The following is a 108,390-nucleotide window of genomic DNA, read 5'->3' as shown; positions in this document are numbered from 1 at the left end:
TGTTAATACTAATGTGTATTTTCTTTTCGCCCCATTAAGCTTGCTGGCACATAGGGGGATTTGTCGCCCCTGGTAAATCTGCAGTAACTGCTGCCGACAAATCTCCTGAAAATGCCTTCTCCACTTGCCTTCAGATCTTGGCTAATCAAACACAGCATTCCCAGCAATCCTGCCTAACAGGGCCGGAACTAGGGGTAGGCAGAAGATGCACCTGCCTAGGGCACAACAGTGGGGGGCACTAGATAAGTACCTTTTTTGCCTACCCCTAGAATTGGCTCTCTTGCCCCATGCAGCTGATGCTTGTTACTGTGCTCTCCTCTGCCCCCCCCCCCCCACTAGGCATTCACAGGGAGGGGGAATAAGGTGGCCGGCCTGGTTGCCTAGGGCACCTGGCCGGCTTGGCCCGCCCCTACTGCCTAATCATAAGAAATTGCCTTTAGTTTTCTGGGTCAGCACAAGTATTGGGTTCCCACCGGGGCTGCCACCTCAGGCCCCCCACCCCAGTCGTGAGGTCACTGTGAAGTAGAATATGCAATGCTGCAAAGCATCCATCATGCGTACCTTTTAATCTCTGTTGTGGCAGTGATCTAGATTGGAGCGGGTTTGGGTTGGCGGGGGGGTAACCAGGGCCCACCTGTTTTTTTTCCGGGTGTCTTGCCGGTCCAGTCACACACTGAGTCTGCATTATGCTTGCTTTATACAGTGATTGCTTGTCACAAAAATGTGTAGTTAAATGTGGAGAGTTTTGTCAGGTCACTTTACTTTTGAAAATACAAAAACTTCCTATCAACTGGGTGTTTCTTTAAAGGAGAAGGAAAGATAAAAACTAAGTCAGCTTTATCAGTGCAAATACAGCCATAAGCACTCACAGAAACGCTGCACTGAGTCCTCTGTGAAAAGGAGCACAGGATTTCTTGTCTCTTTTTTTGTAAACCTGATGTTCCAGTGTTTGACTTCCTCTCAGAAACATCCTTAATTCCCAGGGCCAGAGTCTGCACAGTTCTCTCCTCTCTCCTGCTCCCCCCTTCCACTAGAATGCTAAGAACTCCCCTACCCCCCCCCCCCCCCGTGTTATTTCCGCTATAAGGGCTAGAGCTGCAGACTGGAATCTACCTAAAATGGCAGCTGCTATCTTAAGCAAACGGAGAAAGCGTCTAAAGCTGTTACTCAGGTATGGTAATGGTTTCTGCAGAATAAATAGTGTTCTAGGTGGCACTAATGTGGCTAATCTATTGGCAGTAAAATGCCTTTCCTTCTTCTTTTAACCCTTTCCTGGGGGAACCCGTTTCCTAATTTGCATGTGCTACATTTTTAAGCTACATTTTTGTATCTGTATTGCTAAGTTTTGGGGGCAAAACAGTTTTATTAAATGAATCTTCAGCTGCCGAGTTAGAGTTGAAGTACAAACTGAACACCGATCTGCAATATAAACTCCAGGACTAAAGAAACAATTTTGAGAATAATACAGAGATTGCAGAGCTTCCTCTCTCGTTTTTGTACATAATAACTTAATTGACACTCGGTAGGAGTCTGAGAGCTTGAATTGACCATTTTGTCATTATTGAATGCGCTGAATCAAAAATCATTTTTCTTAACATTAAGATACAAATGTATTCTGGTTTATAAAGGTTTAGCCTGTTTCATACTGAGTGATATAGAAAAGAATGAGGGGGTGAAAACTCCTCTCTCAAGTGTGGAAATATAAGGAAGCAGCCATGTTCAGATTCCGAGGTGGAGTACGTGATTATTAAAGGAAAACTATACCGGCAAACAATGTGGGTCTGTATAAATATATTGCATGAACAGCTCATATGTAAAACCCGGCTTCATCTAAATAAACCATTTTCATATAAATGTACTTGTTTAGCAGTATGTGCCATTGGGTAATCCTAAATAGGAAACTGCCATTTTATGTACTAAGGGCCGCCTCCTGGGATCATAGGATTCACAGTGCACACAAACAAGCCAAGGCACACATACATGCTGGGCCCCATCAGCCAATGAATGGGCAGAGTTCTGCCTTTTGCTCCCACACTACTTCCTGTTACAGTTAGAGCTGCATCACTTCCTGTCAGCTGATCTCTGAGGGAGCACACAGCCCATCACTAAATGGCGGCTCAAGGGAAAGGATGTAAAGGGGCAGTATTTACTGATTTTATATATATATGTGTATATATTCGTGTGTGTGTGTGTTTGTATGTATGTATGTATGTATGTATGTATATATATATATATATATATATATATATATATATATATATATATAAATATGCCACTTAACATAATATAAACTGTGTGTTGGTTAAGTATTCATTCTGGGGGTGTAGTTTTCCTTTAATTTAAAAAAAAAAAAAAAAAAAATGATATATACACTTACAGTACATTCTAAGTGTTTAATGCATAGATATTCCAAAAACCAAGAATGTCTATGAGAAAGCAAAATGATTGATGCTCTAGTCTTATTTTCTAGCATGAAATCGAGCATTTCTGTAGCCTCGGCTGAGTCTATTACATCTGTTTTTGACATTTCTGTGCAGTTTGCCCAAGTATTTATTCTCCAATTCAGTTTTCTGTTCTTTCCACAAGCATGGAATGTAGATCTGCACTCATTGCTGGCTGCTATAGAACAGGCTTTTTGTCTTGAACCGTTCCTTGGCACTTTTTGAAGTGTTCAGGTCATTGTCACAGGTATACAAAAAAGAGAGGGGGATTGATCAATGCACATTCCCTGGTCCCCTGTTTCATAAGTAACTTATAAATTGGGACCAGGGAATGTGCATTGATCAATCCCCCTCTCTTTTTTTTGCATGCTTGTAGTTAATTTGGCCAGATCAGTTGCACTTCCATTGTATTTGTATACTCTATTTAGCCTTGGAGTGCTCCCACAACCCCCTTCTGTGTATCATTGTCACAGGTCATAGGTGTTCCAGCAGGACAGAGACCCCTCTTCCTCATACTGGGTTCCAAATGCCTTTTTAATCTATGCACACACTCGGGGCGCCAGAGCAACCCCAGAACAGCAGGAAACCTCCATGTTTGACTGCAGGGGTTGTGTTCTTTTCTTTCATCTCTGTTGGTGCTTTACACAAGTAACTGTTATTTTCACCTGTCCATGCAGGGGTGCTCCTGGCATTAGTCAAGCTTGAGACTCTTGCTTCAATTGGCAGCGCCCCACCATGGGCAGCAGAAACACTGCCTCGGACTTCACAACTTATAGGGCTGAATTCACAAAGATGGAGAAAGTTTTTTTCTCTCAGTAAAAGTGATGTTAAAACTGGTGTAAATGCAGTCTCAATATCCACATCTGCCAACCTCACCATCCCCCCAGAAGAAAATTCATCTGCCACTTTTCATTTTTTGGTGAAAGGAAATTTAGATAAACTTTTTGTGGAGAAGAAATCTTTTTAGACATTTTTTTTTCTGACATTTTTCAAATGGTGTAAAACTTTAAAGGTAACCATATACGATTCTAGCTGCTGATAACAATCCTTTATATACCATTATCAACACCAAGGGGCCCATTCATGAAACTACGAATTTTCGCTGGTTAAAAGCACCATCATTTCTTATGTGCAAAAATGTCAGGAAAATTATTTTCTTGGTCGTACGAAAATATTGTGGTTGCGAAAGTTTCAAATCCATAGGGCTCAATGGCACTCTGCAGCTCCAACCCGGCCCAAGGAAAGTCTCCCATAGGGCTCAATGGCACTCTGCAGCTCCAACCCGGCCCAAGGAAAGTCTCCCATAGGGCTCAATGGCACTCTGCAGCTCCAACCTGGCCCAAGGATAGTCTCCCATAGGGCTCAATGGCACTCTGCAGCTCCAACCTGGCCCAAGGAAAGTCTCCCATAGGGCTCAATGGCACTCTGCAGCTCCAACCCGGCCCAAGGAAAGTCTCCCATAGGGCTCAATGGCACTCTGCAGCTCCAACCCGGCCCAAGGAAAGTCTCCCATAGGGCTCAATGGCACTCTGCAGCTCCAACCCGGCCCAAGGAAAGTCTCCCATAGGGCTCAATGGCACTCTGCAGCTCCAACCCGGCCCAAGGAAAGTCTCCCATAGGGCTCAATGGCACTCTGCAGCTCCAACCCGGCCCAAGGAAAGTCTCCCATAGGGCTCAATGGCACTCTGCAGCTCCAACCCGGCCCAAGGATAGTCTCCCATAGGGCTCAATGGCACTCTGCAGCTCCAACCCGGCCCAAGGAAAGTCTCCCATAGGGCTCAATGGCACTCTGCAGCTCCAACCCGGCCCAAGGAAAGTCTCCCATAGGGCTCAATGGCACTCTGCAGCTCCAACCCGGCCCAAGGAAAGCCTCCCATAGGGCTCAATGGCACTCTGCAGCTCCAACCCGGCCCAAGGAAAGTCTCCCATAGGGCTCAATGGCACTCTGCAGCTCCAACCCGGCCCAAGGAAAGTCTCCCATAGGGCTCAATGGCACTCTGCAGCTCCAACCCGGCCCAAGGAAAGTCTCCCATAGGGCTCAATGGCACTCTGCAGCTCCAACCCGGCCCAAGGAAAGCCTCCCATAGGGCTCAATGGCACTCTGCAGCTCCAACCCGGCCCAAGGAAAGTCTCCCATAGGGCTCAATGGCACTCTGCAGCTCCAACCTGGCCCAAGGAAAGCCTCCCATAGGGCTCAATGGCACTCTGCAGCTCCAACCCGGCCCAAGGAAAGTCTCCCATAGGGCTCAATGGCACTCTGCAGCTCCAACCCGGCCCAAGGAAAGTCTCCCATAGGGCTCAATGGCACTCTGCAGCTCCAACCCGGCCCAAGGAAAGTCTCCCATAGGGCTCAATGGCACTCTGCAGCTCCAACCTGGCCCAAGGAAAGTCTCCCATAGGGCTCAATGGCACTCTGCAGCTCCAACCTGGCCCAAGGAAAGTCTCCCATAGGGCTCAATGGCACTCTGCAGCTCCGGCCCAAGGAAAGTCTCCCATAGGGCTCAATGGCACTCTGCAGCTCCAACCCGGCCCGAGGAAAGTCTCCCATAGGGCTCAATGGCACTCTGCAGCTCCAACCCGGCCCAAGGAAAGTCTCCCATAGGGCTCAATGGCACTCTGCAGCTCCAACCCGGCCCAAGGAAAGTCTCCCATAGGGCTCAATGGCACTCTGCAGCTCCAACCCGGCCCAAGGAATGTCTCCCATAGGGCTCAATGGCACTCTGCAGCTCCAACCCGGCCCAAGGAAAGTCTCCCATAGAGCTCAATGGCACTCTGCAGCTCCAACCCGGCCCAAGGAATGTCTCCCATAGGGCTCAATGGCACTCTGCAGCTCCAACCCGGCCCAAGGAAAGTCTCCCATAGGGCTCAATGGCACTCTGCAGCTCCAACCCGGCCCAAGGAAAGTCTCCCATAGGGCTCAATGGCACTCTGCAGCTCCAACCCGGCCCAAGGAAAGTCTCCCATAGGGCTCAATGGCACTCTGCAGCTCCAACCCGGCCCAAGGAAAGTCTCCCATAGGGCTCAATGGCACTCTGCAGCTCCAACCCGGCCCAAGGAAAGCCTCCCATAGGGCTCAATGGCACTCTGCAGCTCCAACCCGGCCCAAGGAAAGTCTCCCATAGGGCTCAATGGCACTCTGCAGCTCCAACCCGGCCCAAGGAAAGTCTCCCATAGGGCTCAATGGCACTCTGCAGCTCCAACCCGGCCCAAGGAAAGTCTCCCATAGGGCTCAATGGCACTCTGCAGCTCCAACCCGGCCCAAGGAAAGTCTCCCATAGGGCTCAATGGCACTCTGCAGCTCCAACCCGGCCCAAGGAAAGCCTCCCATAGGGCTCAATGGCACTCTGCAGCTCCAACCTGGCCCAAGGAAAGCCTCCCATAGGGCTCAATGGCACTCTGCAGCTCCAACCTGGCCCAAGGAAAGCCTCCCATAGGGCTCAATGGCACTCTGCAGCTCCAACCCGGCCCAAGGAAAGCCTCCCATAGGGCTCAATGGCACTCTGCAGCTCCAACCCGGCCCAAGGAAAGCCTCCCATAGGGCTCAATGGCACTCTGCAGCTCCAACCTGGCCCAAGGAAAGCCTCCCATAGGGCTCAATGGCACTCTGCAGCTCCAACCCGGCCCAAGGAAAGCCTCCCATAGGGCTCAATGGCACTCTGCAGCTCCAACCCGGCCCAAGGAAAGTCTCCCATAGGGCTCAATGGCACTCTGTAGCTCCATAAGTTCACAAAACAGTCGTACTATGTTAACGATATTATCGGGGTCATTACAAAAAGTTCCAAAAATTTGAAAAAATATAATTTTTTTCTGAAAAAAAAATAAAATAAAATTGTGGTTTTGTGAATGGGCCCCTAACTGTTGATCTTAAGATTACAGTAGCCTTGCATATTATACTTGCTCAAGAACTCATCCAATACACTCCTAAAGGCATTACTTGTAATAAATACAATAGCTAATATGAGCAGGAGCAGATGGAATGCCGCTGCTGGGTGCTTTGATCGAGCCCTTGGATCTTTAGATAAATGGTTTGATTTTGAATCCACTCCTTACAGACACTTTGCATGTTTCATTTTTGGGAAGGTGCCTAGATCACTAAAAGAGAGAGTTAAAGTTGGTGAAATTCTGCTGTTCCAGAGTGCAGGGGAGACTTGTACAGGGAGCACTGTCAGCGTTTCCAGCAAGTCAGGAAATAACAAACCTTTTACTGTTCAGACAGGTGGTTTAATTTCTATTTGAACATTTAAACTCTAAACCTATTAATAATGGTGCAGACAGTAGTAGCTGTCCCATAGTTCATTTGGGTTGAAAAAAGACCAAAGTCTAGTCAAGTTCAACCCCTCAAGTGCACATATATAGACTATCTATACCCTAACATATATAAACTTCCTGGTAGAGTGACCATAATGGGAGTCAGTTTTGCCACTCCCTCTTTTAAACCACACCCATATTAACACAAACCTTTTTAAGACCATATCTACATTAATGGCGGTAGCACAGAAAAAAGACAACTGGTTGGTGCTCACTGCAGGGATATCACTCGTATGTGAAAAAGTTAATTAAGTCATATTAAGCTATACTCTTAAATCCATATGGCCTCTCCTCCCCTTTGGATAGCACAGCAACCCCCAGCACATAATTATACGCCTTAGGGACCCCCTAACAACTATTTCCAAATGCTAACAAACTCCCAAAACAAAACCCTGCCAAGTTCATTTCCCACAGGCAGCATAGGGCAGGGAGAGAATGGCTCACACAGGCAGCATAGGGCAGGGAGAGAATGGCACACAGAAAGCATAGGGCAGGCAGAGTATGGCACACACAGGCAGGGTAGGGCACACACAGGCAGAGTATGGCACGCAGAGTATGGCACACACAGGCAGCGTAGGGCAGGCAGAGTATGGCACACACACACAGGCAGGGTAGGGCAGGACGAGTATGGCAAACACAGACAGCATTGGGCAGACAGGGTATGGAACACACAGGCAGCATAGGGCAGGCAGAATATGGCACACAGGCAGGGTAGGGCAGACAGGGTATGGAACACACAGGCAGCATAGGGCAGGCAGAGTATGGCACATGGGCAGCACAGGACAGATAGGGTTTGGCACACAGGCAGGCAGAGTATGGCACACACAGGCAGCATAGGGCGGGCAGAATATGGCACACACAGGCAGCATAGAGCAGGCAGAATATGGCACACACAGGCAGCATAGAGCAGGCAGAATATGGCACACACAGGCAGCATAGGGCAGGCAGAGTATGGCACACACAGGGGACATAGATCTGTGGTGTGAACAAAGGAGGTGCTGACAGGTGTGAACAATTGAGCGGCTTACAGATGCAAATAAAACAAGGGTTTACACACACAGGGGACATAGATCTGTGGTGTGAACAAAGGAGGTGCTGACAGGTGTGAACAATTGAGCGGCTTACAGATGCAAATAAAACAAGGGTTTACAGCCTGAATCTGAGGTATCAACAGTTTGGGAAGGGGAGGGGGGGGACAGTTCATCTCAGTACTAATACCATTTAAAGCTTACACAAAGGTAAGCAGTCACAGCAGCCAGAGAGGTGGCGGCCCTCACAGCTCTAATCTAAAGGGGTGGTCTCTGGTGTGTTGATTTTTATGGGGAAAAAAAGAACATCCCCCATCTGCCTATAATCCCCTCTAATGTTCTTATACAGAGTAATCATGTCCCCTCGCAAGCGCCTCTTTTCCAGCATAAACAACCCCAACCCTGACAGTCTCACCTCATAGTTTAACCCTTCCATCCCCTTTACCAGTTTAGTTGCACGTCTCTGCACTCTCTCCAGCTCATTAATATCCTTCTTAAGGACTGGAGCCCAAAACTGCCCCCATACTCACTGTTACTGCCCCCCATACTCAAGGTGAGGCCTTACCAGGGACCTATAAAGAGGCAAAATTATGTTCTCATCCCTTGAGTCAATGCCCTTTTTATACAAGACAGCACTTTATTTGCTTTAGTAGCCACAGAATGACACTGCCTGGAATTAGACAACTTGTTATCTACAAAAACCCCAGATCCTTCTCCATTAAGGATACCCCCAACACACTACCACTTGGGGGAGGGGATTTATCAATGCTCTAGTTTCATTTTTTTTCACGATTCAAGTTTTTTTCGAATTATGGTTCAAAATCTCAAATTTCGTGTCATGAATAACCTGTGTATATTCTGATTTTTTCATGTTATGAATTTTATGAGTTAAAAATAACCAGTTAATAAAAACAGCCATATCCAGGCCCGAATTTGTGACGAGGCCTCGGGGTGCCCCAAACCATCAGTTAAAAATTGATTGTCTGCACTTATCAATCAATAAATTAATAGGCATTAGGAGTTGACATATTGTGGCTTTAAAATAAAAACCAGAATTGTTCTACGCAAATCACAAAGAATTATTTGTCCCACTTGTAATTCACATTATTATTTCATGGGATAAACAATGCATTTTGTGTACTCCAGGAACCCCAAATTGTGCATCTAAACTGTTAAACCATTTGTAGTGCAGGTATGGGACCTGTTATTCAGAATGCTCAGGACCTGGGGTTTTCCGGATAAGCGGTCTTTCCGTAATTTAGATCTTCATAACTTAAGTCTGCTAATAATCATTTAAATATTGAATAAACCCAATAGGCTTGGTTTGCCCCCAATAAGGGGTAATTATATCTTAGTTGGGATCAAGTACAGGTACTGTTTTATTATTACAGAGAAAAGGGAATCATTTAACCATTAAATAAACCCAATAGGGCTGTTCTGCCCCAATAAGGGGTAATTATATCTTAGTTGGGATCAAGTACAGGTACTGTTTTATTATTACAGAGAAAAGGGAATCATTTAACCATTAAATAAACCCAATAGGGCTGTTCTGCCCCAATAAGGGGTAATTATATCTTAGTTGGGATCAAGTACAGGTACTGTTTTATTATTACAGAGAAAAGGGAATCATTTAACCATGAAATAAACCCAATAGGGCTGTTCTGCCCCCAATAAGGGGTAATTTCAATCTTAGTTGGGATCAAGTACAGATACTGTTTTATTATTACAGAGAAAAGGGAATCATTTAACCATTAAAGGAACAGTAACACCAAAAAATAAAAGAACTTTAATGTAATAAAAATATAATGCACTGTTGCCCTGCACTGGTAAAATGTGTGTGTTTGCTACAGTAACACTACTATAATTTATATAATAAGCTGCTGTGTAGCCACGGGGGCAGCCATTCAAGCTGGAAAAAAGGAGAAAAGGCACAGGTTACATAGCAGATAACAGATAAGTTCTGTAGAATACAATAGTGTTTTAGCTATTATCTGCTATGTGCCTGTGCCTTTTCTCCTTTGAATGGCTGCCCCCATGGCTACACAGCAGCTTATTTATATAAATGATAGTAGACTTTCTGAAGTAAACACACAACTTTTACCAGTGCAGGGCAGCAGCACATTATATTTTAGTTACTTTTATACACTTTCATTTTTTGGTGTTACTGTTCCTTTAAATAAACCCAATAGGGCTGTTCTGCCCCCAATAAGGGGTAATTATATCTTAGTTGGGATCAAGTACAGGTACTGTTTTATTATTACAGAGAAAAGGGAATCATTTAACCATTAAATAAACCCAATAGGGCTGTTCTGCCCCAATAAGGGGTAATTATATCTTAGTTGGGATCAAGTACAGGTACAGTTTTATTATTACAGAGAAAAGGGAATCATTTAACCATTAAATAAACCCAATAGGGCTGTTCTGCCCCAATAAGGGGTAATTATATCTTAGTTGGGATCAAGTACAGGTACTGTTTTATTATTACAGAGAAAAGGGAATCATTTAACCATAATTCATTCAGTGAAAATATACTTATTGCACAAAACTACAAGTTTATTAGTATATTTGTGCAATGACAGTAGCAGAACTAGTGACGGCTTTCTTCCCACAGCTTTCTCCCTACGTTACAGGCTACAGCTGTAGGCCTTATACATAAACCAACGCTCATAGTTGCCAATCTGCTGCAATCAAGTTAATATCAGGAATATGCCAAGCCGTGCTGTAAAACTGGAATGAGGCCCCATTTGGAAAGGCGGCATCTGTAAAATCAGGTCTCACATATAAAGATTCTAGGTGTATTTTTATTTACTCTGTCTCCAATATACTTCTACTTTTCATTTTCAGAATACTGGTATTTGTTTCCAACTGAAAAGATTCGGAACCCTTTAGGACCCAGAAGTCACAAAGGAGCAGTGACATCACAGTGCCCTCTGCCCACATTCAGTGTGTAAAGCCCTTAGGCCCCAGAATCCACAAAAGTGCAGTGACATCACAATGCTCCCATTGTGATGTCATCGAGCCGCCTGTACATTATACACACAGCTACACCGGCAGGATCATTCATTGCGTTTCTTGACAAGAAACAACATGAGATCTTTTTTTGCCTTGTGCATTATTTTCTTTAATCTTATTTGTTTTGTTTCATCTTTTGACTTAAAAATGAAGATATCTGCAGTGACTATAATGGCTTTAGCACCATTTTTTATAATATCGGTGTCTTTTATTGGCCTTTTGATTTATAACATGGCAGCATTTTTCTCTGGACTTGCACCCTATACAAGGTGAGGGAAATTCTAAATTGGGTCTCTGTGTGATAAACGTCAGATCTGATAAACTAATAATCATATGTTTTCTCTCTTTTCCAGTGGTTTACGGGACTTTGCATTGGCCAATATTGCTTTTACCGTGTTGCATGGTATCTGTTGCTATATCGGTAAGTGTAACAAATATCCTTACATTCCCACCTAATGAATTGTAAGCGCCAATAAGCTAACTAAATTCATATTGTTCCTTAGGAGCTGCCACAATGTACGCCAGATACACCCTGCTGAGGCATCGCAGCGCTGAATCTGGAAAGAAGCGTACCTGGGCCAACGTAGCCCTATTGCTGCTGGGATTGTTGGCATGCCAAGCTTACTTTTTGGAGAACTTTCCGGTAAGATGCGTTCCTCTCCCATAAAGTGTTAGAAACATGGAACAAACACATAATAATACATTTACTGACTGATTGTATCTGTATGTTTAGGTGCTGGCGTTCCAGAGCGCGCACATAGCAGGAGTGCTGACAGCCACTGTTTGTGCGAGTGCCTATACTATAATAAACACCGTGATATCGTACAGGACTCCCCCGGAGAAGGACGGCAGAGTCAAGTGCCTTTTGCGCTTGATAATATCAGTGACCACCGTATTCTTCTTAGTGATAGGTATTTTTATTTTACTTCTAATGTTACTTTTGAATTAACAGATACTCTGTACCAACGTTGTTCTATATCTAGTCATGGGGGGTAGGTGGGTGCGGGGAGGGGTCAGCATTTTAAAACATTTTACATTTTAATTAGACATTGGCAAAGAGCTAATTTCTCCTTTATAATTGTTTTAGGTGCAGCGTTTGCTTTCATGTTCATCTGGATGGCACCAGTAAACACACAGCTGTATGAGGTATGTGGATTTGCTCATTCTATGTATTGTACTATTGCTTTAGGGCAGTAATCCCCAACCAGTGGTTCGGGGGGAACATGTTGCTCACCGACCCCTTGGATGTTGCTCTCAGTGCCCCCAAACCAGGGAGTTATTTTTGAATTCCAGACTTGGTAGCAAGATTAGGTTGAATAAAACAAAATTTACTGCCAAATAAAGCCTTCTGTAAGCTGATAGTGTGCATAGAGGCTACCCAGTAGTAATCTTAGCCCTTATTTGCCACCTCAATTAACATTTATGATGCTATTGTTGCTCTCCAAGTCTTTTTACATTTGACTGTGGCTCATGAGTAAGAAAGGTTGGGGCCGCTGCTTTAGGGCCACACAGGGGACTTGCAATATACCAGTTGTACCAATCTTTAGTGCTCACTCTTGGCTTTAGCTTTGTGCCAGTAAATGTTATTTGAATCATAGCCATGGCACAGTGTAGCAGTTTATTCTGTAAATGGAATGCATGTGTATTTCAGTCCTGTCACTGTGCAACCATCAATCATTTTCTTATTGAAATCAACTCATAATTTGTTTTTCAGATCATGAACATCTTACGAGTTACCAGCGAATGGCTCTCAACTGTCACATTTTATGGGTATTTGGCCACATTTGCTACAGACTTCAAGGTAAGTACACAATAACATTTCTTTTATATATATTAAATGTTATCAGAAAAGTAAGGGAATAGTTAAACATTTGCACAATTATATTATTAGTCTGCAAAATGTTAATGTTGCCTTTTTATCTTGCTATAGATCTACGGTTTCACAATACCCAAGAACATGAAGGACGATTGGTTCTATGTCAGAACCAAGTTACCTGGTGATGTAGAGGCCAATGAAGAGAGTGAAATATAAGGGAGAAGGTTTGGATGTGGCATCTGTGACCTGAAGCAGTCCTCAGCCAGTGGGAATTTCCAATCTGCCCACTGAGATATCTGTCAGGGAAGTGCTTTTTACTCAGAGATACAAATCACAGATAATACTAACCAGGGTTTGGTCGGCTTAAGACTTGACTGAAGTACAATTTGCTGGATGTGAGTGCTCTAAGGCACATAAAGCCTCATTAACATGTGTGAAGATGGATTTCAATTCTCACTCCAACAAGTCGTTAGGCCCGAGCCATCCGTTAGGCTCTTGCCGCTGTATGAAGAAGATAAGTCCAAGGAGGGATCCAATACAAAATATCTGTTGCACCGTAACCACCTGCTCGGCTCCCACCAATTATCTGTTTGGGATATCGTGGGACTACTCCTTCCTGTGGATCCTATTGTAATTCCAAGCTATTGTAATAACCTATGGGTTTTGTCAATGACCTTAAATAAAATAAATGATTTAATTCACGTTAATTCTCTGTTTCCTGCTGTAAGTCTTTGTCAGTCAGTGTCGGACTGGGCCGGCGGGGTACCGGGAAAAATCCCCCAGGGGGCTGTCTCGCTCCCCCGAGGGGGTTGGAGGGTGTTGGGGCCTCTGGGGGGGGAGGGGGGCCATTGGGGGGTACAGGGGCCCCTGAGGCAGAAGCCCCGGTCTGCCCTGCACCCCCTGTCCGACCCTGTTCTCAGTTCACGTCGCTACTATTTTATACTCGATAATTTGGGCTTTAAAACATTTTACAGCACAGGCAGTAAATGTTAAGGCTCAAATACATGTTATACTTATTTATATATAAAAGTATGTGACACTATGGGTGTAGAAAGATAAGAAAAGCAATATGCTCCGTGAGTGAGAAAAAAGTTGTAATTGTGTCAAACATTTGTGGTCTCATTAATGAAGTCATGTAGCGTCAAAAAGTTGAGGTTGCGTAAAAAAGTCACGCGCATAAAAAAAAAATTTTGCTCGTCCCTACACGCTGCCTGTGTAATCATTTATTGTTCCCCTGTGTATTAGGGGTTAAGGTTCCAGGTCACAAGCTGACTGTACTAAGGGTGTAAGGGCTCCTGTACGGCCAATCACTGCTAAACTGTGTAAGGGGAAAACAAAATATGTCTGAGTTGTAATGACAAAAAATTAACATAGAAGAAAATAGGAAATATACAATAATTCATTTACTTACTCTATTTGTTAATAAAATGGCTACAAACAGCCAATCCCCCAGATCCTTCTCCATTAAGGATCCCCCCAACACACTCCCATTTGGGGGGGGAGGGGATTTATCAATGCTCTAGTTTCATTGTTTTTTCAAATTATGGTTCAAAAACTAAAATTTCTTTTATTTATAAAGTGCAGAATACCCGAAACACTTATATGTAAATATGTTGAATGCGAGTGTCTATAGAACTCAATGGCAGTCGTCCTAGGCAAAGCGAAGCCATATTTTTAATTCAAGATATTTGAATTTTCCGGTTTTATTCAAACTTGTATTGAAGTTTTTTTTTTTACTTGAACAAGTTTCCCACATTTATAAATAAGCAAGAATTCGATGTACATGTTTATTTGATTTAGGAAAACCAACTTGATAATTGCTAAATAAGCCCATTTGTGTATAACTCTCATTCTGTGCAGTAATGCTTCTGTAGAAAGTCTATTTCGTGTCATGAATAACCTGTGTATATTGTTTTTTTCATGTTATGAATTTTATAAGTTAAATATAACCAGTTAATAAAAGCAGCCATATCCAGGCCCGAATTTGTGACGAGGCCTCGGGGTGCCCCAAACCATCAGTTAAAAATTGATTATCTGCACTTATCAATCAATAATCAATAAATTAATAGGCATTAGGAGTTGACATATTGTGGCTTTAAAATAAAAAACAGAATTGTTCTACGCAAATCACAAAGAATTATTTGTCCCACTTGTAATTCACATTATTATTTCATAAACAATGCATTTTGTGTACTCCAGGAACCCCAAATTGTGCATCTAAACTGTTAAACCATTTGTAGTGCAGGTATGGGACCTGTTATTCATAATGCTTGGGACCTGGGGTTTTCCGGATAAGGGGTCTTTCCGTAATTTGGATCTTCATAACTTAAATCTGCTAAAAATCATTGGGATCAAGTACAGGTACTGTTTTATTATTACAGAGAAAAGGGAATCATTTAACCATGAAATAAACCCAATAGGGCTGTTCTGCCCCCAATAAGGGGTAATTATATCTTAGTTGGGATCAAGTACAGGTACTGTTTTATTATTACAGAGAAAAGGGAATCATTTAACCATGAAATAAACCCAATAGGGCTGTTCTGCCCCCAATAAGGGGTAATTATATCTTAGTTGGAATCAAGTACAGGTACTGTTTTATTATTACAGAGAAAAGGGAATCATTTAACCATTAAATAAACCCAATAGGGCTGTTCTGCCCCCAATAAGGGGTAATTATATCTTAGTTGGGATCAAGTACAGGTACTGTTTTATTATTACAGAGAAAAGGGAATCATTTAACCATAATTCATTCAGTGAAAATATACTTATTGCACAAAACTACAAGTTTATTAGTATATTTTGTGCAATGACAGTAGCAGAACTAGTGACGGCTTTCTTTCCACAGCTTTCTCCCTACGTTACAGGCTACAGCTGTAGGCCTTATACATAAACCAACGCTCATAGTTGCCAATCTGCTGCAATCAAGTTAATATCAGTAATATGCCAAGCCGTGCTGTAAAACTGGAATGAGGCCCCATTTGGAAAGGCGGCATCTGTAAAATCAGGTCTCACATATAAAGATTCTAGGTGTATTTTTATTTACTCTGTCTCCAATATACTTCTACTTTTCATTTTCAGAATACTGGTATTTGTTTCCAACTGAAAAGATTCGGAACCCTTTAGGACCCAGAAGTCACAAAGGAGCAGTGACATCACAATGCCCTCTGCCCACATTCAGTGTGTAAAGCCTTTAGGCCCCAGAAGTCACAAAAGTGCAGTGACATCACAATGCTCCCATTGTGATGTCATCGAGCCGGCTGTACATTATACACACAGCTACACCGGCAGGATCATTCATTGCGTTTCTTGACAAGAAACAACATGAGATCTTTTTTTGCTTTCTGCATAATTTTCTTTAATCTTATTTGTTTTGTTTCATGTTTTGACTTTAAAATGAAGATATCTGCAGTGACTATAATGGCTTTAGCACCATTTTTTATAATATCGGTGTCTTTTATTGGCCTTTTGATTTATAACATGGCAGCATTTTTCTCTGGACTTGCACCCTATACAAGGTGAGGGAAATTCTAAATTGGGTCTCTGTGTGATAAACGTCAGATCTGATAAACTAATAATCATATGTTTTCTCTCTTTTCCAGTGGTTTACGGGACTTTGCATTGGCCAATATTGCTTTTACCGTGTTGCATGGTATCTGTTGCTATATCGGTAAGTGTAACAAATATCCTTACATTCCCACCTAATGAATTGTAAGCGCCAATAAGCTAACTAAATTCATATTGTTCCTTAGGAGCTGCCACAATGTACGCCAGATACACCCTGCTGAGGCATCGCAGCGCTGAGTCTGGAAAGAAGCGTACCTGGGCCAACGTAGCCCTATTGCTGCTGGGATTGTTGGCATGCCAAGCTTACTTTTTGGAGAACTTTCCGGTAAGATGCGTTCCTCTCCCATAAAGTGTTAGAAACATGGAACAAACGCATAATAATACATTTACTGACTGATTGTATCTGTATGTTTAGGTGCTGGCGTTCCAGAGCGCGCACATAGCAGGAGTGCTGACAGCCACTGTTTGTGCGAGTGCCTATACTATAATAAACACCGTGATATCGTACAGGACTCCCCCGGAGAAGGACGGCAGAGTCAAGTGCCTTTTGCGCTTGATAATATCAGTGACCACCGTATTCTTCTTAGTGATAGGTATTTTTATTTTACTTCTAATGTTACTTTTGAACGAATATATACTCTGTACCAACGTTGTTCTATATCTAGTCATGGGGGGTAGGTGGGTGAGGGGAGGGGTCAGCATTTTAAAACATTTTACATTTTCATTAGACATTGGCAAAGAGCTAATTTCTCCTTTATAATTGTTTCAGGTGCAGCGTTTGCTTTCATGTTCATCTGGATGGCACCAGTAAACACACAGCTGTATGAGGTATGGGGATTTGCTCATTCTATGTATTGTACTATTGCTTTAGGGCCACACAGGGGACTTGCAATATACCAGTTGTACCAATCTTTAGTGCTCACTCTTGGCTTTAGCTTTGTGCCAGTAAATGTTATTTAAATCATAGCCATGGCACAGTGTAGCAGTTTATTCTGTAAATGGAATGCATGTGTATTTCAGTCCTGTCACTGTGCAACCATCAATCATTTTCTTGTGGAAATCAATTCGTAATTTGTTTTTCAGATCATGAACATCTTACGAGTTACCAGCGAATGGCTCTCAACTGTCACATTTTATGGGTATTTGGCCACATTTGCTACAGACTTCAAGGTAAGTACACAATAGCATTTCTTTTATATATATTAAATTTTATCAGAAAAGTAAGGGAATAGTTAAATATTTGCACAATTATATTATTAGTCTGCAAAATGTTAATGTTGCCTTTTTATCCTGCTATAGATCTACGGTTTCACAATACCCAAGAACATGAAGGACGATTGGTTCTATGTCAGAACCAAGTTACCTGGTGATGTAGAGGCCAATGAAGAGAGTGAAATATAAGGGAGAAGGTTTGGATGTGGCATCTGTGACCTGAAGCAGTCCTCAGCCAGTGGGAATTTCCAATCTGCCCACTGAGATATCTGTCAGGGAAGTGCTTTTTACTCAGAGATGCAAATCACAGATAATACTAACCAGGGTTTGGTCGGCTTAAGACTTGACTGAAGTACAATTTGCTGGATGTGAGTGCTCTAAGGCACATAAAGCCTCATTAACATGTGTGAAGATGGATTTCAATTCTCACTCCAACAAGTCGTTAGGCCCGAGCCATCCGTTAGGCTCTTGCCGCTGTATGAAGAAGATAAGTCCAAGGAGGGATCCAATACAAAATATCTGTTGCACCGTAACCACCTGCTCGGCTCCCACCAATGATCTGTTTGGGATATCGTGGGGACTACTCCTTCCTGTGGATCCTATTGTAATTCCAAGCTATTGTAATAACCTATGGGTTTTGTCAATGACCTTAAATAAAATAAATGATTTAATTCACATTAATTCTCTGTTCCCTGCTGTAAGTCTTTGTCAGTCAGTGTCGGACTGGGCTGGCGGGGTACCGGGAAAAATCCACCAGGGGACTGTCTCGCTCCCCCGAGGGGGTTGGAGGGTGTTGGGGCCTCTGGGGGGGGAGGGGGGCCATTGGGGGGTACAGGGGCCCCTGAGGCAGAAGCCCCGGTCTGCCCTGCACCCCCTGTCCGACCCTGTTCTCAGTTCACGTCGCTACTATTTTATACTCGATAATTTGGGCTTTAAAACATTTTACAGCACAGGCAGTAAATGTTAAGGCTCAAATACATGTTATACTTATTTATATATAAAAGTATGTGACACTATGGGTGTAGAAAGATAAGAAAAGCAATATGCTCCGTGAGTGAGAAAAAAGTTGTAATTGTGTCAAACATTTGTGGTCTCATTAATGAAGTCATGTAGCGTCAAAAAGTTGAGGTTGCGTAAAAAAGTCACGCGCATAAAAAAAAATTTTTGCTCGTCCCTACACGCTGCCTGTGTAATCATTTATTGTTCCCCTGTGTATTAGGGGTTAAGGTTCCAGGTCACAAGCTGACTGTACTAAGGGTGTAAGGGCTCCTGTACGGCCAATCACTGCTAAACTGTGTAAGGGGAAAACATGTATGTCTGAGTTGTAATGACAAAAAATTAACATAGAAGAAAATAGGAAATATACAATAATTCATTTACTTACTCTATTTGTTAATAAAATGGCTACAAACAGCCAATCCCCCAGATCCTTCTCCATTAAGGATCCCCCCAACACACTCCCATTTGGGGGGGGAGGGGATTTATCAATGCTCTAGTTTCATTGTTTTTTCAAATTATGGTTCAAAAACTAAAATTTCTTTTATTTATAAAGTGCAGAATACCCGAAACACTTATATGTAAATATGTTGAATGCGAGTGTCTATAGAACTCAATGGCAGTCGTCCTAGGCAAAGCGAAGCCATATTTTTAATTCAAGATATTTGAATTTTCCGGTTTTATTCAAACTTGTATTGAAGTTTTTTTTTTACTTGAACAAGTTTCCCACATTTATAAATAAGCAAGAATTCGATGTACATGTTTATTTGATTTAGGAAAACCAACTTGATAATTGCTAAATAAGCCCATTTGTGTATAACTCTCATTCTGTGCAGTAATGCTTCTGTAGAAAGTCTATTTCGTGTCATGAATAACCTGTGTATATTGTTTTTTTCATGTTATGAATTTTATTAAATTAAATATAACCAGTTAATAAAAACAGCCATATCCAGGCCCGAATTTGTGACGAGGCCTCGGGGTGCCCCAAACCATCAGTTAAAAATTGATTGTCTGCACTTATCAATCAATAATCAATAGATTAATAGGCATTAGGAGTTGACATATTGTGGCTTTAAAATAAAAACCAGAATTGTTCTACGCAAATCACAAAGAATTATTTGTCCCACTTGTAATTCACATTATTATTTCATGGGATAAACAATGCATTTTGTGTACTCCAGGAACCCCAAATTGTGCATCTAAACTGTTAAACCATTTGTAGTGCAGGTATGGGACCTGTTATTCATAATGCTTGGGACCTGGGGTTTTCCGGATAAGGGGTCTTTCCGTAATTTGGATCTTCATAACTTAAAGGAGAAGGAAAGGCTTTTGAAGGTGTTCTCACCTTTAGATAAAGCCCCCTCCTGCCTCCTAAACCGCTACATCGATTTCCCTATGTGAGACCTCCTGCTGCTGAAATTGCACTTCAAAGTTCTACGCCGTTCAAAAAGCTGTCGTCGCCATTTTCGAAGCGCTCCGTCATTTCCCCTTTCCCCTGCGCATGCGCACACTGTTTTTTTTCCCCCTGAATCGCTGACCTGGCGGGTCACGCTGCTCTGCAAAATGTAAACAAACGCATGTGCAGAGCAGCGTAGACAGAGCCGCATCGGTCAGCAAGGTAACCACTGAACACCAATGTTGTCTGCAGCCAAAACTAAATATAAATAAATTGTGTATATATATTACATTAAAATCTGTGTGTGTCACCTGGCTGTGCAGGACTTGGACAGCGCTGTCATAGAAATAATACATATGCGCCGTGATTGGTTGATTTGGAAAAGTGGGCGGGGCTAAAGGGTCAAGATTTTCAGCTCTGCAGGACAGTGCGCATGCGCTGGCCCCGGGAATTTTGTGCTGCAGAGCAAACGGAAGTTTCTCTGGATGAGACCAGGTATGTGTTTGTTTGGCAGACTTTTGCAGATTCAAGCTTAAGGAAGCAAGGCACAGCTAAGCTAGGGCAATGTCTAAGGTATCATATCATGACTGTTATTTGGAGCTTATGATGTTTTCAGACTTTCCTTCTCCTTTAAGTCTGCTAAAAATCATTGGGATCAAGTACAGGTACTGTTTTATTATTACAGAGAAAAGGGAATCATTTAACCATTAAATAAACCCAATAGGGCTGTTCTGCCCCCAATAAGGGGTAATTATATCTTAGTTGGGATCAAGTACAGGTACTGTTTTATTATTACAGAGAAAAGGGAATCATTTAACCATTAAATAAACCCAATAGGGCTGTTCTGCCCCCAATAAGGGGTAATTATATCTTAGTTGGGATCAAGTACAGGTACTGTTTTATTATTACAGAGAAAAGGGAATCATTTAACCATTAAATAAACCCAATAGGGCTGTTCTGCCCCAATAAGGGGTAATTATATCTTAGTTGGGATCAAGTACAGGTACTGTTTTATTATTACAGAGAAAAGGGAATCATTTAACCATGAAATAAACCCAATAGGGCTGTTCTGCCCCCAATAAGGGGTAATTATATCTTAGTTGGGATCAAGTACAGGTACTGTTTTATTATTACAGAGAAAAAGGAAATCAATTTTAAAAATTAGAATTATTTGCTTATAATTGAGTCTATGGGAGACGGCCTTTCCGTAATTCGAAACTTTCTGGATAACAGGTTTCAAGATAATGGATCCCATACCTGCATATATATTTATAGTATACATAAAATACTCTACTGCATTTTGTGTACCAAACAATAATAGCAGGAATTATACATCTGCTGTGGTTTTAAAGCCCAAAAACTGTTTATTTAGCAAACTAAAGAGAATATTCTTTGTCCGCACATTGTATTTCTTTCAGTGAAATTGTACTTATTACACAAAACTACAAGTTTATTAGTATATTTTGTGCAATGACAGTAGCAGAACTAGTGACGGCTTTCTTCCCACAGCTTTCTCCCTACGTTACAGGCTACAGCTGTAGGCCTTATACATAAACCAACGCTCATAGTTGCCAATCTGCGGCACTCAAGTTAATATCAGTAATATGCCAAGCCGTGCTGTAAAACTGGAATGAGGCCCCATTCGGAAAGGCGGCATCTGTAAAATCAGGTCTCACATATAAAGATTCTAGGTGTATTTTTATTTACTCTGTCTCCAATATACTTCTACTTTTCATTTTCAGAATACTGGTATTTGTTTCCAACTGAAAAGAATCGGAACCCTTTAGGACCCAGAAGTCACAAAGAAGCAGTGACATCACAATGCCCTCTGCCCACATTCAGTGTGTAAAGCCTTTAGGCCCCAGAAGTCACAAAATTGCAGTGACATCACAATGCTCCCATTGTGATGTCATCGAGCCGGCTGTACATTATACACACAGCTACACCGGCAGGATCATTCATCGCGTTTCTTACCAAGGAACAACATGAAATATTTTTTTGCCTTGTGCATAATTTTCTTTAATCTTATTTGTTTTGTTTCATCATTTGACTTTAAAATGAAGATATCTGCAGTGACTATAATGGCTTTAGCCCCATTCTTCATAATATCGGTGTCTTTTATTGGCCTTTTGATTTATAACATGGCAGCATTTTTCTCTGGACTTGCACCCTATACAAGGTGAGGGAAATTCTAAATTGGGTCTCTGTGTGATAAACGTCAGATCTGATAAACTAATAATCATATGTTTTCTCTCTTTTCCAGTGGTTTACGGGACTTTGCATTGGCCAATATTGCTTTTACCGTGATGCATGGTATCTGTTGCTATATCGGTAAGTGTAACAAATATCCTTACATTCCCACCTAATGAATTGTAAGCGCCAATAAGCTAACTAAATTCATATTGTTCCTTAGGAGCTGCCACAATGTACGCCAGATACACCCTGCTGAGGCATCGCAGCGCTGAATCTGGAAAGAAGCGTACCTGGGCCAACGTAGCCCTATTGCTGCTGGGATTGTTGGCATGCCAAGCTTACTTTTTGGAGAACTTTCCGGTAAGATGCGTTCCTCTCCCATAAAGTGTTAGAAACATGGAACAAACGCATAATAATACATTTACTGACTGATTGTATCTGTATGTTTAGGTGCTGGCATTCCAGAGCGCGCACATAGCAGGAGTGCTGACAGCCACTGTTTGTGCGAGTGCCTATACTATAATAAACACCGTGATATCGTACAGGACTCCCCCGGAGAAGGACGGCAGAGTCAAGTGCCTTTTGCGCTTGATAATATCAGTGACCACCGTATTCTTCTTAGTGATAGGTATTTTTATTTTACTTCTAATGTTACTTTTGAACAAATATATACTCTGTACCAACGTTGTTCTATATCTAGTCATGGGGGGTAGGTGGGTGAGGGGAGGGGTCAGCATTTTAAAACATTTTACATTTTAATTAGACATTGGCAAAGAGCTAATTTCTCCTTTATAATTGTTTCAGGTGCAGCGTTTGCTTTCATGTTCATCTGGATGGCACCAGTAAACACACAGCTGTATGAGGTATGGGGATTTGCTCATTCTATGTATTGTACTATTGCTTTAGGGCCACACAGGGGACTTGCAATATACCAGTTGTACCAATCTTTAGTGCTCACTCTTGGCTTTAGCTTTGTGCCAGTAAATGTTATTTGAATCATAGCCATGGCACAGTGTAGCAGTTTATTCTGTAAATGGAATGCATGTGTATTTCAGTCCTGTCACTGTGCAACCATCAATCATTTTCTTATTGAAATCAACTCATAATTTGTTTTTCAGATCATGAACATCTTACGAGTTACCAGCGAATGGCTCTCAACTGTCACATTTTATGGGTATTTGGCCACATTTGCTACAGACTTCAAGGTAAGTACACAATAACATTTCTTTTATATATATTGAATTTTATCAGAAAAGTAAGCGAATAGTTAAAAATTTGCACAATTATATTATTACTCTGCAAAATCTTAATGTTGCCTTTTTATCCTGCTATAGATCTACGGTTTCACAATACCCAAGAACATGAAGGACGATTGGTTCTATGTCAGAACCAAGTTACCTGGTGATGTAGAGGCCAATGAAGAGAGTGAAATATAAGGGAGAAGGTTTGGATGTGGCATCTGTGACCTGAAGCAGTCCTCAGCCAGTGGGAATTTCCAATCTGCCCACTGAGATATCCGTCAGGGAAGTGCTTTTTACTCAGGAGATACAAATCACAGATAATACTAACCAGGGTTTGGTCGGCTTAAGACTCGACTGAAGTAAAATTTGCTGGATGTGAGTGCTCTAAGGCACATAAAGCCTCATTAACATGTGTGAAGATGGATTTCAATTCTCACTCCAACAAGTCGTTAGGCCCGAGCCATCCGTTAGGCTCTTGCCGCTGTATGAAGAAGATAAGTCCAAGGAGGGATCCAATACAAAATAGTTGCACCGTAAGCACCTGCTCGGCTCCCACCAATGATCTGTTTGGGATATCGTGGGACTACTCCTTCCTGTGGATCCTATTGTAATTCAAAGCTATTGTAATAACCTATGGGTTTTGTCAATGACCTTAAATATAATAAATGATTTAATTCACGTTAATTCTCTGTTCCCTGCTGTAAGTCTTTGTCAGTCAGCGTTGGACTGGGCCGGCGGGGTACCGGGAAAAATCCTAGTGGGATCTGTAATCATTTTATTCTTCCCCCGTGTATAAGGGATTAAGGTTCCAGGTCACAAGCTGACTATTACTAAGGGTATAAGGGCTCCTGCACGGCCAATCACTGCTAAACTGTGTAAGGGGAAAACATGTATGTCTGAGTTGTAATGACAAAAAATAAAAAAATGAACATAGAAGGAAATAGGAAATATACAATAATTCATTTACTTACCGCACTTGTTAATAAAATGGCTGCAAACATCAGATTTTACCTATTGACTTTCAATGGGGAAATCCAAGCTGCTGCCATTCTCACAGTAATAACCCCAGGGTCCCCAAACTCTTCACAGTGGCAGTTGGTCACTAGGGGACTGCAGGTTTAGGTTTGGGCACGTGGGCAGGGCCACCAACAGCCAATCAGATTTCAGCTATTGAAATTTACTTGTTTAATGCCAGGGTTCCCAAACTTTGCACAGTCACTGGGTGACTACATATTCAAGGTTAGAAAAAGTAGGTGGAGCCACCCACCGCCACTCTCCCATTTAAAATGTTATTCTTGAACCAGGAAATGCGTTTTTTTTATAGGTTATAGTGGCAAAAGGTGCGGAATTGGCCCTGGCTAAACACCATCGCCCACTGATACCATCCTTTTTCCCCTCAGTCTCACCCAGCAGAGAGCAGCCAGGGATGAGAGTGAGATTGCCAAAGAGCCACCTCTGATCATTTTCAGAGCCACATTTTTATTATTGAACAGACAGTGAAATTACATTAATGTTGCATTAAACAAGTTTCATTTCTACATTTCATATCATATTCTTGCAATATGTATGAATAGGCAGTATATTCTGGGAACAGATTAGCTGGTACAGGTATGGGATCCCTTATTCGGAAACCCGTTATCCAGAAAGCTCTGAATTACTGAAAGGCTCCCATAGACTCCATTTTAATCAAATAATTTAGAATTTTAAAACTGATTTCCTTTTTCTCTGTAATAATAAAACAGTACCTGTACTTGATCCCAACTAAGATATAATTACCCCTTATTGGGGCAGAACAGCCCTATTGGGTTTATTTCATGGTTAAATGATTCCCTTTTCTCTGTAATAATAAAACAGTACCTGTACTTGATCCCAACAAAGATATAAATAATCCTTATTGGATGCAAAACAATCTTAATGGGTTTAATTAATGTTTTATTTATTTTTTAGTAGACTTAAGGTAGGAGATCCAAATTACAGAAAGACCCCTTATCCGGAATAACCTTGGTCCCGAGCATTCTGGATAATGGGTCCTATACCTGTACAAGAGACCCTATAGTGCAGCGCTGTCCAACTCTGTTGCCCCCCACCTGTCTGGCTGCTTTGCTGGCTTACCTTTGCGTAAGCTTCAAATGGTATCAGTACTGAGTAAGTGCGGTAGATGTGTTTATATGTATTACTGTTTGGTTTATTTATGTATGTATTTAGTTGCAGTTATTAAACCTCTTCCCTCCTACTGGCCGGTTTGTACGAGCAGATCTCCCCCCTTTACTCTGGGCAGTTGGCTAATGTAGAACTCATCAGGAACCCAACGGGAGGGTTAGTACACTGTGCTCCCATTCCCCAGCCTCATGTCTCATAAACCGTGCAGCGTCGCTGGACTGGTGAGTAACACAAGCACAATCAGCAGCAGTAAATAAAAGGGTTTTGTTTTTCCAGGAACCTGCGTCCTTTAGGAATAATGAGGAAAAACAGATTTGTGTTTATTTCAAAAGCAAGTTTAATCATTTCTACAGAAATTTACAGTAAGGTTTCAGAATCTGTATTGTGGCAAGGGGACAACCAAATACACTTTGTATAGGCAATACCCTTCCCCCCATAAAAATATTTTACATATAAAGGTATCGGACCCGTTATCCAGAATGCTCGGGACCAAGGGTATTCCGGATAAGGGGTCTTTCTGTAATTTGGATCTCCATAAGAATCTAAGTCAATAAAACATTAATTAAACCCAATAGGATTATTTTGCATCCAGTAAGGATTAATTATATCTTAGTTGGGATCAAGTACAGGTACTGTTTTATTATTACAGAGAAAAGGGAATCATTTAACCATGAAATAAACCCAATAGGGCTGTTCTGCCCCCAATAAGGGGTAATTATATCTTAGTTGGGATCAAGTACAGGTACTGTTTTATTATTACAGAGAAAAGGGAATCATTTAACCATTAAATAAACCCAATAGGGCTGTTCTGCCCCAATAAGGGGTAATTATATCTTAGTTGGGATCAAGTACAGGTACTGTTTTATTATTACAGAGAAAAGGGAATCATTTAACCATTAAATAAACCCAATAGGGCTGTTCTGCCCCAATAAGGGGTAATTATATCTTAGTTGGGATCAAGTACAGGTACTGTTTTATTATTACAGAGAAAAGGGAATCATTTAACCATTAAATAAACCCAATAGGGCTGTTATGCCCCCAATAAGGGGTAATTATATCTTAGTTGGGATCAAGTACAGGTACTGTTTTATTATTACAGAGAAAAGGGAATCATTTAACCATTAAATAAACCCAATAGGGCTGTTCTGCCCCCAATAAGGGGTAATTATATCTTAGTTGGGATCAAGTACAGGTACTGTTTTATTATTACAGAGATCTGAATTATTTGATTAAGATGGAGTCTATGGGAGACTTTGGAGATTGCGATGGCCGCAAGTAAAACATATTACTGGGGCAATCTGGCTTAACTGTGGGAAATTACAAAGGGAGGCCATATACTGTAATAAAGCCGAATAGCTACAATTAATGTGCTTTACTTGCAGTGATCACAATGGAAAAGATTTTTTCGGGAGATTTGACACTTTGCCATAAAGGTCAAGTTACCCCAATTGGGTTTCTCCTGGATTTTGAAGGTTTTTTACCTTCATGTAAAGTTGAAAATTGTTTTTAGCTGATGACCTGTCTTTTTGCTCTTGGCCCCATACCTGTAATAAAAAGTAACAATAACAATAAAACTGGAGCCTCACAGAGCGATAGGATTTTGGCTGCCGGGGTCAGTGACCCCCATTTGAAAGCTGGAAAAGGGTAGAAGAATAAGGAAAATAACTCAAAAACTATAAAGAATAAATAATGAAGACCGATTGCAAAGTTACTAGGAATAGGGCATTTTATAACATACTAAAAAGTAACCAAACATGAAACCCAGAACATTAAATTAAATCAATACCTGTTATAAATGAATTTAAAAATCTTAGCAGTCAATCATATATTACCTGCCTGCGGCATAGAGGTGGGGCAGGCAATATATGATTGACAGCTCAGATTTTTAATTACAATTACTTTACTTTCCATTCAGTAAATAACTTGCAGACATTGTCATCTGTTTTATGGGTGACCTATTTCTGCGCTTATTACAGAAGCTGGTAGGTTCACTGGGCCACAAATCCCTCATTTGTCTTAGCAGCAAAGCAGGAAAGCAAGTCTGATCCAGGCTCGGTTTCTTCTTTTCTGTACCCTGCAGCCACTGAGGCAAACGACATGGATGAATTGGCAGATTTGATGAACCACTAATCACCACTATCTTTTTAGTATCCTACACTGGAATCCTATTAGTTCTTAATAAACAAAAGGAGACAGGCCTCTTTAATAATGATTTACTTACAGGAAAAAAAGATCTTTTCATATTCACAATCTCTTAATATGAGACAATTTGCAATTGGTCTTCATTTTTTACTTTTTAAGATTTTTCAGTTATGTAGCTTTTGGTTCAGCAGCTCTCCAAGTGATATTTTAGCAGCTATCTGGTTGCTAGGGTCTTATTTACCCTAGCAACCAAGCCTTGATTTAAACAAAAGATGGGAATATGAATAGGAGAGGGCCTGCATAGAAAGATAAGTAATAAAAAGTAACAATAATAATAAAACTGGAGCCTCACAGTAATAGGTTTTGGCTGCCGGGGTCAGTGACCCCCAAATCGAAAGCTGGAAAGAGCCAGAAGAGAAAGGAAGATAATTAAAAAACGATAAATAATGAAAACCAATTGCAAAGTTGCTGGGAATAGGCCATTGTATAACTTATTAAAGGTTCACATAAAGGCGAATCACCCCTTTAATAACACAGCAAAACCAAAAAGCGCATTTCACACTATCCATTTTGTGTTGATTCCCAGTTCTGCCAATGGAAAGTGTCTGCAACTTACACTAGTATATTTATCATTCTGTGTAAAAAGCGGAGTGAAGCATTACCGGTGATGTTGCCCAGGGCAACCAATCAGCATTTAGATTTCAACAGTTAGAAAAGCAAAGCATCTGATTGGCTGCTATGAGCAACATCACTGGTAATGTTTTACTCCTCTTTATACACAGCATGATAACTATACCCCTTATTGACCAACAATGCAGTGATAAAGGCCAGGGCCACCATCTTAGGGACCTTCCAACTGATGTCACGGGAGGTGCCGGCACCCAATAGCTGTAAAGAAGCTGGTCCCCCAAGCACATAAATACCATGCCCTATATTGTTTATTTTGGCTGCTACTCACCCAATGAAGCCTGGGCTCTTGAGATCTTTATTTCCTGAGTTTATTTACGTCATCCCTGAACTATTTCTATCAAAGCCCATTCACTGCTCATTGTTACTTATTGATATATTCCACTTACATAGCATGGCTTATCGACACAAATATTTCTGCTTATAATGTATCTGACTGCGTCATACCCACCGAGCCGACTATTTATATCAGTGCCAGGGTTACACTGGGTGAACATCCCTATGGCATTTAGATAGGAAGAGATCTAGAGAAGTATGAGGCCTAAAGAGCCAAAATGATAAATAAATATAATTAATGTGTTCTATAGCAGTGATCTCCAACCAGTGACTCGGGGGGAACATGTTGCTCCCCAACCCCTTGGGTGTTGCTCTCAGTGCCCCCAAACCAGGGAGTTATTTTTGAATTCCTGACTTGGGGGCAAGTTTAAGTTGAATAAAAACAAGATTTCCTACCAAATAAAGCCCCCTGTAAGCTGATTGGCTATTAGGGGCCTCTACGCACCCTATCACAGCCCTTATTTGGCACCTCAAATTTTCATTTTTGGTGTTACTGTTCCTTTAATAAACACTTACTACATAATAGGTGAATCTGCAAGTAACATTTCACTTAAATGTGGCAAGTCTTGCAAACTTCCATAGAAACTGGCGTAGTCAGATAAATACGTTTCTAACCAATTTTACTCGACTTGTTTTGCTTTTAAATCCATTGTATAACTATAACACCCAGAGCTTTTCATACTGGATTAAGAGGAAGCTTTATAGAGATGCAATTCATTTAATGCAGTTGATTTTAGATATAACATTACTTTAATCTGTATTAATATGCCTTAAATGACTAACCATAGAACTTGAAACTTGGAGTTTATCAGCTGGTTCACTCCCTCATTCAAACATGGCCCACGGAGCAAGTGAGTTGCAACTAACTTGCACCATGGGCCATCAGCCTAAGGAAAACAAGTCACAATGCCACAACGAGCGCCCAATCTGCCATGCAGCCCAGCCTGAGTGATGCCTTATAAAAGCTATACGGTATTTACACAGATATGTTAGGCTCTAACACATGTTACAAGTAAATAACGCATCCAAGCACTTTCAGTCCAGCTTCTTCACCATGTACGGCCCTTCTAATTCATAGCCAAGTTTTCTGTAATAGTTCCTTGTCCCAACACCTAGAGAGAAGAAATGATAATTATTAGTAGCAAATAATATTCGCAAACATATCACCAAAGTATAAGCAAAGCCATGGAAAGTAGAATTATGGCTGAATTTGTGCTAAGGGGAATGTAGACTAAATATCTGCTATATCCAATGTAACAATTCTAGGGGCAGCTAGATAAATACATTAAATACTATATATCAGTGCTGTCCAACTGGCGGCCCGCGACCCCCCTCTGTGTGGCCCCCCACCTGTCTGGCTGCTTTGATGGCTTACCTTTGAGTAAGCATTAAATGGTATCAGTACTGAGATTAACTGCCCCCCTGCATGGTTCTCACCTCAGATTCAGGCTGTAATCCCTCTGTATTGTTTAAACATGTAATCCCCTGTGTTTTTCACTCCTTTTAATAGTGCTGGGCGGTATACCGGTAAAAACCGATCACCGTTTTTTTTTTTTAAACCGATATAAATTTTTGACATACCCCCATACCGGTGTCCTGAATACTTCCGGGTGCGCACGTGACGTCAGCGCGCACACTCTACAAAAGCGCCATCGCTAGGACGCATTCAGAGTCGGATACCAATGTGAGCTGTCGGGGGGTGCCTGGCCAGTAATTATATTTTATGTGAAGGGGATGGGTGGGGGTGGGTGGGTTATACTTATGTGAAGGGGATGGGGTTGTGTTTGGGGGGGGTGGGGTGGGGGGTTATATTTATGTGAAGGGGATGGGGGGGTGTTTGGGGTGGGGTGGGGGGGTGCGTGCGGATGGGGGGGTGGGGGGCTGCGTGCGGATGGGGGGGTGTTTGGGGTGGCGGGGGGGTGTTTGGGGTGGCGGGGGGGGTGTTTGGGGTGGCGGGGGGGGTGCGGGTGGCGGGTGTTTGGGGTGGTCACCTAATCATGCATGGGGAAAAAAAAATACCGTCAAATACCGTGATACCGATATAATTTTGAAAAATACCGTGATATAAATTTATGGTCATACCGCCCAGCACTACCTTTTAATACCTGCATTGTTCACCCCCTGCAGTGTTCACACCTCAGGCTCAGACTGTAATCACTCCCATTGTTCACTTCTTCACACCTCAGACATAGGTACTGTAGGCAGAGTATGGCACATACAGCCAGCATAGGGCAGGTAGAGTATGGCACACACAGGCAGCATAGGTCAGGGAGGGTATGGCACACACAGGAAGGGTAGGGCAGGCAGAGTATGGCACACACAGGCAGGGTAGGGCAGGCAGTATGGCACACACAGGCAGGGTAGGGCAGGCAGAGTATGGCACACACAGGCAGGGTAGGACAGGCAGAGTATGGCACACACAGGCAGGGTAGGACAGGCAGAGTATGGCACACACAGGCAGCATAGGACAGGCAGAGTGCTGCCTGTGTGTTCCATACTCTGCTTGCCCTATGCTGCTTGTGGGAGGTGAACCTGGCAGGGGTTTGTTGTGGGAGTTTGTTAGCAGTTGTAAATAGCCATTAAATGGTTCCTAAGGTGTGTAATTATGTACTGGGGGTTGCTCTGCTATCCACAGGGGAGGAGGAGGCATATGGAATTTAAGGGTATATCTTAATATGACATAATTCTTTCACATATGAATGATGGTTGATATCCCCACAGTAAGGACCAAGCATTTGGGATTTTGCTGTGCTACCACCATTGTGATAAAATAGGTGTGGTTTGAAGTGGGTGTGGTTTCAAAAAGGGGAGTGGTCAAAACTGGCTTCCATTAGCGGCCCTCCACCATGTATGCTAGAGAAATTCCGGCCCTCGGCACCGTAGAAGTTGGACAGCACTGCTATATATATATAACCCTGGAGTTAGTGCCAGCTTGTAGGGGTTACCCCTGTATCAATAGATTTGGATAAGGTGGTGGGATGGACGCACTGGCACCAAGTGCAACTATAGGGCAAAGAGCAACTTTGAACAAAAGTACCTTGTTGACCGCTGGCCGTTCTGAACTTTCAGAAGGAGCCAGCGCTACACATTAGAACTGCTTTCAGCTAACCTATTGTTTCTCCTACTCCCATGTAACTGGAGGAGTCCCAAGCTGGACTTGGATTTCTTACTATTGAGTGCTATTCTGATACCTACTGGGAGCTGCTATCTTGCTCCCTTCCCATTGTTCTGCTGATCGGCTGCTGGGGGTGAGGGGGGGGGGGTATCACTCCAACTTGCAGCGCAGCAGTAAAGTGTGCCTGAGTCTGAGCTTTCAGCCAGCGCTACACATTAGAACTGCTTTCAGCTAACCTATTGTTTCTCCTACTCCCATGTAACTGGAGGAGTCCCAAGCCGGACTTGGATTTCTTACTATTGAGTGCTATTCTGATACCTACTGGGAGCTGCTATCTTGCTCCCTTCCCATTGTTCTGCTGATCGGCTGCTGGGGATGAGGGGGGGGGGGATATCATTCCAACTTGCAGCGCAGCAGTAAAGTGCTTCTGCTGGAGAAGCTCTATTAACTGATGGGTTTTGATATGTTTTCCCATGTCAGTGTTCCTTTAAGGAACGTGTGTGTTGGAAGCAGCATGGCTGATAACAGATTGGCAGCCGGGGGCCACACAGAGACAGGGTTGGGGACACATACAGGGGAAGTGTGTCATACTGCTGGGAAATCTGCACGCCGCTAATGAGAGCACTAGCACAGGAACCATAATAAATCCCTATTTCATGGTTATTGCCAGCGCTCCGGTCTGTGCTGGGTGCAACGTGCCAATACGTGCAGTTTCCCTAAATGGGTTTGTGCCTGGTACAGTGTGTAGGAGAGGAGTAGTGCTGAGAGGCGCGAGGAGCAGCCAAAAGCCCCTGTGGTTTCTGGGATACAGACAGTATTCCGAGTAACTCGCTGAAATACCTGCCAAATGGCCATTCCTTTTTATTTTTCATGGGTTTTGGATTCTTTTTTGCAGCAGTTTTTGTGCCATGTATTGCCAGTAGATACACAGTGTGGCACGGGTCAGAATGCATAATATCTACGGTGTCATTTTCACAGAAAAAACTGTTTTTAAAAATTAAACCCAAAAACTTTTTAATAAATCATCCATACCATGCCTGCGGCATAGAGGCGGGGCAGGCAATATAGGATTGACAGCTCAGATTTTTAAATTCATTTATAACAGGTATAGGTATGGGATCCCTTATCCGGAAACCTATTATCCAGAATGCTCCAAATTATCGAAAGCCCCTGTCCCATAGAGTCCATTTTAATTAAATAATTCAGAATTTTACAGCTGATTTCCTTTTTCCCTGTAATAATAAAACAGTACCTGTACTTGATCCCAACTAAGATATAATTACCCCTTATTGGGGGCAGAACAGCCCTATTGGGTTTATTTAATGGTTAAATGATTCCCTTTTCTCTGTAATAATAAAACAGTATCTGTACTTGATCCCAACTAAGATATAATTACCCCTTATTGGGGGCAGAACAGCCCTATTGGGTTTATTTAATGGTTAAATGATTCCCTTTTCTCTGTAATAATAAAACAGTATCTGTACTTGATCCCAACTAAGATATAATTACCCCTTATTGGGGGCAGAACAGCCCTATTGGGTTTATTTAATGGTTAAATGATTCCCTTTTCTCTGTAATAATAAAACAGTATCTGTACTTGATCCCAACTAAGATATAATTACCCCTTATTGGGGGCAGAACAGCCCTATTGGGTTTATTTAATGGTTAAATGATTCCCTTTTCTCTGTAATAATAAAACAGTATCTGTACTTGATCCCAACTAAGATATAATTACCCCTTATTGGGGGCAGAACAGCCCTATTGGGTTTATTTAATGGTTAAATGATTCCCTTTTCTCTGTAATAATAAAACAGTATCTGTACTTGATCCCAACTAAGATATAATTACCCCTTATTGGGGGCAGAACAGCCCTATTGGGTTTATTTAATGGTTAAATGATTCCCTTTTCTCTGTAATAATAAAACAGTATCTGTACTTGATCCCAACTAAGATATAATTACCCCTTATTGGGGCAGAACAGCCCTATTGGGTTTATTTAATGGTTAAATGATTCCCTTTTCTCTGTAATAATAAAACAGTACCTGTACTTGATCCCAACTAAGATATAATTACCCCTTATTGGGGGCAGAACAGTCCTATTGGGTTTATTTAATGTTTTATTGATTTTTTTTGTATACTTAAGGGATGGAGATCCAAATTACAGAAAGACCCCTTATCCGGAATACCCTTGGTCCTAAGCATTCTGGATAATGGGTCCCATACCTGTACTACTAATTGCTGCCTCTGTGTATCTGTAATGAGTAGCAAAAATACATGTACCCCCCATAGAAATACATAGGGAAATATGGCTTTAGCTTTAAATGATTGCGCCGCTGTTAAATATCTCAGACTCCCTGCCATTCTATCTGCAAGGCTCAGAGATATATCCAAGCTCCGGGGGGTTCCAAATCAATATAATTTAGTACAAATGATAATATTAGCAGCCTAAGCGCTATACTCATGACCCAGTGCCCTTTAAATGGGCCACAACAGTTCTGTTCTGCTAAAAAAAAAAAAATAACAGATTATTGCCCTTAATTCTCTGGATTATCCCTTATATCACGTCTGTGTAGCTGCTTTACACTGAGACCCCCCATGTGTGCCCCCCCCCTATTGTATACATGGATTCAGTTACACTAAGCACAGCAATAATGTTACATGCAGAGAGACCCATCCATGGGGAAAAAAAGAAACAATATATATGGATATGGTTTTTTATTACCCAAAATAAATGACAAATGTAAAAGCTGGTGAACAATTTATATAGAAATAGCACTTATTTATCATAATAGTTCTAAGTATATCCCAGCAATCAGTCAGATATTCCCAATCAAAAATGTTGGGCAGCCCGGTTTTCGGAAAGGGCTTTCCAGGTCAAAACCTCTTGCGCGGTTTTCCAAATTAGTTAATCGTGACTCACTCATAACCCCTCCCCGTGATGTCACAGCCCCACCTCTTCCCTGTGATGTCACAACCCTGCCCCTTCCCCCGTGACATCACGGCCCCACCTCACCTCTTCCCTGTGATGTCATGGCCCCGCCCCTTCCCCACATCGTCACTGCCCACCCCTGGCCGGCGGAAGAAGCCGGCAGATGTGCCAATACTAGATATGGACACAAACAAAATGTGCAAAAACCCCATAAATAATCTGTAAATAAAAGCTGAATTTATGCAGCTGTTGGTATTACCTATCTTATAGTGTAAATTAGGGGGGCAGTTAAAGGGAAACTATTCCTCAGATAATTTAAAAGTTTTTTTTATATAAAAGATAAAAGCTGAGAATATCGGAGGAAGGTGTTTAAGCCCATATTGGTACAGCACTTAAATGGAGCCCTATGCCAAAGCTGGGCAGCACATACAGGCACCCAAGGCAAGGGTGCCCACCCACCTACTTCTGCTTCATGGAAATGCCATTTGTGCTCTATAAACCCTATGTTTTACACAGTGCAGTTGGACTTTAGTAATCAGCACCATATGGGAAACCCAAATAACGAAGTTAAAAAACCCCAGTTGTCCAAGCACCATAAGTTGGTTTCCTACTCACACCGGCAGTTGGTTTTCATTATTTATTTTTATACTTTTTGAATTATTTGCCTTCCTTTTCTACATTCTTTTCTCACCTTTGGGGGTCACTGACCCCGGCACCCGAAAACTATTGCTCTGTGAGGCTACAGTTTTATTTATTGTTACTTTTTATAACTTATCTTTCTTTTCAGTCCCTCCCCTATTCATATACCAGTCTCTATGGGTGCTAATTAGTAGCAGCTACTTGTCACGGCTACTAACCACCAGAAAATCCCCTGCCATAGACAGTACTGAGAATTGCCTCTGCTAAACACACGTAGAGACATTATCAGTAAATGATCAGCATTGTCTGTTTCTGTAGCTGTGAGTAGCTGCTACTAGTAGCTCTGTGTGTCACCCTTAGGGTGAAGACACACTGGGCTACTTAGTAGCAGCTGCTTGTCACGGCTACTAAGGGCTCTGGCACACGGGGGAGATTAGTCGCCCGCGATAAAACTCCCTGTTCGCGGGCGACTAATCTCCCCGAGTTGCCTACCCCTGCCATCCCACCGGCGAACATGTAAGTCGCCGGCGGGATGGCAGACGCGGCGGCGCGATTTCGCGCAAATCGCCGAAAAAGACTCGCGAGTCTTTTTCGGCGATTCCCTGAAATTGCCCCGCCGCATCTGCCATCCCGCCGGCGACTTACATGTTCACCGGTGGGATGGCAGGGGTAGGCAACTCGGGGAGAATAGTGGCCCGCGAACAGGGAGTTTTATCGCGGGCGACTAATCTCCCCCGTGTGCCAGAGCCCTAAATGCAAGAAAATCCCCTGCCATAGACAATACTAAGAATTGCCTCTGCTAAACACACGTAGAGACAATTATCTGTAAATGATCAGCATTGTCTGTTTTAGTAGCCGTGACAAGTAGCTCCGTGTGTCTTCACCCTTATTCAAACCACTGCCTGGTTGCCAAGGTAAATAAGACCCTGGCAACCAGATAGCTGCTGAAACTCCAATCTGGAGAGCTGCTAAATAACTGATGGACATTAGCTGGTTAATAACAATCATTGCAGAATTACACATTATTCTAGACACGCTGCAAGGCTGCATAAAACGTAAACAAAAACTCAACTTATATAAGGCATATGTTGGTTTTTAAATACAAAGATATGCGATAGCTATAGCTGTAAATATATATAAAGATTTTATACATACATATATATGTTTTATTTCTCTTCCTGAGAGGCTCGTAGAAGAACAAGGTGCATTAGCGCTACTGAGAGCCCCAGGTGTCCCCATTACAAGCCGTTCTGCGCTAAGAGAAATATACTTATCCTCCAGTAAATACTCAAGAGCGGCTTGAAAATGCCCCTTTATTCCCGGCAGCTCTGAGTCATTTCCCTACGAGTACCTAGACTCTCAGTCAGCGGCTAAAGGTGAGAGAACAGCTGCCTCTTATCTCCCATTACAAATGGCTGCACCAAAGCCGGAGCATCGCTGACGCAGAGCCTTTCAGTCGCTTCATCGATCGGGCAGACTGGGCGGCAGTCACGGCTCAATGGACTTCTGGGTGTTCGGCAGCTCGGCACGGTGTTGTTGCTACATTGGATCACACCGCCTTCTTTTGAAGCTCAATATGTAAAGATAACGGCGGGATCAATAAAGAGCAATACTGTTCATGTACTGGGAAGCAGGTGGAACTTTTTAAAAGAGACATATAGGATAAATGAAAAACCTCTAACCCTGTAGGCAATTATGAATAATATATAATAATATAACGCCATCTAAAAGTTTGCAAGTCTCCGTCGAAGTCAATTGGAGTTGCCCTAGGCCATATATGTCAAACACAAGGCCCGGGGGCCAAATCCGGCCCACCTGGCTGTTATATGTGGCCCTTGGTGAGTGTGTCTGACCATCCAGCCTGATCAATTTCCATTCTCCTCACATAGTAACTAAGACTAAGGGGTATATTTATCATGCTGTGTAAAAAGTGGAGTGAAGCATTACCAGTAATGTTGCCCAGGGCAACCAATCAGTAATCAGATTTCAACAGTAGCAAAGCATCTATTGGCTGCTATGAGCAACATCACCAGTAATGTCTTACTCCCTTTTTACACATTGTGATAAATATACCCCTTAGTATCTTACTAAGTATATTAATAAAAAATTTGGCCCACGACTTAGCCTGTGTTTTAGATTTCAGCCCCCTTATGTGATTGAGTTTGACACCCCTGTCCTAGGCAAAGTCACACCATATGTTCAATTAGAGTTTGTAATCGCACCACATTAATAAATAAATGAGCATAAACAAACTTGAATTCACACATTTAAAAACGGATAAATAAGCCCATTAATCTCTATAGGCTAAGCCCATTCCCCAATACACCAAAGCCATGTTATATGGATAGTGTAAACCCTGCAATGCCAAAGGATTTAGACTCGGTGGAAAAGCACTTGGACTGCACCGGTGCGCTTTTTTATACTCATGGGGCTTTTTGATCACTTCTAGAGAAAAAACCAAACCTTTCAGCATATAAAAAAAAAAATCAATAGGTTTGTTCTGAACTCCCAGCTGAGATATAAATAAATACAGCGCACAGCTGACCCCATAGACCCCAATGCAACTTGAAACAAGTTTAAACACAGCACAATACAAACACATAAAGGTACATAAGAGAGTACTAGACAAATGTTAAGGGGCTACACCCCCTGCCAATGGAACATGTAGTCCTACACCAAACTGAGCAGCAAAGGTTGCTTATCCCTGGAACAAACAACTGCTTTTAACCAAAACACCCATATGTATTAGCACTGAGGGCGAAGACACATAGAGCTACTTAGTAGCAGCTACTAAACACCAGAAAATCCCCTGCCATAGACAATACTGAGAATTGCCTCTGCTAAAACACACATAGAGACAGTTATCAGTAAATGATCAGCATTGTCTAATTTAGTAGCCATGACAAGTAGCTGCTACTAGTAGCTCCATGTGTCTTCGCCCTAAGGGCTCTGGTACACGGGGAGATTAGTCGCCCGCGGCAAAACTCCCTGCTCGCGGGCGACTAATCTCCCCGAGTTGCCTTCCCTCTGCCATCCCACCGGCGAACATGTAAGTCGCCGGCGGGATGGCAGACGCGGCGGCGCGATTTCGGGAAATCGCCGAAAAAGACTCGCGAGTCTTTTTCGGCGATTTGCGCGAAATCGCGCTGCCGCGTCTGCCATCCCGCCGGCGACTTACATGTTCGCCGGTGGGATGGCAGAGGGAAGGCAACTCGGGGAGATTAGTCGCCCGCGAGCAGGGAGTTTTGCCGCGGGCGACTAATCTCCCCGTGTACCAGAGCCCTAAGAGATCCCAGAACACTGGACCCCAAGACAGAGCTGTAAATACATTATCAGAACAGACGACACAGGACTAATTTTCAGAAACCGCACAGAACATTCTGACCTTGAGAGCAGAAAGGGACCCACAACCCTTTAGGTTCTGCTCAGACAAGTGAATTTATCACCGAAGCACAAGGCGACCATCAGTCATATGAAAGGCTACAGAGACGAGCCGCAGTCGGCTAAAGCTCAGTTTAAAGTCTACAGATTGCGGGGGGCAGATTTCGATCCATTTAATGCCAACAGCACTTTGGCAGCAACTTGCTCTTGTTTAATAGCAATATAAAAAACTTTACTCACTTTCAGGGTCCCATTAAAGCACAGAAAATGCAGATGGGAATGAAATGTTTACGGACAAATTAATAACAACGAGAGTGTTAGGGCATAAAGCATTAATACTGTCCATATATAAAATGTATAATGGGGAGTAAAAAATATAACTGGGTAATTCAGTATACCCCAAGTGAGTGACCTGCTCACTGGGCAGCAGAGAGGCCTAAAGGAGAAAAGTCATTTTACTGCCAATAGATTTGCCACATTAGTGCCACTAGAACGCTATATTTATTCTGCAGAAAGCTTTACTATACCTGAGTAACAGCCCTAGATACTTTCTCTGTTTAAGATAGCAGCTGCCATTGTAGCTCGGTATTCATCGCGTCCTGCTGCAGCTTAGCCATTATAGCTCAGATCACACATTCCTAAAGGAAGGGGGAGTGAGTTTTATGAATTCTTATGGGAGGGGGGAGCAGGAGAGAACAGAGCAGACTCTGGCTCCGGGAATGAAGGATCTTTCTGGCAGAGGAAGTCAGATACCCTAAGAACACGTTTACTAAAAAGGAGATAAGAAATCCTGTGTTTCTTTTGACAAAGGACTCTTGGGTTTCTGTGAGTGCTTATGGCTGTATTTACATAGACCTTTCTGATAAAGCTTACTGAGTTTTTACCTTTCCTTCTCCGTTAAGGGTAAGAACCCACAGAGTCGCCGGTGGAAAGCCTTTCGCATTGCTTCAGTAATGCGAAATCGCACAAAGTTTTCTCCTGCAGGATACTTTGCGTGACTTCAAAAAACGAAGTGTGATGCCAGCATTTTTATGCCAAAGTTGCAGATTTTACAGTGAGCAGAACTAACTGGGATTAAAAAAAAACATTCAGGTGGTTTAGGCTTAGTTTCCTGTTCTAGACTTGAGCTGGCCGTAGGTGGCATACATAAAGCCGGCCATACACGTTAAGATTTTTAAAAGAACCTTGAGTTATCATAGGACCAAGCTTATCCTGAAATGATCATTTGAAATATTCGTCCATCAACAAAAATGATAATTTCAAGCGATATTATCTAATTAAAGCTGGGAAACTGCCTGCTTGGTCCTGCAAACAATTGGACAATGGGCAAATGACAAAAATCTTCAAACCTGCTCCATCAGTTTTCTGACCAATGTCGGATGAAAAATCGCTAGATGTGCTATTGTTTGGTGCCCACTAACCTTACGATAATCTGACGGATTTGTTGGATTGCACCGAAATTGGTCATTAGGGAGAGAAAAATCTTAAAGTCTATGGGCAGCTTTAGTCCTACCCTACTAATAAATCTGTGGGCCAAATAGTCAGATATTGCATTGACTCGTGTGGGTTCCCTTCGGTCATTGGATAAACTGATTTACGATAACAAATGCTCCAACAAAGAGTAAAAAGTCAAAAACAAAAGGTATGAAACCTACTGCCTTTGTATTATTATTATTAACATTTATTTATAAAGCGCCAACATATCCCGCAGCGCTGTACAATAAGTGGGTTTCATACATTGGACATACAGAGTAACATATAAAGCAATCAATAACCGATACAGGAGGTGAAGAGAGCCCTGCCCAAAAGAGCTTACACTCTACAAGGAGTAACATATAAAGCAATCAGTAACCGATACAAGAGGGGAAGAGAGCCCTGCCCAAAAGAGCTTACACTCTACAAGGAGTAACATATAAAGCAATCAGTAACTGATACAAGAGGGGAAGAGAGCCCTGCCCAAAAGAGCTTACAATCTACAAGGAGTAACATATAAAGCAATCAGTAACCGATACAGGAGGGGAAGGGAGCCCTGCCCAAAAGAGCTTACACTCTACAAGGAGTAACATATAAAGCAACCAATAACCGATACAAGAGGTGAAGAGAGCCCTGCCCAAAAGAGCTTACAATCTACAAGCAGAAAGGGTTAAGACACAAGGTGTATGGAATAATCTGGAATCTAAACTCTGTTATTTTGCATCCCAGTCTAGACCTGTGCCCAGCTATTATCATCTGCTTACAAGGGTCATTTGCTAATGTGTATTGTTTCTCTCTTCTCCTTAAGGACCACTGGACTTTGGGTGATATATAAGACCCCAGGGGTTAAAATAGGTCCCTATCACTTTAAGTGTAGGGCGTGCTTTAATATAAATCCTTATATAAAGCAAATAATTAGAGATAATACTCGGCTGCTTGTTTAATTTATGTTTGTGACGATATAGAAGTACAGTAAGATGTATGTGATGCCTACGGGCATTGGAACCATTCCGTTCAGATTTCTTAATAAGTGCAGCTTGATGAGTACAAATGAGGCCAACAAAATATGAATTCATTTTAAAGCAAATTAAATGGTAAATGAGAAAACTCAACTGCACTGGGAATAATATTCAGGCAGTGACAGCGAATGGCTGGAAAGCCAAACACCTTGTCAGACACGGACACAACGGGATTGTGTTAATGTCAGTTCCAGGTGTTACAAATGCAAAAATGAAAATGTGCCCGTTTTCTTGCCGTAGAAAATAGGCATTAACCCTTTCAGCGGTCCGTAAATATGAATCCAATAAAGTTCCACACTTAAATATGATAATAACACTATGCAGAATGTAAAGACTTTTTATAGACTAAATCAAGTCATGAATTGAGCATTAATATTATTAGCACAAATCTAACAAAATCATAGCAATAAAAAATAATAATAGTATAGCAGGATCGGCGGCCCCAGCTCCTCTAGTCTCGCTGCACTATAAACATTTATAGGCATTAACGAGCAGTTAATAGCAATGCGGAATTGAAAATGTAATAAAAGTGCTAAAAGAGCAATATACTGACAAAAATGAAGTGGTTAAAGTGTGTTTAGTACCCCTAGATGTAGGGTTGCCACCCCCGGCCAGTGTTGGACTTGCCCAGGTCCTGGTAAATCTACAGCTAGGGCCGGCGACGGAATTAGTAATAGCCTCTAAATCCCTCCCTTCCCTAAACCGTCCCCCTTATTAAGAACAGTCCCACCCATGATCCGCCCATTTCCCTGCCCCCATATGACATCACCTCTTACTCCCTTACCCGAAGGCTGCCATTGTAGGAAATGGTTTTTAGGGCAACAAACCTTGATGCACAAAACATGTGCCCCAAGATGGCAGGTTAGTTGGCACTAAGGGGTTAAAGATGCAAGGGCAAAAGCAGAAATGCGCTATATGCACACATAACTGCTGGCATTAGGGCCCCTGGAACGATCATTGAACCAACCAGTATTGGGCAGAAATTCCGCCCCCCATGAAAAGCTTATGGTTTGGTTCCTAATTTTGGAATGATAAAAAGGGTTAAAAAAAAGGCTTTAAAAAGTGAAAATACTTTAATGACTTAAAGTGATGCCCAAGAGAGAAGTGCGGGTAATGAGTATGGATGGGGCAGACATGTTGTGGCGCGATAGGCCTGACGCATAGATTCTTGTTAACTAAGTCCAATATAGATTGTCTGGATCCAGAGATACTAACATTCTAGCTCTGGGAATCACTTCTCTCCCAGACCTTAGCATTTACATTCAGATCCAGTCTGTTTAGATGTGAATTCTCCATGTTAGCAGCATACACTAGTATCCTTATATCCATAGCAATGGACTCCACTTGTGCCCCACAATAAGCCTCACTATCAACTGCATCCATTTTGTTCACTCTACCGTCTTACTTTGTTATATATTTCTCTCTAAAATTACTCAAATGTACAGTATAAAACACCTTTCTTCCTGAATTCAGATTTATTTTGTTTCTCTATTACAAGCAGCTGAACAGCAGTTCTTTGTATTGATTCCTTATCAAGTGTGAAGCCCCGCCCTCTTTTCTCTCTGAGCCGTCCTTTTCTGACTAAGAAGACCTCAAAGAGGTGCCTACTGCGCATGTCTGATTGTAGCACCTCTTTAAGGTCTTCTTAAGGTGGCCATACACCGGCCCATTGTAGCTGCCGATATTGGTCCCTTAGACAGATTCAGCAGCTTATCGGCCCGTGTAGGGGCACTAACGACTGGCCTGCCCGACCGATATCTGGCCTGAAATTGGCCAGATATCGATCAGGCAGGTTAAAAAATTAAGTCGGGACCACATTGGCTTGTTGATGCGGTCCCCGAACAGACTACGCCTATTCTGGCGTTCTAATTCGAAACCGAATTAGCCTAAATTCACCAGATATCGCCCACCCGTAGGTGGGTATATTGGGAGAAGATCCGCTAGCTTGCCAACCTCGCCAAGCAAGCGGATCTTAACATGTATGGCCACCTTAAGTCAGTCAGAGTAAGAAGGAGAGCTCAGAAAGCAACAGGAGGCGGAGCTTCACACTAGACAAGGAAGTCAGTAAAAGAGCTGCAGTTCTGCTGCTTGTAATAAAGAAACAAAATAAATCTTCATGCAGGGAGAAATGTATTGTATTCTGGGTCCTGTTAGAGTAATTTTAGGGTATTTTAAAATAAAGGGCTTACTTATCTTTTAAAGGTGATATTCACCTTTACAAGACATATTCTTAAACAATAATTTTCTTCATATAAAACACATTTGCAATTTATCGTCACAAAAAAATCCTTGCGATATTGCGGTTGACCCTTCCTCTTCACCTTCATTTGCATGTCCTTGATCCGACTGGCTGCGAATTAGATGCAATTTAGCCAATCAGATCACGGATATAGAAATGACCATGAAGGGCATGCTAACGTTTAATCGTGCTGTAATGAGAAAGAATTCGAAGCTGTAGGGCTGCAACTCTCTACTTAACTAGATGTAAAACTGAAAAACAATGTATTTTTTCAATGACAATTAATTAAACATATGTTTTATATGAAGAAAATGGTTGTAAGTGTATGTCTGGTAAATAAAAATACTATAAATGATGGATTTTAAAAACAGTTTCATTCCAATCCCCTCGGGCGTCCCTCTCAGCTCAGAAAGCAGCTACATTGGTACATGAGTTGCTGGTAAACAGGGCCGGATTTGTCGGTAGGCCCCAAAGGCCTGGGCCTAGGGTGGCAAAGATCGGGGGGCGTTATGTTGCCCATTGGCCGCATCTGCACTGGGGACTGAAGGGAATTTAAATCTCCACCCATCTAGTCTCAGTGCAGCCAATCGGTAAGGAAATGTGGTGAGCCCGGGGGCGGGGGGGGCAGGGAGCAAGCTCAGTAGGGGCAGAAATATTAGAGAAATGGTTTAGAGCTCCAGCAACCAGACGCTATTGGAAAACCAGATAAGTTCTGGTGGATAAGAAAAAATAAATAAATACAAAAACAGTACAATAGAAAGCAACTAAATAGTCATTGTTTAAAAAATAAAAAATGTGAAAACTCGGCGGCCATTATAAAGGAACGCAGACAATGGCGTTGACTAGAGCAGCCTTCATATCCATATCACAGAGACTATTCATGTAGAATATAATAATTGAGAAGGAACATAGAAGGCCGAGGGCAGAGGCAATCGATACATAACTTTTACCTCCCAATGAAACACCTTAAAAACAAATGGCAAAATTTATGACCCAATTATTCCATAATCAATTTCTTGTCTTGAATGTAGAAATGACGTTCATTACATGGGGAATCCATTTATATTGGCTCATAACGGCGGCCCATCTCCAGATGGTGTGATTACATCTCATTGATCTCCCAGAGAGAAGCTAATACTTTGCTAATGAATAAATGGTCGCGCCCCACCATGCCGAGTGCCGGCGAGCAGAACCCACACAGCAAACAGGGCTTTCACTGGAACAGTTGCTCAGGAATAGCTTATTGACCCCCTGCACCTCAAAACCCAAACCACACATTTTCATTTGCCAACAAAAATCAATTCTAATTCTATACGCAAGGAGAGGAGATTTAGCATCTTCAGTTTGCTCCATCCAAGGCGTGATGGAGTAGCAGGGACAGGGATTCATGACAAACTGAATGATTTCCCTTCTGCAGATCTGCTCGCTTGGCGATGTCAAGCGGATCTTCACCCGATATCCCCACCTACGGGTGGGCGATATCGGGGAGCGTTTAGGTAAAAAAAAATAACGATTGGATTATGTGGGCGGCAATGGGGCAGTCAGTTCAACGAGCCGATGCGGTCCCTGATCCGACTGGATTTTCTAACCTGCCCGATCAATATCTGGCCAATTTCAGGCCAGATATCGGTCGGCCAGGCCCCTCGGTTCGGCCCCTACACGGGCCGATTCTTCTTTACCCCAGTCAAACTGTAAGCTTTAATTACTTTGAAGTCGGCACCATACGCCTCTTTCCCTATGTGCATTTGTGGTGCATTTATATATCACTGCCCCTCATTACCAGCATGCTTCTATGACCTCCCATGTCACTTGATTTCCCCCCACAACCTGCTCTCTGCTTCTCACTTTCCCCACCCATAAGCACCCAGTTTAGCATTCCTTCTTACTTGACCCTCTGTAATTTGGCTTGCACCCAACACACTCTATAGACACAGACTAATAACCTTCTCTTGGCAAAATCTAAAGGTTCTTTTATACTTGTTTTTTCTGACTGCTGATTCCCTCTTCTTTATTGGCTCTTCAATCATAGATTGTTCTTCCCCCATATCTACGTATTGCTTTAGTTGTTTGGAAAATAATTCCATCTTCATGGAGTAGATACACAGATCTACTAACAAAAATCTCTTCTTTACAAACCTGAGTCACAAATTAGCCTTCTGCTATCTGCTAGATGCCACAGGGCTACTTGATAATTAAACCTCTTCTTCTCCTGTCCCTCAGATGTCCCTCAAATATAACAATGTCACCTTTCCTTCCCTTCTCATGTCACTCTTACCTCTCTTGGCTTTCAACCCCTTGCTCAATCCTGTATAACTTAGACCGGAACATGTGTAGAAGACGGCACGGAGGGTTCAAATCACCCTGTGATGCTGCTATACAGAGAGTTTTTGGATGCTGAAGTCCATGCATAGAAAGTATTGCCTGCTAGGGAAGCTAAGGCTGAGCCCAGTCAGATACTGACTTTTTTTTGTTTTTGGTACAATGCTAAAGAGGCTATATATGAATGAATGTAGATACTTTAGCACTAGCTATTATATAAATGGCTGGTGGGAAAACATATGTGGCGCTGGTATCGGAGATTTATCGTGGGCTAATAATTTCCCTGTGTGTAGGGTTGCCAATGTACTTGTCGGTAAATTAGTAATAACTTGTAACTCCCCCCCAAGACCAAACACAGGTTAAGACTGCCACAGCCTTAGTCAGCTCTTGTGAGCTGGGCCCTGCTCTAATCTTACCGTTTAATTCTGCAAAAGAATTTACAATTAAGAAAAAAAAAAACCTATGTCTGAGAGTTAACTTGATCGGGAGCAGCTTTTCCTGCCCCAGTTATCTTGCTGCTCGAGTTAAGGATCTCACTTTGCCTCATGTTGCAAACTGCCCTAATGGTAGGTAGATTGCTTACCTGATACCCCAGGCCGGTGCAGTTTTCTCCTAACAGAAGCAGTGGCCAGGGGTATCAGGTAAGCGATTACAATCGCTGGGGGGGTTACCTAACATTTGGCCCCCCCAGTGAATTAGCCTTTCCTTCTCTTTTAAAAGACATGTAAAGCCTATTTTGTTACAGGGGCCAACATTTTAGGTTTAGAGAAAACTTCAGAAGCCCAGTAATTAAACCCTATGCAAATACTTACCGTCCCCAAACCTCCCTTTGTGTAGGTGAATTCAGTTGTGTGATAACAGATATATACACATATATACAGGTATGTAACCCGTTATCCAGAATGCTCGGGACCTGGGGTATTCCGGATAAGGGGTCTTTCCGTAATTCGGATCTCCTACCTTAAGTCTGCTAAAAAAAATATTTAAACAGTAATAAACCCAATAGGATTGTTTTGGTTCCAATAAGGGGTAATTATATCTTAGTTGGGATCAAGTACAGGTACTGTTTTATTATTACAGAGAAAAGGGAATCATTTAACCATTAAATAAACCCAATAGGGCTGTTCTGCCCCCAATAAGGGGTAATTATATCTTAGTTGGGATCAAGTACAGGTACTGTTTTATTATTACAGAGAAAAGGGAATCATTTAACCATGAAATAAACCCAATAGGGCTGTTCTGCCCCCAATAAGGGGTAATTATATCTTAGTTGGGATCAAGTACAGGTACTGTTTTATTATTACAGAGAAAAGGGAATCATTTAACCATTAAATAAACCCAATAGGGCTGTTCTGCCCCAATAAGGGGTAATTATATCTTAGTTGGGATCAAGTACAGGTACTGTTTTATTATTACAGAGAAAAGGGAATCATTTAACCATGAAATAAACCCAATAGGGCTGTTCTGCCCCAATAAGGGGTAATTATATCTTAGTTGGGATCAAGTACAGGTACTGTTTTATTATTACAGAGAAAAGGGAATCATTTAACCATGAAATAAACCCAATAGGGCTGTTCTGCCCCAATAAGGGGTAATTATATCTTAGTTGGGATCAAGTACAGGTACTGATTTATTATTACAGAGAAAAAGGAAACCATTTTTAAAAATGTGAATTATTTGATTAAAATGGAGTCTATGGGAGATGGCCTTTCCATAATTCAGAACTTTCTGGATAATGGGTTTCCGGATAAGGGGTCCGATACCTGTACCTATATATATATATATATATATATATATATATATATATATATATATATAATATAATATACATACAGGTATCGGACCTGTATATACACACACATACACACAGTATCCACTCTCACACACTTGTCTCTACAACATCCCCTTATCTTGAAGGTGCCCAGAATCCCTTGGCCGGCAGCCATGATAATTTTCTACTTGAGGAGACACAAATGGAAGAGAAGCGATCATCTCAGCGCATGTTAATTGCTGTTACTCCCGGAGCCTCTGTGCATGTCGAGTATAAAAGAGGCAAACCGTGTATGTGCCGTAGGGGAGCGACCTGAGATGGGACATTACATAATGGCTAAAAGGCTTGTTGTATATATATATATTTGTGAGGCGAGTAGAGACTGGGCGCAGCTTAGTTATCTGCATCTTCTGCGTGGGCTGCGACTGATAGCATTTTAAAGAGCTATTTGCGTTGGCGTGGGTGGGAGGGGATATGCACTTTTAAGCACGGGATATTGACTGGATTTTCTAGTTACGTTTTAATTTAGGTATAAAAAGACCACTTAGGCAAGCAGATTGAATAAAGTAAGAGTTTCTTAACTTAAAGAACAAACAATGAGATGAGTCAGGGGTGTTAAGAAAATATATCAGGCCACATTAATCAGAAGACGTCCAATTTCAAAACCCATCAGTTAATAGAGCTTCTCATTGTAATCTGTTTTTCCCATGGGGCTAGCCATATTCTTCATTTCCCAGGGTGCCACAGCCATGTGACCTGTGCTCTGATAAACTTCACTCACACTTTACTGCTGTGCTGCAAGTTGGAGTGATATCCCCCCCTCCCCCCCCAGCAGCCGATCAGCAGAACAATGGGAAGGAAGCAAGATAGCAGCTCCCAGTAGGTATCAGAATAGCACTCAATAGTAAGAAATCCAAGTCCGGCTTGGGACTCCTCCAGTTACATGGGAGTAGGAGAAACAATAGGTTAGCTGAAAGCAGTTCTAATGTGTAGCGCTGGCTGAAAGCTCAGATTTAGGCACACTTTACTGCTGCGCTGCAAGTTGGAGTGATACCCCCCCCCCTCACCCCCAGCAGCCGATCAGCAGAACAATGGGAAGGGAGCAAGATAGCAGCTCCCAGTAGGTATCAGAATAGCACTCAATAGTAAGAAATCCAAGTCCGGCTTGGGACTCCTCCAGTTACATGGGAGTAGGAGAAACAATAGGTTAGCTGAAAGCAGTTCTAATGTGTAGCGCTGGCTGAAAGCTCAGACTCAGGCACAAGGCACTGAGATGGCGCCTACACACCAATATTACAGCTACAAATACATTTGTTGGTACAAGAATAAAAGGTTAAATGGCAGAGGGAATTATTTGCTGTGTAACAGTGTCATTTAGAGATACAAAGTGCCCCACAAATATCACAACAGAATCCCTTTAAAGAAAAAGACATTCAAAGAGCAACATTTTACTAGGCTTAGATATAAATATTTCCCTGCTAAATTGTGCCAAGTTAAGGGGAATCTGCTGCTGCCTGTGTTACATGTTTTTCTTTGTCAGGCTATGAGTGATTCCTGCTGCTGTTATGATGCTGTTAATGTTATTAGGCCCTGGAATTCCAAGTACCCTGCAAGATGAGAAAATAACCCTAAGCTCATCATTGACTCATGGGATTATTTGTTTAGCTCATAAACCAGTATCTCCCTCTTTACTAAGCTCCTCCCACTGGCAGCAAAAGGAGGAGCCTCTCTTATTAAACCCCCTGTGGTTCAAGTTACATTAAATTGCAATAAATACAGTAGCCAGATGTGCAGATGGGAAAATGGGGGATATTCCACAATGAATGTACAAATTCCCTCTTACCTGAAATAACGGCAATTTTCCAGGAACCATGTTCCTCCCTTGCTATTCGCTCTGCTTCCTCCATCAGCAGCATTCCAAACCCCTGTATAAACAACAGCATGCTTAGTATACGAATAGCTTTGCTTACCAGGCTCCTCACAATAACTCTCCTTGTCATATGACACACATTGCAGCTACATCCATTGTAAAAACAATATTACATTATTGGGAAGCCACAGATATAATGGGGTTTGGGTGCTTCTGGCTGCCATTAAACTAGAAGTGATGCCATAAAAGGACAGGTGGGGGCGCTTGTATTTTGACCCACAGACCTACCTCTATCTGCATGTACCTACCCACTATGTGCCCAATACCTGCCATGTTTTTGTGGGGACCTGACCCTCTGCTGGAGTAATATGGGCGCAGGAAGAAACAGAGGTAATGAAATTAAAGATAAATCCCATATTTTCCTATCCAATACCAAGGCATTTAATATGAAAGGGATGTCTGGATGGGTTATACATTGCACCCCGGATTCTAGGGAGGATATTACTGATGTGTTTCTCAGTTTGGTGGTTTGTCCAGTAACCAAAGAGGTCAAGGTGAAGGGCATACGTCACAACAAGGCGTGTCCCTATTTGAGCGCAATAAGCATCACATTAAATGAATATTATGAATTAGATAAACAATTGTTCTGTTTTACACGAGTGATGCCGCATCATAAAACGCTCCTAGGGGTTTATTCAAACCCATAAAAATGGATTGTGGCGTCCAGTTGCAGGAAATATAAAAACAAATCAATGGCCAAACGACTCAACAAATAATAGATCCGAGAAATAGGCCCAGCAACGTTCAAGGAAAGGCTCGTTCCACATATATGTAATAAAATCCAGTAGCCCACGGCAACAACAAGCTAAATACCATAAAGCAGCCCCCTGACATGTCCTAAGGGGAACCCCGCCCACCCCACAACCAGTTTCCCATCTGAGCAACTCTGGGGGTCCCAGACGGGGTTAACTGATGATGTCAGTAGGACACATTTCTAGGTCTTACCTGATGTTGGAACTTGGAAGGGTCGCGGCTGCTGATTGGGACCACGCTGCCGTAAACATGCAGTTCCCGCACAATAGACACGCCCCCCTTGAGCTCGGGCCGGAAGGACTGTTCGGAACATTTCCGTAGGCGCAGGAGGCCGATAAGTATGTCTTGCTCGGGATCTTCGTAGGATAAAAATGTCTCCCACCCACCGTTAGCGACGTAATCTCTGCGAATTAGCTCAACCTGCGAACAGAAAAACCCTCAACAATCAAGAAAAGTTAGCCAAAAATGTCATCTATAAAGGCTGGAAAAGTTGGACTGGGCCGGTCTGGACCCAGTCTGCTCTCTCTGCCGGTGCATATTCCCCCCCATCGCGGACATAAGGAGGAGATGCAGTATGTGACCCGGACACCCCAGTGCAAACCTGCAGGTTAGGGAGATGCAATGGAGAAAGTAGTGTTCTGACTATTAAGTTAGACATCCGTTCACTCCAGCCTTTATAGATTACGTTTTTGACCAAGTCTATATTAAAAACAATTTTTATTTTGCTCAGCCTATTTACTCACTTTTATTGTTATATACAGAACTTACTGTACCAGCCCAGAGGTGCAGCAGCCTTATATCAGTAATAATCCAGGCCTTCCCAGTTGGATCTCTCTGTACAGGCTATGAGCAAACTTAGGGGGCTGTTCCTGCTGAATTGTGCTTAGTACAGAGGAATCCCTATGTGCCATAGTTTTATGGTATCTCTCTGTACAGGCTATGAGCAAACTTAGGGGGCTGTTCCTGCTGAATTGTGCTTAGTACAGGGGAATCCCTATGTGCCATAGTTTTATGGTATCTCTCTGTACAGGCTATGAGCAAACTTAGGGGGCTGTTCCTGCTGAATTGTGCTTAGTACAGGGGAATCCCTATGTGCCATAGTTTTATGGTATCTCTATGTACAGGCTATGAGCAAACTTAGGGGCTGTTCCTGCTGAATTGTGCTTAGTACAGGGGAATCCCTATGTGCCATAGTTTTATGGTATCTCTCTGTACAGGCTATGAGCAAACTTAGGGGGCTGTTCCTGCTGAATTGTGCTTAGTACAGGGGAATCCCTATGTGCCATAGTTTTATGGTATCTCTCTGTACAGGCTATGAGCAAACTTAGGGGGCTGTTCCTGCTGAATTGTGCTTAGTACAGGGGAATCCCTATGTGCCATAGTTTTATGGTATCTCTCTGTACAGGCTATGAGCAAACTTAGGGGGCTGTTCCTGCTGAATTGTGCTTAGTACAGGGGAATCCCTATGTGCCATAGTTTTATGGTATCTCTATGTACAGGCTATGAGCAAACTTAGGGGCTGTTCCTGCTGAATTGTGCTTAGTACAGGGGAATCCCTATGTGCCATAGTTTTATGGTATCTCTCTGTACAGGCTATGAGCAAACTTAGGGGGCTGTTCCTGCTGAATTGTGCTTAGTACAGGGGAATCCCTATGTGCCATAGTTTTATGGTATCTCTCTGTACAGGCTATGAGCAAACTTAGGGGGCTGTTCCTGCTGAATTGTGCTTAGTACAGGGGAATCCCTATGTGCCATAGTTTTATGGTATCTCTCTGTACAGGCTATGAGCAAACTTAGGGGGCTGTTCCTGCTGAATTGTGCTTAGTACAGGGGAATCCCTATGTGCCATAGTTTTATGGTATCTCTATGTACAGGCTATGAGCAAACTTAGGGGCTGTTCCTGCTGAATTGTGCTTAGTACAGGGGAATCCCTATGTGCCATAGTTTTATGGTATCTCTCTGTACAGGCTATGAGCAAACTTAGGGGGCTGTTCCTGCTGAATTGTGCTTAGTACAGGGGAATCCCTATGTGCCATAGTTTTATGGTATCTCTCTGTACAGGCTATGAGCAAACTTAGGGGGCTGTTCCTGCTGAATTGTGCTTAGTACAGGGGAATCCCTATGTGCCATAGTTTTATGGTATCTCTCTGTACAGGCTATGAGCAAACTTAGGGGGCTGTTCCTGCTGAATTGTGCTTAGTACAGGGGAATCCCTATGCTGCCATAGTTTTATGGTATCTCTCTGTACAGGCTATGCCTATAGGAATCCATTACCATCCAGCTCTGTGCCAGTTTGTGCCAAACAGGCTAGTTATATAGGAAAGTGATTATATCAGAACACTAATAAGGAAATGGCAGCTTTGGAAAGACAAACTGCAAGCTGAAAGTTTCTATGGTAAGATGGTAATAATGATATTTACTTTAGTCAAAGTTAAATATATAAATGCCCTTTAAGAGCTGCCCTTTTATTTCTTTCCAACTAATATCTGTGCGTCTGTATGAGCCCCGCTCCATTGTACAGAATTCAGCTTTGGTATCCCGGCAGCCCACACCTAGTTACTGTCACTCATATCTGTGTGAATATTCATTTCTACCCATCCCCGGGTATCCAGGCAATAAAAGGAAAATACTCGCCGTATAAATGTGTCTTAAATGCCAAACGCAAGGTAAACACGAAAACACAGCGAGCGGCGCCTACTCCGCTCCCCTCTGACAGCTGATTTTATTAACTGCCGCACACTGATTTATTTAATTAGCTCCCTCTGTACAATTCCGCTGCCCCCCCTGCCACAAGCGCGGCTCGCTAATGAGACGAGGAAGGAATTTATTTGTAATCTGATTGCTTTTTCATGCTACACTATCGCCGCAGGATGAAGCCCCACTTTAGCCCGTTTATGACAAATTGCCATTTATCATGTGGCTCAGTAATGGATTGGGAACAAAGAGAGATCCTTTTCCTTTACTCAATGAAAGGGGAACTTAAATATTTACCGACGGCGGACGTCTCCGTATGTGAATGACTGTGACGCCAAGCACTGATGATTGGCCAGAAATTGCTCCACTTACCCCCATGTGTAATAGAAAGCTCTAGCCCCCATATGTAATAACAGGCACTAGTTTGCCCAGGTACAGTAACCCATAGCAACCAATGCGACGCTAAAGGTCCCCAATACACGGGCTAATTCTAACTGCTGATATGGGTCCCTTAGACCGATTCAGCAGCTAATCGGCCCATGTATGGGCACTACCGATGGGCCTGCCCAACCGATATTTGGCTTGAAATCGGGCAGATCTCGATCGGACAGGTTAGAAAATGTAGTCGGATCAGGGACTGCATTGGCTCGTTGATGCTGTCCCCGGACCGACTTTTCTTATTCCCATTGTTATAATTCAATCATTTGGCCCCAGGGGCCATTGCCAAGTGAGCATATCGGCCCATGTATGGGGACTTTTAGTTTTAAATAGGTGACCTGTAAATGCTACTTCCTGATTGGTTGCTATAGGTGATAAGAACTGTTCCAAACTTTGCTCCTTATATTACATAACCCAGCAGCAGTAAGCCATTGTAACTAATAAGATGTTTGCTTTTAAACAGGTGCCCGGTAAATGCTACCTGCTGATTGGTTGCTATGGGTTACTGCTCCTGGGCAAACTTGGTGCCATTTATTACATAAGCCCATAATCTCGGCATGAATGGTCACTTGGTTACACCTTTGCACGGAACCCACCTGATAAGGTCTGACTTTGTGATGAATTTCTTGAATTCCCACCTCTCGCGTTCTTACGTCTCGGCACTAAAAGTTCAAATAAAGGTAGAAATTCAATAAATATTGGGAGAAGATATGGCCATATAAAGGTCGTTATATAGAGGCCAATAAAAGCTGCAGAGAGACCGAGTTGGCAGCTTATCTGCCCGTGTATGGGGTTCTGAGACAGGCCTATCCAACTGATATCTGCCCGATGTCAGTCATAGAGGTTTGATTTCCCAATCAGATCGAGAACCGGATTTGTGCGCTTATGTGGCCCTTGCACAGCGGCAATTATGCTCTGATCGTTTGGCATGAAGGCCAAATAAATGGATTAACCTGATATCGTCTGCCTCAATGTGGGCAAATCAGGGAAAGATCCGGTTATTTGGCATCATCACCAAATGAGCAAATCTTTCTATGTATGGCAGCGGCTGATCTGCTAACTCTCTGACCAATCAGACAAGGACTAAAACAGAGAGCACAACTGGGCACTCAGGGCTATGGCATCAGCAGACCAGTAAACACGCACCGATTATTTTATATCATTTATGAATTATACATGTAGTGCACTTGTTCCTTGGATTTGATGCTAAATACATATATACTTACCTCAGTGCCCAAATCTTTCATTCTGGCTAATGCCAATTCCCTCAGGTTGCCATGTTCCACCCCAGAGCTTACTAGTGGCATCGGTATATCCCTGCAAAACATAAGGATTATCCAGCAGTTACACATTTGTTGTTAAAGAAACAGATTTAGCAGGGTCCCTCTGTGTCTCCCCATTCTGTATGTGCCCCTCCCCTTCCCCTCTGTCTGGGCAGGGTCCCTCTGTGTCTCCCCATTCTGTATGTGCCCCTCACCTTCCCCTCTGTCTGGGCAGGGTCCCTCTGTGTCTCTCCATTCTGTATGTGCCCCTCCCCTTCCCCCCTGTCTGGGCAGGGTCCCTCTGTGTCTCCCCATTCTGTATGCGCCTCGGGTCCCTCTGTGGCTCCCCATTCTATATGTACCGCTCACTCTCAAATAACTGAACTCTAATAAGATACATACCTCCTATAAATAAGTTCTGCACTGAACCCCCAGTAAGTATTCTATTAGGATTGCATTGTGTAGGCACACATGGGTGTTAAAGTTTTACAACGATACAAATGTGAATGTTTCCAGCAGGGAGAATCTCTGAGGGAGCAGTTTGTTAATGGAAGGCGCCTCTATTATACACGACCAACGCTCTGAACATCTGGGAGCACAATGAGGTGCTGTAAAAGCTCTAATGGAAGGGGGAGAGGCACGGGAGCGTGCAGGAACCCCAACGTCACTAATTAGGAGCCACGTCACCATGGATTGGGCTTGTGTAGAAAGAACAGAGCAAGTAGGAACAGGGGGGATACAGGGAACATCTAATGAGGTGTAGCAGCAACACTGGGCTCATTTCCCCCTAAAGCAATCACCATTTAGTGGTCTGGTGCAATTAGAGAGTCCTTGATTGGCTATAGAATTTACACCCCCCCCCCCCCATTTCAATGGACACCATCAAGACCACCATCAGAAACTCTGGGGCCCCACACAGGTTATTTATATGGGACCCCCCATGAACACAAGCAGCAGTACCAACATTTTGGGCACACCCCAGTCATTCCCCTGCTGGAAATTTATACTGATATAATTTCTCCTCTACTCGCTCTACTTTTATATCATAATCCACTCTCTCTCCCTTCTCTGCGCCTTTGCCATTATTATTATTCTATAAAGTGTTATCTATACATTTATATAACAATGCGCTTCCATTCCTATTCCCTCCACTCCATATAAATCCTTCTTTTTATAGAGTAAATCCATTAGCTCACTCAGATCTCAGCAGACTTGCCTACTGCTTGTCCCAAGGGAGGGTTAAAGCCACTTTAAATAGCCAAGATCCGCACTCATTTGAACGTGGCACTTGAGGAATAATTGATCTTTCCTTGCAAGATTTTTCCTCCGCTGAAAGGCTCAAGGCGCTCGGCAAGAGAACACCGGCCCCCTGGTAGGCAGAACTGCAAATAAATCTTGTTACGCCGCGCCGTGACGGGTATTGCCAATCTGTCTTTACACGCAGCGTGGCATCAATGTGTCTTAGACAATAGCCAAGTGCTTGCACAGCCATCTGTGGCGCCATCCTGGGGAGAATCTATTCAACATTCTCTTATCATCGCAAACAGAAGAAGAGAACAAAAGGAATGCGCCCAGGGAGACTGTACGGCGGGAAAGTGCAACTGTACGCGTGGCCGGGGCATTGATAACAGTACTTGCCAGTAACAGCAAAGGGCATTCGGGGGGGCACCATATCAGAGACTTAGCTAAGCGCTTCCAATTACTGGCAGCGCTTTTGATTCCCTCTTTGAAATAAACTGTATTTATGTATTTAGCCATTTGTCACAATTTGTCTTCCTAACTTGAGAAAAAAGGACAAGTAGAAAACCACAGAGTAGCAGCAAGTCATGCAGCTCTGGCTTAATAATATGTTTAAAGGAGAAGGAAAGGTAAAAACTCAGTAAGCTTTATCAGAAAGGTCTGTGTAAATACAGCCATGAACACAGGATTTCTTTTCTTCTTTTGTGCACACAAGTTCTTCTGTGTCGTACTTCCTCTCTTAGAAAAATCCTTCAGGGCACGGTAAGGAGTCTGCTCGGTTTGCTAATCTCTCCTTCCCATCTCAACTCTCTCCCCCTCTAAACTGCTGTGTAATCTGAGCCACCAGCAGCCTGAGCTGCAGCAGGAAGCTACTGAGACCAAGCTATAATGGCAGCTGCTATCTTAAACAAACAGAGGGAACTTCTAGGGCTGTTACTCAGGTATGGTAATGCTTTCTGCAGAATAAATATTGCGTTCTAGGTGGCACTAATGTGACTAATCTAATGACGATCAAATGTCAATGAACCCGACCCCTCCTGAACAGGTACCTCTACCCCAACCACATGAACCACTCCCCCAGTTGCAGTCCTCCTTCCCACCTACTGAGTCCATAAATGCATATCAGTACAGCAGGGTTGCCAGCCAACATGTCTGACCCCCATCATACCCAGTGCCTAGGACTCGTGGTGGCATGGGGGGGGTAAATTCTGGGGGGACGGGACACGGCCCCCTTGTTCTTCCATGCATGAAGCTGACACAGACACACACACCAGAAGAACATCAGAGCAGCCTTCTTTCTCCTGACAACTTCCTCAACAACATCCTCCACTACGTTATGTTCTGAAAGTGACCAGCAGGTGGCGATATTCTAACAAAGTGCATCCATAGTAACAGTACTTTTAACCCTTAATACCTTGGAATTAAAAAAATAATGAAAGTAAATTCCAGAAGTGCTTAGAATAGCACTCTCATCAATTTTGCATCAACTTATTAGTTAGCCTTAGATTAGATAGCCTTTGGCTACGGGAAGAAGGCCGTGGTGAAAGTGTTTGTGAATCTAATCTCTGCCTGTATAGAAGTAACTGCCGCGCTAGGCCTTTCAGAATATGCATTTTTAACAATAAAGTAACAATTGAAGGAAATAATGGGATTAATTTCTCCCTTTTACACTGTCATTCATTAACCTTCAATGCCACTTTGAGTACAAAGTCTGTTTAGCGGTTCAATTATGATTTCCTTGCACAAAGCCGGTGGGTTTCTATACTTGGACCAAAGGGGGGGCGGGTCATATTTTCTCATCAAATCCTTACTCTGTGTTCACTGACAGGACCCACTCTGTGTTCACTGACAGGACCCACAATAGCATTTCAAAGTACAAAGACCTGCGATATTTGAATGGGGCTGCGACTTCCATTCTGTGAGGTTGCAATAAACGCAGCGAGAGATTACTGTACGCACAAACCTGGGGCTTTGCTTTTATACCCGTGCCGCTGCAGAAAGGCCGGGAAAATGACTGTTTTGGCAGGTTTATAGAGCATCATGGGGGCTGATTCCAATCCACTGAGCAAATAAAACCATAAGAAGCACAGGGGACTGGCACTTATACCGAGTTGTAATGCCGATAAAATGATGGGGAAGGCTATTAGAGACATCCTTACGCCATTGTTTGGAACCAGATGACCCAAACATTAGTTTAAATTGAACAAAAACACTTCTTTACCTCTGCACTCTGTAAACCCGTGTCCATGGAGGCACAAGGGCCAAAATCCTCGCCACCAAATCCACCAGGGTGCTTGGGGAATAACTTCTGTATCGTCCAGTTTTCCACAGCTCATACAGACCGGTGCCACGGATCACCAACGTTGGATACAGCTTCATCCCATCCGGGCGGAAAGCAGGGTTTTCAAAGAACTCCTAAAAAACAATAACAGATTTATTGCCTGATATTGTTATGTTGAAGGTTGTTTATCTGTGGCCCCAAACTCATTCCAACTTAAGTTTCTTTGGATATACTGCAGAATGTGCCATTGGGTATCAAATGCCAAGGAATGTTAATGGGGCAGCCATTTATACATACTTATGAACTAGGGATGCACCAATTCCACAATTTGGGGATTTGACCAAACACTGAATCCTTTGTGAAAGATTGGGCTGAATACTGACCCAAATCCTATTTCACATATGCAACTAAGGCTACGGAAGGGCTAAAGAGAACCACGCACTTTGCACGGTGAAATCCTGCTGAAAAAGGGCAAATATTTGCCGAATCATTATTATAAACAGATATTGTTTTATGGAAAAACCACAAGTTAAGGTGCCCATACACAGACTGATTCTAACTGCTGTGTATGGGCACTATCGACGGGCCTGCCGACCGATATCTGGCCTGAAATCGCCCAGATATCAATCGGGAAAGTTAAAAAATCTAGTCGGATCGAGGACCGCATCGGCTCATTGATGCGGTCCCCAAATGACTTTGCTTATACCCTTGTTATAATTAAATAATAACCGAATTAGCCTGGATTCTGCCAATATCGCCCACCCGTAGGTGGGGGATATCAGGAGAAGATCCACTCGCTTGGCGACATCGCCAAGCGAGCGGATGTGAAGGTGTATGGCCACCTTTAGAGGCAGGGTTGGACTGGGCCGGAGGGCCCTGGGAAAAAACCCAGCGGGCCCTGGCCCTAGTAGGCCCCCCGGCTTTTGCGACCCAAACTGCTCCCTCTGCCAACTGTGGGCGCTGGTGTATCTCCCCCAACCATCGTGCCCTGGGGGAGGGGGTTTGACATTGTGTCTGGGGAGGGGGGCCCTCAGGTAGCAGCCACAGTCTGACCCTGGTTAGAGGTTAGGGTAAGAAGAACTGAAAAAGCCCCCAACTCTCAAGAAATAAAGTGCAAAATAAAGTCCTTCTGGAAACAAGTTATTAATGTATTATGTTATGTATTTATGTTATTTATGTATCTCATGTTACACATACAGCACTGCTTTACAACCACAAATGGTAGGTTTAACCCTCATTAAAGGCAAGCAAATTACTCACTTATGCCCCCAACTATGTACCCACTGTTTAATAGTACCGTCTTATAATTCAGAGCTATAAATTCCAACTTGCAAACACCTTGTTTCAATCTCTTTAGATCTTATCAGTACAAGATCCATGGAACACGCAAGGCCCAGAGTGTGACCAATAAGAGTAACCATAGAGGTGAGGAGGGCTGAAAGGAGCTGAAAAGCCTTGTGAGATATCTCAGGGACGGCAAGCCAGTGCATTATGGGTATGTTTGGTAAGTACTTTTACATATTTTCATTCCACCTTCATGATGATGGGTGGGGGCATCCCTACTGCACAAACGTTCATGTTTTCATATCTAGTATGCCTGGTGCTGTCAACATTTTCCTTCAGAAGTTCAGGGCATTGCCAATGTGTGGGGGCTACAGCCAGTATTTGCCATGGGGAGATCAGCTGCTCACACATCAGTCAACAATATGGAGCCACCGGGCAAGGACTCACTGTAGCCCACCCAATGAACTGTCCCATTGCCCTTAAAGGAGAAAGAAAGGCATTTTACTGCCAATAGATTTGCCACAATAGTGCAAACTAGAACGATAAATCTTCACTATTGCGGGCAACTAATCTCCCCGACATGCCATCCCACCAGCAAGAATGTAAATTTCCGGTGGCATAGCATACGCATTGCTTCGGTCGCCCAAAGTTGCCTTGCAAGTAAACTTCGGGGGACTTCGGAAAACCGAAGCGATGCGTATGCTATCCCACTGGTGATTTACATTCTTGCCAGTGGCATGGCATGTCAGGGAGATTAGTCGCCCGCAATAGTGAAGATTTATAGCAGGCAACTAATTTCCCTATGTGCCACTGCCCTTACCATACCCGAGTAACAGCCATAGAAGCTTTGATTAAGATAGAGCTGCCATTTTAGCTTGGTCTTGGTAGCTTCTGTGCTGCAGCTCTGGCTGCTGGTAGCTAAGATTACACAGCACAGTTGGGAAGGGGAGCAGATTCTGATGGAAGGGGGAGAGAGTTGAGATGGGAGGGGAGCAAGAGAAGGGAGGGGGAGAGAGAAGCAAACTGAGCAGACTCGTGCCCATGCCCTGAAGGAAGTCAGACACAGAAGAACATGTTTACAAAAAAGAAGAAAAGAAATCCTTTGTTTCTTTTGATAGAGGACTCATTTCTGTGAGTGCTTATGGCTGTATTCACACAGACCTTTCTGATAAAGCTTACTGAGTTTTTACCATTCCTTGTTATTTAATGCATTACGCAGCAATGCCATCTAGCATGGTCTATGGTGGAAACCTAGCCAATGATGCATTATTGGTAAGAGAGGCTTCTCCTGAGATTCTTACACAGCATATACTAACGAAATCTCTAGGGAAGCACGTTTGTAAATACGCCATTTACAAAATGATAACACTCCTAAGCCAGCCCCTGTACATACTGTAAGGTTTAATAATATGAATCTATGGGACACAAGTAGAGAAAAGCCACAGTTGAGTTGAGGTTCCACGTAGGCCCCAGATGCCACCGACATAAGGAACCTTCCAGCAGCGGAACAATTTTTGAAAAATGATTGAATGGTTATACTTTTATGTCCATCATCGGGCCAACACTACTGGGGAGGGGGGGGATCTCGGTTCTGAATGGGTAAGAACCGTCACTCACGCCTCCTCATATTGTCTGTAGTTTCAATCACATGAGAAATGAACGTTATGGTCTGTAGCTTTGCTGGGCTTTATTCTCGTCACTATGAGCCCCCAGTCATCTGTAAAGCTCTCTGCGTTGGTATTAAATCAACCGGCGATGGAGGAAACTGCTGAAATGAAATTTTTAGTTTCCAAGAAATGCTTAAGTGTTAGTGCTGACGCCCAGCTTCTACTGTGATACTTTCCTTCTGGAACCAAACAAGCAGTTTGTGAGCCCATTTTAAAGGGGAACTCCACCCAAACACAACTTAAGCTTTTTGAAACGTAAACATCATTTCAAGCAACTTTGCAATAGACATCAATTGGAAAATATGCAGCCTTTTCATGATGTTTAATGTAATAATATGGTTTGGAACAGTTCCCTAAGCCCCGCCCCCTGTTCCCTAAGCCCCACCCCCTGTTCCCCTGCTGATCTGGCTGACTACTTTGTGACTCAAATAAAATGTAACAGTAATCGTCTGTCCTCAACTGCCTTCGGCCTGCATCCTCCCAATCCCACAATTCCCTGCTGCACACGTGATGTCAATAAGGAAAGGAACATCCCAGTGCAATGCATTATGGGTTATGTAGTTCCTGCATGATGCCTGTAAGCTGTGGGGACATTGTTACAATTTGTAACATCAGTGTTTTAGTCCCTCCTCCCCTGCCAGGATTTCAAATGATGCAGAAAGAGAAGAACAGTTTTGCAGCTGGATTTCAGTATATAAATGGTATTTATTCCTACTTTTTGAAGGAACAGATTACAGGGATAGGGATATTAGGGGTTTCTGTGTTGTGTGGGGCTTTTTAACACATTTTTGTACAGTAGCCGGAGTTTCCCTTTAAGCAGAACAGACTGCGGAATACCGAATATCTTTGTATTATGGGATATGTATATATGGCATACACAATTATTAGCTATGGTTTATCCCCTATTACTTACACATTGATTTGGGTCTAATAGAGTTCATTAAGCTGTGGGTACAGTTCAACCACTAGTAACGAGCCGATGCGGTCCCCGATCCGACTAAATCTTTTAACCTGCCCGATTGATATGTGGCCAATTTCAGGCCAGATGTCGGTCAGTCAGGCCCCTCGTTGCTGCCCCTACATGGGTCAAGAAGCTGCCGAATCGGTCCAAGGGACCCATATCGGCAGCTACAATTGGCCCTTGTATGGCTACCTTTAGTGTTCAGCAATTGGCTAATCGCCTATGCCATTGCAAGGGAGAAATTAACCAATGACAGGCACAGGAAGCAGCGTCGGACTGACAGGAGACACAGCCAATAGGAAGTGAGTCTGCTGCCAGTAGTGTGTGACATCATGTAAAGAAGCAAAAAAGCTACTGTTGTGTTTATAGGGGTCACTGACCCCCCAGTACAGGCTCTGTGCAGAAGTAAAAGGATCAGCTAGATTTGTGAATGTTGTACAAAGGGGACCAACCCCTTTAAATGGCTGTTGGTGGATAAAAATGGAATGGGCACCCTGGAAAGCGGATTTTGAAAACTCATGTAAAACATTATTCTGACAAATACATCACAAACGTATTCTCTTCAGGACTAATAGAGTTAACAGAACCGGTTTTCTTACAGCAAAAAGGAACACGGAGTGATTTCCAGCCAATATAATTCAGCTGAAGTCCGGACTTGCATGGAGGATAGAGGTCTCAGGGGAAGAGAGACACGCAGGTTCAGCAAAGGTTCCGAGTTACAACACAGATCCCTATGAGAGTGAGAGTGTGAGAGTGCGGGAGCTGCACACAGAGGGGGGCTCTACTCACAACTCACTGTGCCATAACAATACCCTATCATGGGGGCACTTATTTGTCCTACGCACGGTACCTGCAACAGCAACTAGCCGGATAATGGCAGTAATATTTGAAATTTATATTGACGTAGAGGAAAAATAGGAGAGAACAGCACTGGAACATGAGTCAAAATAATATTAATGGCATTTATAATAGTGGTGCAGCAACAAGCATGCCTGTGTATGTTCTAGGCTATGTGTGCGGTGCTGCTTTTGGACAGACACCGAGGCATCATGGTAACAATGGCTGCTCCTAATTGTATGGTAGGGATAGTATGATTCCGAGTCCACAAATACCCCCTATGTGAATATTTAACTAGCATGTTAACTACCAATGGATCGCTCTGGGTTTTTATGGACATGGGAAAACACAGAAGGGGAGGATCATAGGGAGAGATAAATGCTGCTTACACATACAGGTATAGGACCGGTTATCCAGAAACCCATTATCCCAAGTTCTGAATTATGGGAAGGCCGTCTCCCATAGACTCAGTTTTAAACAAATAATTGTAATTTTTAAAAAAAGGTTTTTTTTTTGAATAAAACAGTACCTTGTACTTGTTTCTGTATATAATTAATCCGTATTGGAGGCAGGACAATCCTACTGGATTTATTTAATGTTTAAATACTTTTTAGTAGACTTAAGGCATGGCAATCCAAATTACATCCAAAGATCCTTTATCCGGAATACCCCCGGGTCCCAAGCATTCTGGATAACAGGTCAAATACCAGTATTTATAAAACACCAATATATTCTTCAGAGCTGTACAATAACAGGGATCAATGAGGGTCCTGCTCTTGAAGACTTACTTGATGTTATAAACTTGACCTGTAAGCTCTTATGTGTTTTCTGTCTGTCAATCTCTTATTAAAGGAACAGTAACACCAAAAAATAAAAGCATTTCAAAGTAATCAAAATATAATGTACTGTTGCCCTGCACTGGTACAGCTCGGAGCAGCAATTCAGGCTAAAAAGGGAGAAAAGGCACAGGTTACATAGCCGATAACAGATAAGCTCTGTAATAGAATTGTATTCTACAGATAGCATCTATTATCTGTTATGTAACCTGCTCCTTAAATGGCTGCCCCCGGGGCTACACAGCAGGGTATTTATATAAACTATAGTAGGGTTTCTGTAGCAAACACCCCAGCTGTACCGGTGCAGGAATGGCTGCCCCCGGGGCTACACAGCAGGGTATTTATATAAACTATAGTGGGGTTTCTGTAGCAAACACCCCAGCTGTACCAGTGCAGGAACGGCTGCCCCCGGGGCTACACAGCGGGGTATTTATATAAACTATAGTAGGGTTTCTGTAGCAAACACCCCAGCTGTACCAGTGCAGGAATGGCTGCCCCCGGGGCTACACAGCGGGGTATTTATATAAACTATAGTAGGGTTTCTGTAGCAAACACCCCAGCTGTACCAGTGCAGGAATGGCTGCCCCCGGGGCTACACAGCAGGGTATTTATATAAACTATAGTAGGGTTTCTGTAGCAAACACCCCAGCTGTACCAGTGCAGGAACGGCTGCCCCCGGGGCTACACAGCGGGGTATTTATATAAACTATAGTAGGGTTTCTGTAGCAAACACCCCAGCTGTACCAGTGCAGGAACGGCTGCCCCCGGGGCTACACAGCGGGGTATTTATATAAACTATAGTAGGGTTTCTGTAGCAAACACCCCAGCTGTTGGAGTGCAGGAATGGCTGCCCCCGGGGCTACACAGCGGGGTATTTATATAAACTATAGTAGGGTTTCTGTAGCAAACACCCCAGCTGTACCAGTGCAGGAATGGCTGCCCCCGGGGCTACACAGCGGGGTATTTATATAAACTATAGTAGGGTTTCTGTAGCAAACACCCCAGCTGTACCAGTGCAGGAACGGGTGCCCCCGGGGCTACACAGCAGGGTATTTATATAAACTATAGTAGGGTTTCTGTAGCAAACACCCCAGCTGTTGGAGTGCAGGAATGGCTGCCCCCGGGGCTACACAGCGGGGTATTTATATAAACTATAGTAGGGTTTCTGTAGCAAACACCCCAGCTGTACCAGTGCAGGAACGGCTGCCCCCGGGGCTACACAGCGGGGTATTTATATAAACTATAGTAGGGTTTCTGTAGCAAACACCCCAGCTGTTGGAGTGCAGGAATGGCTGCCCCCGGGGCTACACAGCGGGGTATTTATATAAACTATAGTAGGGTTTCTGTAGCAAACACCCCAGCTGTACCAGTGCAGGAATGGCTGCCCCCGGGGCTACACAGCGGGGTATTTATATAAACTATAGTAGGGTTTCTGTAGCAAACACCCCAGCTGTACCAGTGCAGGAACGGCTGCCCCCGGGGCTACACAGCGGGGTATTTATATAAACTATAGTAGGGTTTCTGTAGCAAACACCCCAGCTGTACCAGTGCAGGAATGGCTGCCCCCGGGGCTACACAGCGGGGTATTTATATAAACTATAGTAGGGTTTCTGTAGCAAACACCCCAGCTGTACCAGTGCAGGAACGGCTGCCCCCGGGGCTACACAGCGGGGTATTTATATAAACTATAGTAGGGTTTCTGTAGCAAACACCCCAGCTGTACCAGTGCAGGAATGGCTGCCCCCGGGGCTACACAGCGGGGTATTTATATAAACTATAGTAGGGTTTCTGTAGCAAACACCCCAGCTGTACCAGTGCAGGAATGGCTGCCCCCGGGGCTACACAGCGGGGTATTTATATAAACTATAGTAGGGTTTCTGTAGCAAACACCCCAGCTGTTGGAGTGCAGGAATGGCTGCCCCCGGGGCTACACAGCGGGGTATTTATATAAACTATAGTAGGGTTTCTGTAGCAAACACCCCAGCTGTACCAGTGCAGGAATGGCTGCCCCCGGGGCTACACAGCGGGGTATTTATATAAACTATAGTAGGGTATCCGTAGCAAACACCCCAGCTGTACCGGTGCAGGAATGGCTGCCTCCGGGGCTACACAGCGGGGTATTTATATAAACTATAGTAGGGTTTCTGTAGCAAACACCCCAGCTGTACCAGTGCAGGAATGGCTGCCCCCGGGGCTACACAGCAGGGTATTTATATAAACTATAGTAGGGTTTCTGTAGCAAACACCCCAGCTGTACCAGTGCAGGAATGGCTGCCCCCGGGGCTACACAGCGGGGTATTTATATAAACTATAGTAGGGTTTCTGTAGCAAACACCCCAGCTGTACCAGTGCAGGAATGGCTGCCCCCGGGGCTACACAGCGGGGTATTTATATAAACTATAGTAGGGTTTCTGTAGCAAACACCCCAGCTGTACCAGTGCAGGAACGGCTGCCCCCGGGGCTACACAGCGGGGTATTTATATAAACTATAGTAGGGTTTCTGTAGCAAACACCCCAGCTGTACCAGTGCAGGAATGGCTGCCCCCGGGGCTACACAGCGGGGTATTTATATAAACTATAGTAGGGTTTCTGTAGCAAACACACTAGTTGTACCAGTGCAGGAATGGCTGCCCCCGGGGCTACACAGCGGGGTATTTATATAAACTATAGTAGGGTTTCTGTAGCAAACACCCCAGTTGTACCAGTGCAGGAATGGCTGCCCCCGGGGCTACACAGCGGGGTATTTATATAAACTATAGTAGGGTTTCTGTAGCAAACACCCCAGCTGTACCAGTGCAGGAATGGCTGCCCCCGGGGCTACACAGCGGGGTATTTATATAAACTATAGTAGGGTTTCTGTAGCAAACACCCCAGCTGTACCAGTGCAGGAATGGCTGCCCCCGGGGCTACACAGCGGGGTATTTATATAAACTATAGTAGGGTTTCTGTAGCAAACACACTAGTTGTACCAGTGCAGGGAAGCAGTACATGATAATTACTTTAAAATATGTTTTTTTTTGTGTTACTGTCCCTTTAAATGCAGGGGATTTATATCAGCAAAGAAAACTATTAAATGAAAGTTCTCTATGGCTAATTATACAGTATCTCCTGGTATCACTCTGGGGTATCAGACAATATCAGATTATCTGTGGGCCCCTCTTGTGAGCAGTTTCCTCACATTGATTCCTGTCCCTTAAACTCACAGCCGTCACGGGAAAGGTGATTAATGAGGCCCCCGCCTTGTGCGCCAGTCCCCTCGTCCCTATTAGATTGCAACGAAAACGAAACAGAGACCCAGTTTATCGCATCTGCAGAATGAGGTGTCAGGCCGAGCAGGAGCCCCCATTAATCCTGTCTGTGGGAGGCTTTGATTTATTAGAACTATTACTTTAATTATCTTATCGGTGGCATCCCACACATCTCACTGCCTAACCTCCATTTACGCCGCACAGTGGAAGTCCTGCCTGGATTGCTGATTCACACAAATTTCCGGAAGGAGAGAGTTTAAGATAACCATAACTATAAAGCACAGCCCTTGCTAAATGCCACTTCTGGATGGCGCATTCTCGGCTGCCCATTACATTCAGCTTTTACGGGTCACTGCTGTTTGTAGCTCCTTACACAGAAAACGCCATGTTATTTATTAAAGCCATTCCATTTTCTGCACAGTCTTAAACAGCAGTCTATTATCTGTCACAGCTGGTCAGTAGGTCGTATTTCACACATTTGTGGGCTTTAAAAGCTTAGGGGCTTTGTTTGTCATGCATCTTGTGAGACTATATGGCTCTGATGCTGACTGTATAGCTAGAATCCCTGCCATAAAGCAAAACAGCACTGCAGTAAGCAGAGATGGTTGCCGGAAATACATTTTGCTGTCCGAGCACAAAACTTCACGTACAACATGACACATTATTTTCAGACACAAAGAACTATTTAAATAGCAGTATCTATTTAATGAAATGGTTTTATGTTTTCTGCAGACATCAAATTGCTAGTAACTACCAGGTTTTAACTTTGGGAAGAATTAGAGAGAGAGAGAAGGCGTTGACAGACAGAAGAGATAGTTGGTGTGTCTGTGGGACAGAAGAGCTGGCAGTTAGCAGTGACAGCTGGGGTGTTTGTGAGAGAGGAGGAGCTGGCATAAGAAATGGTGGGTGTGTCTGTGGGAGAGGAGGAGCAGGCGGTTAGCAGTGGCAGCTGGTGTGTTTGTGGGAGTAGGCCCAGACTGGCAATCTGTGGGTTCTGGCAAATGCCAGAGGCATTTAGAAGTAGGGATGCACCAAACCTCCAAACCCACCCAGTTGAATTCGGCCGAATCCAGAACCGAATCCTAATTAGCTGGGACCACAGATCCGGCCGAAACCGAATCCTTTAAAAAACGCCGGGATTCGGCCGAGTCCCGAACCGAATCCGGTGCATCCCTATTTAGAAGTGAAAGTTGGTGCATCTGTGGAAAAGGAGGAGCTGGCAGTTAGCAGTGACAGTTACTGTGTGAGAGAGAATAAGGTGGCAGTTATCAGTGACAGTTTGTGTCTGTAGGAGAGCAAGAGCTGTCTGTGAAAGAGAAGATGTTGTCACAGAGGGGAAGTAATAGTGGCAATGTGGCAGCTAATCTATTGCATCACAGCAAATGGATGTCCTGTATATACAGAAAGCTTATAAATAGAAAGTGATTGCACAGAGATGGCTACTCACAATAAACTGCTCAGTGTCTCTCTCCAGTCCCACGTTGGGCAGATCCGGCATCATGTGCGAGACCACCTTAAAGCCAGCGTCTTTAGCCATGTGAAAGGACTCGCATACGGCCTTCACTGTGTGCCCCCTAGGGAGGGAAAAAACAAACATGGCGCATCACTATAACAGCATTGCTGGGGTGTAGTTCAACTACAGCTAAACAGGCACAGATTGGTTTAACCAAGCAACACTAATAGGTACAGGGAGGTGCATTAGAAATACATGACGGTATCTTGGGGGGGGGTATATGAGGGGGATAGTTTAGTGGCACACACAGCCCTCTGCATGAACAGTAACATTATATAAAGGGGTTGTTCACCTTCAATATCCAAATTTTATTACACTGAGAGCATAGTTGGCGGTTTGTTAGAAAATCCATTTTCCATAAAAAGTACAAAGACCACTGTTAAATCAGTCCTACTGTCTCTGATCGGTTTGCTGAAGGGATGGGAGGGGCCTATTCTGAACCTGACACACTGAGAACTTCCTGTATGCTGGCAACATCACTGCCAGGCTTTGCTTTGCCCTTACTTGTTTCTTATTGAGCCAGTTCATTGGTTGCTTGTGCTCTCTAACCAGCTGAATAAACTGAAAGGTCATTGGTTAATTCCCCCTTGCAATGGCATATCCACACAGACTCAGCATATCCCTAACTTACTGTTATGCACAGAGGCACAGGAAGCAGTATCAGACTGACAGGCAAAACAGCCAATAGGAGTTAAGCCTGCTGCCAGTACTGTGTGTGCCTGACTGAAGGATCAGCAGAGGGATGATTCTGAGGTAAATATCTCTCCAGCTGCTCTTATACATAGTTAACAAAAAAAACGTGCAGCTGAAGAGATATTTACCTCAGAATCATCCCTTTGCTGATCCTTCATTTCTGCACATACACTGCGCTGGGGGGGGGGGTCAGTGACCCCTATAAACACTGCAGTGAAATGGAAATTTGTATGAGCTAGGTGGATCTTTAATGCCGGTGCTGCCCAATGCCGGGGAGGCACACCCCATCTGTGGCTGCTCTGCAATGCTCTAACTAGTATTAAGTGCAAACAACGAATCCAAACCCGCACTCCCTCAGCCCTCCAACGGAAACTCACCGCTCGGTGCACAATGCTAGAGAGGGATCGGCACCCTCCCCACAGATTCCAAACAAGCAAACAGCAACAGCACTCAAGAGCTACATACGGGCATTGCCCTTAAAAAAACCTTTATTGCGGAAATAGGGCAATGCCCGTATGTAGCTCTTGAGTGCCGTTGCTGTTTGCTAACTAGTATTAAGCCCCCATATTCATACACATTGCTCCTACTATTATGAATAACACAATCCAAGAAATCATTCACTGTCTGAGGAAATGGATCCAGAATATTACAAGACAATGGGTCTGGGTGGTAAATATCAGTATTAACATTGTGTTCTGGCGACGGGATTAGAGGAGGCGCAGTGCGCCCAATGTTCAAGACAAACACAGGAAGGGTCCCCCCAATGGGAATATGAATTGTACATTTTGTATGTGGGCAAGGAGAACTAATACTTAACATAGAAGTAGGTTTGAGCAAATTATGTTTTGTGCTTCTGTACCAGCCCAAGGCAACCTCAGCCCTATAGCAGGGAAAGTCTGTGCCCCTGAAGATGCCCCAGTAGCCCCCCATCTTCTTTTCTACTGATTCCCTGCACATTCTCTGCTGCTGGCACTTACCTGAGCTTAGGGACCAACTCACTATATACTGCATTCAGGGGTATGGGGTAAAGAAACACCAGGGAAATCAGGCAATCAGATAAGCCACTGTGCACCCAAAGACAATGAGGCCAAAGTATTGAGATAAAAGTAGGCAAGAGGATGTGTGTAGGTATTGTGTAACCAATGGGAGCCAATTAGATGTTCTTCTGCATTTAAGGTTGAAGACACATGGAGCAACTTAGTAGCAGCTACTTGTCACAATTACTAAACCCCAGAAAATCCCCTGCCACAGACAATACTGAGAATTGCCTCTGCTAAAAAACACACGTAGAGACAATTATCAGTAAATGATCAGCATTGTCTGTTTTAGTAGCCACGACAAGTAGCTGCTACTAGTAGCTCTGTGTGTCTTTACCCTAATGTTCATGGCAAGTGGTCGGACCAGGCACTCGGTACCCTGTCGTCTCAGTGCGCGCCATACACCCAATCAGGACGAAAGAAGTCACTGAAAGTCCGTTGTTAAACTTACCAAGCGGGACATGTGCAGAGTAAAACAGCACAATGCACTTTATGGATAAACAATGCAAAATGAAACCTGTACTGGGTAAGAACGCTTCCATTTCTCTAATTACACCTATTGCTTTCATCTCTCTCCAAAATCCTTCTTGGAACACAAAAGAGAAATGACGAGGGGCTGATTGCTGGGGCACGGGCAGATATGAGCCGTCGCTGGCGCAAACCTATTATGTGCAGGAACACACGAGTGCCCACAATAACATTATCCCCTCCCACAACTCAATTACTGCCAGCACTCATTCCCCATTGTCTCAATGTATAAATATAACATGAGAGAAGTAACTTTCTCTCTCCCACCCACCTATGGGTGCTCTCAGGAGAGACGCACTATTGCTTAGCCCCTTCTCTAGTCACCAATCAAATGCTAACGAATGCTAAAGCCCACATTGAACATTAATAAATACATTATTTTTTAAAAAATTAAAACCTCAAGGGCCAACAGGGAAACAACGAAGAGGAGGATCACACGAGCTTGGGAGCCAGTGATTCAGGGCTGAACTTTAAAAACAGATTTTACAGAAAGCAATCATATGTAAATGTGACAACTTAAGTGACAATAATAGAAAATAAGTTGAAAAGCAACAGCTATCAAAGCATTGCCTTGCAAATCTAGGTAAAGAGATAAACTCTCATTTACACAGACTATACTCAAAAAATACAGTGCGTCCACTATCTGATCCCCCCCCCCCAATTGTAAGCAGCAGTCCTGCCCTGCTTTATGGCTGAGATTCTAGCTATCTGTATAACAGAGCATTCTGTCACAGTGGCACAGATCCTATCTGATCCCCCCCATTGTAAGCAGCAGTCCTGCCCTGCTTTATGGCTGAGATTCTAGCTATCTGTATAACAGAGCATTCTGTCACAGTGGCACAGATCCTATCTGACCCCCCCCCCATTGTAAGCAGCAGTCCTGCCCTGCTTTATGGCTGAGATTCTAGCTATCTGTATAACAGAGCATTCTGTCACAGTGGCACAGATCCTATCTGATCCCCCCATTGTAAGCAGCAGTCCTGCCCTGCTTTATGGCTGAGATTCTAGCTATCTGTATAACAGAGCATTCTGTCACAGTGGCACAGATCCTATCTGATCCCCCCCATTGTAAGCAGCAGTCCTGCCCTGCTTTATGGCTGAGATTCTAGCTATCTGTATAACAGAGCATTCTGTCACAGTGGCACAGATCCTATCTGATCCCCCCCATTGTAAGCAGCAGTCCTGCCCTGCTTTATGGCTGAGATTCTAGCTATCTGTATAACAGAGCATTCTCTGTCACAGTGGCACAGATCCTATCTGATCCCCCCCATTGTAAGCAGCAGTCCTGCCCTGCTTTATGGCTGAGATTCTAGCTATCTGTATAACAGAGCATTCTGTCACAGTGGCACAGATCCTATCTGACCCCCCCCATTGTAAGCAGCAGTCCTGCCCTGCTTTATGGCTGAGATTCTAGCTATCTGTATAACAGAGCATTCTGTCACAGTGGCACAGATCCTATCTGATCCCCCCATTGTAAGCAGCAGTCCTGCCCTGCTTTATGGCTGAGATTCTAGCTATCTGTATAACAGAGCATTCTGTCACAGTGGCACAGATCCTATCTGATCCCCCCCATTGTAAGCAGCAGTCCTGCCCTGCTTTATGGCTGAGATTCTAGCTATCTGTATAACAGAGCATTCTGTCACAGTGGCACAGATCCTACCTGATCCCCCCCCATTGTAAGCAGCAGTCCTGCCCTGCTTTATGGCTGAGATTCTAGCTATCTGTATAACAGAGCATTCTGTCACAGTGGCACAGATCCTATCTGATCCCCCCATTGTAAGCAGCAGTCCTGCCCTGCTTTATGGCTGAGATTCTAGCTATCTGTATAACAGAGCATTCTGTCACAGTGGCACAGATCCTATCTGATCCCCCCATTGTAAGCAGCAGTCCTGCCCTGCTTTATGGCTGAGATTCTAGCTATCTGTATAACAGAGCATTCTGTCACAGTGGCACAGATCCTATCTGATCCCCCCATTGTAAGCAACAGTCCTGCCCTGCTTTATGGCTGAGATTCTAGCTATCTGTATAACAGAGCATTCTGTCACAGTGGCACAGATCCTATCTGATCCCCCCATTGTAAGCAGCAGTCCTGCCCTGCTTTATGGCTGAGACTCCAAACATTGGTTTCATAAATAGTCTTATTTTTTTCTGTATTTCCATAACTATTCTGAATTATTTAACCATGATTATATTAGTTATAAATAAAACTTGTGGCAGTGCCTGGACTTCTTCACTGGCTTAAGGGGCATTAGAGTGTTGGCTCCATAGGTGCAAGCCTGTACTTTAATCACTCAGCCTTTTCGTATGTACCCTATCAAGTCTCTCTTCTGTTTTCCTTCTATGTATTTGCCTTTCACTTCATGGCATTTACAACTGCTTAGTGAGTCGGGTTTGCCCTGTGCCAACAGATGAGTGCCACAAAGAGCCAAGCAACGAGGCCAAAAGCAGATTCATCCTTTAGGCAGAGAAGCCCAGCCTGGCAACCCGGTCTCAGAACCGCAAGCGCTCACCCCCACAGTGATGCCACTCCCTGCAGTTGATTTATTCTCAGTAATAAGTGCCAGGATAATGCCCTGAGTATAAAAGAAAGTGATCACAGGTGTCAGCACAATCCTTGGGTTCATGTTCAAGAGAGCGAGATCTCATAGCGCTCTTCTTCTCCCTCTGTCTCTTCTTGCAATTTACTTGAAGGGGTGCTTGACATTTCCAATGAACGTTTCCCATACTGCGGCGGCGGCACAATTGGGCCCTATCGATCAGCGAGACAAAGAAATTATTTTTGCCCGATGGTATAATGATCGTTTCCTTCTCTGAATAAGGGTCACTGATGGCTGTACATTATGCGTTCCTTGTGTCACCGCGCTAACGAAGATGCTCATTCCGGATAAAGAGCCTTTCATTTACTCCCATTTGTCAGTTTGAGGGGGAAGTAGCACTTGAGCAATTGGGCTGATGGGTTGTGGGGAATATTATATCTGTGCAAAAAGAAAGCTTTCTTCATATACAGTTTTCTCTGTAGTCTTTAGGATTCCTGTAAGCTCGTGTGCACGGCCCCCTGCAACATTTGGTTTTGGGCCAAAACCAATACACATTCTCCAACATTGTGGGTCATGGATACATTTATGGCCAAGGTGCTATGTGCATGGCGGGGAAATAATAGGTCAGTGTATGTAAGCCTTTTTTTTTTATACACCAGAGTGGTATGTGGCTTGGGCAGCAGTAATCAAAACAGTCACCCTGCTATAGTTCCAGGGGTACCCAGGGCACAAATAAGCACTCACCCCAAATCCCCCCCTAACTGGCCTTCAGGCTGGGCCCCCTTAGCCCATAACAAGGTTACAGATATATAGAAACATTGGGGTAACAGTCACCCCGCTATAGTTCCAGGGGTACCCAGCGCACAAAGAAGCACTCACCCCAAATCCCCCCCTAACTGGCCCTCAGGCTGGGCCCCCTTAGCCCATAACAAGGTTACAGATATATAGAAACATTGGGGTAACAGTCACCCTGCTATAGTTCCAGGGGTACCCAGGGCACAAATAAGCACTCACCCTAAATCCCCCCTAACTGGCCTTCAGGCTGGGCCCCCTTAGCCCATAACAAGGTTACAGATATATAGAAAAATTGGGGTAACAGTCACCCCGCTATAGTTCCAGGGGTACCCAGGGCACAAATAAGCACTCACCCCAAATCCCCCCCTAACTGGCCTTCAGGCTGGGCCCCCTTAGCCCATAACAAGGTTACAGATATATAGAAATATTGGGGTAACAGTCACCCCGCTATAGTTCCAGGGGTACCCAGCGCACAAATAAGCACTCACCCCAAATCCCCCCCTAACTGGCCTTCAGGCTGGGCCCCCTTAGCCCATAACAAGGTTACAGATATATAGAAATATTGGGGTAACAGTCACCCCGCTATAGTTCCAGGGGTACCCAGGGCACAAATAAGCACTCACCCCAAATCCCCCCTAACTGGCCTTCAGGCTGGGCCCCCTTAGCCCATAACAAGGTTACAGATATATAGAAACATTGGGGTAACAGTCACCCCGCTATAGTTCCAGGGGTACCCAGGGCACAAATAAGCACTCACCCCAAATCCCCCCCTAACTGGCCTTCAGGCTGGGCCCCCTTAGCCCATAACAAGGTTACAGATATATAGAAACATTGGGGTAACAGTCACCCCGCTATAGTTCCAGGGGTACCCAGGGCACAAATAAGCACTCACCCCAAATCCCCCCTAACTGGCCTTCAGGCTGGGCCCCCTTAGCCCATAACAAGGTTACAGATATATAGAAATATTGGGGTAACAGTCACCCTGCTATAGTTCCAGGGGTACCAGTTTCACTGCTAAATATTTTCAGTGGTCAGGAATCGAGTTCCCATTTAATGAACGTTCATCTTCTCATATCTCTGGGGCATGAAATCGCATGGAATAAAAAAGCAACTACACCCAAGTAATTATGGTTAGTGTAAGTATTTTGAACAAAGTTGTGTACAATGTGGCCCATTTGCTAAATAAGAGTAATCCTTTCTTAATGTGCAGCCCCCATACAGTGTGTTGGGTCGGTAAGAATCTTATCTAACCCCGGCAGCCCTTGCCATGACTTATACAAACTTGGGCCGTGAAAGAAAGTCTTACACAAAGTAATCACCCCTGAAATCTAGAAAAGAATTAGGAGAATAAGGTTTCCTGCATTATAAACCTGTCTCTCAGAAGATGGGAATAAACTGCTGTGGGTCTCCGCGTCGGCTTAGTGCGGGAAGGTAGAATGAGGCTTTATCTTGGGCTGCCAAGGACGGCCACAAACATAATAGAGGTCAAGGGAAGATGGGATTACCATTATTACAGTGAAAACATTTATTGATTATCCTGTGCGAGACCCTTGGCAGGTCGGTTATCTCTCGAGACATCCCACCCACTCGCCGACTTGTTGCCAGCTTTCATAAACCTTTCTGAGATTATAAAGACAGTGTCAGCGTAATAGGCTTCCCTGTAATTCCAGCTGAAGTCTGCTGAGAAGCCCCTACCCCACTGTCTTTATGGTCGAGATTTTGTCTTTTTATTTTATTAAGGAAAATAAAAATATTCCAGCAAGGTATGTTTACTGCCTAGTTTACCTTTAACAGAGCGCATATTGGAAAGGGAGGTATGGGGGGGAATAAAGGAATGAAACTCCTTGGTAAATATAAGTACAGGTATGTGACCTGGTGTTTTCCCAGATAAGGGGTCTTTCCATAATTTGGATCTCCATAACCTAAATCTACTAAGAAATCATTTAAACATTAATTAGACCCAATAGGATTGTTTTGCCTCTAATAAGGGGTAATTATATCTTAGTTGGGATCAAGTACAGGTACTGTTTTATTATTACAGAGAAAAGGGAATCATTTAACCATTAAATAAACCCAATAGGGCTGTTCTGCCCCAATAAGGGGTAATTATATCTTAGTTGGGATCAAGTACAGGTACTGTTTTATTATTACAGAGAAAAGGGGATCATTTAACCATTAAATAAACCCAATAGGGCTGTTCTGCCCCCAATAAGGGGTAATTATATCTTAGTTGGGATCAAGTACAGGTACTGTTTTATTATTACAGAGAAAAGGGAATCATTTAACCATTAAATAAACCCAATAGGGCTGTTCTGCCCCCAATAAGGGGTAATTATATCTTAGTTGGGATCAAGTACAGGTACTGTTTTATTATTACAGAGAAAAGGGAATCATTTAACCATGAAATAAACCCAATAGGGCTGTTCTGCCCCAATAAGGGGTAATTATATCTTAGTTGGGATCAAGTACAGGTACTGTTTTATTATTACAGAGAAAAGGGAATCATTTAACCATTAAATAAACCCAATAGGACTGTTCTGCCCCCAATAAGGGGTAATTATATCTTAGTTGGGATCAAGTACAGGTACTGTTTTATTATTACAGAGAAAAAGGAAATCATATATAAAATGGAATTATTTGCTTAAAATTGAGTCTATGGGAGATGGGTTTTTTGAGCTTTCTGAATAACAGGTTTACAGATAATGGATCCTTTACCTGTATAATAAATGTACTATACCGGTGTCATAGCACCAATGGTTTTATTGGATTTAGAAGGTAGTGACCCTCCTGGAAACTTTAGTCCATGGGTTGGGTCAATTTTCCACCCATTCCCGTTTTCTCCTTTCATGCTCATTCACTGTGTCTGTCTTATTCCTTTCTGCCCCTTTCCCCTCTGCAAAAGGCTAATTGTAAATGTATAGAAGGCACCCTGATGCTGGGTCCCACCAGCTTATGTCTTCATACCCTAGCCCAAAAGTTAAAGGAGAACTATACCCCCAGAATGAATATTTAACCAACAGAGTTTATATTATGTTACGTGACCTATTAAAGAATCTCCCCAAACTGGAATATATATATCAGTAAATATTGCCCTTTTACATCCTTTTCCTTGAGCCGCCATTTAGTGATGGGCTGTGTGCCCCCTCAGAGATCAGCTGACAGGAAGTGATGCAGCTCTAACTGTAACAGGAAGTAGTGTGGGAGCAAAAGGCAGAACTCTGCCCATTCATTGGCTGATGGGGCCTAGCATGTATGTGTGCCTTGGCTTGTTTGTGTGCACTGTGAATCCTATGATCCCAGGGGGCGGCCCTTAGTACTTAAAATGGCAGTTTTTTATTTAGGATTACCCGATAGCACATACTACAGTCTATTTATATTATGAAAGAGGGGTAGGTCATAGAAGAATTAAGGACAGGAACTTGTCATGTAACGAGGCCAAAGACACTTGTGCATCCCTATGATGTCATTATGCCAGAGTTGTGACAATGTCATGATGACATATGCAAAAGTTCAAGACAGAAGCCACTCTGCATGTAAAAGGAGAGTAGAGTATTGGAGAAAATGGGATGATGATTTCACCGACCCACCTGTTTGTGTCTCTGGCCACATCTTCATACACACTTTGCACCCCAATCTCAAGCCTGGTGCAACCGTAGGACAACATGTCGCTCAGATGGCGCTTCAGGCAATAATCTGGCCTGGTTTCAATGGTGATGCCCACACACTTAGTATTGCTCCTTTCAGAATATCTGGAACGACAAAGGCATATTTTGCATTCAGAAAAGTTAAAGACGTAGGGAATAAAAGGAAAAGTCATGACTGTTAATCAGAAGGGACCCTACACATTCACCTGAATATGAAAGGAGAGATTCAATTACTTCACAATTTGTTCGGGTTTGTGACCCGATAATTAGTAGGAAGCTGCTAAGTGACTCACCAGACTGTGATTCATAAGCGGTTATGGCTCCGCAGCGAGGACACGTCAAAATATAAGTCTGCTCGGATAAATCTCAGACTTAAAGAAAACAGAGCTGAAACCAACGCAGTGAATTTGGGATGTTTACGTCACAGTGCCTCATTGTGATTGGCTCTCAAACATATACAGCTATGGGACCTGTTATACACAATGCTCGGTGCCTGGGGATTTCTGGATTATGGGATCCCTATAAAGGGGACCCATGTAGAAAGCTGCATAAGAAAAGTTCTTAATTAATCAAGAAACCAAAACACTTGTTTTTTTTACTTAAAAAGATTTAAATTTAATTAAAAGATCCATACCTCTTATAAATCTAAGCTTTCAATCCTATATTGCCTGCCCCGCCTGTGTGGCATATAGAGACAGAGCAGGCAATTATTTTCACTTTCCATTCTGCACTTCCTAGATGTCCCTGCACTCTTCATCTTCCCCCTCCATATTCATGCTTAATAATTATGTAGCCTGGATATGGGCTTCAGGTCCCCCATTCCGTAACAGTGATAACAATTTGGGTCGATACAAAACTTGCCTGCTTACTGTGAATTCAAGGACTGAAGAAAACAGAATTTAGATCATTTACGTATATAGTGTAAGTAACATTTATTTTTCTTGACAGAAAAGTATTTGGAATGGTTTCTTAGGGGGACAGGTCCCCATTAAGTCTACTAATACATTATTTAAATATTAATTGGATGTTTTTGCCTTCTAGAAGTCAAAAAACACAAATTTGCTTCCAACTCTCACTCCACAAGTCCCTAGGATCAGGGATCCCCCAACCTTTCTTACTCGTGAGCCACAGTCAAATGTAAAAAGACTTGGGGAGCAACACAAGCACCATAAAAGTTCATGGAGGAGCCAAATAAGGGCTGTGATTGGCTATTAGGGGCCTCTATGCACCCTATCAGCTTACAGGGGGCTTTATTTGGTAGGAAATCTTGTTTTTATTCAACCAAGTCAGGAATTCAAAAATAACTCCCTGGTTTGGGGACACTGAGAGCAACATCCAAGGGGTTGGGGAGCAACATGTTCCCCCCGAGCCATTGGTTGGGGATCACTGCCCTAAATAAATCCTTTGACTCCGACTCCACAGTTTATGGTACCTCCAACTCCAGATACCCAAAGTTGCTTCCAACTCCACAGCCCTGGGTGGAACATGTAAGTCCTACTTGAGACTTGACTGAGCTATTTGAGTTCTTCCAAAAACAGCCCAACAGATCTGACATGGTAATAGCATCATCTCTAAGTCACATCTACTCAACCCCTGATGTCCCCAACTGCATTGCTTAGGGGCCACCAACACTGTAAACATCCGACCTCACTGAAAAAAAACAGGTGGATTAGTTAGTTGAGGTGACCTATTCACTAAAGGAATCTCTGCTAGAACAACCAATTGTTTGCCCCAGGGGCGGGCACAACACCAAAACCACTAAGTTCAAGTCGATTACGGTTATGAGCAGATTTAGGTGGCAGGCATTCAAGTCTATTGGAATGAGCACTAAATAAAAGATACCTTTGTCAAAGCCAACAAGATGAGTTATAAAGAGGCAGCGATTGTGCTCAAAAAACAACTTTTGCCTGAAGAGGAGGCAACATCAGAAAGAACAGAACATTTTCTTTATTGTCCTGCATGGTGAGCGATTCAATTGGAAATCTATATCCTCCGCTCTTCTCTCTACAGTCATTCATACAAAGGGCCCCAACATTCCAGAGCGTAACAATGGATGTGATTTATAGACAATGGCGTATAATGGGGCAGCAATCGGCTCTGCATGACGGCGGTACAAAAGATCACCGCTTGTAGCCGTTTCATTCCAACAGCCGATGGGACGATGTGCAATACAAACCACTGACTTCCCAATTGGATAATTCATTTTCTATAGAGATTTGCTATCATGTGCCGTGATTATAGTCATTACAGGATGAAACGGTAAGAGCGGCCCCCGACAAAAGCTACGGTTTCTCTGCATTTGCCAAGCAATAATGAAGTATTGACGGTAAGACGTAGGACTTGAGCTTTCTGGGCGAGCGGCATCAATGTGTTAAGTTCTCTCAAGTCGAATATAAAGCAAAGGATCAGAAGTTAGAGTTACTGAAGGTAAAGAAGTCTCCAAATAACTTACATTCACTGTTTGGTGACTGATATACAGGGAAGTGTGACTTGAACAAGACCTCAAGGAACTTACCTGGTAGCTGGAAGACCAATAAGTAGGTTACCCCATCAGCTAAGATATTTAATTAGACCCGGCAAGCAGTGTTCCAACGTCACTATGATAATAAGCTTATACTAGTTAGAGGGGGGGGGGGTAAGCAGTAGCCTCCCAGGGCAGGAGTACACCTGCCTACAGGCTCCACATCATATGGTCCCAAGCCCACCCCTCTATATATAGTTATAATACATGAATATCCTGTAAATTACTGTATATACTCGAGTATAAGCCTAGTTTTTCAGCACCCTCGGCTTATACTCGAGTCGGGTGCCATGGGTCCCTCCAGACTAGCACCCTGTGTCCTTTGTGTGCAAATTAGGCCACCTGCAAGATGCTCCATTGCCCTGGCCCGCTCCCAATTCATCTCCATCTAGCATCCTCATCTGCCCCATTCTGCACTAGAAATTGCACTTTATATTCTATATAATCTATATATAGTTTTGAATTATTTTAATTCTGTGTTTTAGCTGGGTTGCTGATTGAGCTTAGGGGGTAGTACTCTTAAAGTATCATTGTTGATACCATATTGTTTTTGTTGACCCTCTTCTCCACTTACAGAGCTAATTTACTGTTTTTCTTTGAAATAAATATTTAAAAACATATACCCCACTGATGCCTCATTTAATGTAATTATATTGGTATTTATTTTGATTATTGAAACTTAGCAGTAGCTGCTGCATTTCCCACCCTATAGGCTTATACTCGAGTCAATAAGTTTTTCCAGTTTTCTTAGGTAAAATTAGGTACCTCGGCTTATATTCGGATCGGCTTATACTCGAGTATATACGGTATATCCTTATAAACTAAGCTTAGTGATGTCATCAGATATAATCAGTGCCTAGTGATGACATTTCTGTCACATGACTCACTGAAATGTGTGTATTATAATAAATAATGTACCCTGTTGTAAAATATAAGGATATTAGAAGTCACCTTTGGCCTCGTACCTTTTTATGGTTATGGAACTCCTCGGGGGCTTATAATATCCCTATATGTTACAATAGGGGGCACTTTATTCACTATATATTATAAGGAACCCCTCTGTGACTTATAATATCCCTATATGTTACAATAGGGGGCACTTTATTCACTATATATTATAAGGAACTCCTCAGGGGCTTATAATATCCCTATTTGTTACAATAGGGGGCACTTTATTCACTATATATTATAAGGAACTCCTCAGGGGCTTATAATATCCCTATTTGTTACAATAGGGGGCACTTTATTCACTATATATTATAAGGAACTCCTCGGGGACTTATAATATCCCTATATGTTACAATAGGGGGCACTTTATTCACTATATATTATAAGGAACTCCTCGGGGACTTATAATATCCCTATTTGTTACAATAGGGGGCACTTTATTCACTATATATTATAAGGAACTCCTCGGGGACTTATAATATCCCTATATGTTACAATAGGGGGCACTTTATTCACTATATATTATAAGGAACTCCTCGGGGGCTTATAATATCCCTATATGTTACAATAGGGGGCACTTCCTTATACTATATAGTGAATAAAGTGCCCCCTATTGTAACATATAGGGATATTATAAGCCCCTGAGGAGTTCCTTATAATATATATTGAATAAAGTGCCCCCTATTACAACATATAGGGATATTATAAGCCCCCGAGGAGTTCCTTATAATATATAGTGAATAAAGTGCCCCCTATTATAACATATAGGGATATTATAAGCCCCCGAGGAGTTCCTTATAATATATAGTGAATAAACCCCTCGGGGACTTATAATATCCCTATATGTTACAATAGGGGGCACTTTATTCACTATATATTATAAGGAACTCCTCGGGGGCTTATAATATCCCTATATGTTGTAATAGGGGGCACTTTATTCACTATATATTATAAGGAACTCCTCAGGGGCTTATAATATCCCTATATGTTACAATAGGGGGCACTTTATTCACTATATATTATAAGGAACTCCTGGGGGGCTTATAATATCCCTATATGTTACAATAGGGGGTACTTTATTCACTATATATTATAAGGAACTCCTCGGGGGCTTATAATATCCCTATATGTTACAATAGGGGGCACTTTATTCACTATATATTATAAGGAACTCCTGGGGGGCTTATAATATCCCTATATGTTACAATAGGGGGTACTTTATTCACTATATATTATAAGGAACTCCTCGGGGGCTTATAATATCCCTATATGTTACAATAGGGGGCACTTTATTCACTATATATTATAAGGAACTCCTCGGGGACTTATAATATCCCTATATGTTACAATAGGGGATACTTTATTCACTATATATTATAAGGAACTCCTTGGGGGCTTATAATATCCCTATATGTTACAATAGGGGGCACTTTACTCACTATATATTATAAGGAACTCCTTGGGGGCTTATAATATCCCTATATGTTACAATAGGGGGCACTTTACTCACTATATATTATAAGGAACTCCTCGGGGGCTTATAATATCCCTATATGTTACAATAGGGGGTACTTTATTCACTATATATTATAAGGAACTCCTCGGGGGCTTATAATATCCCTATATGTTACAATAGGGGGTACTTTATTCACTATATATTATAAGGAACTCCTTGGGGGCTTATAAATATCCCTATATGTTACAACAGGGGGCACTTTACTCACTATATATTATAAGGAACTCCTCGGGGGCTTATAATATCCCTATATGTTACAATAGGGGGCACTTTATTCACTATATATTATAAGGAACTCCTCGGGGGCTTATAATATCCCTATATGTTACAATAGGGGGCACTTTATTCACTATATATTATAAGGAACTCCTCGGGGGCTTATAATATCCCTATATGTTACAATAGGGGGCACTTTATTCACTATATATTATAAGGAACTCCTCGGGGGCTTATAATATCCCTATATGTTACAATAGGGGGTACTTTATTCACTATATATTATAAGGAACCCCTCGGGGGCTTATAATATCCCTATATGTTACAATAGGGGGTACTTTATTCACTATATATTATAAGGAACTCCTAGGGGACTTATAATATCCCTATATTTTACAACAGGGGGTGCATTATTCACTATATGTTGTCACTGTAGCTGGACACCCACACAATACAATGTCTGGTCTTATAGTTACCTGTGTGGCCCAAGCCTTAATGCAGTGGTTCCCAAGCTATGGGGCTGGCCACCTAATTGGGCCAGAGCAATGGCAGGGGGGGTCAAGCTGCAGGCTAGTTAGGGAAAGACATGTAGAAAATGGCTATTTTCTCCCTAATACACCTAGATACCCAGCTTGAAGGTCAGTTGGGCTGAGATCTGGCGGACACCTATTCCCCAACTTATTTTTGGGCCATTGGCTAAAGACTAATACAGGAATATTTGCTTATCCTATCACCTTGTTATGAATTATCGGGGGCCCAGACCAGAATAGTGATATGATCAAACCGTTTGCAGCTGGTGTTTGTTTATGTTGGTGCATGGGGCAAATCACACTTTATATAAAGTAGGATTTCCCAGCTTATAGGTCTTGTCTTGCCCTCAGCTGCCAGAGGTTAATGGATGTTCCACTTGAATAACAGCCGAAGGGCCGGTGGGACGCTGGTATGAAGTTACCATCACAATCAGAGCTTATGTACAGAGCTGAGTATGAGCAGAGCCCCTGGGTAAAGGCAGGAACCAAGTTTTATGTTCCATTCCTATTATTACAGTAGAAATTGCTTTCAGTGGAAAGGTTTCCATATAGAACCTGAAACAAAAATACGACTGGCTGATCTAGTGAGGGTCTGGTGACCCTGAAATTGCACTTATTCACCAGCATTACAACTGCACATTGCTCATGAACTATCATCTAGACCAGCGGTGCGAGGATGTAAAATGCTTACGACCCCCATTTTATTAAACTGGTCCTGCCCATGACCCCGGATATTGCTGCTTTCCATGGCTCAGTAGTCAGATCCATTCCCATAGAGCACAACGGATGCCCTAAGCAATCCATCTGAAGGCAATATCTGCCGAGCGGCACTTATCCCTCATGCAAGCGGTTACGGGCAGGTCTGACAGTCGGCACACAATAGGTTGAAAAACGGATTTGAAAAGTGGAAATATGATAGCAAACCAGGCTTTGGGATGGAATAAAATCAGTGCTTATCTCCGAGCCTCCTCATTACACCCTACAGAAAGCTGCCGGCTCTTATCTCTGGCACGCGACTCCCCAGCTAAAGGTGCCAATTCCTCTTGTCAGGGGAAGAGCATATTGTGCCACAGTGTGGCTGTAAGTACCCGGGGGGCAGCCTGCTAACCAGCCATTCTGTGCTAAATGCCAAGCACACCGGGTGCTGTACTGGGAGCAGCGGTAGGTACACTCCCTGCCAGGTCGGATTAAACCCCAGGGCTTCTAGTCCTCTTGGCCCCTTGAAAGCCTGTTCATAGTCACAATTAAAGTGACAGTCATACCTACCAAATCTAAAATATAATAAGACTTTATATTCCATTTATAGCACTTGGGTACAATCCCATTGCACCTCATTCATGAAGGTGCAATAGGATTGGTACCCCCTATAGGCAAAGACTGGGATTCTCCTGAGGGGGGTGCGAGATGGGAAGCACCAAGCCAGCAGATTTAACCACTCAGGTGTTGGGCCAGTTGGGCTGATTTTGGGCCAATGATTAGATCAGATGGTGGTCTCCGTAGACTAGTCAGGAGGGGACTACATGTTGCAGCCTTACAACTATCGGGCCAAGACCCAATCAGATGTTAGTTCAGGAAGCCTTCCTGTTGATACCATACATGGGCCAATAAGAAGCAGAGCGGCCAAGTTAGCAGGCCATCCCCTTAGGTAGACTGATGGGTCCCTGAGAGGGCAGTTATTAGAGTTCCATTTGCAGTTCTTTGCCGTAAGCTGCAGTATGAATCAGCCAGGCTTCAGCCGGAACCCAGGGATAATCCCGTCCGTCCTTCCTCCAAGTTCATCCACTTTTTTTTTTTTTTAATGGCGAGGGAATAAATGAATAAATCAGCACGCGGTAGATAAGAGACTTCTGCTCGCTGACGTCCCACAAAGAACCTCTTCCCTGATTTAGAAACCTTGAACAATTGCTGGGTTAACTCTTTGTGCCCGAGACAGACTGGCAAACTTACTGGCGGCCAATCACCTTGCAGGACACAGCGCCACACTGTGAGGTTAATGAGTATTTCCAGGAGTTGCCTGGCACTTACATGGGCACAATTTGCGGCTGAATGCCGCCATTATTTACCCACCATGAAATTAAAGGGGAAATTAAAAGCCTTGGGGATTGCAAGTATTTGCTGCTGATTGCTCCAATTAGTTATAGTCATTTCCTGTAAGTGCCGGTCCTGCTGAGAGTCTGTGCCAGCCGGCCCAATGGCCATGCAAGGGGGGGGCGCGAAAACATGGGGCGCTTTAACTCTGCCGGTACCGAGGGATTTCAGTGTCGGTCACTTACCGTGGCGCTTGTGCAATGCTGTATAATAATACATATCAGTAATTCAGTAACTTCTAATTGATTTATTCACCTCCAATTAATCATAGAAAGGCAGCTAACGATGCTGTGTAAATGTTGTTCTATTGAACTCTATGGAGAATGCCTTTACCAGGGAAAGCAATATGGCAGCCCCCATTCTTAAGCATAAATGCAAATAAACAGAATGAGGTTCTGATATTTAAAGATATATCAGCTCCCACCCATATGTATAAATACAAATATACAGAGAAGGAATGTTCTGGGCACACAATAAGCTGTATCCCCATACTGTACTGTCTAAGGGAAACACTATGGCACCTCCTACCCATATGTATAAATACAAATATACAGAGAAGGAATGTTCTGGGCACACAATAAGCTGTACCCCCATACTGTACTGTCTAAGGGAAACACTATGGCACCCCCTACCCATATGTATAAATACAAATATACAGAGAAGGAATGTTCTGGGCACACAATAAGCTGTACCCCCATACTGTACTTGCTAAGGGAAACACTATGGCACCCCCTACCCATATGTATAAATACAAATATACAGAGAAGGAATGTTCTGGGCACACAATAAGCTGCTATAAATGGAATATTAAGTCTTATATTTTAGATTTGGTAGGTATGACTGTCACTTTAATTGTGACTATGAGTAGGCTTCCAAGGGGCCAAGAGGACTAGAAGCCCTGGGGTTTAATCCGACCTGGTAGGGTGTACCTACCGCTGCTCCCAGTACAGCACCCGGTGTGCTTGGCATTTAGCACAGAATGGCTGGTTAGCAGGCTGCCCCCGGGTACTTACAGCCACACTGTGGCACAATATGCTCTTCCCCTGACAAGAGGAATTGGCACCTTTAGCTGGGGAGTCGCGTGCCAGAGATAAGAGCCGGCAGCTTTCTGTAGGGTGTAATGAGGAGGCTCGGAGATAAGCACTGATTTTATTCCATCCCAAAGCCTCGTCTCGCTGGGGCCCACAGTCCGGCTATAATCCATTCTCTCAGTACAATCAATGGCGATTAGGATTAGCACACGTACTGGGGTGGGGGCGCATGTTGTGCCTGATTACAAGTCGGGGGGGGGGGGGGGGGGTGCGGCACAAAGCAATCACCTGTCACTAACCCATAAGCCCAGAAGGGAGAAATATGCTCTGAAATCTTCCCCTTTTCTACCCCCATTTTAATCAAATAATTCAGTTTGATCCCACCTAAGATATAATTACCCCTTATTGGGGGCAGAACAGCCCTATTGGGTTTATTTAATGGTTAAATGATTCCCTTTTCTCTGTAATAATAAAACAGTACCTGTACTTGATCCCAACTAAGATATAATTACCCCTTATTGGGGGCAGAACAGCCCTATTGGGTTTATTTCATGGTTAAATGATTCCCTTTTCTCTGTAATAATAAAACAGTACCTGTACTTGATCCCAACTAAGATATAATTACCCCTTATTGGGGGCAGAACAGCCCTATTGGGTTTATTTAATGGTTAAATGATTCCCTTTTCTCTGTAATAATAAAACAGTACCTGTACTTGATCCCAACTAAGATATAATTACCCCTTATTGGGGGCAGAACAGCCCTATTGGGTTTATTTCATGGTTAAATGATTCCCTTTTCTCTGTAATAATAAAACAGTACCTGTACTTGATCCCAACTAAGATATAATTACCCCTTATTGGGGCAGAACAGCCCTATTGGGTTTATTTCATGGTTAAATGATTTCCTTTTCTCTGTAATAATAAAACAGATCCAAATTACAGAAAGATCCCTTATCGGGAATACCCTTGTTCCTGAGCATTCTGGATAATGGGTCCTATACCTGTACAATGTATTTTTTCTTGTCTTGTTTTTTCCCCTTTTGCCCCATTGTAGAACACTCCAGTGACACCTCTGGGATATTAAAGTTCGGAGACGGAAGAAAACCCTGTGCAGGAGTGGGAATGCAAATCCATATTCAGCGCACAGAACAGTCAGGTGTGTAGCGCCCTCTAGTGGCTACACTGAAGAAAATGGACTTTTGTACCTACATTTTTTGCATTCTAAGTTTACATGCGTTATTTGGGTTTAGTTCCCCTTTAAAGTAAAGTATTTCTGTATCCGGAACTGGGTGGCCTGTCGCGTGGGACAGGGACTTACCGTACGGCCTCCGAGACGCTGTTGGACGTATGGCCAGACAAGGCATCGTGCAGATTCCGGATGAAGAAGTCTCTGTAATCCTCCGATAGGGCCATGAAGGTTCCGCCCATAACGATAAACTCCACCTTGTCGACGCTGTGGCCCAATTGCTTTAGCTGGAAGGAAACATGTTTCGTGAGGGCACTGCCAGTACCTACATTATGTGCCAGCTGGTAAGTGGGAGGGGCCTGTAACAAGTAGTTTATATGCGCTGTTCCTCATATCTACAGATGCTTTGCTTTCATTGATTCAGTTATACCACATGACACATACAAATAGGATGATGGGTAAGTGGGAGGGGCCTGTAACAAGTAGTTAAAGAAAAACTATACCCCCCAAACAATGTAGGTCCCATATAGGCAGCTCATATGTAAAACCCGGCTTCATCTAAATAAACCATTTTCATATAAATATACTTGTTTAGCAGTATGTGCCATTGGGTAATCCTAAATAGGAAACTGCCATTTTATGTACTAAGTGCCACCCCCTGGGATCATAGGAGTCACAGTGCACACAAACAAGCCAAGGCACACATACATGCTAGGCCCCATCAGCCAATGAATGGGCAGAGTTCTGCCTTTTGCTCCCACACTACTTCCTGTTACAGTTAGAGCTGCATCACTTCCTGTCAGCTGATCTCTGAGGGAGCACACAGCCCATCACTAAATGGCGGCTCAAGGGAAAGGGTGTAAAAGGGCAATATTTACTGATATATATATTCCAGTTTGGGGAGATTCTTTAATAGGCCACTTAACATAATATAAACTGTCTGTTGGTTACGTATTCATTCTGGGGGTGTAGTTTCCCTTTAGAGCTTTAAGAGTGGATCATTTTACTTCCTACTAAAGCCGCTGAATCTCATTCCCTCAAACTCTGAAATTACATTTTATGACTCATTAAAATAAATGACCGCAGTGTGTGTTGCTGCCAATTAACCATCATCAGTTCTACTCACTGGGTTCCTTCAATCATTCATAATTCTGTTTATCTGCATCTGTATTGATTCTCTGGGCTGATGAACTGACTAAATGGGATTATCTCTCACACCCACTGGGCTACAATCAGCTGGTGTCACACCGCCTATCCACCTGGCCCAACCATGGGAACTTATATACTCACTGCTATAGGCCTGGGAGCTTGCAATCTAGGCAACTTACAGTACCAGCACCACTTCCCTGCCCCATTATTATTATTATTATATCATCAGTGCAGGGGATACAGAGTTCCCTGTATAACTCAGCCTGCAGCCTTGTGCCTTTATATGGGCACAGAACCCCTCAGTGACTGCTAATATCCTTATCATTTACAGTAGGGGGTACATTATCCCTTATAATACATGAGTGATACTCAGAGTTCCCTGTATAACTCAGCCTGCAGCCTTGTGCCTTTATATGGGCACAGAACCCCTCAGTGACTGCTAATATCCTTATCATTTACAGTAGGGGGTACAGTATCCCTTATAATACATGAGTGATACTCAGAGTTCCCTGTATAACTCAGCCTGCAGCCTTGTGCCTTTATATGGGCACAGAGCCCCTCAGTGGCTGCTAATATCCTTATCATTTACAGTAGGGGGTACATTATCCCTTATAATACATGAGTGATACTCAGAGTTCCCTGTATAACTCAGCCTGCAGCCTTGTGCCTTTATATGGGGGGCACAGAACCCCTCAGTGGCTGCTAATATCCTTATCATTTACAGTAGGGGGTACATTATCCCTTATAATACATGAGTGATACTCAGAGTTCCCTGTATAACTCAGCCTGCAGCCTTGTGCCTTTATATGGGCACAGAACCCCTCAGTGACTGCTAATATCCTTATCATTTACAGTAGGGGGTACATTATCCCTTATAATACATGAGTGATACTCAGAGTTCCCTGTATAACTCAGCCTGCAGCCTTGTGCCTTTATATGGGCACAGAACCCCTCAGTGACTGCTAATATCCTTATCATTTACAGTAGGGGGTACATTATCCCTTATAATACATGAGTGATACTCAGAGTTCCCTGTATAACTCAGCCTGCAGCCTTGTGCCTTTATATGGGGGGCACAGAACCCCTCAGTGACTGCTAATATCCTTATCATTTACAGTAGGGCAGTGCTGTCCAACTTCTACGGTGCCGAGGGCCGGAATTTCTCTAGCAAACATGGTGGAGGGCCGCTAATGGAAGCCAGTTTTGACCACTCCCCTTTTTGAAACCACACCCACTTCAAACCACACCTATTTTATCACAATGGTGGTAGCACAGCAAATTCCCAAATGCTTGGTCCTTTCTGTGGGGATATCAACCATCATTCATATGTGAAAGAATTATGTCATATTAAGATATACCTTTAAATTCCATATGCCTCCTCCTCCTCCCCTGTGGATAGCACAGCAACCCCCAGTACATAATTACACACCTTAGGGACCATTTAATGGCTATTTCCAACTGCTAACAAACTCCCACAACAAACCCCTGCCAGGTTCACCTCCCACAAGCAGCATAGGGCAAGCAGAGTATGGCACACACAGGCAGCACTCTGCCTGTCCTATGCTCTCTGTGTGTGCCACACTCTGCCTGCCCTACCCTGCCTGTGTGTGCCATACTCTGCCTGCCCTACCCTGACTGTGTGTGCCATACTCTGCCTGCCCTACCCTGACTGTGTGTGCCATACTCTGCCTGCCCTACCCTGTGTGTGCCATACTCTGCCTGCCCTACCCTTCCTGTGTGTGCCATACCCTCCCTGACCTATGCTGCCTGTGTGTGCCATACTCTACCTGCCCTATGCTGGCTGTATGTGCCATACTCTGCCTACAGTACCTATGTCTGAGGTGTGAAGAAGTGAACAATGGGAGTGATTACAGTCTGAGCCTGAGGTGTGAACACTGCAGGGGGTGAACAATGCAGGTATTAAAAGGTGTGAAAAACACAGGGGATTACATTTTTAAACAATACAGAGGGATTACAGCCTGAATCTGAGGTGAGAACCATGCAGGGGGGCAGTTAATCTCAGTACTGATACCATTTAATGCTTACTCAAAGGTAAGCCATCAAAGCAGCCAGACAGGTGGGGGGCCACACAGAGGGGGGCCGCCAGTTGGACAGCACTGCAGTAGGGGGTACATTATCCCTTATAATACATGAGTGATACTCAGAGTTCCTTGTATAACTCAGCCTGCAGCCTTGTGCCTTTATATGGGCACAGAACCCCTCAGTGACTGCTAATATCCTTATCATTTACAGTAGGGGGTACATTATCCCTTATAATACATGAGTGATACTCAGAGTTCCCTGTATAACTCAGCCTGCAGCCTTGTGCCTTTATATGGGCACAGAACCCCTCAGTGACTGCTAATATCCTTATCATTTACAGTAGGGGGTACATTATCCCTTATAATACATGAGTGATACTCAGAGTTCCCTGTATAACTCAGCCTGCAGCCTTGTGCCTTTATATGGGCACAGAACCCCTCAGTGACTGCTAATATCCTTATCATTTACAGTAGGGGGTACATTATCCCTTATAATACATGAGTGATACTCAGAGTTCCCTGTATAACTCAGCCTGCAGCCTTGTGCCTTTATATGGGCACAGAACCCCTCAGTGACTGCTAATATCCTTATCATTTACAGTAGGGGGTACAGTATCTCTTATAATACATGAGTGATACTCAGAGTTCCCTGTATAACTCAGCCTGCAGCCTTGTGCCTTTATATGGGCACAGAACCCCTCAGTGACTGCTAATATCCTTATCATTTACAGTAGGGGGTACATTATCCCTTATAATACATGAGTGATACTCAGAGTTCCCTGTATAACTCAGCCTGCAGCCTTGTGCCTTTATATGGGCACAGAACCCCTCAGTGACTGCTAATATCCTTATCATTTACAGTAGGGGGTACAGTATCTCTTATAATACATGAGTGATACTCAGAGTTCCCTGTATAACTCAGCCTGCAGCCTTGTGCCTTTATATGGGGGGCACAGAACCCCTCAGTGACTGCTAATATCCTTATCATTTACAGTAGGGGGTACAGTATCCCTTATAATACATGAGTGATACTCAGAGTTCCCTGTATAACTCAGCCTGCAGCCTTGTGCCTTTATATGGGCACAGAACCCCTCAGTGGCTGCTAATATCCTTATCATTTACAGTAGGGCAGTGCTGTCCAACTTCTACGGTGCCGAGGGCCGGAATTTCTCTAGCAAACATGGTGGAGGGCCGCTAATGGAAGCCAGTTTTGACCACTCCCCTTTTTGAAACCACACCCACTTCAAACCACACCTATTTTATCACAATGGTGGTAGCACAGCAAATTCCCAAATGCTTGGTCCTTTCTGTGGGGATATCAACCATCATTCATATGTGAAAGAATTATGTCATATTAAGATATACCCTTAAATTCCATATGCCTCCTCCTCCTCCCCTGTGGATAGCACAGCAACCCCCAGTACATAATTACACACCTTAGGGACCATTTAATGGCTATTTCCAACTGCTAACAAACTCCCACAACAAACCCCTGCCAGGTTCACCTCCCACAAGCAGCATAGGGCAAGCAGAGTATGGCACACACAGGCAGCACTCTGCCTGTCCTATGCTCTCTGTGTGTGCCATACTCTGCCTGTCCTACCCTGCCTGTGTGTGCCATACTCTGCCTTCTCTATGCTGCCTCTGTGTGCCACACTCTGCCTGCCCTACCCTGACTGTGTGTGCCATACTCTGCCTGCCCTACCCTGACTGTGTGTGCCATACTCTGCCTGCCCTACCCTGTGTGTGCCATACTCTGCCTGCCCTACCCTTCCTGTGTGTGCCATACCCTCCCTGACCTATGCTGCCTGTGTGTGCCATACTCTACCTGCCCTATGCTGGCTGTATGTGCCATACTCTGCCTACAGTACCTATGTCTGAGGTGTGAAGAAGTGAACAATGGGAGTGATTACAGTCTGAGCCTGAGGTGTGAACACTGCAGGGGGTGAACAATGCAGGTATTAAAAGGTGTGAAAAACACAGGGGATTACATATTTAAACAATACAGGGGGATTACAGCCTGAATCTGAGGTGAGAACCATGCAGGGGGGCAGTTAATCTCAGTACTGATACCATTTAATGCTTACTCAAAGGTAAGCCATCAAAGCAGCCAGACAGGTGGGGGGCCACACAGAGGGGGGCCGCCAGTTGGACAGCACTGCAGTAGGGGGTACATTATCCCTTATAATACATGAGTGATACTCAGAGTTCCCTGTATAACTCAGCCTGCAGCCTTGTGCCTTTATATGGGCACAGAACCCCTCAGTGACTGCTAATATCCTTATCATTTACAGTAGGGGGCACAAACAGAGAATGACATACCTGCTCTACCCGATGCCTGGTCTGTAGATACGGGTCGTACCGGGCACGGATGGCTCTCATTGATGTTGGCTAAGGAAACAATAATAAGATATAACAGAATGAATCCTCTGCCTAAATACACAAATAACTGATTATTATATCTGATCAGACCCAGTAACCCCAGTGCCCCATTACCTGCAGCTCTCACAGCCCAGTACCTGCAGCTCTCACAGCCCAGTACCTGCAGCTCTCACAGCCCAGTACCTGCAGCTCTCACAGCCCAGTACCGGGGACTAAGCAGCCCCATAGTGAGTGTATAGGGGGATGTAGCTGTGTGTGTAGCAGCTGAGAGATGGGGGAGAGATGGGACAGTGGGATCACACTGGGGCCTTATCCACTAAACGCTGCTGCGACTCCCCCACTGAGAGCCGGAGCCGCGGGTAACAGATACGATTATGACCAATCACGGGGATTAATTACCTCGTATCCAGTGTACGACTGTGTCGAGTATTCAAAATCAGAATCTGGTCCTCCGGGGCAGTACCTGGGGCAATAGGAAGCCTGCTGTAAATAGTGCGTCCCAGTCATTCCTGTCATTATATCCCAAGTTACACGCAGATCCCTACCCCACGTTGCACGCAGATCCCTACCCCACGTTGCACGCAGATCCCTACCCCACGTTGCACGCAGATCCCTACCCCACGTTGCACGCAGATCCCTACCCCACGTTGCACGCAGATCCCTACCCCACGTTGCACGCAGATCCCTACCCCACGTTGCACGCAGATCCCTACCCCACGTTGCACGCAGATCCCTACCCCACGTTGCACGCAGATCCCTACCCCACGTTGCACGCAGATCCCTACCCCACGTTGCACGCAGATCCCTACCCCACGTTGCACGCAGATCCCTACCCCACGTTGCACGCAGATCCCTACCCCACGTTGCACGCAGATCCCTACCCCACGTTGCACGCAGATCCCTACCCCACGTTGCACGCAGATCCCTACCCCACGTTGCACGCAGATCCCTACCCCACGTTGCACGCAGATCCCTACCCCACGTTGCACGCAGATCCCTACCCCACGTTACACGCAGATCCCTACCCCACGTTACACGCAGATCCCTACCCCACGTTACACGCAGATCCCTACCCCACGTTACACGCAGATCCCTACCCCACGTTGCACGCAGATCCCTACCCCACGTTACACGCAGATCCCTACCCCACGTTACACGCAGATCCCTACCCCACGTTACACGCAGATCCCTACCCCACGTTACACGCAGATCCCTACCCCACGTTACACGCAGTACTTACACGCAGATGTTGCCAGTAAAGTTAATATGGGGGCATCTGTGGGGTTTGCACATAACAGCGACCACGGCAATCTGAAAGGGAACAGCAGACAGTTCAGTGTGGGCAAAGTCATGATCTCGGCACATTTTCCCATAAATATTTGTTATAGAGAAGGATAGGAGGTTGGGGTTCAGTTTCCATGTCTCTTTCTCTCTGTGTCTCTGATTACACAGCACAGACTGCAAGCTCTTTGGGCCAGAGGTTCCGTACAGTGCTGAGTAGCTCTCTCTCCTGGGCTGTACCGCCATCTTGTGCTCAGCAGCACTTACACACCATTTACCATCAAGGCACGGGCACCAAACGAGCGGATCCTTTCCCGAGATGCCCACACTGCAATGGGCGATGCCAGGCTGATCCAATTGTTTGGCTTTCAGGCCAAGTTAAAGGTAATGGCACACTGAGTGGTTTTTAGCAACCTGTCCCTCCATTGGGGGGAGGGGCCACCGCCACTACCTGCTCCGCCCCCAGCCACCAACGCTCCTGCACTGCTTACTTAGTGTGAAGAAACAAAGATGGCCGTGTGTTTCACTTTGGAATGCACAACATCTTTATTTTTCACAGCAAGTAAGAAGTGGAGTGGGAGTGGCCGGGGGTGGAGTGGGGTGTGGCCAGGGCCCAACAGGTTTTTTCCCAGTAGCCCAGTGGGCCAGTTCGACCCTGCCAACATGTCAGTGACCCTGATTCTGGAAGCTGTATATCAGCTGTAGGGCCCCGAGCCCCTAACGGTTCCACTTACCCCGCTAGCAGTTCGGATGGGCTTTGCTTTTAGCTTGGGCACCAGGATTTTCCGGTACTGGGGGGGGACAGCGGCAATAATATCCACCAGGCGCGGCTGCGCAGACAGTCCGTACTTGGCCGAAGTTTTCGTTTTCAACCTGCAGAAACATAAAGCTTTCAGTACCGGCCTTGCACCTACCTAGTCAGCGTGGGGCAGAGATCTCAGCCAATTACCCCTGCCATAGCCAGCACCGCACGTCTGGGACTCATAGCTGCAGGGATAAACAATGGCGCCGCTGCCGCACAAACCCAATTACACAGCAGCTCCCGTGTCCCTCATCCAGCGCAGGGGGCTTTGAACATATTCACGAGAATATTCCCACTCATGGACTCCAGCTGTTCCCCAAGCCCGGAGCGATTACACGCACGCAGACACCGCCACGCACTTCCCTCACTTATACAGAGTCTGTCGATATTGTGCGGAGTAGTACAGACGGGGATCTCGGTGTCTCCCAAGTGGAGCTGCTGGTAATTAGGGCTTATCAGGCACCTATTTACAGATAAGGGGACAGAGCATTTCTCTGCATATTGCTACTGAGCAGCTTGAGCCCCTAGTGGTCATAGGTAGTATTGCTCTATGGTTCCCAATGGAAAATGCCTCTACTGAAGCCATAGGGCAGCTCCGACATAGGCAAAACTGCAGTTATACACAGAAAGGAATGATCTGTGCCCAGAAACAGCCTTCCTTGTCTAGCTCTCTCCAGAAGACTGCTGTCTGGTTGTCAGGGTCACTGATCCCAGCAACTTCTATTAGACTGCAGGGTGTGAAAAGACTCCTAATAGCTGTGGAAGCTGCTGGCTCAGGAGGGAGGGGCCGGGAGGTCCCAGGGACAGGAAGCAGTTGGCTCAGAGAGGTCAGAGGGAAGAGGAAGTGGCTGTTGAGAAAGAAGCTGCTGGAAAGGCTGCAGTGGGAACTGGTGACTGCAAAGCAGAGTGGGATAAGCTGCGGCGTCCCCTCATTTTGGATTGGATTTCCCCAGCACTGACCCCTGAGTTACACTCCAGCACCTGAGTCACACTCCAGCAGTTAAGTTAATCTGCCAGTTATACCCCCCACCTACAGAAGTGCAACTGGGAGCCTCACTGTGAGGGGAGCTGTTACTGGGCTGCCTGGGAGCTGCAAGTGACTAATATAAGGGACTGGGCCACAAATACCCCCTACAGTTGTGCCTTTGTTGGGCAGTTACACCTTGTTTGTGCCTAAGGGATTGCTTGTTAATAAAGCTGTGTTGTACCGTTACCTGCCCCTGTGCTGCTTATGTGCCCATAGTCTGGTCCCGTGCTCAGGGACGTCACAAACTGGTGGCAGCTCGTGGGATAACGCACTGGGCACCATGCGCAGGCAGGAACTGGAGGAGTTAACCCTTGCCACTCTGAGAAAGTGGAGTCGCAGAAGGGGCATAGCCCCAGAAGGGAAGAAAAAGGCAGAGATTATTGCTTTACTGCTGCCCCTCCTACATTCAGATGCTGAGACTGTTACATCAGATGTTGCTATTGCTGGGGCCCCTGAAGCGGTCCGGGGGCCACCAGCCAACCCTACCCGAGACAGGGTTGGAGAGGTGTTTAAACAAAGGCTGGAATTGTTCCGTGAGGAGCTGACTGTGGCAGAAAAGATGGAGTTGATGAAAATGGTGCAGGAGGAGGTGGCCAGTGAAGGACATGGCTTAGGGGAGCATGGTAGGCTATCCGTGTCCTCAGTGGAGAGTCGGGCACGAGACATTCTGAAGCTTGCCACTGCCTTCCCCACATTTCACGAAGGGCAGGACAGCATTGATGCCTTTCTAGAGACATTTGAAATTATGTGCAGGGCCCATAACATCTCAGAAGAGGACTGGCCCCGAATCCTTTCTGGCAAGCTAACTGGAAGGGCCAGCGCTACATTTCGGGCCTTGTCTGATGAACAAAGACTGGACTATGAGGAGATTAAACAAGCATTGCTGATCCGTTATGCTATCACCCCAGAGTTTTACCGGCAAACATTCCGGTCACTGCTAAAGACCCCCCAGGATACTTACCTTGAGTTTGGTAACAAGTTATCAAGGGCCCTTGACAAGTGGGTTAAAGGGTCTGGGGCTGAAACAATGGAGGACTTAAGGCAATTATGCCTGAAAGAGCAATTTTTGGAGCGGTGCCCCCCAGGAGTCCGAGAGTGGGTTGTAGACCGTGAGCCACAGACAGTAGAAGAAGCTGCCCAGTTGGCAGACAAGTATATGGAAACCAGGATGCCTACAAAGAGAGGGCCCCAAGCACCAGGTACAACAGGTCCCAGGGCAAGAGAGCTGCCAGGCTCTCATCCGCATTCCACTGGCACTAATGCTGCTCCCCACCCACCGCTACCAGGGGCTGGACCTAGAAGCTGCTTTCGATGCGGGGCCCTGGGTCACTTTCAAGCTTCTTGCCCTCTAAACCAGTGATCTCCTTCTGTGTCAGGGGCTCCAAAGGTGACGCCTGCTCGACCTGTCGCCACTGTTCAGAAGGAAAGTGCAGAGTGTGACCTGCCTGAAATCAACCTAAGTGAGACCCCCGAATTTGCAGTAATGCAGATACACTGGGCAGATCAGTCCAAGAGAAAATGCCATGTGATTCCAGTGCAAGTAGATGGAAACCCAGTGGAAGGTTTCCTGGACTCTGGTGCCTTTATAACTCTGGCGGAACCTAGTGTGGTGACGTTAAATCGCATCGTTCCGGGGAAAATGGCCCGAGTGATTCTGGCTGGAGGACAGCGCAGAGAGGTGCCAATTGCACAAGTGACTTTGGACTGGGGAGAAGGGCCCGTGCTGCATGAAGTGGGGGTCATGGATCAACTTCCTGCTGATGTCCTGCTTGGAAATGATGTGGGAGACATTTGCTGCAGCATCACGAGGCGGCAGGCAGAGTCAGGCGAGCCACCGGCAGTTGTCCAGGAGGTAAATGGGCAGACAGATGTGACTGATGACTCATTTGACATAGGTAATTGGCAGGATTTTAGGGCTGAACAAGCAGCAGACCCTAGTCTTCAGCCATTAAGAGACAGAGCTGGGCAAGGGGTGGTAGGTACCGAAGCAGGGGAACAAATAGTGCAGGAGGATGGGTTGTACTATAGAGTCCTCAAAAGCTCTAGAGGAAAACAAAGGGAAGCATGCCGTCAGTTGTTGGTGCCTGCCAAATTTAGGACCCAGTTGCTGCACCTTGCACATGAGGTACCCCTCGCAGGGCACCAAGGGATTTCTCGCACGCGCTATCGCCTGCTACAAAATTTCTATTGGCCAGGGTTGTCACAACAAGTGGCACAGTTCTGCCGATCATGTGACAGCTGTCAGAGGGTTGGGAAAAGTGGGGAGCGGAACAAGCATACATTGCGACCCTTACCAGTGATAGGGGAGCCATTTCAGAGAGTTGCTGTTGATTTGATAGGACCCCTTAGCCGACCCAGCAGGACAGGCAAGCAATATATACTTACAATGGTAGACTATGCCACCCGGTACCCAGAGGCGGTGGCTTTACGGAGAATTGATGCCCCAGCCGTTGCAGATGCACTGATTCAGATTTTTTCACGAGTAGGGTTTCCTAGTGAGATCCTATCCGATCAAGGGCCACAGTTTATGTCCCAATTACTTCAGTGTCTATGGCAGCGCTGTGGGGTCACCTCTCTTCGCTCAAGCCCGTACCACCCTCAAACTAATGGCCTGTGTGAGCGTTTCAATGGGACTCTTAAAAATATGTTACGAACTTTTGTGGAGGCTGGAGAAGGTGACTGGGAGAAGTTTCTGCCCTGTCTTTTGTTTGCATATAGAGAAGTTCCCCAAGAGTCTACTGGGTTCTCTCCTTTTGAGTTGTTGTATGGGAGGCGGGTTCGAGGCCCCCTAGACTTGCTAAGGGAGTACTGGGAGGGGGGAGCCCAATTCCCTGAGTTTCCTGTAGTTCCTTATGTTCTACAATTTCGTAAACGTCTAGAGAAAATGACCGCTCTGGTGAAGGAACATCTGACAGCTGCTCAAACCAAACAAAAAGTTTGGTATGATAGGAATGCCAGGGACCGGCGATTCGGTCCGGGGGACAAGGTGTTACTACTGACACCAATGAGGTCAGACAAGTTGCAAGCAGCCTGGGAAGGGCCCTATGTGGTGGTACAATCCATTCATGATACTACTTACGTGGTCTCCCCTCTTGATAACCAGGACCAGTATAAGACGGTCCATGTAAATATGATGAAACCGTACGTAGAAAGAGAAGGCACCGTGGCTGCCATTTGTAGTCTGCTGGAAGAGGGGCGCCATGAGGAGGCTCTCCCTGACCTCTTACAAGAGGCACTGGGGGTTCAGACTTTGGAGGATGTTGCTATTAGTGAGCAGCTAACCAATGAGCAAAGTAAGCAGTTGTTTCAGCTGCTCCAAAGGTTTCAGTATCAGTTTTCTGAGCGGCCAGGCTGCACCAATTGGGTTGTCCATCAAGTAAATACAGAGGGACATGCCCCGGTTCGCACCCCAGCATACAGGATAGCAGAATCCGTACGGGCTGCCATGAAAAAGGAAGTAGAGGAAATGTTGGCATTAGGGGTGATTGTTCCCTCTCAGAGCCCTTGGGCATCACCAGTAGTATTAGTTCCCAAGAAGGATGGCAGCACTAGGTTTTGTGTAGACTATAGGAAACTGAACCAAGTGACAGTTACAGACGCCTACCCAATGCCCCGGGTGGATGAACTCCTTGACCACCTGGGGAATGCCAAATACCTCACCACCCTAGACCTAAGCCGAGGATACTGGCAGATTCCCTTGGCACCAGGGGACCAAGAGAAGTCGGCTTTTATCACTCCCTATGGCTTGTTTCAATTTACAGTCATGCCATTTGGAATGAAAAACGCACCAGCGACATTCCAGAGGGTAGTAAATCAGCTGTTGGAGGGGTGCCAAGAGTTTGCTCAGGCATATCTGGATGATATAGCCATATTTAGCAACACCTGGGAGGAACATGTGCAGCACCTGCAGAGGGTGCTGGAAAGGATTAGGCAGGCTGGGCTTACCCTTAAACCAGGGAAATGCCACTTTGGGATGGCTGAGGTCCAATATTTGGGTCATCGGGTGGGAAGCGGGCGAGTGATGCCAGAACCGGCCAAGGTTGAAGTCATAGTAAACTGGCCTACTCCCACAACACAGAAACAGGTGTTAGCCTTTTTGGGGACAGCAGGGTATTACCGACGCTTTATCCCTAACTACAGTGCTATTGCTAAACCCCTGACAGATCTGACGAGTAAAAGACGCCCACGAGTGGTAACCTGGACACCCGAGTGTGCTACCGCCATGTCTGCACTCAAATCTGCCTTAGTGAATGCCCCTGTTCTGTCTGCACCTGACTTTAGCCGGGGATTCATTGTCCACACTGACGCCTCCACCTATGGGATTGGTGCTGTGTTGTCCCAAGTGGATGAGAAGGGAGGTGAGCACCCCATTATATACCTGAGCCGGAAGCTGCTTCCCCGGGAAGTTGCATATGCTACAATTGAAAAAGAGTGTCTGGCCATTGTGTGGGCCTTAAAGAAACTGCAGCCCTATCTGTTTGGAAGTGCATTCACTGTGGTAACTGACCATAACCCTCTGAGCTGGTTGCAACGCGTTTCTGGAGACAATGGGAAATTGCTGAGGTGGAGCCTAGCTTTGCAGCAGTTCAACTTTACTATACAGCACCGCAAGGGGAGCCACCATGGGAATGCGGATGGACTCTCAAGAAGGGACGGTGAAGACTGTACAGGACAAGGGCGTCCTACGGTCTTCCCCCCGTCTGGGGGGAGACCGGACGGCCGCCCTCTGGGGGGGGAGAGATGTGAAAAGACTCCTAATAGCTGTGGAAGCTGCTGGCTCAGGAGGGAGGGGCCGGGAGGTCCCAGGGACAGGAAGCAGTTGGCTCAGAGAGGTCAGAGGGAAGAGGAAGTGGCTGTTGAGAAAGAAGCTGCTGGAAAGGCTGCAGTGGGAACTGGTGACTGCAAAGCAGAGTGGGATAAGCTGCGGCGTCCCCTCATTTTGGATTGGATTTCCCCAGCACTGACCCCTGAGTTACACTCCAGCACCTGAGTCACACTCCAGCAGTTAAGTTAATCTGCCAGTTATACCCCCCACCTACAGAAGTGCAACTGGGAGCCTCACTGTGAGGGGAGCTGTTACTGGGCTGCCTGGGAGCTGCAAGTGACTAATATAAGGGACTGGGCCACAAATACCCCCTACAGTTGTGCCTTTGTTGGGCAGTTACACCTTGTTTGTGCCTAAGGGATTGCTTGTTAATAAAGCTGTGTTGTACCGTTACCTGCCCCTGTGCTGCTTATGTGCCCATAGTCTGGTCCCGTGCTCAGGGACGTCACACAGGGCTTTTGATTTTTAGTTTTTAGCATAAAAAACAAGATATCTTACCAATACACCATATATACAATATACCCCTGTAATAAGCACAATTCAGCAGGAACAGCCCCCTAAGTTTGCTCATAGCCTATACAGAGAGATACCATAAAACTATGGCACATAGGGATTCCCCTGTACTAAGCACAATTCAGCAGGAACAGCCCCCTAAGTTTGCTCATAGCCTGTACAGAGAGATCCCATAAAACTATGGCACATAGAGATTCCCCTGTACTAAGCACAATTCAGCAGGAACAGCCCCCTAAGTTTGCTCATAGCCTGTACAGAGAGATACCATAAAACTATGGCACATAGGGATTCCCCTGTACTAAGCACAATTCAGCAGGAACAGCCCCCTAAGTTTGCCCATAGCCTGTACAGAGAGATACCATAAAACTATGGCACATAGGGATTCCCCTGTACTAAGCACAATTCAGCAGGAACAGCCCCCTAAGTTTGCCCATAGCCTGTACAGAGAGATACCATAAAACTATGGCACATAGGGATTCCCCTGTACTAAGCACAATTCAGCAGGAACAGCCCCCTAAGTTTGCCCATAGCCTGTACAGAGAGATACCATAAAACTATGGCACATAGGGATTCCCCTGTACTAAGCACAATTCAGCAGGAACAGCCCCCTAAGTTTGCTCATAGCCTGTACAGAGAGATACCATAAAACTATGGCACATAGGGATTCCCCTGTACTAAGCACAATTCAGCAGGAACAGCCCCCTAAGTTTTCTCATAGCCTGTACAGAGAGATACCATAAAACTATGGCACATAGGGATTCCCCTGTACTAAGCACAATTCAGCAGGAACAGCCCCCTAAGTTTGCCCATAGCCTGTACAGAGAGATACCATAAAACTATGGCAGCATAGGGATTCCCCTGTACTAAGCACAATTCAGCAGGAACAGCCCCCTAAGTTTGCTCATAGCTTGTACAGAGAGATACCATAAACTATGGCACATAGGGATTCCCCTGTACTAAGCACAATTCAGCAGGAACAGCCCCCTAAGTTTGCCCATAGCCTGTACAGAGAGATACCATAAAACTATGGCACATAGGGATTCCCCTGTACTAAGCACAATTCAGCAGGAACAGCCCCTAAGTTTGCCCATAGCCTGTACAGAGAGATACCATAAAACTATGGCACATAGGGATTCCCCTGTACTAAGCACAATTCAGCAGGAACAGCCCCCTAAGTTTGCCCATAGCCTGTACAGAGAGATACCATAAAACTATGGCACATAGGGATTCCCCTGTACTAAGCACAATTCAGCAGGAACAGCCCCCTAAGTTTGCCCATAGCCTGTACAGAGAGATACCATAAAACTATGGCACATAGGGATTCCCCTGTACTAAGCACAATTCAGCAGGAACAGCCCCCTAAGTTTGCCCATAGCCTGTACAGAGAGATACCATAAAACTATGGCACATAGGGATTCCCCTGTACTAAGCACAATTCAGCAGGAACAGTCCCCTAAGTTTGCTCATAGCCTGTACAGAGAGATACCATAAAACTATGGCACATAGGGATTCCCCTGTACTAAGCACAATTCAGCAGGAACAGCCCCCTAAGTTTTCTCATAGCCTGTACAGAGAGATACCATAAAACTATGGCACATAGGGATTCCCCTGTACTAAGCACAATTCAGCAGGAACAGCCCCCTAAGTTTGCTCATAGCCTGTACAGAGAGATACCATAAAACTATGGCACATAGGGATTCCCCTGTACTAAGCACAATTCAGCAACCAATGCGTAGCCGGTAAAAGTGGGTCATGTGACTGAGAAATCGCCATAGAACTGTGTATGGAATATCATATTTTGTTGGAAAGGACTGTGTGAGGCTGAGGGCAGTGGAGGAGCAGCAGCGCCACCTGCTGGCAGTATAGACACAGGGGCTCAGGCTGTTGGTAAGTGGTTCAGTCATGGGACCCAAGTTCTGCATTTATACTAATGACACACACGGGGTTTAGATGCTCAGTACTGGGGGGTAGGAGTCGCAGCCCTATTACCCGCCTGTGTATGACGCGCATGGGATGCACCTTAATAAATGCGCCAGACACACAGTGAGAGCTGAGAGACAGTGTTGTGCTGCAGTCAGACAGTTTCAGGCTGAACTTGATGAGGTGTCTTTTACCAACCTCCCCTACAATATTTCCCCCCCCGTGACCCCGCGCCACTTACTTGTTCAGATTGACGTCCTTTCCCTGCTCATGAGCCTCCACAAGCTGCTTAATTACATCAGCGACCGTCATCATCATCAGCTCGGCCTGGCTCTGCTTCCCTGGGGGGGCAAGAAGGGACTCATTCAGCTGGGGGGGCTGGGAGTTGGACTTGGCAGCAGTATGGTGGGTTCTACGGTTTAACCCAATTTATGGGGGACAGGGAATCTGGATGTTCAGTGGCACCTCCTTTCTCCCCGCGCAGAACAATGGCCGACGCACAGGGGAGAGCTGCTTCCTATAGCGCTATGGCGGCGGCAGCACTGAGTTCCATACACTACTGACACGCACCCCATACAGACACTTATTGCTATGGAAGGGAAAGTAATGGTCCTGCTAATAAAGGGGAAGTAAAATCACAGAAATGATAAGGAAAGATGCAGCCAATAGGATTGCAGGGAGGAGGAGACAAACAGAAAGGTTGGAACACAGGCACTTACATACGGTACAAAACTGCCACTGGGGCATGGGGGCAACAGTGATGTAACAGCTGCACTGGAAATGGGCAAAAAGGGTAAGAAATCCCTATTTAATGAGAGGAAAGAATGCCAAACATTGCCAAGGGGCACTTGGAATGACAGCCAAGGGGCAATTGGAATGGCAGCCAAGGGGCAATTGGAATGGCAGCCATGGGGCAATTGGAATGACAGCTATGGGGCAATTGGAATGGCAGCCATGGGGCAATTGGAATGGCAGCCATGGGGCAATTGGAACGACAGCCAGGGGGCACTTGGAACGGCAGCCAGGGGGCACTTGGAACGGCAGCCAGGGGGCACTTGGAACGGCAGCCAGGGGGCACTTGGAACGGCAGCCAGGGGGCACTTGGAACGGCAGCCAGGGGGCACTTGGAATGACAGCCAGGGGGCACTTGGAATGACAGCCAGGGGGCACTTGGAATGACAGCCAGGGGGCAATTGGAATGGCAGCCAGGGGGCAATTGGAATGACAGCCAGGGGGCACTTGGAATGACAGCCAGGGGGCACTTGGAATGACAGCCAGGGGGCACTTGGAATGGCAGCCAGGGGGCACTTGGAATGACAGCCAGGGGGCAATTGGAATGACAGCCATGGGGCACTTGGAATGACAGCCATGGGGCAACTTGCTGACCCCCATGGTAGCTAAAGGTATAGGGAAAGCAATAGCGCCACCTAGTGATAAAAAGCAAAGGCGCTGCACCCTCTAGCGGTAGAACGGAGAATGACAGATTTCATAACTACGTGGAAAGGCAAAAGCGCCGCACTGGGGGGAGCGGGAAACAGAGCGGGAAACAGAGCGGGCGAGTCCCCCCCCCCCCTCAGTAACAAGCAGCGGCCACTCACCCCTCGGCCCCCTGTCCGGCTTCATGTTCCCGCTGCGCCGCTAGCGCTTCCACTGACAGGAGAAACACGGGGGCTCCACGCCGCGCACAGTAATGGCGTCACGGGCACTTCCTGATGCGTCACGGGTGGGACGGAGCCGCGAAAGGACCAGAAGGCGAAGCCTGACCCCCGGGAAGTAGAGAGGTGCGGGTTAAACCAACAAGGGAAGGTCTCCCGGGGGAGCGGGACATGCGGGGGAAAGAGATGTTTGGGATTCCGTGTAATTATGGGAATTAAAGGATTGTATTATAAACTGTGTGACCAGCAGGTGGCGCCAGAGACCGGCGGGACCGATGCGCTTTGGTTGTTGGAAAGGGGAGATTCCAAGTTGTTCTGGTTTTACTGTTCTGACTGAGTGAGGTACTTACTGTATTAGCGCTGTCCGACCGGGGGCAGGGGGGCTGGGGGGCCCTCCGGCATTAATCCTGCTGCCCGGCAGCTCTGGCCTGTGTCTGTATGGCTTGTGTGTAACACCGGGGCAAATGCAAGTGGGACTTTTATTTATCAGCTGTGGGGAGAATATCATGGCAGCGGCATCTGAGCTCCACAGACTGCACTGCTGCTGCCTACACTGATCCCTAAGCAGCCATGCAGGGCGCCTGTACTGGCAACTAATCCGCATTAGGGCAGCTCATGTGGAGAGAATTAAATGGCTGGGGTAAAATAAACTGTAAAATGTATATTAAAGTATTAGAATTCTGAATGAATCGGATGAGAGTGAGTGTAGGACAGGCCAGACCGGGGGTGAGTGAGTGTAGGACGGGCCAGACCGGGGGTGAGTGAGTGTAGGACAGGCCAGACCGGGGGTGAGTGAGTGTAGGACTAGCCAGACCGGGGGTGAGTGAGTGTAGGACGGGCCAGACCGGGGGTGAGTGAGTGTAGGACTGGCCAGACCGGGGGTGAGTGAGTGTAGGACGGGCCAGACCGGGGGTGAGTGAGTGTAGGACTGGCCAGACCGGGGGTGAGTGAGTGTAGGACGGGCCAGACCGGGGTGAGTGAGTGTAGGACGGGCCAGACCGGGGGTGAGTGAGTGTAGGACAGGCCAGACCGGGGGTGAGTGAGTGTAGGACGGGCCAGACCGGGGGTGAGTGAGTGTAGGACGGGCCAGACCGGGGGTGAGTGAGTGTAGGACGGGCCAGACCGGGGGTGAGTGAGTGTAGGACGGGCCAGACCGGGGGTGAGTGAGTGTAGGACTGGCCAGACCGGGGGTGAGTGAGTGTAGGACGGGCCAGACCGGGGGTGAGTGAGGGTAGGACGGGCCAGACCGGTGGTGAGTGAGTGTAGGACGGGCCAGACCGGGGTGAGTGAGTGTAGGACGGGCCAGACCGGGGTGAGTGAGTGTAGGACGGGCCAGACCGGGGGTGAGTGAGTGTAGGACGGGCCAGACCGGGGGTGAGTGAGTGTAGGACGGGCCAGACCGGGGGTGAGTGAGTGTAGGACGGGCCAGACCGGGGGTGAGTGAGTGTAGGACGGGCCAGACCGGGGGTGAGTGAGTGTAGGACGGGCCAGACGGGGGTGAGTGAGTGTAGGACTGGCCAGACCGGGGGTGAGTGAGCATGGGACAGGCCAGACCGGGGGTGAGTGAGTGTAGGATGGGCCAGACCGGGGGTGAGTGAGTGTAGGACAGGCCAGACCGGGGGTGAGTGAGTGTAGGACGGGCCAGACCGGGGGTGAGTGAGTGTAGGACGGGCCAGACCGGGGGTGAGTGAGTGTAGGACGGGCCAGACCGGGGGTGAGTGAGTGTAGGACAGTTGAGATAATCCTGGTGGTGCCCCAGTTCTGCTTCTGGCTACCCGGCACCAGGAGCGTTGGGCAACATGTTCAGTGATAGGGCTGGTAGCCGTGAGTAGGGGCCGTGGTTCAGCAGATTTCGGGGTGGGGGGGGGATACAGCAGTCGGAAGGGGGCCCTAGAGTTTGGGTTTCCGGGGGCCCCACAGTACCTCAGTCTGACACAGCTTGTGTGCTTCTTTACAGGTCTGTTCATCAGCCGACTTCTGCTACTTTATTTCAAGAGTCAGAACCAGCAGGGAAGGGAAAGGGACAGACACAGTGACAGTTACACATAACTATAAACCCAGTGAGAATGAGGAATGAATGGATATTGGGGAGTTGTATCAGGAGTCAGAACCAGCAGTGCAGGGAAGGGACAGGGACAGACACAGTGACAGTTACACATAACTATAAACCCAGTGAGAATGAGGAATGAATGGGTATTGGGAAGTTGTATCAGGAGTCAGAACCAGCAGTGCAGAGAAGGGAAAGGGACAGACACAGTGACAGTTACAGACGCAGTCTCATTATAGAGCGCTCTCTGGGGGAGGAGTTACATTTAGACCGTGTGTGATTGACGGGTATCAATATTGTCCGTTGGCAGCGCTGCCCGGGGGTTAGGGGGGGATTTGGGGTGAGTGCGTATTTGTGCCCTGGGTACCCCTGGAACTATAGCGGGGTGACTGTTACCCCAATGTTTCTATATATCTGTAACCTTGTTATGGGCTAAGGGGGCCCAGCCTGAAGGCCAGTTAGGGGGGGATTTGGGGTGAGTGCTTATTTGTGCCCTGGGTACCCCTGGAACTATAGCGGGGTGACTGTTACCCCAATGTTTCTATATATCTGTAACCTTGTTATGGGCTAAGGGGGCCCAGCCTGAAGGCCAGTTAGGGGGGGATTTGGGGTGAGTGCTTATTTGTGCCCTGGGTACCCCTGGAACTATAGCGGGGTGACTGTTACCCCAATGTTCCTATATATCTGTAACCTTGTTATGGGCTAAGGGGGCCCAGCCTGAAGGCCAGTTAGGGGGGGATTTGGGGTGAGTGCTTATTTGTGCCCTGGGTACCCCTGGAACTATAGCGGGGTGACTGTTACCCCAATGTTTCTATATATCTGTAACCTTGTTATGGGCTAAGGGGGCCCAGCCTGAAGGCCAGTTAGGGGGGGATTTGGGGTGAGTGCTTATTTGTGCCCTGGGTACCCCTGGAACTATAGCGGGGTGACTGTTACCCCAATGTTTCTATATATCTGTAACCTTGTTATGGGCTAAGGGGGCCCAGCCTGAAGGCCAGTTAGGGGGGATTTGGGGTGAGTGCTTATTTGTGCCCTGGGTACCCCTGGAACTATAGCGGGGTGACTGTTACCCCAATGTTTCTATATATCTGTAACCTTGTTATGGGCTAAGGGGGCC

The 108,390-nt window shown here is 44.8% G+C and overlaps 3 protein-coding genes across 3 annotated transcripts; 2 read left to right on the top strand and 1 right to left on the bottom strand.

Annotated features, from left to right (window-relative positions):
* Positions 1–10,915: 10,915 nt before the first annotated feature.
* On the top strand, positions 10,916–13,312 carry LOC108644800 (DNA damage-regulated autophagy modulator protein 1). The gene is made up of 7 exons (XM_018089558.2): positions 10,916–11,058; positions 11,143–11,210; positions 11,293–11,432; positions 11,523–11,700; positions 11,877–11,935; positions 12,504–12,590; positions 12,720–13,312. Exons 1-7 carry the CDS (start codon positions 10,937–10,939, stop codon positions 12,819–12,821), a joined length of 756 nt encoding a protein of 251 aa, XP_017945047.2. The 5' UTR covers positions 10,916–10,936; the 3' UTR covers positions 12,822–13,312.
* Positions 13,313–16,015: 2,703 nt separating this feature from the next.
* Positions 16,016–18,014, top strand: LOC108644798 (DNA damage-regulated autophagy modulator protein 1). Its single transcript, XM_031903116.1, has 7 exons — positions 16,016–16,120; positions 16,205–16,272; positions 16,355–16,494; positions 16,585–16,762; positions 16,939–16,997; positions 17,253–17,339; positions 17,469–18,014. Exons 1-7 carry the CDS (start codon positions 16,023–16,025, stop codon positions 17,568–17,570), a joined length of 732 nt encoding a protein of 243 aa, XP_031758976.1. The 5' UTR covers positions 16,016–16,022; the 3' UTR covers positions 17,571–18,014.
* An 11,220-nt stretch (positions 18,015–29,234) lies between these two features.
* Positions 29,235–105,386, bottom strand: elp3 (elongator acetyltransferase complex subunit 3). Its single transcript, NM_001001215.1, is given in 15 exon segments — positions 29,235–29,644; positions 49,261–49,342; positions 50,293–50,520; positions 53,829–53,894; positions 54,459–54,549; positions 57,955–58,148; positions 68,295–68,421; positions 77,538–77,699; positions 87,763–87,917; positions 93,144–93,212; positions 93,603–93,666; positions 94,444–94,514; positions 95,219–95,357; positions 103,813–103,912; positions 105,170–105,386. Coding segments are annotated over 15 exon segments (1,650 nt in total). The 5' UTR covers positions 105,195–105,386; the 3' UTR covers positions 29,235–29,567.
* Between the last annotated feature and the right edge of the window lie 3,004 nt (positions 105,387–108,390).

The sequence above is a fragment of the Xenopus tropicalis genome, chromosome 5 (assembly GCF_000004195.4).
Source record: "Xenopus tropicalis strain Nigerian chromosome 5, UCB_Xtro_10.0, whole genome shotgun sequence".
NCBI lineage: Eukaryota > Metazoa > Chordata > Amphibia > Anura > Pipidae > Xenopus > Xenopus tropicalis.
Note: the sequence above shows the minus strand (reverse complement) of the source record. Positions and strands in the feature narration are given on the sequence as shown.

Excerpts from the sequence above, each read along its gene's own strand:
- LOC108644798 (XM_031903116.1), top strand. The coding sequence starts at position 16,023 with ATGGCTTTAGCACCATTTTTTATAATATCGGTGTCTTTTATTGGCCTT. Across the intron at positions 16,273-16,354 it reads TGGTATCTGTTGCTATATCG|GAGCTGCCACAATGTACGCC; the intron begins GTAAGTGTAACA and ends ATTGTTCCTTAG. Across the intron at positions 16,998-17,252 it reads TAAACACACAGCTGTATGAG|ATCATGAACATCTTACGAGT; the intron begins GTATGGGGATTT and ends TTTGTTTTTCAG.
- LOC108644800 (XM_018089558.2), top strand. The coding sequence starts at position 10,937 with ATGAAGATATCTGCAGTGACTATAATGGCTTTAGCACCATTTTTTATA. Across the intron at positions 11,701-11,876 it reads CGTATTCTTCTTAGTGATAG|GTGCAGCGTTTGCTTTCATG; the intron begins GTATTTTTATTT and ends TAATTGTTTTAG. Across the intron at positions 12,591-12,719 it reads CATTTGCTACAGACTTCAAG|ATCTACGGTTTCACAATACC; the intron begins GTAAGTACACAA and ends ATCTTGCTATAG.